Source organism: Sceloporus occidentalis, unplaced genomic scaffold, assembly GCF_023333645.1.
Source record: "Sceloporus occidentalis isolate IW3139 unplaced genomic scaffold, rSceOcc1.0.p SCAF_40, whole genome shotgun sequence".
Classification (NCBI taxonomy): Eukaryota; Metazoa; Chordata; class Lepidosauria; order Squamata; family Phrynosomatidae; genus Sceloporus; species Sceloporus occidentalis.
The window spans coordinates 6680593-6812681 of NW_028317020.1; the positions used below are offsets into that span (position 1 = coordinate 6680593).

Here is a 132089-nt window from a genome sequence, read left to right on the forward strand (position 1 = left end):
GCCTAGTCTTTATTCCTCTCATGACTTGCATCTCTTCTCCACTGTCATAACCTCTGGATGCCAGGAAGGCCATCATTGTATACTTAAAGACCTATAGGCGGTGGTTTATACTGGCCTAAGCCAACTAGGCCGAGGAGGCAGCAGCTCCTCTGTCGCATTATAGAGAGCCTGATCGCTGTATTCACTCCACGTAGCTCAACCACTCAATGGGTCATCTAAAATGGAGATCACTTATCTCTCCAGTAGCCCCATTAACACTATGGAGGGTTGACCGATATAGTATCCTTCAGTGCTTCCTTCAGAAGTGGCGTACCGGTATATGATGTCATATTCTGACACCCAGTAGAAAGGACAGTAGTGCAGAGGTGGTGGCATTTAAATAAAGGTAAATATGCTGCTGCCCATAGGGGATTATTTACTGTGTTGTCTCAAGTGTGCAATCTGGGGAAAATAACACAGAAAAAGGTGACTGTACCAAATAAGATCATAATTTCCATGAGGCACGATTGGCAGCTACCTCAGGCCACACAAGGGGCTTGAGCTGCCTACAGGCATTGGACACCAAGTAACCCCCTCCGATCCAAGAGGGAATGACCCTGTATGGTAAATTTGGACTGGGCCCGGCCATGCTCCAGTCCACCTTCAGAAGCAGATATAATGTAAATGTGGGGTTTTGGCTTTCAAGGCTGCCCCAGCCAACATTGCAGAATCCCTGGAGCTTTAGGGTCAGCAGCCACTTAATTAAGTAACTTTGGCTGACAGCTCCATACAAAGAGTGACACACATGCTAACATATCCAGACACACACATACAAATCCAGGCAGACACATTATAAAAAGAAAAGTGATGGTGCTACTAAATATAAAGTAATATATACATAACAAATATATAAAATGGGAAGTTCAACATGAACACGTAGTAACACTTTTGCCACTCCTGGAGTGAAGAAACCAATTGGTTTAGACACACATACCCAGATACACATGCTAGCATACCCACACACACACACACACACACACACACACAAATACAGACACATACAACTCACGTACCTCTATTTCTTATAATACCTTCCATGCAGCTCCCTGGGGTGCTACTCCAGCAGGGTCATGCAGTGCTACTGTCCCTTGATGTCGGCTTTCCTGGGAGGGAGGGGGCAATTGCTCCATTTCTCCCTGTGTCCGCCCATGCTTGCCACCCCTGTCAAAGTGCCGCCTGGGTCTCTTGGACACACCAGGGCCCATGTAAGAATGGGACCCATGTAAGAATGTACATGGAAATAATATATCCATTGCAGGTCATCTGTTACTTTGTATACCCCTATTGAATCAATTATTATGTATTATTTACTGTTTTATACAGCACCGTCGCATTCTGTATCGCTGTACAGTTTAATAAAAGGAGTTTTCTATAGCTTTGTTTTTTGCAGTTGTAGTCTGGAATCTGTGATGGCATATTTGAGTTTATACCTGGCCAGTCCAATGTACCAGGCTTCATTAACAAAGGATATATATTAAAGCACTTACCTTTATGAGAAGATCTGTGGTCTGATGTTTCGTGCCACCATCTGGCTGCTTAAGGCAATCTATCAGTGTGAGCACTTTACGTGCATGCGGGGGTCTCCCTTAGAACCTTTGCTGAACCAGTGCTAGAGCTGACTTCAGCCAACCAAATATCCTGCAAGTCAAATAGCTGGAGGGGCAAATGAACAATTCCACCCATTTGCAAAGGGCACCACACAAAAATGTAAAGGGAGCACTGAGCTACCATATGCATTAAGTGCAAATGATGGCTGGAGTATCCCTATAAGGTTTAGATGAGAGTTGCAGCCTAGATGTTTACATAATTCCATTTATTTTGCTCAGTTAATGCCTCCTCTGCATATGGTTGTGTTTAGCCATGGAATGCACATTTGCTCTAATACAGATGCTTATGTCAATACAAACATGCCGAAACATCTTCTCAACAGACTATTGCAGTTGTCTGCTATGTATTTATGAGTTTGGGTGGGTGTGTGGCATTTATTAGCATCTTTTCATTTGTTTTCCTTCTGAAGGTAGTATAAAGCAGATTATCAGGTGACACACTTTAATTTTTGAAGATTCTACTTCAAATCTCCGTTTATTCAGGAAAAGCATAATAAGAAAAACATCACATATCTTACATGCATGTAAATAGGCAGAGTCATCCCTGATAATACAATAATAAAGAAGGTAATCAGACACAACCTTATACAATAAGCATACCAGGGTCCGAGAGACTCCAACAGAAAGAAGAAACATTGTGTAATAACAGAGACGGATAGTATGCCCGTACATTGCCGTCGAGCAGAACGCACAGCACGGGAGGCGACACCCAAAAACAACAAATCAAGAACAGAAACAAGAGATACTCCAAGATGTCCACGCTAAAGTCATGCGAAAGACACGCTGACCGATGCCGTTAGCAAAAGCACATATGCAGATAAGGAAATAACCCTAGAAAACATCAGGGAGGACAAAGAGAGGCCCCATAACTACCAACGACCCCCCTCCGCCCTACGGACATACAGCAATAAAGCCTGGTGAGGCAACCCAGAAATACCACGGGAGCCATTTGAGGGTGTTATGGTATTCCTGACCTGTGGAGGAGGCCACCATATCCTCCAATCGCGCCACACAATTGACCCGAGACACCCACGCACTGATAGGAGGGGGGCCCGCCACCTTCCAAAACCGAGGGATCATTGCCTTTGCCGCCTGGACGAGATGGATCGTCAACGACTTCCTGTAAACACCAGGAGAGGATTGAACCTGATGCAATAATAGGGCACCCGGGGATGCCACGAAGCCAGGATCCGAGACCTCCCTTATCACCCGGACCACCATGTGCCAAAAACTGCGGATATCAGCACAGTCCCACCATAAATGAATGTAAGAGCCCTCCGCCAGCCCACACCTCCAACACAGTGGGGAAATCTGCGGTAAGAACATATGAAGTTCCGCAGGCACTTTATACCACCGAGAGAGCAGTTTATAAGAACATTCCTGTATTCTGGTTGAGACCGAACCTTTATGAACCAGGCCTATCATTGTGTCCCAATCAGACTCAGCAATAGAGGATCGGAGATCTCTCTCCCATAGGCTAAGAAAGAACGGCTTCGTAGACCCCTGGATGTTCAATAAGAGTGTATATAGTCTAGAGAGGAGGTGTGGAGGCTCAGTATCTGCTATACAGAATCGTTCAAACTCAGTCAGATCCCGACTGAGCTGAGGATTCGGCAACAACGTCTGCACATAATGTTTTAATCGGTGATAAAGGAAAGTCAAACGAAAGGGGTGCGAGTCCTGAGGGACTAGAGCACCCAGGGGTCGAAAGGAATCACCCTGTAGGATCTGACATACCCGAAGACATTTCAAGCGTTTGGGCACTAGCGAAAGTAAGAGATCCTGACTGACGTGAAGAGATAGGGCGGGATTATGCGTAAGAGGGAACAAAGGGCCCGGGATCGAGGTCAGCACCTGCTTGGCGGCTAATCGTCGAAGGACCTTAAGGGTCGGGGATATTGTGGGGTGGCAACGCGACAGAGGCGTACCATAACTGGCCGGGAGCCAAGGCGCCGCCGAAACATGACACCCCAGGAAGAAGCTCTCCAGCGAGATCCACTGCTTAGGAGCCCCTAAGGACCACTCAACTACCCTACGCAGGTGAGAAGCCATCCAGTAGCTCTCCAAACAGGGTAGTCCCAAACCGCCCCTGGACTTATGTCTGATGAGATGCTGGTAGGCGAGCCTCGGAGCCCGTGAACCCCAAACATAGTTCGAGAAAAGCCTACGACAGGAGGCGAAGTACGACCGCGGCAAAAAGACCGGCAGGGATTGAAATAGGTACAAGAATCTCGGGAGAACGTTCATCTTCAAAACCCCTACACGGCCAAACCAAGAGACATGGGGGACTGACCAACGGCGCAGATCGCCAGTCACTGACTGTAACAACGAGCCATAGTTAAGGGGAGTAAGTTTGGAGAGATCCGCGGGAAGCCACAGACCCAGATACTTGATCGCCGTAGCTTGCCAACGAAACGGAAAGGCCCTAGTTATCGCAGCCCTCATAGTGTCCGAAATATTAACCCCCAGGATCTCCGACTTCTGCAAATTAATTTTAAAATTGGACAACGCACCAAAGGCAGACAGTTCCGCCGTAATATACTTAAGAGAATGAAGAGGATTGCGGGTTATGCATAATAAATCATCCGCATAAATGGCCAATTTATGAGTGACTTTAGACACCTCACACCCAACAACGTCCTTATTGGAGCGGATCGCATGCGCCAGGGGCTCCATCGCCAGGATAAAAAGGAGGGGGGACAGCGGGCACCCCTGTCTAGTGCCGTTTTCAAGCCGGAATTGACGCGAGAGTACCCCATTAACCCTAATTTGGGCAGAAGGGGCGGCGTACAAGGCTTTCACCTGATTCAAGAAATGGCCCGAAATACCAACAGTCTCCAGGACCCTAAACAGAAAAGGCCAAGCCACTCTATCGAACGCCTTTTCGGCGTCCATGGAGACGAGAGCCAAAGGGAGCTTGCGCCCCTGTGCATATGCTAATAAATTAAGCAGCCGAATTGTGTTGTCCCTAGCCTCCCTCCCCGGGACAAAGCCCACCTGATCTTTGTGTATCAACAAGGGGATGTAAGTTTGCAGGCGCATGGCCATGACCTTAGCTAACAATTTGATGTCCGTGTTGATCAATGAAATAGGACGATAGCTCGGGCATTGCTCTGGATCCTTACCCGGCTTGGGGATGACAGAGATGTATGCCAAGTTAGTTTGCGGGTCCAAAGCAGCATTGGAGGCTAAGGAGTTAAACAGGGTCGCCAATTGAGGGCCCAATAGGGAGGCAAAGCGTTTATAATAGCACACGGTGAAACCATCAGGGCCTGGGGATTTGCCATTAGGAGTTAACTTTAAGGCTGCCGCTACCTCCCCCTCTGTTACCGGGGCATTAAGAGATTCCGTAGCCGCCGCCGGGAGACGGCACGGCAAATTCTTGGCTAGGTACGCATCAATGGAGTCAAGGTAAGTGGGATCCGAACTCGCCAATGAAGGTAAACTATAGAGGGACTTATAATAGGAATGGAAACACTCAGCTATCTTATTCGATTCAAAATGAGTAGCCCCCTTCTGGTCCTTAATTTTAGAAATAAAAGTGGAAGCTCTTTTAGCCCTGAGCGCCCGCGCCAGAAGTTTTCCGGGTTTGTCACCCAGTTCATAAAATAGCGACCTGGTCCGCAGAAAATTACGTTTAGTCGTGGTATCTAAAAGGGAGGCGAGTTGCTCCCGCAGGGCTTGCAATTGCAGGAGCACGTTGGGGTCCAGAGTAGACTTGTGGGATTGTTCCAAACTATAAATCTGAGTTGTCAAAGAGAGGGCGTGCGCCCTTTTCAAGCGTTTAAGGTGGGTACCGATTGTGATTAGGTGACCCCTAAGGACCGCCTTATGTGCTTCCCAAACCACCGGGAAGGACAAGGAGTCCGAGGAATTCTCCAAAAAGTAATTACGAATATGTGAAGAGAGGTCCGACAAGAAGGTAGGGTCATTAAGAATATTCTCGTTAAGCCTCCAAGACCACGGCCGCGAGGGGGAGGAGGTAAGTTTCAAGGCAAAATGTACAGGGGCATGGTCACTTAGCGACTGGATACCAATCGAGGACGTGTGGAGCTGAAGTAAATGTTGGTGGGAGAGGAACAGAGCGTCAATTCTAGTATACCTATCATGCGGGTGAGAGTAGAAGGTATAATCACGGGATGTGGGGTGTTGGGACCGCCAGACATCTACCAGCTGGTTGAGATGCAACCACTTCTTAACTTTCCGAATTTTGGAGAAAGGTATGTGAGAAGTACGTGCTGAGGAGTCCCTAACCGGATCAAGCATCATGTTGAGATCCCCCCCAAAGATAGTAATGCCGTCACGGAAATCACTCAATTTCGACAACATAGAACTGAGGAAGGAAGGCTGGTTTATATTAGGAGTATACACATTACCAAGGGTGACCTTATGGTTGCCTATCCAACCCTTTAAAAAAATTGCTCTGCCCTCTGAGTCCCTCCAGATGTCCAGAGGCCGAAAAGGTAAGGATTTATGAAGGAGAATGGCGACTCCCTTGGTCTTAGAAACCGCAGAACTAGAAAGGTACGCAAGCGTGAAGTGCTTGTCTGTGAGTTTGAATTCTTTGGACAACTTAAAATGTGTTTCTTGTAAAAATGCTATATGTGTTTTAGAAGACTTCAGTACGTGTAATACTTTGGACCGTTGTTGAGGCTTGTTTAAACCCCTGACATTCAGGGAAGTGACACGGATCAGGTCAGGCACCATTTAGTGGACATCTGGGGAAACCCACAGCTGAATGGACAGTCTCGGAGCGTCAGAATATAAAACAAAGTAACAAAACCAAAGAACCATGAATAGAGTCTTAAACATAGCAACAAAACAAAAGTAAAGACTCTGGATGCCATGGCATCAAATATTTGGCCAAAGACCTCAGGAGAGGTCGAAAACTGCTGCAGCACTCCATCAGGAGCGGAGCAGAAAGGCCCTGGGGGGAACAACAATCCAAACATGCTATGCAGGAATGTATATATAGCAGACCATCAACCTGGAGAGCGAGCGAGGAAGGTCTCCGCACCCTACCCAGGCACAATAAAGCAGGGACAGCGCCCCACACCGCACAACACAGACCCCATACGGCTAGCAGTGAGCAAAAAAAAAAAAAAATAAAAAACAGAACATACAGAGAGCTGCGCCATCTAAACGGTAAGCGGTCATAGGACCAAGAAGCAGCAGGTAAGTGGACGATACATGGACCACATGTAAAAATAATTCCAGGCGCGGGATAGAAATGACCGATGGCAGATACTCAGCGAAATGGCAAAAACCATCCACCCGCCCCAGCCCCATCGTGATGCGCCTCCGATGAAAGCAGCTCGAACTGTCCAGCCATGGTGAAAAGTCTGACAACAAAAATAAAATCGCCGGACGGAAACGAACAAAAGTAAATCAAAACGTCGCAGATAAGGATACGCACGGGTGCAAAACAAAAACGAACGCGTCGAAATCATAAGGCTGACGGACTGTTCCCGAGGACCGGGCAAGTTCAAGCGCGAGTGTCATCCACCGGACGATGTCTCTTCCTCCGTCCCGTCTTCGACGACCAGTCTTCCGAGGATTCCGCCACCGAAGGTGGCACCAGGAAAGATGGTTCCCAATCATCCACCTCGCAGGACGGGAGGCCCAAGGCATCAACAAAGGGCCGCACATCTCCAGGGTGCCGAATCACAAAAGAGTCCGGGCCCCGCCGCACTATGAGCGCGAACGGAAAGCCCCATTGATATGGGATGTTGGCGTCTCGGAGTGCCTGTGTGACCGGTCGTAAAAAGCGCCGAGCCCGCAAGGTCGCAGGGGAGAGATCCTGGTAGATAGCGAGGGTATGGGTATCCCAACGGAGCGTCGAAGCATCCCTGGCTCGCCTGATGATCTCCTCCTTCAAGGGGTAGCTCCTCAGACAGCACACAACATCCCGTGGCGGAGCAGTACCCGACGGCTTCTGACGTAAGGCCCTATGGGCCCTGTCAAATTCGACAGCAGAGTCCACCGGCCGCTGTAGGAGTTTGTTAAAAATCTCTCGCAGAACCGGCACAAGATCCGCATGGGAAACGGACTCTGGAAGGCCTCGGATCCGTAAGTTGTTTCGTCTGCCCCTATTATCGAGATCTTCCAGTTTTCGTGAGAGATGGGTGATAACAGTCGAGTGGTCACGCACTTGAGCCGTGAGAGCATCCACAGATTGGCAAATTTTCGGGTGCTCGTCCTCCAGGGCAGCCACGCGGTCGCCAATATGGCGGATGTCCACCTGAATAGCCGAGAGAGTCGCACGAATGCCGAGTGTAGCACGCTCGATAATGGCAGAGATGTCTTCCTTTGTAGGTAAGGACTCCAATTTCGACTGCCACACGCGACTCGAAGGCACCGGGTCAGAATCAGTCGAGACCAAAGGGAGTTCTCCCGTCACATCACTACCCGGGCTGGCCGGAGCAGAGGCAGGCCTGGGAAAGGAGTCTCGGGAGTCCTGGTCCGAAGATGGCTGAAAAAATGCTCGGACCGAGGTAAGGGTCTTTTCTTTCGAACCCGCAGCTTTAGGGGTAGCAGGAACCTTATTGTGTTTGCCCATGTCGGCGGTTTGCAGCAGTACCGAAGCTTATTTCGGGCAGGGTGCTCAGGAGCTCAACACTCACACGTCCATGCTGGTTGGAGTCCGGCCACGCCCCCCCCAATTTTTGAAGATTCTATGTAGTGACTCACCTAATGTTTTTAATACTGGTCGTCATGATCGCTTTGACTTGTCATCATTCAAAGATACACTTATTTGGGTGATATCAACATGCCTGGGAACTTCCAGACTTTAGCTCCCAGTAGCCTTCCCTCTTCGGGTAGGCTGATGGTGTTGGTGAGTTGGGCTGACATCATCAGTAGACAGGGCTAATGGTGTCAATGGGTGAAGTTGGCAACATTGCGGGTGGGGCTAGCCCCAACTACACTATTCTTTGTATGGACATAAGATGGCAAATGGCCATGGACCATTAAAGGGCCCTGACATAAAAAGCCAGGAGTTCCCAACCATGACGTTCTAGTAGTAAAAGCACTAATCGAGAGGCTCAGGTGTAATGAGATTTGTGTACAATATGAAGAAGGCTGCTCCAGACTGTGTGACCCAGAGATGCTGGTACTTTATCCTGAGACCCTGAGTTTGGAGCAAAAATTCGGAAACTTAGGGGCAGAACCTTGGAGTCACAGATATAATGATAGGGGTGGTAAGAGAGAGAGAGAGTAGGAACATATTTCAATCAATTTGGGGCTTTAATGTTTAAAGAGCATATCTTTGGAGGTCAGACCCAATGAGTGCATTCATTTTGTCACATATGTCGAACTTATAGTTTAATTTTTCTTTTTAGTGTTTTATGTAGCAGTACATCATTGGTGGAAGGGAATGCAGAATACATGGGTCATCTCTAAATCACTACCCTATGGGCAGAATGAGATAGATATATGGATAATTGTGGTTACCGATTGTGGCATACTGGAGAATTCTCAGGGTTTGTACCCGGAGGTTTTGCTCCAATCTCAGGGTAAAGGGGCAGATTCTTAGTACTCTTTCCTATTCTACTCTCCTTTGGTCACACATAAGACTCTCAACTGGTGCTTTTGCTAGCAGTATGTTATGGTTGACATCCCTGCTTGAATGAACAATTAAGTGTATCTTAAAATAATGACAAGTCAAGGTTTCATTGAGGACTGTTATAAGAGCCATTTTGTTAACACATTGAGGGAGTTACTGCATAGAATCACCACAACAGACTATTAAAGGGTGATTAATTCAAGAGTCTCAGGGTCAGTTAATTTAGAAAGTCCCCAGGTGTGCCGACAGGCAGAATCAGTAATGGGGTAGCTAAACTTATGTGTTGGGCCTATGAAGTGTGTAAAAACATTTGCATGAAAATAAAAACACAATTTCTGGGGCAGACATTAAGCCTTGGAGTATGAAAAACAAAGGCATAGTCCTCGGAAATAGTCGTCCAGCTAGAAGATTTACTGTTGTTATACAGAGATAAGGCAGATTTGTTGAATTTTTTTAAGAAGGAAGTTACACTTAGATTGATTCAACACCTGTCCTACCCTGAAGGGTCTCCCTTCAAGCATGTTTTTGATGATGAGATATGGAATATGCATACCTGGGAACCTATGGGCTCTGGTTTACCCGGAGCCTTCCCTTGAAAGACACGTCCAGGACTGCCCGCTGACGTTGCAGAAAACACCCCGATATAAAGGGGAAATGGGCCAGGAGTAGGGCGTGTCAGCATCCCGCTCCCGCAACCTGGCAGATTCAGGTGTTGACCCAGAGATCTCTTATCCCTGAGTTCTATGGGCCAAATGCGGAGAGTTCCCAGGTATGGCATCATGTACTATCACATCATTGTTAGGGTGTTGGTCCTGGGTTCCTTTTGAAAATAGAGTTAGCTTTCAAGTTGTTACCACTGTACCCAAACAGTTGAATATTGACAAGTTTACAGAGTGGGTGGTGCTGTTCCTTGTTCTTATTTTAAAGGCTTTTAGCACATTCATGCATTGCTGCCTCCAGCACAGAACAGATATTTAAAAGGTGGTGAACTGTTTAGGTGTACTTCTGTTAATAGGCCCGACAGGGGCAAAGGATCACTGCAAGCTCTTAAAAGGGCTAAAGGGTGTGTGACCAGGGTGTGGTTTGGGTGTGGCTAGTGTAGAAAGTAGAGGAGAGAAAAAGAAGTGACAAGGGACAAGAGAAAGATGAGAGAAAAGAGGTAATGGAAGTGAGACAAAGTAAGAATGGAAAGGACAGAAGTATTAAAAAGAAAATTGATAGACAAATGAGGCACACATTAACACACACCCCCAGGCACACACCTTGCTTACCCTGTGTAAAGCTTCAGCCTGTTTTCAAAGTGGAGACACACAATAACACACAATCACTCTCACACAAACAAACACTTAGACACTCAAACTAACACCCAGACGCTAACACACACACACCCAGACAATGACATTCTCACATACATTTGCAACGCCAGGCAACATTCCGTGACCCATCTGAACCCTGCCTCTGTTTGGAAACCACCAGTGGTTTCCAGGAAAAAAAGAGGCAATTGCGAGACTCACTACCTACCTCCTTATTCTTTGATTGTCCCTGTCAAACCGGAACAGGTGTCAACCATAAGCTAAAAATTGTCTGATGGCAAGTCCTGGCTAGAGCGTGGCTTTAAACAGGAGGTTACAGCAGGAAAAACAAGAAGTAATTTTAAAAGAATACTGACTAATTGAGAACGTTTTTGCTTCTGTGGAACAAGTTTTTGACAGATTTTAATAAGGTTTCAGTTTGTGAAAGGACCATGCAGAGCAGGGAGCCTCACTTATAGATAGACATGTGTGGTCTTTTGGTTTTGGTGTATTGTTGTGCCAGAAATGGCTAGTGGAATGCCACTCGCTAGGGCTCATCTAAAATGTCAGATTTATCCAAACTATTCCTATTAAATTCTGGTGATGAGTGCTAAGAAATTGAACAGGTATATTTTGGACAGATAATCTAGGGGTGGCATTTCCATATACAAATGATAATAATAATATTTTCTATGCTAGACTGCATGAGGCCTAACATCAGTTCCAAAGCAAGGCAGATGTTATAGTGGGCCTTCTCCTGTTAACTTAACTTAGGTATAATAATGTAAATTGTGTTATACATTTATTTATTCCAATTAAGAAAATACTTTTATTGTTGAAGTAATTTTACTTTAGGCTTTAAATAAATGTATTAAAAATCTGGTTGTTTTTTTCTAAAGAAAGAGAAAAATACTTTTAGTGACCATTAAGTCAAAATGTAATTCAACCTATGAATCATCATCCACAGATGTCCACAAGGGGGGAGTCAGGAGCACTAAATGTTTAAAAAGAAAGGGGAAGGGAATGTTGTGACCCATCTTTCTTCCTCTGGAATACTATCTTTACGTGTTACCAGTGAATGTAGTAAAGTCATCATAAAGAGGTAGGTCCTCTGGAATACTGTGCTCATGTGTTACCAGTGAATGTAGTAAAGTCATCATAAAGAGGTAGGTCCTCTGGAATACTGTGATCATGTGTTACCAGTGGATGTAGTAAAGTCATCATAAAGAGGTAGGTCCTCTGGAATACTATCTTTACGTGTTACCAGTGAATGTAGTAAAGTCATCATAAAGAGGTAGGTCCTCTGGAATACTGTGCTCATGTGTTACCAGTGAATGTAGTAAAGTCATCATAAAGAGGTAGGTCCTCTGGAATACTGTGCTCATGTGTTACCAGTGGATGTAGTAAAGTCATCATAAAGAGGTAGGGCTTCTAGAATACCGTGCTCATGTGTTTCCAATGGATGTAGTAAAGTCATCATAAAGAGGTAGGTCCTCTGGAATACTGTGCTCATGTGTTACCAGTGGATGTAGTAAAGTCATCATAAAGAGGTAGGTCCTCTGGAATACCGTGCTCATGTGTTTCCAATGGATGTAGTAAAGTCACTGTAAATGAGACGGTCCTCTGGAATTCTGAGTTTATGATGTTGCAAAGGGACAATCAAATTCCCTTTGATTTGTAGGAAGAAAAAAATATATAGCCATATTAACCAAAAAAAGAAAATGGAGTCTTTAATTGAAGTTGAAACCTTATATTGGGTCAACATAGAAATAAAAATATATAAGTGTTGGGGCCTAGTAGGTATCTTCTTCTTCAGTTAGCATTTAAAGAAGAGATCAAATGCTCAAGTAAGGAAGCATTAGGGGCATCATCATATCACACTTCACAAACTCATACTCAAATATTGCAAAAGGGCAAATAGAATGACTACAGTGACATCAATAATTATCAAGTTGGTAATTTAGTGAAGATCAGAAAGCAGACATTTTTACTTCTGTATAGCGATGTTCAACACTGACTAAAGGCTACAGTAAAAAAACAATTTGTACATATTAGCATACCTGGGAACTTCTTGGCTCAGACTACCTGGAGCCTACCCTTGCGGGACGCCGCCAGGACTGCCCACTGACATCAGTGGGCGGTCCTGCTGATGTTGGCGGGCGGTCCTGCTGATGTCAGTGTGCGTTCCTGCCGGCGTCAGTGGGCGTTCCTATTGGCATCATGGGAAACACCCCCATAAAAAGGGGAAATGGGCACCCGCGACCCAGAGGATTTACCCTATCTGCCTCAAACTTAACCCCTATAGTCAACAGTTGAGGTCATGAAGAATAGTCTCTGATGATGCTGTCTTTGACATTAGGGCCAATGAGTTGAAAGATGAGTTTAGAACTCCTGGAAATGATCGTTGCCTCAAAGGAAGTTCAATACACTTGACAAAGAGGACACATAGAATTTGTAACAAATTGCTGATAAATTGGTTCCTCTGCTAACAAAGCTCTTGTGGTTCTTAAAAAATCTGTGGGGGACCAAATGGTGCCTCATATCACAGGGTATATCGATGTGGTAACTGTATCAACTGCAATAGTCTGTATTTTTAGGTGTATTTTTTTCAGTGCATCACTGAATGTCAAAGAATGACTCTGATTGTAAAGCACACTAAATTTGCTGGCGCTATATAAATACATTAATAAAATAATCATTTATGATTGCCATATCACATCATATTTGAACTGCCTGTCTGTGGTATAGGTGTTGAAGTGTTCTTGCGGTATCGAATACATATTTTAAACACTAGACCAGTAACCATACGTATTAAGGAATACGAGCTGTATCAGAGCCACAATGTGACCTTACCTATACTGAGACAATTTAATGCACATTTTCTACCTTATTTTTTGAGCATAGACTATAACAGCTTGGATAGAATAAGGATGACTTTACTGGATTTATACCTTACCAACCCTTTAAAATATTTTTATTAAAGTTTTGTCAGAAAACATTTTTGTAACTCTGTTTACCATTTTGTACTGAAAAAAATTTTGTGTGCCCCAAACCCAACATACACTCTTGTCGGCAGTTGTTGTGTTTAAAATAATTAGTGTAACTAGTGTCCCCTAACAGGGAGCCTGATTATAGTAATTACAGTAGTGGTAGCGCACATGGGTTATTCACCAAAGGTTCTTCCCCTGGAGTGTGAGCCAGCAACTGTTTTCTATTGTACTTCCCAGTATAGAATCACCCGTCTATGATTCATGTCTAGCTGCGAGGAGCCTTTCACAGAAGTGTCTCTAGGGCTTTCTTTAAGAATTTGAGTCTTCTGACCAGACATTATCATCTGCTAGGTGTGTGTGTTTTTCAACATTAAGCAGATTTTTTTTTCTTGTTTAATCCACTTTGTGTTTTTTCACAACCACTTTTGGTAAGTGTGTGACCCCACGAGTAATTCTTACTATTTTATTTTTTTTGAGCTATTTAACACTACTCTGTGTGGGTCCAATCTGTTTGTTTGAAAAAAATCATTTATTAAAGCTACCTAAAGCTTGCAATTTTTTATATTCAGTTATGGTCAGTATACATGTTTTAGAGATTTGCTTTACAAGTAAGAGGCTTTCATATTATGTAAACTAAAGTCTATGTTAAAAGTTGACAGTACTATACTTATTCATTTGTTGTCCTGATGTTAGTATTTATATTTCTCCCCCCATGATGTCATATTTTTTAGCGCTTGGTAGTGAAGATGGCAGCTGCGAGAGGAGCGTGGGGGGGGGAATCTGACCTGGAAAGAAACGCAAACGCTGAGTATACCAGGCAAATACCCTATTGGACTTTTCAAGCATTTCTTGTAGTGGCCGACGGTCTTCCACTCGCTAACAGGACTGCCCACTGACATCGGTGGGTGGTCCCAATGATGGCAAGGCTGGTCCCCCTATGTTGGGGGCATTCCCTGCTGGCATCAGTGGGCATTACTGCTGACGTCAATTGGCATACCCACTGACATTGCGGGAAACGCCCCCATATAAAGGGGAAATGGGTGAGGAGTGGGTCGTGCCAGGACCCCGCGACCCAGGGGTTCGGGTGTTGACCTGGAGAAGCAGCACTTCTCCCAGAGTTTTCTGGGCCAAACCTGGAGGGGTTTCTAGGTATGCTGGCCAGACTCCTCAGGTAGACTGGGGACACAAACATCCTCAGGGGTCCATGTACAGCTGCAACTTTCCCCAGTGATTGTCCTTCAGTAACCTGCCAGTGCCAGTGCTCATCTGGCTCTGGTCAGGATCAACTGATTTGAAAATGTAACATTTTAAATTCAAGCTGCTCAAAAGTTGTGCTCTCAATTAGTCTCCTCCCAAGACTTCAGGTCCTTGAGACTTTCGCTGCTGCCACCTGATGTCAATATTTGTGTTTGATTCAGATGATGGATGTTGGATGTTATCATGTCTCAGCTGGCTGAATGTGACCCTCACATCTAAATATGTGGGTAAGTAGTTCTGTGATTTACATGTGATTTATACATTAAACATGTATAAAAATATAATCCAGCCATCACGCGCACTTTAATGCATATGATAGATGTGTCCCCTTTAAATTAACCTTTTATTACTCTTCTTAGTGCATGGAGAGATTTACTATAACTACCCTGTGCATCTGCACGATTTTCCTGCTCCCCAGCTCCTAGGCTTGCAAGGCATAGGTTAAGTAGTTTCTACTGCATAATTTATACCAACATTTAAATTAACTTAAACGTTATTATTGTTCACATGGTATCGCTGTGGGGCAAGTGTTCACTATGACCTTTTATTTAACATTGTGATGCCCACCATGCCCACAAAACTCTTTGTACTCCTAGAAAAAGAAGAGGAAAGAGGGAGTACCTCTCCTAAATGGGGGTACTTTGCGGGTATGTATAAATCTGTGTAAGGGTTTCTGTATATGTGTTCATAACTTTCATTGTCATCTTACCTTTCATCCATTTAGCCCCTTCTCTGACCAACCTCCACTTTACCATCCATTGCTTTATTAACCTTTAGAAAACAATTTCAGATCCTAGGGCCTGGTCACCCTGTGTGCCAACATGATTTTCCCCATAGTACACACTGCCACCGGCCACTGCTAATAGCATGGAAACCTGACATGTGCCTAGCAGTGTTCCCTCTAAGCTGTGCGCTTGTGCGCGCGCACATAGCATTTTTAGAGAGCGCACACATCCAACAACAGTTTTTCCCAATAAAAAAAAATATATATTATTTTTTTTGATACTTTATGCGGCGTGGATATTGTGCGCACATAATTTTGGCTCTGGGAAAATTTTTGCACAAGAGAAATTTTCTGCGAACGCCACCTAAGAAAAATTAGATGGAACATTGGTGCCTAGGCAGTAATGCTGGTAAGGGGAGCCACCATGCAGTTCTGGTCCAGGAGAGTGAGTAAGAAACCTAGTTTACTTTGGCATTTAAGAATGGTACAAATGTTAGGGCCAGGTCACTTGGTCTGGCTGTCAGGCACAATGAGCCACTATCCTGGAGGCTGCTTGCACAGTGGCTGTGGGGGTAGGGAGTGAGTATGTGTATGTTTTGTTAGCATGAATGTAAGTGTGCTAGCATAAGTGTAAGTGTGTGTAAGTATATATGTGTTAGCATGAGTGTTTGTCAGAGTGTGTATGTAAATATATGTGTCAGTAAGTAAGTTATGGGAGGGGGGAATTGGTTCACAAGGTCACTTGTCTTCATCTGGCCCCTGGGCCAGGAGGTGCCAACCCTTTACCAGAACATACTCATCTAAATCCAGAGAATGAATTGGTATATGCAAAATATATTTCCCCCCAGAGCTCTTCCCCTCATGCACCTTATGAGAGGGGTCAGGGGATGGAACTGAGTTGGGTCAGTCATTTATCTTCAAAGTTACTGGCTTTTGTGGAAACTAATATGGCCAAACTGTAACGGTCGGGGAAGTAACGCCAAAGCAGAAAAATGGTGTGCTTGTTCTGGCACCTTGTGCCACATATTTCAGTCTTATTTTTTAATCCAAATTTCTCCAAAACATTTAAACTGCATGGGAAAAAGACAAGATCTAAGTAGTTTTATGAAAAAACTATTATAATTATTACTATTATTAACTATATATATAAATTGTGTTTGCTACAGTGCCCTTTTAAGGTGCATATACAACATTTCAGTCACCCAAGCCTGTGTTGTGGTTGACTCAATGTTATGAGACTCAATCAGGCGAATTAACCCTAAAACCCAATATGTTGAACCACTGGTAAATTCCTTGCTTTTCTTTTTAGCGTGCATGAAAAATGTATTTGTTCCCCACAGGTGGTCTCACAATGTGGATTTCATACCATGTATTCTAAGTAATGCTTTCTGTGCCAAAGAGGTAAGAGGTGTGGGGCAGCTTTCCCTTTCACTTGGGAGTGTTGATCCTGCAGCACTGGTGCCTTTTAGAGATAAAGCCTGCTGTCACATAGGGCACGGCCTTTCAATCAAACATTGAGGCCACGGCTTCCTCCTGGACTGTTTAACCCCTACATTGCTAGACAACTCAGTCTTTTTTAGGTATTCATTGAGTTCTAGCTCTAGGTGATTCAGAAACACGATTTGTTGTGGCTCCAGAGGAAACAGAAAAAAAAACACAATCAGAACCATTAGTGATTTTGCATTTTTATTTAACATAAAATGTATATGTACGGCTGCATGGTTTTAGACAGATTCTAATCATGTGGAGGGAGGCTTATCTATTTCCTAATACCAAAACAATTTGTCCATTGCAAAATTATTAAGCCTTTTAACTGCTACATAGAATCATGGAGTGTGTTAGCAATTGTGGACCTCCTGGAGGTAATTCTGTAGCTCCTTGAAGGAAAGATCATTTAGATTTTTTTAAATCTCCCAGTAGAGACATCTCTTTCCTTTCCAAATTGAATCTCTTATTTATCAGCAAAATCAATAAGTTATTATTATTACTCTTACACAACACAATATGTTCACAAAAAGGTCACCTTTATCTTTATTAACCATATATATATATATATATATATATATATATATATATATATATATATATATATATATATATGATTGTTATGTATCTTGATAATTATATATATATCCCGTTATCAAGGCACGTAGGAATTAGGGTATTCAATAATTTCTGGCGAGGTCTCCCTTCTTACATTTATTTGGTGTCACGGTGTCACTTCACCTGTTTTAAGCTTTCATGACTTTACTCTTATCCTTTTCTTTCCCTCACTTCCCTTGCTCTCCCCTCCTCTCTCACTTGTGCACTTTGTGCAGAGTTGGGGTCCAAAGTTCAGTAACTTGCAAAGCGCAGGGATAAATATGAACCTTAGAGGATTTGCTTTGCTGTGATGTAAACAGACAGGCAAGGGTCCCTTATCTGCTATGTCTCAGAGAAGCTTGTTCAGGGGGTGACCAGTCTGGTTGCGGCCACATAGCAAGTGTATTTTTTGGGGGGGAGGAGGAGACAGAAGGTGGGTAGAGCATGGGCTCCCGCCTGCTTATCCCTGTTACTGCCGCAGGATGGTGAGATGGTAGAAAGGGAACAGGATGGCGTCTCGACTCAGCTACTTACAACAGGAGCTTTTAAAAGCTCTGCTGGAATCTGGGGTCACCAAGGAAGCTCTGACCAAAGCTTTGACTGATGGGGACAATTACTCATACCCCAGAGACCCGCTGAATGATATGAGTAGTTTGGAAGGTGGGGAGCACTGTGTGCAATTGCCTAATGGGTTGGGAGAGCCTCAGATATCAGAAGACGAAAGTTCTGAGGATGGGGGGGACTTTACACCACCAATTATAAAGGAGTTAGAAAGACTGAGCCCTGAAGAAGCTGCTCATCAGAAGGCGGTGGTGGAGCGACTCCTTCAGTAAGACCTTTTTCCGCTGCACTCTTTTATATAACCTTTGCCGTGCATGTTCTTTCTCTGTTTTCCCAACTTTTGGTCTATTTTTTAAATGATCCTTCTAATAATTCTTGCGAGTCTCCCTTTTCCATGTTTCCATGTAACGTTACCTGCATCCCCCAAGCAGCTCTTAATCTTTTCAGAAAAGTATGCCTCCAATTGTTTCCAGGTGAGATGTGATTTGTGTCTAGTGAAATAGCTCCTTTATATTTAGTGTATTCAAATCTTCAGCCATGGACAATGACGTTCTTACGGAATACTGGAAATTAGTGAATGGAATAGACCCCTTTGCTCGCAAACATTGTCTTGCTGCACCAGAGAGGATGTAAAACATATCCTCTAGTTCACAATTATTTCCTTTTTCTTCTGGGCTCTGTAGCTCCTGTTCTTTAAATGGAAATTTCTTTACTATTCCATGGTTACTTATAAACCTTCTTTATTGTTCTCCTGCGTGATATATTTTTTCCTTAAAGATGTTTTTTCCCGTTGTTTATCCCCCTGGACCAGGTCGATTGTCCTGATTTACATTCAATGTTTTGCCTTATTGGGATTCAGCTTGAATTATTTTCTTCTTGAGGTGCCTTTGCTGATGTCTCCCACTCTTCTTATGGTGATGTGGGTCTTCAGTTTCTGGCCTTGGTAATACTGTGGGTTATGATAATCACTGGACTCAGGGGGCCTGAGCTGGTTACTAATTATCCAAGTCCTCCATAATTTGTGCATTTATAAACCAAATGGCCCCTGTCTTATGTGATGATTAACTTCTGCTTAACCCCTCCATTGCTACTTTGAACTGAAGTTGTAATGCAATATACATGTTAAGGTGCTGTAACAAGGTACAGGGCAATATTCTGCTGTGTGCATGTTTAATAAATGCCACAAGGTCCAGGTCCACTCAGCTGTGGAAAAAGTATGTAAGCAGGAGGACATACCTGATTAAATATCAATCCTAATTAGGTGGATAGTGATTTTATTATATTTTGTGGAATTTGTAGAGGTTTTCTCCAGAGACAGGATCCCAGGTAAATGTCCCTCTGTGCAGACACACAAAGGCCCCATATTGTAGGAATGCCCATCCCAAAGCCCATTCTTACCTTTCTCCTTCATTGCCTTCAAGTGAAATAACATCCAAATCCAGCTCTTGTTCTTGTTAGCTGATCATCCCAGCAGCTAAATTTTATAGTCCAGGCCTTACTCTGCCAACCAGCACAGAGTGTTCATAGACAAGGTGCGTAGCCGATTTGGGTCTCTTCTGATGGAAATCTCATCATATGAACTTTCCATTTAAATTGGTTGTGCTGCTATAAATTATCAACCAGCCTCTTGTTTCCTCTGAGTTGATAACTAACTAACTGGGTTACTTATTGTTCACGGAACAAAGGGGAGGTGAAAACGCCCTTAGAAATGACCTCTAAGGATGGAGAAAGAGGTTGAGGGGCATCAGCTTCACCATGGTGTATTTGGTTGGGTCTGATACTGCTTCTGTGATGTTCTAAAGATTTGGACAGTGTAGACAAAAAGGGATCCATCTTCACAATGTATAACCCACATGTTACTCTTGTTGCTTATTAGAAGTAGCATGTTGGGTTTTCCCCCAAATTTGGGGGAGATGGTCATATTCCCATATCTCATGGAAAAAAAGATGTACCGTATACTTCATGTTGACAGAGCACAGAACCACAGAATTTTCACTGGGGAAACGGGGGTCTTTGTGCCCTGTTGCATTCTTATAACAACAGTTTCATGTAATTGCTTGAGGTTCAGCCCTGTTTAATTGTTATAAACTAATGACTTGGAGAGCTTATTACCTCTAAAACCTTTATGAATTATTAGTCTATGTTATGTTGGGAATTAATCTACAATCATTTTTTTTCCCGGGGCCACACTAGCCCTCTGGGCTTTTTTTTATAGATACTTTCCGCTCACACATTGCGTAACAACTATTGTTTGCTTGCTGCTTGCAACTTGGACTTTGTGCTTAGATAAGCAGGTATCAGTAGCTAAGTGAATCAACACATGGCATGGGGGATGGGGTGCTTGCTGTGTGAGTGCATACAGGTGTGCATATAATGTGATCCTGTAGTCAACTAAGAAATGTGTGTCACCTTGACCAAACTAAACTCAGAACCTATGAATTAAGTTTTTATATAGGCACAGCCTGATAAGTAGGAAAGGTGACGGAGAAGTCATGTATAGACTAGGTGACCAGAAGAATTTGGCTAATGTTTTTTTTTGTCTGTTTGCACACTTATTTGCACATAAACCACACATATTACAGGTGCAGAGGCACAGAAAGAGCAGCCATTTTTGGAATACATAATAATATGGAGAAGAGAAAAGTAGGACTTCAAAGGGCATGGTTGGAATCTTGGCGAGAATGGAGGGAATGCCTGGGAATATAAAAAAATGTCCTGTGGATCCTCCTGGATAAACCTGACCTTGTATTGTCGGAAAAGATCACTTATTTGATTTCCTTCTGTAACTGCAAAGATTGAGAGTAGCAAATCTTGGAGCAGCCTAATAATAGCTGAACCTTCAAATCTGGGCACTTCTCAATAAGTCTGGCCATTCACCTTTGGCAATGCAGAAAAAAGAGACCTGAAGTCTAGTCGTGATGTAGTATACATATAACTAGAGTTGGAAAAAAACTGCTATATGCTTCATTTAAGTACTGCTATAAAAGTATTTGTTTTTTCTAAGAAAAATTTCCTGACTTCCACATACCTGCCACAACGAAGTACATTTCCTTCTAAATCTTAACTTTGAAAAAAAGTGAAGCATTCAACGCTGCTACATTTAGCTACACCACTCAATAAAGGAACTTACACACACATGGGCTACAATACATGAAAAATATAAGAACATGCATTTGTTTCGCAAAGGTGCTGGAAAAAAAAAAAGGATATTGTTTAACGGATTGCAGAGCTTAGAAAGGGGACTATCCTTTTCAATGACACCATGTAATTATGGAGTCTACTTTAGCTTTTTTTTTGTTTTCCATTTATAAGCAAAATGTCTTAGACCCATTCCATACATATACTTCCTAGGTTAATGTATTTGGCTACTGTCCTGAAATGCCTTTTTGGCCTCCTGTCCTGCTCAGTGGCCGAAATGGGTTGGTGTTCTGACTCCCATGCAATTTCATGCTGAAACATGTGTTAGTATAGCGGGCAGAGCATGGCACGAGATCACCACTCATCCGCATATTACTCCACTCTAGCATTCTTTCCTGCTGAAGAAGCACAGATCATTGAAAAGTATGCATATGTCACTACCAGGTATGTTGATACAATGCTTAATGAGAAAGAAAGTGTGGTGAGAGTACAAGTGTCTGTGATTCAGAAACAATAATAATTTGTGGGCATAAAAGTGAATAAAAAATGTAATAAATACTCTCCTTCCAAGTTTACTCTCACAGCCGCAACCCTAGAACAGCACTCTCCAGATGCCGATATCGACAAATGAAAGTCACAAAGGGGCGCTCATGATGAATAAGCTTAAAAAATAAGCAAAAAAACAATTGTGTAGCCAGACCAAAGAACTGCAACAATGTATTCAGTTATAGAGGTGGTCACCTTTGCTGATGATCAATTAATCAAGGGTGTTTGATTAGCAGCACTTGTCTACTACTTAGCATCTTAATTCCTATGGGAGCAGTTTTTAACACATGGCTTCTCCACTTTGGCTTTATTTTGTTGAATAAATCATGACACCGTGTAATATGTCATATGTTGTTGTTCATCTAATTTTTAGAGCTGCTGAAGAACAGATGATTGTTTTTATGTCCTGATATGGTAAACCATAGAATTCAAAGAGGTGTACTTTCTTTTTCACATGACTGTAAATATTCTAAAGTAAAACACACAATTCTTAAATGAATCTGTCAAAAATGCCCACAGGAATAAACCCAATCAGTCTAAAACAAAATGTAAACTTTCTATTCATTTTTTTCAATAAAAACACCATATTCTGGGCTGATTTTCAAGTTCCTCACATGCTATTGTAAGGAAAGAAAACAATAGATGAAATTACCAGTATGACCCCAGGCTTGAATGCTATACTCTTAATACAATTGAATGCCAGAGGATTGTAGGAATACCAACATGCAGTATTTTAAATGGCCCAATGCCTATTTATCATTTAATTATAACTAGACATTTTGGATTGCATTAACCCAAAGCATAACCTGTTCTCATACCACCCAATTTTTCTAATAGAACAAGTAAGATTTTTTTCGGGGGGGTAGAGGTGTGATTAATGCTTTACTGTGATTCTTTTATGTGACTGTGACCTACTGCTCTGCTAACTATTTATGTAACTCTGTGTTGAGTTTAAAAGATGAATAATGTATTTTGGTATACCACTTGATATATTACATATAACATATTCTTCTATTTATATACACATTGCTGTGAATGTCCAGGCTGTGGATCACCATGATGCACTCCTATCCGCCAAACACTCTTAGGACCTTTATAAAAAGGCACATTAGGAGAGGAGGCAGATGGATTTTGGTCCCAAACAGGGACTTCCCATTCTTATTGTGGACACTTAGGACATACGCCTTATTTTGGTTCTGCTGATAATCATGAATAATTGATAATTGTTGCACATGGACAATATATATTGTATGTATATATTGTATGTAACATATTTTTTAGGAACTCTTGTTTTCTTACTCAGCACAAGGTCCTCTCATTGAACTTACATTATTTAAATGTATTTGTATGCATCAATCAAGTGTGAAACAGCATAACTCTGTACAGCTTTCCAAAAATATTGGACTACTCCACACTGCCAGAGAGTGTAGCTGATATGCCCGAGGGCACATGAATTTAGGGCAGCAGGAGGAGTGGGTCGTGCTAATTGAGTAACTGTGTGAGGGGGAGACAAAAGCCCTCTGTAAGATCTTATAAAACATCTCTTCATAAAGTGTGTTGAGAATAGACTGATTCAGCTTTCAGAAGATCATGAATAGTTAAAGAAGGGTGCAGAGTTAGCATTTTACATACACCTGCTTGAATGTTGTTATTGTCTGTGTGAGGGCGGGGGGATTTTTTTTTGTAGTAGAGTAATTTTGATGGTTAGCATTATCAAGCAGTTTGTTTAATGGCTTGCACCTGTCAGCTGGAGACAGGTGACAAATTGTTCAGGAGATCAAACTATGAGAAATTAGAATGGGAGATTGGTAACACTCGTGTTGCGGCCCAGAATCCATTCTATACTCTTCAACAAATACAAACAAATACAAAAAGGAAGCACTCACCTGAACTAGCATTATTTATAAGGGGGTGCTGCTGAAGACCAAAGTCATACACAATCTCTAAATCAGCGCACACACATCAAATAGGTTATAAACTCTCATTTAAAGCTACTTAAAAACACCTTTCTAAGATGACAAAATTGGAGCTTTAGTCACATTATATGGCCATATTATGCTAAGCCCACCACTACGCAAAAGTACTCCAATGTAGGTGGGTCCTAACGCTAAATACTGTTGCTTCAACAAATACAGCTACACAAATAGCAGACTTTCAATGGTGAGTGAGAGTGGGTCTGACATCAGTGGGCTCTTTGGTGGATAATGGGAAAATGAGCTCTTTCGAAAGCCTGCGAGCATCACACAACATACCAGAAGCAGAGATCTTTACAGAAACAGTAATACCAAATGAGGTATACCTGAATATTCTATTTATGAACGCTTGCTTATACAGAGAAGACGAGTACCTCGGCTCATATCCCAGTTGTATTCGCACCTAATTAAACAAAACATTCACTTCTTCTCCAACTGGGAAATAGCTCTTCGTAGAGAAAGATCTTTTGAAGCTTGGGAATCCCCTTTAGATTGATCCACACATTGACTGCAGTCAAAGAACAGTCCTATAAAACTGTAGTTTGATGGTACATGAATCCTTCTAGGCTACAGAGAATTTATCTTGATGCTTGAGGGGATGACTATCTTCATGCTTGCTGGACGTGTGGGGATGGGGCTTCCCTTTGGAGTTCCATCTGATATGTAGGATTCTCCATGTACGTATTGATCCTCAAGTGGCGCTTTTCCCTCGGATACTGAAGCTCCCAATTTGACCAAACTCCAGAATCAGCTAGTCCACTGATTATGCGCAGCGACTACACAAGCACTAGCTAAAAAACAGAAAGGAGCTGTTCCTACCCCAGAAGACTGGCTGGCTACCATTTGGAACTTCATGGAGAAATCCCTGCAAAAATACAAGGTCATATGCCTAGGTTCCAGGCCATTTGGGACCCCTGGCTGACAACATTCCCAACAACTCATGGGGCCCACACTCATCTGTACACAAAGTTTGGGTTCCGAACTTAACCGTATCACGTTCCAGTATCTTTTTGATATTCTTTTTTTGCTTTTACATATATTTTTGATGCACCTTGTTATCAGCAAAAAATGTAATGGCATGCTGGACTCAATATGTTAAACAATACCTAATTTAGTAATAATTTATGCTTGTGATTAAATCTGCAGAGATAAGGTAGCTGTATCACGTGGACTGTTTACATTGTTTCAAAATTATTCAAACTAAGATTGGAAGACTAGGGAATTTGGAGAGATTGTGTATTTTTTTCTGGAAAACTCTGTATAGATGTTATCCCCGTGTTTGCTCACTCTAGAAATGGATTTGGAATAGCATATTTTGAGGAATGGAAGAAATAGTGAGCGGATGCTGGAATCTTAGTACTATACAGCGCCTGTATGGATTTGGGATCTAGGAGATGTAGGGGTAGATCCAATAGAGATGAGAGGTTGGTGTCTGGGACCTCTAGGGAGGTGTAGGTGATTTATTAGAAAGCCAAACACTTTTCTGGATGGTTTTAGTCTCTAGAGAGCAGACTGGATCGTTTTGTAAATAAATCTTGTTGAACAATGAGCTGAAGGTGGTATTTCTGGTTTTAGTAATTTTGAAGTATTTACTAGCGTAGGCATTGGTGTCAGGTGCTTTATTGTTAAGTAGGATGAGATCTCTTCTTGTGATATAGGTGTTTTAAACATCTCTCTCTGGTTATTAGGTAATCTGGATAATTTAGATTGTTGGAGAAATGAGACACCAGTTGAGAAGTTATTGGGAATATCTGAAAATTCATCAAAAAGAAAAAAAGATTTAACATTATTATATGATACCCTCCTAACCCTTAAACACTCTGAGGTCTTAGTGGACATCTAGAGAGCCCTGTGTTATCAAATATCAAAAGTGCATGGGTTTTAATTTGCATATTACAATTTTTTCTTCTTTGTTTGGTTAAATATTGGGGCACACCATCCAGTAAATTTGGATTGTGCCAGGATTTAGCAAGTCTCTGTGTTTGTTTCATGTCTTTCAAGATGCTTGTAACCAGTTTCACTTCATTTAACCATTTCTCCAGAGCATCTTAAAATGATTTAAAAAGCATAGCTGTATATTTTTTCCTCTTCCAGTATAGCTATTCTGATTCCTTATCCAACTGCTTTTGTGATCAGGAACGCATATAATAATCTATAGGATAGTCACATCTTTGTTTGGTGAGTGCATTAACATGGAGACCACTTACTTTGCATTGAAGGGAAGACCCATGGCATGTGGCCAAGCTGGTGAAATCCTACCTTCAGCAACACAACATCCCACAACGAGAGGTGGTGGATACCACAGGGCTCAACCAGTCTCACCTCTCCCAGCATCTCAACAAAGGTACCCCCATGAAAACACAAAAGCGAGCAGCGCTGTACACCTGGTATGTTGGCAAGCAGCGAGAAATTGCTAAACGTAAGTATAGCAAAGTATATCTTACACTGAAGGAATATAAAATACATTTGATATACATATAAAAAATAAGCTTTTCTTCCATATATAATTTAAAAAAAAAATGATATATAGTATTAACCCTTTTGTATCGAAGGGTTTTTCTCTCCCTTAATATTGAAATTTTTTCTGTTTGTTCAGAGATAAATCTCCTTCTTTATTGTAAATACACCTCTACAAATTATATTTTTTTAAGGAAGGAGGGCTTTCTTTAGAAACCATTTTTGTATATTTGACCCATCACCTATAATAAGGGAAAACAAAGCAGAAAAAAATGTTGCAGCAAAGATCAGAAACTGCACTGAGGATGCTAATATTCAGTAATTACAACAGATCAGGCTATCCAAAGGGATACATTATTATGTATGGGGTTGTTTTTGGATTTTTGTAGCCTTAAAACAAACCTCTAGCCCGCTATGATATTCCTAAGCACCTCCTTAGCCTATACCAAAAAAATAACATACAAAAAGAAAAAAACTTTTACACAAAGAGAAAGATAAACACAGGGATTGCTGTAATAAGCAAATTGCTCGATGCGGTCTTGAATGGTTTTAATGCAAACCAAAAATCATGATGGCATGGAACAGCATTATGAACATAAGGGGTTCAAATAAACATTTTCCAATTCAAATATTCTCATAGAATACCAGAAGAAAAATGCAATTTGCATACCTAATAAGAAAACAACAAAACCTTGCATCAGTTTTCTGAGTCAAAATCATTCTCAGGGTTCATGTAGAAATATATACGGTATAGCTGGCCAGCAGTTTAAGAGATGAGCTAGAAATCTAATAGCATGCAGCTCATCCTTTAGAAACCATTATCATGGTGTTACCAAAGAAACAAGTAGTCCGATCTGCTATAGCGATGTTGAAAAGACCCAGGCATAAGAATTGGACCTTAGCATTGACTATATACATCAATGTTCTGCTTGTAACAAGAGCAAACTGGATTTACAAAATGGAGCTCGTTCATCTTGGAATACAGCCAAGGTTAAGACCAATGTCTGTGGCTAAAGCAGGGAACATTATTATTTTTTGTGTTATATAGCGCCATCAAATTCCGTAGCTCTGTACAATGGGTAGACAGGACATAACATGTAGTATATAACATAACAATTTGACTTACAGAAACAAAAGGTGAGGAGGGCCTTGCTTAAACAAACTTACATTCATTCATAATCAAGATTTTGTCCCAAATACACAATGAGAAATAAATACCGAATAGTAAGAGGGAGCACACAGGTTACAGCAACTATATTAAAAAAACTTTTCCCCAGTATAAGGATCATTAACCTTATTTCAGGTGCAGATTCCAGTGAGATAAAGCTCATTCAGCAAACTTGCAGTGAAAGGTATAATTTACCCGGCAGTAATGGCTAGCTTGTTTTTAAACTTATTTGGAAAATTATTTGATTATATAAAATTGGGAACAAGACAAGTTAAATGTTTATGTTTGGACCTATTAATGAGTCTGGAAGAGATTAGAATGCCCTGACAGGTGGTGACGGCAGCCATAGAGGTAGGTTTAGAAGTTTGCATGGAATTTTCAACATATGTACCCAGTTCAGTATATCAATATGTTTGTTCTAACATATTCTGATCCGTTTAGGAGACTTACTCGCATGCCAATCTCTGTTTGTGTTGGCAGAATTCACACATGCAGGGCAGGGGATGTTAACAGATGACATATCCTGTGATGAAGCTCCAAGCAAAAAATTAAGAAGAAACCGTTTCAAATGGGGCCCGGCGTCACAGCATATCTTATTCCAGGCGTATGAACGGCAGAAGAATCCCAGCAAGGAGGAACGTGAGGCACTGGTGGAGGAATGTAACAGGTAAATAGTGAAGATGGCCATAAAACTGAAACACAGACAACAAACGTACAGATGGAAAAATGACTGGACAAAATAACCATGCAGGGGCGTACCTAGAGTATTTGGCACCTGGGGCGGATCCTGTACGTGCCCCCCCCCACACACACACACACTTTAAAACTGCATAGCTTCTATCGTTAGGCAAACATTGATTGTGGTACAGCATAACTGTTATCATTATATACTGAGACAGACATTGACGGTGGTACAGCATAACTGCTATCATTATATACTGAAGCAAACATTGACAGTGGTACAGCGTAACTGTTATTATATACTGAGGCAAACTGACGGTGGTATAGGATAACTGTTATCATTATACACTGAGGCAAACATTGACGGTGGTACAGATTCCATATATATATATATATATATTAATATTGTTATTGTAAGTGTTACTTACTTTTAATAAAAGTGTGGTTAACACACCAAAATTGGACAAAAAAATCAACACCAATATTATATATAATTGCGAACAGCAATCACACTCCTATCATGCCCACGCAGCGAGTACATGCTGGAACATGGGCATGATAGGAATGTGATTTCAGCCTCTCTATGCCATGCTACCCCCCCTACACTTACACATCCATGCTATCACACACACAGACTCATTCACAAACATTAATTCATAAACATTCAGCATAAACTACAGCATAACATCTGTCTCACACACTTACTAATCCACTATCCTACCTTTCCTCTCTCACTGTCCCTTTTCCTCCTCCTCTTCGTTCTTCCTCTTGGCTCGTCTTCTTCTGTGTCCTTCCGGTGCAGTGAGTGCGGAAGGCAGTGGGCGCGGCTTCAGTGTTGTGCGCCGGGATATTATTATTATTATTATTATTATTATCTTTTATTTATATAGCGCCAACAGTTTACGCAGCGCTTAATACAATACATAAATTCAAGGGATATGACAAGACAAGAATTGACAGACTAAGACAAACCGATACATTTGGTGGAGAGAGCCCTGCTCGCAAGCTTACAATCAAATCCCGACCCACAGCATCAGTTGCCGCATGCATCGCAAGGGAGCAGGATCGGAGGTCTGCATTAACAGACCTCCCGCTCCCTTGATTGACTTTAAGACGGTTAGAGGGAGATCCTTGATCTCCCCAACCGAGCCTGCTCCTCCTGCTGCAGATGTTACTGTGGGGTGCCGGCTTGGTGGCACCCCCCTGATGAGTGGCACCCAGGTGGACCACCTCCCCACTACTGAAACCATGTGACCAACATGAGCTAAAAAAGAACTGTAAATTATTGGATGAAGAAGACAGGGTGAGCAGTTAAAGGATTAGAAGTGATTCACAGAGCTATAACAGATGTACCACACCTTACTTATCTCCAGTTTGTTGCTCCTAAATGCGAATACATGAATGCATAACTTCAAGTAGAGTTGGCAGATTGTATAGTTTTATCATGTTGATTTTATGTTTAAATCTAACTATACTAAATTAGATATTTACCCTGGGATTAACATTGTCCCTAGCTCATTTTTCTTCTGTGATCCAAGGGCCGAATGTCTGCAAAGAGGTGTCTCGCCTTCCCAAGCCCAGGGATTGGGCTCAAATCTGGTGACAGAAGTACGCGTATATAACTGGTTCGCCAATAGGCGTAAGGAGGAGGCTTTTCGGCACAAACTGGCAATGGACACTTACAATGGACAGAGTTCAACACCTTCCTTGTCAGCTCATGACATCTCTCATTCTAAGGGACATGGTAAGTAGTGCACTTTTCGCTCTTTTAGAGTTTCCACTCCATTTTAATTTATCACTGTGACCGTACTCAATTTTTTAATCAGGACTCCGGTACGCTCAAGAATCATCCAGTGAGCGAGGGACCGCTATGGTTAGCAGTCAGGGCGGAATGTCTCCCTCCACCCTGGATCACAGCCACAATCTGATGGGCAGCGACAGCAAGTTAATTTCTGCATCAGGAGGTTCTCTTCCACCTGTAAGCACATTGACTGCTCTGCATAACCTGGACCATGGACAACACACCCTCAGTCAAACACAAAACTTGATCATGGCTTCACTTCCCAGCGTCATGACGATTGGAACAGACGCATCGCTTGGACCGGCGTTCAGCAATCCCGGTTCCTCCACGCTGGTGATTGGTAATGACAATTTACATGGAGACATGAGTCAAACACTAATCTATGATTTGGTCTCACTATATTTTCTCCATTTCTTTTTATATTATGCTCTTATTATATCTGCTCCTACCTTTACATCGGTATCTTGGCCAGTTGCTACCTGCATATAATCATAGGGGAAATAACTGGAATATAAAATGTTGAATTACTGTCAGAGAGAAGCCTTATATAGCCTTTTTCGTGTAATTGTTCATTCATGTTTACTGTAACTGCTTGGTGCGATAATGCATGCGTAGGTAGGGTCCTATTAAAGTAAGGTATTGTTTGAATAGGGGACTCACTTATTAAAAAAGGTTGAAGGCATGCATTATTGCACCAAGCAGTTACAGTAAACATAAATGAACAATGACATGAAAAAGGCTAGTCTGCATAATACTCTGCATATGTGCAAGCTGCCTAAGTGTTCTTATATGCAAGTCTTTGTTTTGTGTTATCAGTTGACAGCCTTATCCTCCTTCCATACTTAGATGTTTTGCTACCATACCGTGGTTGACCCTCATTCCTTATTTTCTCCTCCACTAGCCGTTATCCCAAGTTAATCATTCTCCACCCTGCTGCATACCACTTTCTCTTATTTCCTGCTCTTGTCCCTGTAGGTACTCATCCTCTACTTATCTCTGGACATAAAACAGTCTTACATGCAGCCCTTTTGTTATCACTTCTGATTTCCCTTGCCCATCTTCACTCCATAACACATTTGCGCTTCATGCTTAAATGATGCGTAGTAGCACAATGGATCATTGATGAGCTACAGTTTCAAAAACCAATCGGGCTTTCATTCCAGTCTACTTTCTCTTTGTAGGTCTTACATCCCAAGCTCAGAGTGTCCCAGTCATTAACAGTGTGGGCACCAATTTGACCACATTGCAGCCAGTTCAATTCTCCCAGCAACTCCACCCATCACACCAGCAGCCAATTGTGCAACAAGTCCAGGGTCACATGACACAGAACCCCTTCATGGCAACAATGGCTCAGCTGCAGCCGCCCCATGGTAAGAAAACCAAGTAATGTGAGTCCCAATACTATTTAATCCATGTGGTCAGCAAACGTAACGCATAGGTTTATGAGCGTGGTGATATCATTAGGCACATGGTATGTCAGAATAAGTCCACAGCTTCGCAAGTGGAGCTCTTGCATCAGGTGCTGTTACACCTGGACTGCAGAATACTACACAATAACAATTAATTGGAAAAAAAATTCTTAATACTACTGAGTGCTTAAATATGCTTTAATCATGTAAAGTTTGCCTCATTGGCACAAAAAAAAAGATCTGTGAAGGTTTATTTGGTTTACATGCTAAAGAACACAATTAATCTTTTGTCAATTTGTTGGGTGAATCGCGTTCAGATCAGCGCTTTCTCGAGATTATGGACTCTCCTCTCTTCTCTCAAGCTATCTATAGCCACAAGGCCGATGTTGCCCAATATGCATCTGCTGGCTTCTTCCCACAGACTATGGTAATTACAGACACATCGAATTTAGGGGCTCTGACAAGCTTGACATCCACTAAACAGGTAAGAGCAGCAAGTACATGAACCCTCATTTTTGTTTAAAGCAGAAAAGAATGTTACATTAATTTTGTTATACCATATGTCTATAAGTAAAAGGTCAGTGTTAAAACATGGTAACAATGTAACACCTCATGTTTCTATCCTACGTTCTACTATACAGGGAGATTCTCAGGGATCCCAGCTCCAGAGTCAGGACTCTGCCATCTTGCACCTTTCTGCCAACCACAGACTCTCCTCCAGTCCAGCTGGTAAGAAGTGGGGACAATAAAAAAAAAAAGTGGTTGCTGCCTTTTAATATATACATATTTGCTATAATTCCATGTTTCATTTCCAAGCATTTAGTGTTTGCGTTTTTTGTTTTTTATATCCATTGTGGTATACATGTAGTGTAGTAGTGATGTACTTTACTACACGATCCAAAGTAGGCAACATGCACTGTTGACGTCAAGAACGGGTGCTATTGTACCCTGATTGCTTCATTTATATTTTATTAATATATCACTAAACACAAGACCTAATCACTAAAGATCAATAAAGAATATGGGAGTAGCTCTGACTATTCTCCTTTGTGGGTCAGTATAAATAACTAACCTTAGATACTCAATATTTAAAATATACATACTTATTTTATTGGGATTGGATCACTAGTTGTTATTTTGAATAATGCAATATTCTTTCCCATGCAGTGTCCTCTGCTAACATGGTACATTACCAGAATGCAAGTACCCCTGAGAGTCACGGTCACCTCCTGTCCCCCTCACATGGCTCCATCGACAGTTTTATTTCCACACAGATGGCATCTTCCTCGCAATGACACCGGTGACCTCCATGAACTACACTTGTGTTCTAATTGCCACTACTATCTGGACTCAATGGAAGGAACTCTGCTGGACATTTTTTTTTTATATATATATTAAGGGACATTACTCGCTACATTATTGTATTAGCTAATACTAAGATGGTATGAACATATAGGAGGTAACCTGGATGGGCAGAACTCCTGGAGCAACCCCTGTCGCAATATGGCAGGACACATGGAGCCAATGCTGACACGCAAAGGCGGGACACTTTCATATTGTGGATATTTTAACTAATGTGTTGCTTTCTATTGATTTGGATATAATATAAAAAAATCTGAATTTATGGTTCACTACATTTTCTCCCAGACCAGTTCTGAAATGGAGGGCGAGTCCTCAAAGATTTCCAGTTTCCGCCAACTTGCTTTGAAGCCCAGTGTAATGTTACATATCTACTTTCTGCTTTTTCTTCTTCTTTTTCGAACTTTGTCCATTGCTCTCTGTCTCAATTTGAAGTCTGTTCTCTTCTATGTTTTGTGCCTCTTCCTCCTCAAGTATTTCTTTTGTCTTTTTCTTTTTCTTCTTCATACTTTGTCCATTATTCTCTGGCTCTGCCTGAAGTGTGGTCCCTAACCTGTCCTCTTCTCCCTCCTCATGGTCATCTTTCTTTTGTTTCTTCTTCTTCTTGTGTTTTTTTGCGCATGGCTGGCTGCTGTCGGTGCTGTCTGAGGTTCTCAAATGCACCTGCTGCAATGCACTGTTTCTTAAGATGTCACTGCCTGACACCGCTGCTTCACGGCACCTCCGCTCCTCCTCTTCGCTATCCTCACTGTGAAAAGGACAGAAATAAAATAATAGTACAATTATATGAGTCAGGCTGAAATAACCCCAAGTGTCCAAACTCAAGCACAGCAATAACACACACAAACATGTCTTAAAAAGAAATATTTTATTTATGTTTCTCGAGTGTGCCTTTCCACTGCAATGCTTTGTACAAAAACTCCACGATCAAGATACATATACATACAGAATGTTTACCACATCTCGATTGAGGTATTACAATAAATGTGCTCAAACATAAATGAATATAGACAATACAGGGAAGACAAGAATGGTAAAGCTAGAGCCAAATGGCAATTTGTGTTGGAATTGTTCATATACAGTGAGGGTGAGATGTGTAATATTGGGCACCACTGCTGATAAACTATAGGATATATATATTTATTTATTTTTACTCAAAAGATGGGGTGTCTGCCACGAATATGATCGCTTAGGGTAGGTTCCATCCACCTTACCTGCTAGATGAAACCATTTTGCGCCTGGAATTTGTGGCCGGCGTCACAGTGCCCATGTCCCCGGGCACAGATGTACAGAACAGACGGAAGCCTGAAAAATATAGGAGAGAAACAAATGATATCTCCTCACCCCAACAAAGGGGAAACAGTACCTACACCGGAGAGGGCAAACATCCATACATATATATATATATGCACATTATATGGAAAAAGTATTGGGACAAACCTCTTAATTATTTAACTCAATCAGACCCTTTACCACAGGTGTATAAAATCAGACACCTAGCCACGCAGTCTGCATTTATAAACATTTATGATAAAAATGGGTTGTTCTGAAGAGGTCTGTAAATTGAAGCGTGGTACTGTGATAGGATACCACCTTTGCAATAAGTCAGTTTGTGAGATTTCATCCCTGCGAGATATTCCACGGTCAACTGTAAAAAAGGCAGTCAAAAAGTTTGCTAAAATACTAAGATGCTAAGAAATCACTGAGAACGTGCAATACATTTGGGTGATGAATGAGAGAGAAGGAAATCTCAATTTGAGAGAAAATGAGATGTCTACACTAAAGTGGTGGTGGTATTACGAAAAAGGAATGTTAGACTTTCAGGACAAATTGTGTTTATACGTTGGATTTGAACTACAGTTAAAAGTCGAGTGGTATCTTTTGTGAGATGCCCAAGTTTATTTTGGCTATAATTTTCCACTGGGTGACCAGAGATCATGATATTCAGCAGCTAAATATAACTGGTGACTGAGTTCTCCACTGAGGTGTTCATGTGTCCTCCGCTGACTATTTGGATTCTTGCAGGAGAGTAAGGCGAAGTGTGCAAATGGACACACACTACCATGCTTTTCTTTGTTATCCCTACTAAGGTTTACTAAGCATGAAAAGAGATTGAAGGATTCATTAAACTGTCATTTCTCAGGGGTGCCGATTTCAGTATAAATTGCATTGGCTCAGATGTCTTTTTATGCTATACTACAATTAAAAAGCATTGCAGTATTGTGAATACTGGAAAACAGGGATTTAGTCAGCAGTCTCCTTGTTACAGCACATTGTGAAAATGTGCTCATCATCCACAGGCTAAGCCGTACAATGAAGTGGTTGATGATGGCCACAAAGATTCAATCTGAAGAAGAGACCTTTGAGGTCCTGACAGCTTACGTGTCTCTACATCAAATATTTTCTTAATGTCTGCTTATTTCTCATGCATCACCAGAACACATTGACATTTTGATTCTGTTTAAAGTGACATATTAATGTCCCTAACACCCCACTATTGAATAATGTGTATTAACATTAATAAAGCACTTCATTGACATGGAAATTGCAGTTCCGCTGCACTTCTTCTCCATGGTCGGATAATACTTGCCACCGATTGGCTGCTTCAAGCAGCCAATCAGTGACAGGAAAATCTTCCTACTGAAATCAATGGGAGGACTCTATAGATGTGCACAGTCCCCTGCATGCAGCTGTAGAGCTGACTGGAAATTAGTATATCACACACCAAACACATCTCCTGGACAGCATTTAGCTGAGGGTGTGGAAAGGGGCAAATGCATTAAAGTGCATACGATGGATGGAAAGCCCCTTTAACACCTTCAGGAGTATTGCATAGAACTTCCAGTTGACATTTTATTTTTTTGTGTTACAATTTGTATAGAAAAGTAAAAGAAACAAAAAGCAACAGTGTTTATATTTCTTAAAGGAAAATAGCCCCACACAGAAATATATAAAAAGGTGGCAATGCATAATCCCCTTATTTTCATGTTAGACAAAGGGGTTTATTCACTAAAAGAGGGTAAATAGTTGACAGGACAAGTGGGAGTTTCCACTGCTTGACTTCACAATACATTATGAAGTCCTATGCCCTATATAATGTATGTTTAAATCAGTAAGAGATCTTCCAACTTTTCTCACCCGGAAACTTGCTAGCATTGGGCCTTTATAATGAATAGTGAGATGAGGACGTTGAAACCACAACTCTCCTGACACCTCCTTTAGTGAATAGACCCCAAAAGGCACAATGCTGTGGCAATTAAATTATCCTATTTAGACAGAATATTTGTGGATGTGGAAAATGTTACCTATTACCAAACAGGGTGGGATTATAAACAACTAGCATTGTTCTACTCACCATCACCCTCGTCAGTAACTGTTACAGACTTATTCTGAAGCATACTGGTCGCTGGGATTTCTTTGATGGAGCTAAAAGAAGATTAGTAATAATAATACGATGAACTGTCCACAAAAGTATACCTTGGCCCACACCCTGGCCTAGGAAAAACCAAATGCATTGGCTTACCTGTCCAGGATGGCAGTAAGTTTTTTGGCTACGTGTGATCGAAATTCAGGCGTGGTCTGCAGCTCATTCCCATCATGATCATGGCAGTCAGCATGAACACTGAAGAGAAATCAAGGTTTAAAGCATGCATACAACAATTGTCTCCATTCTAAAGTCTGAACTATACCACTTACCGAAGACTAGGTATAGCTGGAGCAACAGCATCCTGCTTATGTTGAAATGATTTCACACCTGTAACAAAAAGCAACATGTCCATTATGACTCAATTCCTTATACCTCATGGTTCATATTTAAAATGAATTGAACTTTAGAAATATGAAAGACATATCAAAGTTTAAAGAAAAGACATCCCAAAATCAATCTAATCTGTGATGATACATCAGTGGCTGTATTATAGATATAGCTCAATCCCTCACCAACTTCTATACGCCACACAGAAGATGTTACACCTTGGACCTAGTGTGACCACAACAGCTTGCACATGTTGCTGACTAGCTCATGTAAAGCACTTCCTGCATTATGTGACACGCAACCATACATGTCTATGTATATGTATATAAGGGTGTGAATGCGACCGTGGGTGTATAAGGGTGTGAATGCGAGCACGGGTGTATAAGGGTGTCAATGCGAGCAAGGGGGTATAAAGGTGTCAATGCAAGCGCGGGTGTATAAGGACGTGTTAGCATGTGTAAATTTGTCAGTTTACATACGTGTGCCATCGTGTATGTTGGAGGGAAAGGCAAAGATTGCACTGTATTAGGGCACTGTCAAGTTGGAGCAAATATGGCATAGGCTGTTTGGGGGCACTGATAAGCTGCTTGGGGCAAAGCTGGAACTTGCATGTTGTTTGGTTAAGTTGGGTGCCCCAGGGCAATATATTTACACCAGGGCCCTGCAGTTTTTGAGGTTCCTCCAGATCATACATTTGTGCCAATCACAGATGATTGGCACAAATCATGCCACGAGGGCAGTAAGGGGGGAAATAAAAGTGCAAGAGGGGACAGAAGTGCTTGGTGCAAGTGTATATAAATAAATAAAAACTGGGCCCCGGCTACACAGTGCTAATTCTCGTGCACACCCATGCCGTGGGGCTCCACTCACTATTGGGCTCAAGACCACATGGACTCACTTGACCTTAGCCAAAAGGCTGAGAAGTGAAGTGACTTCGTATAGGTAGTCTGACTACACCTGCTGCATGGCTCTAAGTGTCCACATAGGGGAAGTTCTCTTTTCTGCTCCTGTCCACTTTAGACCTATTTAACTGTTTAGCAGACAGTATACTCCGGCTACAAATGGATTTCATATAAACCATTTTCGAAGTATGTTACTAAAAGGAAACTAGCAAATAATTAGAACATTTTGACAAACAAATACACATTTTAGCCGTGTGGTACACAATCCCTTTAATATACAAGGCGTGTAGTCATATTGCAAGCCTTCATTATGGTTTCAGGGTTTAGTATTATTGTCAAATGCCCTAATGCTATAAACCCTCAGTCACCCCAATTAACGCTTTCTCATGCCCCTCACCCGGTGGCTCCCAGGCTGCCTCGCGGAAACGTTCTAAATCCTCGTCGCTGCTGTCGGAGTCAGAGTCTGGCGAGGTTTTCCTGGGCGCCGCCATGTTGCGGGGGAGTCACGTGATAGCGGCGTGCAGCATCATGGTGCTTGTAGTTGTTTCCACGGCCGGACGTGACGTTGACGGGTATTAGGCTTACCGAGATCCGTAGAGCTGGTTATGGTAAAGAACGGCAAGTGGAAGGTGAGCGGTAAGGGAGGTCTGCGGCCATGTTTACACACCCCTCCGGTCCAGTGAAACTTAGGGCGATAACACAAAGTGTCCGCTGACACCGAGCAGACATACCGGGTCCACCCTGTTCAAAGTTCACCCCGGGCAGGTTATGATAGCCGGGGAGGACGTACACTTTGCGTTTAATACCCGTTTCTCTACAGCTTCCCTCTAAAAGTTGTACTTTGTAAATCTCTTCCTTTCCGCGGCCTGGATGTGTGTGGCGCTGAGTACACGTCTGTAGTAATCAGCATTTATGTAACACCCTTGGCTGACATATGGTATATAATCCAATTCATGGAGTTAACTAATTAATTGCGCTTCATTAAGTGACGCCATGATACGGAATTGCGTAACACATTTCCAACGTCTACAATCTTGTCTAGTATGTAGCTATATGTATATTGTATCTTATAAGTGTTAAACGGTGTACTTGGTGCTTTACAGTCAGGTAATGTAAGTACAGTAGTCCAGACATTTTGATTGGGTACTATAGGTGTGTATCTACACCCAGCAGAGTTTACACTCTAGTAGTTTGTATATGCCCTGCTTACCTATTCTTATGTTATATACTACTTGTTATGTCCTGTGTGCCCGTTGTACGGCGCTATGGAATATGATGGTGCTATATAAAACAATAAACAATATATGTGCTTGTTTTATGGAATATTTGCTATTGAGCTATTCTTCTGTTGGTTAGAATAATTATATTAAGGATAGTTGGTAATATATTTGTTATTTGGTATTACTAGATTATGAAGTTGCGCACAGGGCTTCTCTATGGAATACGTCGCTTTATCCAAGTCTGTCGGTCCCGGTCTTGGCAGACCCTCTGAATAAGAGGCGCTGTATTAATAAAAGATAAGCGAGTTCGACGTGCTTTGCATTTCTGCAGTAAAAATATGCCGTTTAATCATTTGCTAAAAAAAATAGCGTAACATGATGGCGTTTTCATTGTTTATAGTGTACGTTTTGTCTGTTTCGTAAAAATATACATTTTGAGGCAGTAGAAATCGGGCAGACTTGGATTCCTGGGGCCGGGAGTGTGCCGGGTTTCTACAGTCTGTGTTGTGTGTAAACGTGCAGCGTTTCTATACCATCTAGTGTCTGCCTGTGTAGTGTAGTAAGCGTTATCCCGGGTCTAGATTGCTCTTACATGAACCGAGTTTATTGTGACGTGGACAGTATTAGACAAGCTGCCTGTTATTGCGTGACCTGGGTCTTCTATTCTGCATATTTGACTCGCCTAACCGGTATTCTCAGTTCTTGCCTATATGTGAATGTGTTACTGACCTTGGGCAGGCATTACCAGCTGTGAGGTATAGCTGTCCCTATGGGAAGGGGATTAGACAGGTAAAATGTGCACCCAGGAGGGGCAATTGCAGACAGGTAAATATGATTATTTGCACTGTAGGGACGTGTTGCCTCTCAGGTTTCTTTCGTTCTGGCGCTGCTCTGTGATCCTACCCATTTCTATATCCTTTCCTCTTCCGTTATCCCCCATTCTCTTCTCCATACATGCAAGGAGTCATGGTGTAACAGACCCCACTAAGGTTGGGCTATGTGCGTCATTGCAGGTTCCTTTCCCACCTGTCAGCGGTTTACTCTATGGGGACATGATGTAACAGAGTGAAAAAGCAACTTGCTCAAAAAGCTCAGCCTACTCTTCTAGAGACGCTAACATACGGTTACTGCAGCGGATGCAGCTTCACTAGAGCACTCGCAGGGCAGCAGTTGGTAAGTTTGGGCTGTGATTATATCATTTTAAATTTTTCTATCATTACCGTTATTTCTGCTGCTTACGTTACTTTTTCATCTATCTGGCAGGTCTTTAGTTTGGACTCGATTCTCTTTTCCTGCGGACCCACTGGCTAAAATGGCAAGTGCAGGACCGGCTCCCTCTGCATCTGCGGAGAACTCCAGCCCCGGCGGAGCAAGTGGCAGCAGCAACGGCGAGGGCGCCAGCCAGGACAGCACGTTTGAGTGCAACATATGTCTTGATACCGCTAAGGATGCCGTGATTAGCCTTTGTGGCCACCTGTTCTGGTAAGTATTCAGGGAGGGGAGATGTCAGGGAAATAAATTGGGGATTAAAAGTTTGTCAGGGAGGTTTTTTTTGCATATATGGGAACATCCTGAGAGGAGCTGCAATTAAAGTAGATATTAGTTGTGTCATAAAATATACATTATAATGATTTTCCTAATTTCTGCATTATTTTTATTTTTCCCGCAATTGCCTGTCTCCCTTGTAGCTGGCCATGTTTGCACCAGGTGAGTTGTATCATTAATATATACTTTATGCGTATTTATGCACTTATTTAAGCGAGTGGTAAATAAGTCATGTCTGGATATTATATTTTGAATAGCTGGGGGATATTGGTCCTTTTATCGGCTGCACTGTGTGCTTGGAGCGATCTGACTTGTGTTTTCTAGTTTCTTTCTCTGTGGATGCTGATGCACTTTACCTTTCTATACTTTACTTTCTCTGTAGAAGCTGTCTTTTATTATAGGCACTACCTGCACATGGTCAATTGTGATTTTTATTGATGTGCAGTATAGTTAGACAAATGGGCATTAATATATTTTTTTCACATTGTACAGAACTGCAGAAAATGGTGGCACTATATCAATCAATAAATAAAATGCTTCTTTCTCAGTGGCTGGAAACACGACCTAACCGCCAAGTTTGCCCAGTCTGCAAAGCGGGGATCAGTCGTGATAAAGTCATCCCCCTGTATGGGAGAGGAAGCACCGGACAGGAAGACCCCAGGTGAGAGATGTAGGGCTGTAATGATTTTTATTTGAATTCCAGGATCAGCTTTGTTGTAACATATGCTGTTGACACTGTATAATATTACACACCTCTTCTCATGTAACAGAGAGAAGACTCCACCAAGGCCTCAAGGGCAAAGACCAGAACCAGAAAACAGAGGGGTGAGTGCAGGTGGCACTGTTACAGCGTGTCTGAGTCACATGATGAAATGATTGCTCCGCACCTGAAATTCTGCAGATGCTCCCGGGACTTGCAAATTATCACGTAACAAGCTGCCCTTGGGATGTACTAATTACACCGCTAACAAGTTGGCTGGGACAATGCTTCCTGTCATTCATTTTATAACTAGAAACATTTGATCGCCAATTTCCTGTTTTATACGCTGGTTTCACCCCTCTCTATAAACCCTAAACTATAAATGTCAATATTGTTCCCCGTTTAGCAGTTTGATTATGAAATCTTCTTGTTTTGTGCAGGGTTTCCAGGGTTTTGGATTTGGAGATGGAGGGTTCCAGATGTCCTTTGGTATCGGGGCATTTCCATTCGGAATATTTGCCACGGCATTTAATATCAATGATGGCCGTCCACCGCCAGGTATGTTTTCAAAAAGATCTGTCTATAAGACAACTCACTATGGTCGTTTCTGTCTGTCTCTAGCTGCTGTTCGTCTGACCTTTTTTTTGGGGGGGGGGTTATTTTTGTGTGGAGCGCATGGTGTCTGGTCTTCTATAATGCCTTTCATGCACATTCACTATCGCTCATAACCTGTGCAGCATTATATTAACCCAGTAAAACCTTCATGACATAAAGACAGTAGCGGCAACCAATCAGCAGCCTCAGTAAAGTGAAAAAAGAAAATAAGTTATTTAGCGGCAGGCTGGATCACCATAAACTGCACCTGAAGCCGTCATTTAACCAAACCCATGCTGTTAGCCCTGTAAGATCACAGGAGACTTCCATGATGATTGGATGCCTCGCATTCTCAACGAACGCAAGGACCTATTCATGAGGAGTAGGACCTGCTGATTAATAATAATTAAATATAATATTAAAATTAATATCATTAAAATAATTAAAGTAATCTTCCAGGAAATTAGGAAATTCAAGACACTTTCTAAGAAAACCTTTTTCCCATCAAAAAGTTTAATAATTTAAACTTATTAATATTAGTTTAAGTATTAGTATTTAAGTTATTGATACTTAACATTGGACTATACATCTAAAAATGCTATTAATACTTTGTTTGCATTAACTGTGGCTTTATCTAGCTTCACTGTAATGCTTTCTTCCCCGTAGAAGTATTCTCTCTCCTTGTCCTCCTACACTTGTATGCCCGTGCATTTCCCTTTCCGCTTCTAATATTTGCTTTGTCCTTGATCTATCTGCTTATTTTTTTTCTGTTGCAGATGATGATTTATAACATATCTTTACTGCTCAGATAAGCCACCTTCTGTTTACCAACTGTATGTTATCTCTTAGCAGTCCCCGGAACCCCTCAATATGTGGACGAGCAGTTCCTTTCTCGCCTCTTTCTCTTCGTTGCCTTGGTCATTATGTTCTGGCTGCTGATTGCTTGAAGCCATCTCCCTGTGAACTGCATTACGGACTGAATCTCTTCACAAGTTGGACTCCTGCCCTTGCGCCATCGTATCCTGGATTCTGACCTCTCTTGTTGCATTACAGTCAAAATTCTGCTGTTCGGCACAGTTTATATAACAAAAGAAAGGGGTACACTGATGTTCAGAGAGCTGAGGGGGAAAAAAAGTATTATTGTGTCTGATCGAGATGTACGGGAGGGAGCTTGTAGTGTAACAGCATGGGATATGGTGGGAGAGATAGGACATGGGGGGGGGGGGACATTATGTTTTGGTAAGACGTGGCTGGGACAGAGAGAACATCAGATGCATGGACAATGTAATCATGAATTGTTTGGAGCAAAAGGCACAATGACTGGATGCCAAAGAGCAAAGGAGGATCCAGGTGGAAAGCAGTGTAAAAAGTGCTGCATTGAGGGCAACAGGAAAAGAAACTGCGGGATGCCGTTAAGTACAGAATGTTAAGGGCAGTTTACTGTAAAGCACGGGCTTGAAGAAAAGGACAATGCTGCAGATTTTTCCAGGGGAGAATATTGAGGAGCGCAGCCCATGAGTGCTAGTCACACTAGGGAGAGCAGTGTTAGAACACAGAATCCAGTGACAATTAAAATTAAAATCTTGGGTCGTGTGGAGGAAGGGGAGCTTATGGGGGTCTCTTGTACCCTCCGCTAAGTGTGATCTGGACCTGGGCGTGGAACAGTGATGATTCCTCAATTTTATGAGATTTACAATAATTAAATTGTACTTTTTAAATGGAAATACTTGCCTGTCTGAACTTGTATGTATACACGTCATTATAGAGAATGTTGTGTTTGGGCTATGTGTGTGTGGAACACAAAGGGGTTTATTCAATAAATGGAGAGGTTGCCGCGTCACTGTGAAAGGACCAGCACTGTCAGGGTTCTCCTGCAAGAAAGGCTGATCTATCCCAAATAATGCATAATTTAGTGGATGGTGGATACTTTGAAGAATTCTCGCTATTTAACTATGCATTATAAAGGGCCAGCCAAACTGTTCCAGGAACAGAAGCTCACTACCGTGTAATATAGAGTGAAGTCAGAGTTAAAATCCCAACTTTCCCTTCTATATCCTCATGTACCTGTGATCAGGCAGGTCTGGATAGACCCTCCGAGGTGTCCACCACCCTGTTTCTGGTGCTGTTGGCATTCACACCTCTGATCAGTTTTTTTGGTACCTAAGCAGCAGTTAGGTGTAAAAGGCACTTGTGCTGAGAGCCACCACATTTGATCATTTGGGAGCGCCATCTGACAATGGAGACCTTTTGGGGCTTTGGCATAATAACTGGCTTCTATTGAAGAAGCTAAAGTTGGTTATCAAGTTTAAATGGATGCTGGTTCTGGCAGGAATGGAGGGTACTTCACAAACTGGGACCTTGGTTTGTTAATCCAACATCTAGAAATAATTGTGCTGGCAGAGACTAAAGCAAATTTTCATTATTAAATGAATGAACTGTATTCTGCGTGCTTCACTGTAATAGTCCTCCCTGTCTTTCTGATCAGCAGTGTTTTGTGAAGTTCATCTAGTTATTGCGTGTGTAATTCGAGTGCACTAATGCGATCTGCAAACAGGCGATTGAAAACTTTTGTGTATAATATACAGGGATGCATTTTCAGGGGCAAATCCAGGGCCACTCTCAAAACATGCACACATCAACACGCCAACACACAGACACCTGGGCACTCAACAAATGCACACACGCTTAACATACAAACCCAGACACACACTAACATGCACCCAGACACTTACACAAGCTGACACACTAACCGACATGCACACAGACACACTAAACACACATCCAAGCGGTGTTAATGTGGCCGCTGGCAGAATATTCACACCTGCATTTTGTTTTTTTATGCCCTCGCAGGGGCCACCTGGGTACATGGAGTGTATTGTACTATTCAAGATTTTACTATTACTATCGGTGATGTCCAGCTTGCCAGTTGTACAGCAGCGCTGCTGTATATGGTGGTGCTTTATGGACGAGCACTTAATTATAACATGTATGTTAACAGATATATATATATACCAGACTGAGAACGCCGTTCCCTCATGTGTACATCCTGCAGCCATGTTTGTTTCTATACTTGCAGTTAAAGCTCACAGATGGAGCACAGGGTGTAAGATAACATTTGACCTACATATATAGGTATATACCGTGTGTGTGTGTATATATATATATATATATATATATATATATATATATGTAATGGGAACTGGCAGCACCGCAGCCTACACCACCCCGGCCCGGCCGCCAGGAGTCCCATCGGCCAAGCACAGCACACGGGACGGTGCAGGAGAACAACTCCCCCCACGTAGGCGGGAACTAGGTGTGAGGCGTCGACTAATAGGCGGGGAACAATGAGGGGAAATGGGTTGTGTCATGCAGCCAGGTAGCGTTTGAACCACACCGGTACCCGTATTGTGATGTCATCGGATGACATCACCCGCATCTCTAGTGAAGCGGGAGCGGCCCGGGGATCACCGAGCGCTCGGTAGGGATGGGCACGTGACCAAGTCCTAGTGCATCTTGGGAGCTGCGATGCTCTTTGGGGTTCGCAGGGCTCACTGTGCATAGGGGGTGGGAGGCGGTGTATATACTTAATGTAGTGTATATAATGATTATAGAGGCGGGGAGTGGCGTCCGTTAAATGCAGTGTATAATGTATAAATGTGTACTCTAACAATGGGGAGCTGGGTAAGGGATATATATATATATATATATATATATATTAGTGTGTGTGTCAGCCCCCAACCATGTTACAGCTGTGCACACTCGGTTGTGTACATGGTGCTGTTCATGAGTTTTCTGTTACTAGGTGTGCGCTGAATGCCTAGGGCTTAGTTGATAACATGTTTTACTCGAAAAGCCCTGGTGTTACACGTTATTCACAGAGCTCCTCTATCCGTATATCCGGCACATTATCGGAGGGGGCTGTGTCCGCTAAATGTTGGGAACAGTTAGAATGTGCGTTGGGTTGTGATGAGGGGGAAAGGGGGGTATTGAGCAATTGATTAACTCTATCCTCTCCGGGAACCTGCTCTCCCTTTCTGTGTCAGGCGTTGTGTCGGAGTTTGAGGCTTTGTGTCGGAGTTTGAGGCTTTGTCGGATAGGTGGGTGTTGAGGGAGTACACGAAGCTGTGAAGTCAGAGGAGGGTTTCTGGAGTACAGCAAGGAATGCCACAAACAGGAAGCAACACAAAAGAAGTGAAAACAAAAGCGGGGAGTAGATCAGAGATGAAGCCTTTTTTGAAGGGTCTTATCGTCGTGGTCAGAGGTGTTTAGTGAAATATCTGGGGAATCTGCTTTATTTTTAAGGCATATAAACGAAAGCCCAGACGATGGTCTTTAGTCTGTCTTGTGTTGGATGCCGGTGGAAAGGGTTATGTGTAATGGAGGGTGGAAGATAGATGGGTTACACAGTAGTGTTTAGGACAGTGCTGGATCCTAGAAATGGAGAAAGAGTCTATAAGCAGATATTGTATCCCTTTCACTTACTGTCACGGTTTATACAGGACTAACGGAAAATACAGCACGCTGTATTAATATATTCAATTAAAAATACACTTTGTAAGACTTTATAAGACTGTTGGCATTTCGTGCCCTGGGGCAGGGATGGGTTCTTAGGTGGCGCACATATACGGTAATACGTAATATTGATTAAGTGGCAGCAGTCTGCCCGAGGATACTCTGTATTTGCCCCAGGATGACCCAGCTACATAGCTGAAGTTGCCACATTGCCCCAGATTACAGCCCTTGGCGTTGCCTCGCCCGTCCTTCTTTGTATTTGACGCTCACAATCCTCGCTGCGTTTGTTAATTTTAATGGAAAATTAGTGGTATAGCTGGCAATATCTTTAATGCGTTCCTTGTCATTCGGTTTTCCTTTGTAATGGATGGGATTGGCATAAGTATTCTATTGTGAAAAAACTTCTCGCGTAACTGCTCTGTGATAGTCCTACATTCCAGCATAAAGAAGTATCATATGGCATAGATCAGCCAATCACAGAGCCCGCTTGGGTACCTGATCTCATCTTACTACATAGCAACTGCGGACATTGATTTGTTTGGCGTTGTAGCAATGGGATGGAATCTCAAGCATTACATGCATTGTATATTATGTTTGTGCCTCATAATAGGGTTTATTTACTAGAAGGAGCATTGCTAGGAGAGTTTAATGGTATATAGTGACTTCACTATACATTATGAAGGCCCGTTCCCAATATGCTTCTGCTGTATGAAGCGCTTGGTTGGCTCTGTATAATGGATAGTTAAATCAGCAAGTCTGCTAACCCATTAAATTATACATTATTCTAGCTGGAGGAACCTGCCAAGGTTGCACCTTCTTAATAGATAGCGAAGTAAGAGAGCTGGAACCAGTCTCGCTTGAGTTCATAGACCCCCAAGGTGGTATACAGTTATACGTAATCGGCCTTCAGCAATATCATTTATTCATGCGCAATTCCTGAATGTAGTAATTGCCGCTAATATAACATTTAAAGTTATGTTTGCCAGTCGTTCTTAGGGACTTTGTGCTGTAGTTGCTACCTATTGCCGCCTCTTCGTTAATTCATGTAAATATTTGCTTTCAGCTTGAGCCGAAAGATTTCTCAGCAGCGGGGTTATCTCAGAATGCCTAGATGAGGGCGAGTGATTCCTGGTAAGAATTCTTACACCTCAATGCTTTGTATTCACACAAGAGTCAAATTTGATATTTTAAATAATATAAAATGTTACGTTTAAACCGAATGTTTCTCCAGCCTCCGCCGAGCTACTTCGGTTTTTCCCTTATCCACAAGTGATATACTAGATTATTTTGTAGGCTAGTGTGTGCCGACAGGTGTAGATTTGTACCATGTTAGCCATAGAAAGCAAAAGAGCAAAGCTGGTAGATATACCTTCATTGGCTAACTGAAGTGTAATAGATTGCAAGCTTTTGGGGCTATGTAGGTCTCTTTAGGCTTATTATACATCTGAAGCCGAAATTGCTCATACATTTGTACGTTAACATACAGAGATTGTACCGTATTTGCTCGATTATAAGACGACCCTGATTATAAGACGACCCCCCAAATCTGAATATTTATGAAAAAAGAAAAAGCCTGAATATAAGACGACCCTATAGTTTTACCAGTAAATGTTAATTCATCTAAACTATGAGAACAATTGTTTGTTAATAAAAGATATGATTGAGAAAAATATTTGGTTTTTATTTCCTTTTTTTTTAACCTGCCCCCCCAGTTATGCGCATCTGCCCCCAGGCTTGCCACTCTGCCCCAGAAATCCCTTATACCCTCTAAATGCCACTGTACCCCATGATATGCCTTTTAACCCTCTATATGCCACTGTGCCCCATGATATGCCTTTTGACCCCCTATGTGCCACTCTGCCTCCAGAATGGCCTTATACCCCTATATGCCACTCTGGCATTTAGGGGGTTAAAAGGCATATTATGGGGCAGAGTGGCATATAGGGAGGTATAAGGCATTTCAGGAGGCAGAGTGATGTATAGATGGTTAAAAGGCGTTTCTGGAGGCAGAGTGGCATTAAGGGGGTTAAAAGGCATTTCACAGAGCACTCTGCCTCCAGAAATGCCTTATGCCCCCCATTTAACACTCCCCCGCCCCCCCCCCAACTTACGCTGCCCGGACCAAGCACCGGGGACTCAGAAGCACCGGTAAATTGGGGGGGGGGCATAACACAGGAGGATCCAGGTCCCCTGCATCGCTGCGGGGGATCTGGATCTTAGTCTCATAGTCAGACCTATTTGAGGTCTGATTATAAGACAACCCCGATTATATAAGACGAGGGGTATTTTTCAGAGCATTTGTACGAAGCCCATTTTACCGCTACGCAGCCGATTTAACCACGTGCTGTAATTGAGGAAGTGCTCTGATAACAGACATTATTTTATATGCAAAGTGTTAAGCTTTTGGGCTCAAGTAAAGGATAAGGGTGTTCCTGTATTGCAAAATACATGGGCACGTGCTTTGTACCTTCAGTAACTTGTTTCCTCGCATTAGGGCAAGTGAATGAGTAATTAAAGCTCACTAAGATATTGTTTCCTTCAGGATAAAATACAGTGGTGTATAAAGTAATGTTGAGAAAAACTGGTTTTGTTCCAATAAATCTCCATTATCTACAGACTTGGGGGCAGCCATTGTTTTGAGTCGTGTGATATTTTGGGTGCCTTTCCTGCTCAGACACCACACTGAGCTGAGTCTTTAGAACAACGTGAATACGCAGATGCCTGGAAACTGTGTTATGTAAAAATGGACACTGTTTTAAAATGAAGAGGGTGGTAGAAAAGGGGACAAGCCTCCCAGCCGAAGTGATAGAGGGTAAACACAGTGATGGGGTTTTTTAAACACATGGGACAGGCATAGCGCAAATCTAGAACAAGGGCTAATTAAGGTCTGAGACTTTAAATGAGGGGAAACGGGCAAACTAGATGGGCCAAATGGTTCTTATCTGCCAACAAACTCTGTATGCATGTTAACCCACCTTCAGGGTTCATTCACAGAGGTGGCAGGAGAGATGTGGTTTCAACCTCTTTACTTCACTGTACGTTTTGAAGGTCCAACCCCAGTGAGCTTCTGTTGAAGGAAAAGATTAGCTGGCCGTGTATATTTAGATTTCTTCGATTTCTACGCGCACATCAATTTTGCATTATAAGATCGGTTCGGCCCTGCTTACTGGAGTAGCGTTGACCCTTCATACTGAATAGTGAATAAACCCCTTTGTTCTTTGTGCAGCTCCTTCATAACTTTTGAACTCTCTCCAAAAGCCCAATATCACTAAATGCCATTAATAACTATGTCCAGTTTCACAGTGATAATCGGTGTGATTTTATGGTTGATTCCCAAGAAAATACTGTTTCTGTCTCCATTTTGTATTATTTACATTCGTTCTGTTTTCTTCTGTCTCAGTGATTCCGAGCTTCTCTCTCCAGTGGACCCCTGGGTTTCACAAGCAGAACAATGTCTCAGCTGCAAACTGCAACTCACAGGACCAGCGATGGTAACAACAAACCATTCCAACCCAACTTTGTATTTTATGCTTTCGCTCCGAAACATCTTAACACTTTGTGTTAAACCATTTGTCCTGTTCTGTATATTTACAGAGCTTAGCCTGCCCCATCCCAACAATCCTAAACCCAACGTAGTGTAGCAAAGTGATTGCATGTTTTATTAATCGTTAAATGTATAATTATTAATGTAATGGCTGTTGGCCGGCCAAAACAAGATGCTGAATCTGCTTCAAATCGTCGTAGAACTAAAAGGACGTTGTGTATAAAAAGTATTCTTGGTGCAAAGTTTTAAAAATGGTCTTATCACCTAAACTAGACATCACGAGGCTTCTCTCATTACTTTTCCCTCTCTCTGTCCTCGTTTGTGCATGTGCACGGAGCTTTGAATGGTCCCCCCTTGCATATATATGGGTCTGTGTTTCCCCCCACAGGTTGTCTGCCAATACAAGTTTCACCCAGAATGCTTCTGCTGCTCTGGCTGCAAGGCAATGATTGAGGATGGAGAGTCATTCTGTCTGGTGCAGGGCACCGCACTTTACTGGTGAGGGGTACACGTACGCTCCCTTAACTTGAGATGTTCTGTAACCACACACTCCTTCGGGCACAATTAATGTGTTTTGGTCACTGCCTGTGCTTCACCTTTACAGCGGTCCATGTCACAAGCTGCTTCTCTTACGACCGCAATTTGAGGGTCTTTGCAATGAACCTGCACAAGAAAAGCATGTTCACACGCTCACCCTCGTGCAAATCCATCCGCATGTTGTAGGGAAAAGGGGCTTCTCTGTGTCGGTGGATGACATGCAGGTCACACAGTGAGTATGGATTCCGTCTGTACCCTTGTAATGTGGAGTGGACCATCTTCACTTCCCCAACACAGTTTTAGAAATTGTGACTCCTATTTCTGATCCCCTCTCAATTATTCTCTTGCTTCACCTAAATGTTATTAATAGTTTAATAAGTCCTCGATCCAGTCCCAAGTGGAAAGCAAAAGGGTTGGCTTTATTCTGTCTGGTGAGAGGCCGGACGGTGTCATGAAACTTTTTGAACCTTTCTCTTACAGGGTGAGTCCCGAAGTTCGGAGCACACTGCACCTCGGTGACCGTATTCTGGAGATTAATGGAGCTCCTGTCAGCTCGTTGCCCCCCAGCGAGGTCAGTAATCTTCATCATGCTATGTAGGCTACAGTATTCGCTGTTGATGATGGGGTGCAGTTATAATTATATTTTGTGATGGCCCTTGTTTGGCGAACTGCCTGGCCCTCCTCATTCCTTCTCTCCCTTCGTTTTCCTCAGGCTGATGAGCTGCTTTGCTGCCCAGATAAGACCCTGCAGCTTCTGGTAGAGCGCAACCCAGCATCAACTTCCCCTGCTGATAACCCTCCCCCCAAACCTTCTTCCTTGTGCACAACAGATGGAAAGGCCTGTTCAGAGGGCACTATCAAACGCAGCTCTATCCGGTCATTTTTAGTACTTTCCTTACAACTACCAAGTTTCACTTTTACATTTATTCTGGTTCTATTCATTATACTCCTCGTACAGACTTCATGTCAGGGTTGCTATTGTTCATTTTGTCCTCTATTACTCATCCTCTTCTTTGAACTTTGTTGCTACCGTGTTTTTATAAAATATACTCTGTTCAGTGTTTTATTCAGTATCTCTTGCCAAAGAGCTGTTTCTAACTTCAGTGTCCCTGTTTTTTCTGCAGTCCTAGAAAAAGTAGTTTTACCCATCTGTTCTGAAATTTTTCTCATTGCTGCTGTAGCCGGCACCTACCGCACTAATATGACTTTCATCCCGATGTCTCACCTGTACTCTGTACTCATTCTGTACTCATTCCAGTTACTACATTCATACTTCATCCTACTTCCTTACAGTCCTACTCGCTTTTACTTTACAATGCTATTCACACCTTTTTCCCCCCATCAATGACTTTCCTTGTTTCGGTCCAGCTTATGCCTTATTTTCCTGCAGTCGGAGCAATAGTAACAGCCGTTCCCCGGGACCATGCTCTCCCAAAGACCCCCGCTCTGTGTATCGCTCAGAGTCTCTCCGCTGTGCTGTTGGACAAACTCAGCAGATTTTCCGCCCATCTGACCTGCTGCACGGAGAAGAACTGGGCAAAGGCTTCTTTGGACGAGCTATCAAGGTGATTGTGGGGGGGATGGTCGTGATGAATGGGGTGGATCACGTTAATGTTATGATTCACTTAGCCAACTGTTTGCATATGCAGGTCACACACAGGGCCACAGGCAGGGTGATGGTGATGAAAGAACTAATTCAATTCGATGAACAGACTCAGAAAACGTTCCTCACTGAGGTACGCACAAGCTCCTACTCTGAGATGCAGCTTACCTTTATCAGATTTCATACTATTTGTACCTTGTGGCGGGGAGAAAGTTTGCGTGACGCTAGGTGACGTTTTTTAAAACATTTTTCTCAGGTGAAAGTCATGCGCTCTCTGGATCACCCCAATGTGCTACGTTTTATTGGGGTTCTGTATAAGGACCGTAGGCTGAACCTACTGACCGAGTACATTGAGTGCGGAACATTGAAAGACTTCCTGAGAGGGGTAAGAGCACTAGAGTGGCTTTGGTGGTGAACGACGTGTATTTTTGGTGCTGAAAATGTTTTGCCAAGAGGTCAAAGTCTTGGGTTTAATATACAGCAGTATTACCTCTACCAGAAGGAAGTTGTAGCTAACCACCACCCTTGGTGTGAAGAGGTAGAGTTTTTAATACAGTGCGAAACTTACTTTATTGTATGGATTTTTCTGCCTTCATCTGGATTATTGCAATTAAGGACATTTATATTATTCTTTCAGTTTCGGTATTGCTTCGTGCAGCCATCGTAAGGGTGGATTGAGGACAAGGGAGAGGGAAGTTCAGGGCAGGAAATTGTGCACTTAATGCCATCCTTGGTACATATTACATATGCTAAAAGTTATAAAGGTGCCATGTCTATGCATTCTCTCAAACTCTCAAATGTTTTGAGGCCATGTAGTGGGTAGATGAGAGTAAAAAGGGTCAATTAGTTAAGCAGTTTTAGTGACAATAATACCTTTTTTATCCCCATCACATGTATCTTCAAGGATCATTGTCCTTGGCAGCAGAAAGTCTCTTTTGCTAAAGACATTTCATGTGGAATGGTAAGTTTAGTTAGTATGTACTGCCTTTTTATATAGATATGTATTTATTGTAGATACTTATGCCATAAATGTTTCTTCCCGTCAGGCGTATCTTCACTCCGTGAGCATCATCCACAGAGACCTCAATTCACACAACTGTCTAATAAAGATGGTAACGCCAAAAATGCTCTTTACAACTATCCCCCCCCTATTCTCTTGTTCTCAAAGCACTAATATACAATACATATTCGGTAAATCATAAACTGCCTACCAGATGTGTTTGTGCCATGTGATAGATGTCAATTTAATGGCTAGGTAAAAACTTTTAATACTAATCTTGAAAGCTGCCTTTAAAAACGGAACACATTGGCAATTTTTATGTTACTGATTGAGTTAAGGCTTGTTTATCTTTCTCTCCCCCTTACAGTAAGCCTAAACTGATGGACACAGGCTGCATATTTGTGCACGTACTGCAAATTAATATGCAAAACTTGGCTTTCTTAAAGGCCTTTGACACTATTTGAGGCACAAATACTTGTGTTACTCTCTGCTTCGTGTGTGACACATAGAAATAAATGGTAATTACTACTTTATGCGTCTTTTTGCAGTAATATCGCAAATATTCTCTAGACGGTAACTTTAAATCTCCTCCTCCAACTTATATATTACCAATAAGATAATAATTGAAAAAAATATTAATTTCTTGCAACGTTCTAAATATTTGCACTCTTAAGGACGGCACAGTGGTTGTTGCAGACTTTGGGCTATCACGGCTTATTGTCGAAGAGAAGCCAAGGCCTGCCCCAGAACGCCCACCCACCAAAAAACGAACATTGCGCAAGAGTGACCGCAAGAAGCGTTACACCGTGGTGGGAAATCCATACTGGATGGCACCTGAGATGTTAAATGGTATGGAAAGTAACCCTTTCTGTGGTGGGTAGGCAGATGTGGGGAGTTTAGTTTGGAAACAATGATTTTGAGGAAGTCTTTCCTTGGTCTTGGGGTAACCTGATCTTCTCCACCAGGAAAGCATTACGATGAGAAGGTGGACGTATTTTCATTTGGGATTGTGCTGTGTGAGGTATGAAGACTTTTACCTAGAAAATGACATCTGTGTCATTGCAGACCTCTGCATACTCCATTTATGCTAAAATCTGCATCCTCCACCTATTCCTACGCTTGTCTTTCTCTGCAGATTATTGGACAGGTATATGCTGATCCCGATTGTCTGCCACGCACATTGGATTTTGGTCTGAATGTCCAACTCTTCTGGCAGAAATTTGTGCCCAAGGACTGTCCTGCTGGCTTTTTCCCACTGGCAACATCCTGCTGCCAACTTGAACCCGATAGAAGGTGATTATCTTGATATTTGCCGCTGTAATCTCTACTAGGTTTCCAAAGCTGTGTTTCTTCTCACGGTTTCAACCCCCCACATCTCTGCTTTTTTTTCAGGCCTGACTTCCCCTATCTGCATGATGCATTTACAGCATTGTCTCTATTCCTGGGAGAGCTGGGGATCCCCCTCCCTTCAGAGATGGAGTATATGGAGCAGAACTTCAGACTGCAGTATGGCCTCGTGCATGATCAAGGTGTATCCCAGGAAAACAATCATTCTTAAGGAGCAAAGGGCAACATTGACATTCCAATTTTACAGAGAGAAACCATCTCTGCATGTTTTTCTTCCTGCACTTTGAATGAAAGCCCCTATTTTCTCACTTGCTCCCTCAGGGTGGAAGAATAAGCTCCCACTTGGGTTCAGCATCCATTGGCCACAACATTATTACAAAGGGTAATAGGCTGCAGTTTACATTCAGCTAGGGACCAAAAGTATGAGTGGTTACTCATCTGATTTTTACATTTGCCAGGATTAAGAGGGTCATTTCTTATAGCTCCTCTATACTTGAAAACCTTCCGAACATACTACAGCCCTCCCTCCACTGGTTATGAAAGCCCCATTTCATTTGAGTGCAACGTTACACATCAGTCTCCCGCAAACCATTGTTTGGTTGCAGGAGTCTCTGTACAACACTTCCATGGTTCAGACACGTTGCACTTTTTTCTTAAAGTTACAAAGAAATACGTACACTTGAATGACGTAGGGGTGTAATGTGGCAAAGTGTGCCTTTTGCATTCTATTTGTCACTGGGAAGCAATTTGCTATTCTGTGATGATCATTGTTTTTCCCATGGTCTCTATATGCTGCAGGGGGATATAGCTACATTTTTATAGTGTTCTTATCTGTGTATGTTTTTGTTGAAAACTGGAATTGACTATCTCAGATAACTATTTTTTTCATTTGACTGTAAATGTTATTTTCCTCACTATGTATGTTCTGGTGAGAACTTCCCTTCTACATTACCTTAAATTTTCTAGTGCCTTTCTATTAAGTTTAGACCATTTTCAAGATTTTGCTGTGAAACTAACTTTTTTTTTTTTTTTTTTTAACACCACTATGATATGTATGAATCTGGCCCCTAACCAGTGAACAAACAATATAGTTACTACTTCTTTCCCTCCTTTCTTTCTTAGCTTGATTTTGGACATTATGCTATGAGGTCAATGGTTGTTTTGTTAAAATTGCATACAAGGAAGCTGTTTCACGAGCACCACTTCAGTAACTGTAGAGGTATATGGCAGCTATCTGCCCTGCGGGTGAGATGAACCTTTTTTTCAGGTTTGTTCTAAGCAGATGTGTCACTAAGACAGTAGAACATTTCACCATCGCCTTTGTATAATCTAGACCCCCCCCATAAGCTTTTTGTGTCATATTCATATGTTTGTTTTTTTTACATTTCACTGGTTTAACAGGCACTGCCTGATATTGTTTTATTTATAGAAACAAAACACATGTAAAAAAAAAAGTAAATAAACAGATTTTTCTTACAAAAAGTACATTCAACTGTCCATTTCAACACAAATGACATAAACCTTTAGTTAACTATTGTTCTTATCTGAGGGTAGACACTGCAAGCTTTGAAACCATGCCCTGGCTAACACGCACATATGCAGTGACATACAACATTTAAACATATAGTCTTATCCAGTCCTAGAGGACTATGTACAGAATTATTGCCCTTAACATACATGGTGTACCAGCCTCTCCCATTAGTTGTGATTTTAGGCAAGCGATAGAGGCTGAAACAAACTACCACCAACAGCCAATATTCTTGAACCCCATGTTGGCGTTCCTGAACCAGGGCACAGGAAAGACCAGACAGACTGTAGTCTTACAATCACCGATGGTATTGTTCACCTGAGCAACATCGTATTTCATCCTCTGCTGTCTATAGAAACATCAAAGTCTCTTATCAGAAATTACAAACAAAAACAAAATCTGGTAACTTCATAAATCATTGCCTCCATTCTCTTGGCCTCCAAAGGCACACCATGACAAGTGTGACAATACCATCATATGTAGTGATGTACCACTACGTCAAAAGTAACATCTTTCGTCTGCGTGTGAGTGGTCCTTCACGCCCCGGGCGTCCCCGTGCAGCTCATCAGGGGTGCCGCTCCGTCCTGATTTGTGTGACTAGATGAAATCTCTATGTTATTCTCATCTACAAAGTCACACGAAGGGTTCAAGAACGCAGAAAGTGGTAGGTTTATCCTTTGGATACGACGTTCCTCCACCTCCTGTTCATGTTGTTGCTTAAGATCTCTTCCCCTAGGAGAGGAGGACACATGAGTTAGGTTTAATGAGCCTCACTGTATAAAGCCTAGGACTTGGTGACAATGTTTTGGAATGAGTTTGTGTATGTGCTGTTGGGCTAAGAAATAAAGAGAGGTAGGCTGGGTCAATTACTATAAAATCAGAGGGGAAGAAAATGAAAGGATAGTTTGTCTTGTTCTATGGCATTCTTTAACAATCCATCACTTATCTTTATAATGTGACCCTATCCAATTACTTACCTTTTATATATGTATCCGACCACAATGCCACTACCAATGGCTATGATTATGACTACCATGAGGATCCCCAAGACATACCCTATAATGGAAAAAAAGTGTCACATTGGTTTACAGAGATACCGCATGCAGTGCCATTTCTAAAAGCAACAACTGGAGAAGAACATTTACGTTGGTATTACGTGTTTGTATACACTGGAATTACTGAGGTGTCTAATTTTACTGCAAACTTGTCGATTGTATTGTGGGTCAGGGGATGACTTACCTAGTGTCCCTAGATCCTTCTTCTCCCTAGGTTTTACTTGGACCCTCTCACTAATGCTGATCACAGGCTGGGCTGCCTGAGGCTTTTCACGTGCGTCTACTGGCTCTTTATAGAACGAAACCGATTCCGATGACTCTTCCTGGTGATGCGGAAATTGTGTTGAGGTTTGCATAGGATTTTGTTCGGCTGGTGCTGAAAATAGAAGATGATGCACAGACTGTCAGACGGAGCTCGCGGTGAAGTTCCTCTAGGGTCAACTTTATCACTCTTAAGCAACATCAGGAACATGAAAGAAAATCTTGAGTAAGGATCCATAACAAAACAAGACATACCAATATATTAAAAGCAAGGGCTGCGCAAATTCACCATATGCCAAACCGCTAGCGTCTGGGCCATTAACCTTATCTGATTTCATTGGGCACTCAATTCACAACCCATGCTTTTAGGGCCTCTGGAATGGACACGCTTGTCTAATTATCTTCAATCCCTCCAATTCTGAAGCCAGCACTTGAAGTCTATTCACAAAATCCTCAATTTAGCATATTATTGCCGTTTGGTTGTGTACAGTTCAGACCTTGTATTTATTTCCACCACACTAGCTTGTACAAGGACATGGTTTTTCACCAACGATGCTGCTTCGTTGTCAGTTCCTAGCTGATCCTTAGAAAACTAGCTTGAGAACCACCAGACCAAAGACCACCAACGGTCTTTGTTTCAGGCATAGACTTGCCATCTTGGTGGCCCATACTGCCGCTCCAGCAGTGTGCAGCCACTGGCTGAATAAATGTGGCCATGCACTGTGGCCTGTCATTTAGCGGGCTACTGGCCTTAATGCACAAGGGCCGCTTAGTCAGCCTCAGACTGGCCCCGGTTTTATTTATATCCCAACTTGGACTGTCCTTGAGACAGCAACTGCCTTTTGCAAGGGACATTTCAATAAAAGCCTCATGTGACTTCCACACGCCTTGTCTCTTATACTTAATCTCGCTTTGAGACCCACTTACAGAATAGTTTGTGGAATAAGGTGATGGTGCGGAATGCTTACATTGCAGAAGTAGAATTGTTTCAACAAAATAAGGATAGATCCATATTTTCTTTACAGTACTAGAGCTTGTGTGGAGCTTGATAAGGTATATGTGGTCAGCAACAGCAGGAACATTTATGGGGATGGCGGGGTGAATGGGTTGGTTATAAATATTCTAATGGTAGATCATAGAAGCTGGATCACCCCAGGATGTTAAATATATATATATGTAAAAATGTATTATATCTCACACACAAATCTATATATTTTTACGAAGCTATATTGGATTGTATTTGTAGAAGAATAAAGAAATCACTTTGTGAACACAGCGTGACCTGTTCCAACCCCGAAATACAATAACAATGTTACATAATGCATGTGGGTTTTTCCAACACAGGGAGTGCCAAAAAACATAAAGGTCTGCTAGTTCGCTGGAGAGATCGCGTGCAGAGATAGCCAATGGGAAGTTGGAGAAGGTAACCTCAACGACAAGGAAACCCAATCACGACTCGAATACAAAAAAAAACGGGTGTGAAACCATACAGAGCCCACCCCTCAAAGGCATCCAGAAAAACAAGGTCATGTGATCCGAGCCTCGCACCGTAAAGAACGGGTTAATATGAAATCATATGGCGTCATCTATTATGTTCGCAAACATGTACAAATAACATCACACATGCCTTAACACGAGCCTTTACACCCGCACAGCAAAGCGGCTGCACGCAAAACATGCAACATGCTTAATGCCTGCAGCGGCAACATACGAAAGTCTGACTCTTCGGGCACGGAGCTGATGTGGGCTGCAACTCCCAGCATCCTCATGGAGCAAAAATACAGGCTGAGCATGCTAGGGGTCGTTACCCACTGCAGCGCCAAATGATCGCTGCCCTAACGAGAGTTTTTTTTTTTTTTTTTTTTAAGGAAACGTTTTAATGTCTCCTAAGTGATAATGAAGGGTCTCTGCCCCGCTCCTTTACCTGGGGTCCCTGACAGCAAATCACAGCCCACGATCACTAGGAGCAGATGGAGAAGCATGTTGACGGCTGTCGGTGCTGTGCACACGGTTACTCGGTCTCAGTTCGGTGGGGCTCGCTGTTTGCTCTGAATGCTAGAGCTCTCACTTTCCCCCTCTTGTTTTTCCCATCGGTTGCTCCTCCCCCCATTGGGCTGGATGCTGGAGCGGAAGCGTCTGCAGCAAAATGCTGCTCTGCAGTGCGGGGTACAGATGGAGGGGAGGGGGTGTAGATGGGGGTGGGGGGTATATTCATAATGACCGCCGTGTTTTGCGTTTTTGCACGCAATGCCCCATCCGTGTGTCCGGCCCGGTAGCTGTTTGGTGGCATTTCAGCAGGGCGGTGTGTGCGGTCCCTTTAACTGTTCGTGGCGCTCACCCTCAGGCTAAGGTCGGCCGAGTACATAATATTTACAAACATTCTATGTTCATGAATATAAATGGCCACTGAAAATGCCACAGTAGAGCCCGATCCCCAATGACGGCTTTTTTGTTGGGGGTGCAGTGGTGCCCTTTGGCCCCTGCCGCTCCTGGAAAACTTCAGTGGCCCCCCCATACTACTCTTAAGGTAGAGCAAGATCAGCCCCCCAGATAGGGAAGGAAGGATGAGGCCGTTCCCCGTGTGTTAATGTTTCATGCGGATACAATGTGTGTGAATACAGTACAGACAGCGGCTTATCAGCAATGGCCTTGATGAGGACAGCATGTTCTGGGTGCTGGGTGAGGGCGATGCTCGGGCACACAGCTTCTGGCAGCACAATTACAGTAGACGAAACCGGTTTGTTCAGGATCTGTGTGCTCAGCTACAGCCACCCCGCCCCCTGCCAGTGAAAAACACATTGCACTCCACCGTGTACAGCCAGCAGCTCTGCGTTTCCAGGAACAGCCCCGGTTTCCAGCCCCAGAATTTGGCCCATTTTAAAAATGGAAATTTTTATCCCTCTGCTCTGCGCCGACTCACTTTAGCAGAGCTCTTGTGTAACGGGTTAAAGGGTCCTGATTGCTATGATGCACATTGGACCGGTGTAATAATCCTTTCCCCGTGGCCGCCTGTGAACTTACACTGTACACATTGAAGAAACGGCATCTTTTAAACACCTTTATAATATATATATAATAATCATAAAAGAGTTTTCTAATGATCCATTAGTCTTTTAAACATAAACTTGGATCAGCGAACACAACACGCCACTGGAACACAGGAGTGATAAAGGGCCTCTGTACACCTATGAAAATATTCCATTAAAGCTACACATAGTCTACATTAACAATGTCTATGCTGTGTTTCTGATCCATTTGATGTTATTTTAATGGACAAAATTCACTATTTTTTAAAAAAACAAGGACGTTTCTAAGTGACCCCAAACTTGCTGTAGCGCGTCTTTCTGTTAATTATTATTGGAAAGTATAACTAGTGTTTTCTGGTCAAATAAATGGAATTGTCTTGCATTGAATTTGCTGGATCCAGTGAACTCTTGGTAGCAAAAGCGTAAACACATTTAAGGCTGAGGTTTTAAGCTTGGAGGGTGTCTAGGGGTTATTGATAATTTTTTCAGGAGACATTTCATTTTTACAAGTTGCTGACCACCACACCACCTACAGATGTCCTTTGATTACATTCTAAAGCTCAGAACACTAAATAAATCTATTTATTAAATAATTAAATAAATCCAAACACTGTGTGTACTTCAGGGTCAGATATTTTCACTTTCTGTTTACCGGATTGGATGATTTCTTAAGGGAATTCCCTCTTGGTGTGTTTGATGCCAGCTACTGATTCAGACAGCCTTTGTGAGGGTGGGATAGAGGGAAAGGATTTAACATTATGATAGTTTGGCTACAGATCTCATCTTCCACAAGTTAAAATAATATTTTCAAACCGAATAGCCCAACCAAACAGCAAAAAAAAAACAAAAAAAAAAACAAGAAGTACAAGCTATAGGTAGTTTTAATAAATGAATTTAGTTTGATGAAAGCTATGACAGTGACAGATCAATTTAATTCAACCTCTGTATGTGTAAAAGTGGCACATTGACTCATCAGGGGGTCACATCTTAGTCTGGTTATGAAAACTGTGGCCACTTTTGCTCTGGCAAGGATCAACTTTAAGGAGAATACAAAACATTCACATAGAAATTCTGTGTGTGCTCCCACACACTTTAAGCCATAAATTGAATGCATATCACCCAGTGCAATCACTGTAAAGGTGGCAATATATCACTGATTCATTCTGTATACTTTGTGTAGCTGGTGCTCCCCGTCACATCTCCCGGGTAGCAGCACTCATTTTCTGAAGCTATCCTTGTAGATCAAGCACTAGATTGTGAGTTTAGCGAGTAGTCTTTAATCATGACCTTGCTAGCCAACTGTGTAACATTGTATTTCCTTTCTTGCTTGCTGTATGGGTATCTCAGTTACATACTGCGAGGAGGAAACCACCGCTATCTCTATCCTGTTTCTGGGCACAGTAGATCATATAATACATTTAATTGTGTACTGTAGTCAGTCTTCCTGAGTTTGAGGTGACTTAACCTAGAGGGAGTTTCCAGCAAGCAGCATCCTTCAGAAAGGTGATGAATGTGTTAATGTTCCTTCTGGTCCCCTTTATCCACAGCCTTTGCGACAGATCTACTTCTTCTGCCCTCACTGCAATGAACTTTTTGCTTGTTGGCGTTTCCTTCTATACCAAAGAAATTATTGGTGTCTCCCTTGACAGATGTTCAGTTGTGGGTCTTGCCGTCTCACTCCCTCACGTTTCATGCCCTACAGCTTCACATTTACTTCCCCTCCCCTCCTACCCCTTGCTGATCTCCCTCAGTGTCCACAAGAGATGATGCAAACGCTGACTGCACAATTTGGAAACCAAATGACTCCAGTAGAGACATATTTTGTTGGGGTGAGAAAGGAGAAGCTAAAGCTGGTCCCAGGGTAGGACCAAGTGTGGGGCCAAGTGATGCCCCAAGAGCAGGACCCAGAGCAGGACCTAGTGCAGGGCCTAGCGTTGGTCCTAATTCACTAAGTGGGGCTCCCATCGGCCTGGTGTGCACCTTCTGGATATGCTTGTTGAGATAAGCTTTGGAGCGGAAGAAGCTGCCACACTCAGAACAAGGATACCTTTTCTCAGGCTCAGCCTCAGACTTCTTGGGTACGGCAAGGTCACAGGCTGTGTATGAGCCATTGGAACTTTGCTTTTCGGGGGATTTGAGGTCACTTCCATCAGAAAGGTCACCATAGGAATCAGAGCTCTCCTGTTCTCCATGCTGACATTTGTCTCCCTCTGCAAAATAAGATACACACATGATATGGACTATTGGTAGACTCCTCCAGCCATTTTCTAAATTTCCATGCATGAAATCACTGACACAAAAAAAGACTCTTCCCTTAACTATAAGTTCCTATGTGTTTTAACACCTGTTCCCAACACTCTAATACAGAATGTCGGGCAGCAAATGAGGAAACTAAGAAGAGAGATATTTCTCCAGTTAGCTACACCTGTTCTCCTGAACATCTCTTTTAGCTACTCCTGTAACCATCTCTTACAATGCGGCAAACGAACTAAAATAAAAACAAATCTCAGACAAATCCAGACAACTGCTGCACAGCGTGTGTGTGTGTTAAATGACCCAAGAATAGCAAGGACATGTTTGGTTTAGAGGTAGTTTACAGGCCCTGTGCTTCTATTTTTCCATCTGCCGCTAAATTAAATTCATTTTTAATTAAACCTTATAAATGTTAGCACAGGTGTGTGAAACAACAAATTGTCAAAAAAAGTAATTAGAACTGCCATGTTTACTTTGTGGCATTAAGTGGCCAGGTATTATAGCTGAGTAAGCTGGCATTGGTTTGTTAAGAGTGGAGATGTTGGCGCCCCCTTTTTTTTTTTTTATATATATATATATATATATATATATATATATATATATATATATTATTTGGGGCTTCTCTTTTTCTTCACAGAAAAATCAGCTGGGCGTGTGCCTGCCTCAGCAGCCCATGTCTTTGGTCTGGCTTTATGCAGGCTCAGCTCAAGTCTGGCCTGCTCACCCATCTTTGCCAGGTTTACAAAATTACTTGCCTCTGTGAATAAAGTTAATATGCACAGGATATCGACTCGTGTTGATGGACGAGATGTACAGATAACAAATGTTCTTCATGTCCTATGATTTTGTAATTCTACTTAAACAGTATATAGATCAGTGTGTATGTTATATTTCAAGGACAGTCCATACCAGTTGTTCACTCAAACCCCTGCAGACAGCCATAAGCACACTTCCAGAAACTAGCAGAACATCATGGGAGCTGTTCTACAACAGTGCACATCTAGGTGATTGATTGTCACAATGTACCACAGCCACTGACCACTTAGCTTGGATTTGTGGAGAACTCATCATTTCAATGAGAATCTTTGCAGTGCCAGAAAGTCATATAAAGATGTATACTATTCCAGAGCAGAAGATGACACCAGAGACCAGTAAAGCCATCCATTCACACAGCTGGAATAAAAAATTATTTCTGAAAAAGCAGAAATTTTTTTTTTAGGGAATGTGTCTCTGGTATCGGTTTCTGCCCCATAGTTAAAAGCACATAACACTGAATGTATGTTCTACGCTCTGATCTCTCTAAATTCACTATGCGTTTTACATGGCCACCCCTGGTTTATTTCTTTGAAGGAAATGTTGAGTTGGCCCTGCATTGTTCAATCAGTGAGATGATGTTTAAGAAAATCTTGCTAATTTGTCACGTGTGCCATGTTTTTGTTCTTTTTCTAGTGTTCCCTGCCCACCCATTGAAGTGCATGGCGCCTAACTTCCACTTTTCCCCTAGATGCGCCCCCCTCTGCACGGACAGCTGGCTGTGACTCGCTTGCCTTTCACGCCACAGGTCCGGACACTGTGGAAGAGCGCTGCCCCGTTGGGGACGGACTCCGGCCGGCGAGGGCCTGCACTGAGGAGGGCGCCATGATGTGTTTTTACATGGACCTTTAAGTAGGAGGCGGAGGAGAAACCTAAACAAAATAAAAGCAGGTGAGAGACCTCTAATATATAACACCAGTTATCCCAACCAGTGCTCTTTTTACCCCCATGCTGCTAACTTACCTTCCCCTTTTTACAAACTGTTTACTATACAAACACCAACAGTTCCTTTACTCAAAACATTTGCTACCTAACTGAGGATCCTGTTAGATGATAGGGGTTTCCTGATTCACACAATACTAAGGGACTTTGTACTCCTTGTTGCATATATCACTTATTCTCTAGACCCGTGTGCACTGATTATTTCCAGACATACAGACTGACCGTTTCTAAGCAACACGGCTGCTAAGCGCTTGGGTCTGGTGATGGCGATCTTCTAGCAGATTGATTCATGGTAGTCCTGCACTCATCAGGGGCTACACTGTATGTGATAAAAGACAGAGCGACTTCTTCCAGGCCATCTCCCAGACCCAACGGGACTATGCTGCCACCTCCTTCTTGTCAACATACCAAGAGATTCATTCACCCAAGGCAGAGTTGGCAGGAGAGTTTTGGTTACAATTCCCTCGCATTAATGTTCATTGTGAACTGCCAAGTCGACAAGTATTCTCCAGCATGAAGGGCTGAGCTTGCCCCATATAATGCATAATTCAATGGATGAGGACACTGGACAAATCTCACTAACACACAAGGCATTACGCAGGGCCAGCCAAGGTCTTCCTACAGCAGAAGCTTGTTGTGGTCCGATCAACTTAACGTAAAGTAAATTTAGGGAGTTAAAACCACAACTCTTGTGATAACGCTCCATTTGCCCCTCTTGGTATGCAAGTTATTGCCTATCAATATGTAACTACATTCCCTTCCATGCCCCTCACACAGTGACCAGAGATTTGGACAGGCAAACCTGATGCTTAGGTGGCAATTACAGTACATATCCCACTGCGCACTGAACACAGGAAGATCAGTAATATAACTAGCTATTTAATCATAGAAGATCCTCCAGAAGTGTCCAGTCCTCACAGATTTTAATGTTTCACACATTTACGTTCATTTTGCAAACTCCATGTAACAGCACTCATCGGTTCATATTACGTCTCTAGTGGACCTAGAGAAGTTACTGAAGAACCTGTGCATGCCTTTAGTCAAGGACTGATTTTAACTCAGCTGGGCATTCTACTTTTTTTTTTTTTTTTTTTACAGCTGGTCCGTGCTTAACACATCATCTAGTCATACTACATAAAAAGGTACTTAAGACAGAACTGGGTGACATCATCAGCAAAATGCATAGGGATGTGCTTGAAAATGCAGAGAGGTGCCGATACACCTTGCCCTTTACCTTTAGTGTTGCCTGTTCTAATTTGGTGCATAATCTGTGTTATAGGAAATCTGGCACTGGTTGTAAAAAACTGCTGGACCTACTTAACTCCAGTGTTGTAAACAAAAGAATAGTCCCCTGACACGGTTGGCCAAAGCAAGCTGAGGGTTATGGGAGATGTGGTTTAGTAAGTCAAATATCTTGCTTTTGGACAAACCTGCCCTTTGGAAACCATCCATTTGGGAATGGGCTGTGGCTTCCAATTATTACATGAGAAACATGTAATGTGATCTCCAACACAGGAAAAACCCACACATCTCCAGAAAACTAACGGTGTAGTAGCATTCTGAACAGGATAATAAAATATCACGAAATGTGCCGATGTATAACAGTAACCTATATTTTCATGCTGATAAATCTACACTGCCTACAGTTGGCAAGGGAATATGGCTGCTGTGTAGGGCACAGGTTAGGATGTCCTCACTGTTCATTCATCCCGCATACTGTAGCACAACATGTTCCATATGCTGCTCATCAACAATTCAAAGGTATTGCATGTCATGGTAAAAATGGCTGATGTGGTCAGAAGCACCATGAAATCTGTGAGAGAACAGAGAGCATTGGAAATGCCTGCAGCCTATCAAAAAAACCCAGCATATAAACTTGGGGTATATATATATAATTTTTTCTGTCCCCACATTTGCGCATGAAGCCTTGTAAGAACACGTCTACTGCAGCCTGCCTTCTTTCAATAGTCTTCTAGCAACAACTTTTCTGGTTACCTCGATTGCAGATGCTGCAGAAGTTGCTGGGTCCCTCGCTGTGTTTCTTTAGGTGGTCAGCCATGTACGCAGCCCGCAGGTACTTCCCACACACCTGACACGGCACTTTGTCTTCATGACACGCTAAATGTGATCGCAGCCGGTCACGTGTGGCGAAAGAAGCATTGCACGTCTGTATGGAGAGAGGGGAACAGGCCATCTCGTTCAGTTGTGACACAGATAAAGGGTTAAACTTGCATTACATGTACCTGTAATAGCAAATACAAGAATAGTTCATGTATGATTAAAGATTACCTCAAGTAGTAGACAGTAATTAATTCGGGCACCTATACAATCATAAAGGCAGACATATACAGGTATAAAGCCTCTATAGAACATACCTATACTTATATATAAGCAGGTACTTTGCGGCAATGCTAATAACATCCCTTTTTTTCCCCACAGTAAAGAAAAATTTACTCCTCGAGCATAAAATACAGTGTCATATAGAGAAATGCAGGTTAACCCCAAAAAACAAACTTAGTTTTTACTCATTTTGCTCCAATAAACCTTCTTTTTCCTGCAGACCTGGAGGCTGCCATTGTTGTCACTCATGTGATATTTAGATGACTTTATCCATTTAAAACACTTCACCGAGCTGATGCTTTGTGACAATGCTAATGAAGTCCTGCTTCATTAATTCCTCCACAGACTTTCAGTAGTCAGAGTGTCAGGTTTGGGTGATTAAGACTAAGCCATCGTATTGTTTACCACAGGGCAGCGTGATAGGGAGTCGGTGTGTGTGTGTCTTATAGATCGGGCCCAGAAAACAAACCTAAACACATACAAAATGCCACTATATACCGCCATTACAAACATTGAAAGAAAAAGAAAGAGAAAGTTCTTCTTTAAACCAAATGGAACTAAAGCATAAGGAGCCCAAACAAATAGAGACACAGACTGCAATTCAATTATAATAGCGCTGAGCGGCACAAGTGAGATCAGAATTGTGGTACACAACTTTACAATATCGTACCAACTTATTACCAAATACACACGCATAGACTCTCATATACTGGAACAAACACACTTAGATGAACTACTGGGACACATGGATCTTCATACATAGATGCGTACAAACCCAGAATGCAAGTACTCTGCTACACAACTATGCTGTCACACACATATACATGATGAACACTCACCCGCAATCCTGGAACAAAACTCACATGACAGTTCCTACGCACATACTCCCACATAGAGTGTGAGCTCACAAGAGCAGGGCCCTCTTCTCCTTTTGTACCAGTTTGTTAATCTATTTTACCGACTCTGTTGTAACAGCGCTACGGAATCTGCTGGCGCTATATAAATGTAATGTAACGTACACTTTTGCATACATACAGATGACCTCTTTTAAAGGGAGAGTATCAGTGTCCCTGTCTCAGAAATCCCAGTAGCAATGCATTAAGAAACAATACTCTGATACTAGGATGCTTGCTTCAGTGGAAGCTGGAGGCTTAGCGGTCCTTCGCAAATAATTTGGAGGGGGCCACTTTTTTTCTTGTCATATTTTGATTCCCCGCTCCTTTTACATACATTGCATAACACACAACATGGAGCACACACAACCTCGCACATAAGTCAGGTAACTAAAAGTCACCTTAAAGACCGTTACTCAAATTCTGGGTTGTAAAAACTGTCCAAGGGGACATATATCACAGAGAGGTGAGGCGAGGTGTCCTCATTTGCAGGGTACAAGCTCAATTAAATCACCAGTCCCACTTCCGGGGCTTAAGTAAAGTGTTAATTGTCTTTTGATAGGAAATTACCTGTCCACCACCTTTTTCCTGCTTGCTGTGCACTTCACTGGGAAATCCTTCTTTGGTTTTCTAGTTTGGAGAAAAATTGGTGTAGAATCATTTCGGTGGGCCCTTTAAGCACAGTAACGTGAACTGTCAACTCTGTGTGATTACTGCGCCACATCAACAGCATCCACAGAGCAGTCTAACCCCGTTCATACTATTGTCCCAGGGGTTTGGCAGTTTTCAAGTGTGTAGAAATACATTCAATTGTAATTTATTTTATTTAAATGCCATGTATTTTGACAAGGCAAGTAACTTCCACTGCAGTCCCAATGGGAGATGGGACTGCAAAGTGGGACTGGTGCTTTAAGTCACACAGATTAGTAACTGACACTCATTCTGACCAGACATCCTTTCCCATATCCATCCTCCCCACAATATGCCCCTTTCATACCTCACATTTGTGGGGTCTCTCTGATGTATGAACTTGTTTGATGTGTCCATTCAGGTGGTCTGGCCTGTGAAAGGGATGGCAGTAAGACAGTTACACATATCATCCAGATATACAGAGTAACTGAACAATAATAGCAGAAAAGGAGGGGTGTGCTTTACAACATTACTGAACAATATCTAGAGTACTGAATCACAGGAGGAATATTTGCCTATATCTAAACCAATTGTAATAGCCCACCTTTCTTAAAGGACATTATGGAGCCAGAAAAAAATAGCAATAGAGCCCTGCTTACTGATAGCAGCAGTAGGGATCAAAGTGAGAAAATTTAAAAGAAAATGAATAATTAAAATGACTCCTATGATGTCACCATGACATCATAAGGGGTACCACACAGTACCGAGAGAGATCTCTGAGGGCTTGAAAGGGATCTTCAGTAAGAAAAAGTAAAATATATATATATATATATATATATATATATATATATATTAAAAAAAAAAAAGGTATGGAAGGATTTGGGACTTTGAACTTTACTTTTTTTTTTACCTAACTCACTTGTTCCTATGTAATACACAGTACAGAGAGTACTGCACCCTGGTGGATATGACCAGGAAAAAAGATAGAAGAGCGGGGTTAAATAATGAATGGAGGAAAACAAGAGATAGACACATCAGATTAAACGCATGTGGCATCAGCACAAAGTTATGTATATACCGTATATATATATATATATATATATATATATATGCTGCTGAACATGTCCTGGACCGTGTGAAACTGTACATAGCAACTAAGTCACGTGTAGCGGAGAACATATCAGTGTGCAACATTGCAAACAAAGCATACGACAAGAATTTGTAGCTGAAATGCATAATAGAAATAATTCTCAATCTATAGTAACTTCTATAGTAACAATGAACCACCTTTGTGCAACACATATGCCAACTTCTGGCTTCTTATTCATGCAAATAGCTACCCACGTATAGCTGTGTCGGTTACACGCAGTTTGTTATTGGAATTATCAATGTATCTTTTTTACATGTTAAACAATAGAAAGCGTTGTATGTATGTGTGTGTATGTATGGGGGAGGCAGTCCCTACTCTACCCTCCCCCCTTGCCTCTTCCTCTCGGGGAGGGGGGCGCACCACAATTTCCTAATGGGGAGGAGAGTTTCTCTTTGTGCTTTTTTCAGATTCACCTCTCACCCCCTTCCTTGTGACCAATAAGAGAGCTCATGCAGAACGGGGGTTCCCGGTGGATACACTACTATATATCTTCCCTATACACAAAGAGTGATTCAATATCTTGTTATGCTAATTTCTAATGCAGCATGCTATGTGTATTTGTTAGTTGTTACACGGTTTGCTATTCCAGGCAAGTGCAGCCGTTGATTAATATCATTAGGCCTCAAGAGTAGCAATTATGTTTTCCCAGCATAAGTTCCTCATCGTAGAAGATGGTGAAGATGCATTGCGCACGGGCATATTCACTTTGTACATATCTGCTTTCTATAGCTGATCTAACGCTGCACCTTTCTCCAGGAGGGGCTAACACGACGCATGCCTATCTATCCCTACAAACACTTCCTATGGTCAATACATGACTTGATTTACTATGGAACTTTGTCTTCACTCACCTAGAGAATCCCTTCCCGCAACTCTGGCAAATGTAGGGCTTCCCCACAGAACCATCATGGGATCGGACATGGTATGACATTCTGTCTTTGCGCTTGAACCTCAGCCCACATACAGGGCAGGAGTAAGGCTTTTCTCCAGAGTGAGATAACTTGTGGCGGTTTAGATGATACACATCCCGGAAGATCTTCCCGCATAGATCACAGGCTACCTGTTTCCTTGCTCTGTTTCTCTTTCTAGGGATTCCAGAGTCTTCCTGCCCCAATCCATTTTCACCAAAGCGAGAGGGCTGCAGGTCCCCATAGCCAAGCTGTATGCTAGTAACCCCATGCTGTGCCTCGTGCTGCCGTAGGCGTAAGGGGTCCGTGAAAACTTTATCACAGAGTCCACAAGGAAGCACCCCACCTTCACGCAACCCACTAATTGCGCCAAACAAAACTGAATCTAAGACACTGGCCTTTCGGGGCCTACCACGACCTCTCTTCCCTCCAAGGCCTTGAGCTCCTACTTGGAATTGGGTTGACAGCATCTGCGGAGAGCCGCCGAGTGCCAAAAGGGAGGTCTGGCTTGGAACTGCAGGTCCTGGACGCACAGAGTCCTCCTCTTCTTCACCCAGTGATCCAGCAATACCTGAACAGCTCATTACTGTGCCATTAGTCATGTCCAACGGGAATCCAAGGTCAGCAGCCCCCGACCTGAAGAGCATTAGCTCTGGACGTGCAGGGGGGACCAATATCTGCACATTTGACTGTTTGATCACCTCCTGGCAGATGTCAATGATGGAGCGCATGAGCAAGAACTTGGCAGCTGTCATAAGTTCAGGAAAGCTCTCCAGTCGTATCACAATGCGAGCAGTGTATGCGAAGTCCAAAATGTCCCCGAAAACTTTTGGGCTGATGGTGTGCATCTCGAGCTCCCTGGGGGTCGGCCCCTCCGCCTCTCCTAAAACAGACTCGAAATACTGACTGCAGGCGGCCAGGACAGCGCGGTGGGCAGGAAAGCTGTCCTCTCCCACGCGAAGCACCACATCACAGAAACGTCCTCCGGTTTTGCGCTGTTGGTTCAGCTGCTGCAGGACATCAGAGCTGTGTTGGCTCACCTGATAGGTGTAGTGTGAGGGACCACAGCCCTCTGCAAGGCGCTCCATGCTGTGAGAAAAGGGACCCAGAGAAGCGTTAGGTTAAAGGGCTGCTGTGGGTAAAAGCTAGTAGGACGTGTGCTCAAAATAATGGGGATCGACACACTGAACAGGCACCGTGGGTGGAAGGTAAAGGCGGGAAGGGGTTTTACTGGTACTGGGGGAACTGGTGAGATATAATTAAATGCTGAATAAAATATCCCTGCAATCGATATATAATATACTGCAAGTATATGCTAACACCAGTTAATATCATGTAAAAACAAGGGGTTGACAAATACAGTGGTCAAAATGTTGTGACCGTCTGCAACTCGAGCATTTGCCCGAACGGGTATAAAAGGCTGCGTGCGTGATGGCAGTAACGCACTGCCTTACAGACAACACAAGGGTGCAGCCATGGTCACACTGTACTCGTGTTCCCCGGGAGCATATATTACATATACATTACGCATGCCAAATTTACTACAAGGTGTCCTTAAACTGTAAAGGAGGGGTCCATGTATTTTGGAGCAGCAAACGGGCAGGGAGGGGTCGTGAGGAGGCCAGGGAATTAGGAGGCTAGGAAATGTGAGGGGGCAGTTATTGTAACGTGAGCACCATGTGCTCTGAGAACTATTTTCGGGGTGCACGCATGTACTAAATCCTATAAAGGGCGGTATGTCATTAAATAGTATATATAGGGGCGGGGTATTTAAGGGTAGTGATGGCGCGGGGCCTGGGTATATAGGTGATTAAGTTGGGGGTACCCTGTTATATATTGGGGGGTCGGATTGATGTCACCTGGGTGCGCATACCCGCGTAGCTCCTCCCCTCGTCGGCCGCGGGTACGCGCTGCGCGAGCCGGTGATTTCCGAGGTCCCGGTGTAAGCTTTCGGTGCGCGGTCGCAATGCCGCCTTCAAGTAGACCACATAGAACGGGGGTCTCCCCCCTCGAAAACCGGACACCGGGACCCCACCCCCGGCACCGGTGCACGGACAGCTCCGACCGAATCCTCTGCAGCCTCTTTGTGTCTGATACCCCCCCGGGCAAGGAATCTGTGTCCGCCCCCCCCTCCCTATGTGCACTCCCCCCGCCCCTGTGAGCAGGCTGGGAGACCCCGCACATGCCGCCGCCCCCCCCCCCGTATTCACCCCTCCCGGGATAATATGCGAGAAGGCATGGTGTGGATTGAGGGTAGTCTGTGCCCCCCCTCCCCAGGCTGTTGATATATACTAAATCCCCAGAGATTACCACAATAAACTCTCCTGTACTAATCTGTGTTATTCCCACATGTGCATTAAACCTTTAAATAACATGCTTATTAATCTGAAGCACCCATTTCGGTGCGATCGTACATATATTACATGTATGTTGGGCACCCTTCGCTCACCCCATGTGCACGCTTACCCTGTAGGCAGATTTCTCAACTTCCTGTAAATATACTTACACAGATGAAATTGAAAATCATCATTAAGATGAAAAGTAGTTGCCATCAAAATAAAAATGTGTTTCCTGTTTATTACTGGAAATGGATACATTTACCATTTTTAATATTATTTATTGATTTATATAGCGCCATCATATTCCGATTTCATAAAATCCCTTTCAGTCGCATTTGATACTGAAAAAGGTCTTTATGTCGGTGTATTTTTTTACGTACTGTTGCTAACAAAAAGTTTCTTTACTTGGCAACCACGGCTACTGGTGATAATGCATTGTTTTATACGGGCACATTTTTAGCTGGAATATCTAAAAGGCTGCATTATACTCACTAGTTGAAAACCCCTATTCTACTGGCACGATACTCAGGAGGATTACCTTCCCAAACCTAAAAGCTTAAATTCTTACACTGAAAGGTCAAAGAAAACCAGGAGGACAAATATGTTCCTGCTAGATAACCCCACTGTGATATTCAAATATCTCTAACTGGAGCTGGTATCCAAATAATAACAGTTCATTCGGTGCGGAGGATACCTTTGGACAGCTTCTAAATGCTGCTATTGTCTAGATTGGGGCTCTCAAGAGACGGCGGCCATTTTGGTCACCTTACTTCATGTCAATGTCACGGTCATAGGAGGCATCTGTTCCAAAGGAACTAACTCCCCTAAAAAGAGGAAAATCATTCAAAATCTAAAATAAACCAAAAATGCAATTTAATATTTCAATAAGGAGTTCTTATTAAAGTTGGAGAGGCCTAGTCTCTACGCTGTGGGCCACAGGCTTAAATTAGGCGACACGTTTCTGTCCTTTTAACTGTAGTATTCAAGGCCTAGTCAGTCAAGGCCAAGTATTTCATACCAGATCACGCGTTAATTTGGCCGAGGACCATATTGCTATTAAATATACGATTAGCACCCATTATTAATAACTATTGTTTTATCTAACAATAACCTTCCTCATGGTGACAGGTAACTTTCTGGCTCCCCCTTGCAGGAAGCGGGAAAGAGGTCCCTCTGACCATTGTGGGCAGTCCTGATGCCTTGGGCAGTCCCGCTTATGTTGCCATTGTTGAAGGGGAAATGGGACGGGAGTGGGGTGTGCTGCAACACCGCGACCCGACCTGGGGAAACTGTCTCCAGGTGTGTCAATGTGGCCAACAGACCTGGGAAGGTGAGACACAGGGACCAACCAGAATTGTGCCTATGATTTGGAAAATGGTCAGAAGACAGTAACAGCACATTGGGATTGGGCGTGTATAGCTTTGTATTTGTTTTTGCGATGGCCAGTTACTTGGCTGCTACATCGGCACTGCTAAATTCCTGAAGCGTCTTTCTCGATGGATAATAACATTGTGTGCGGCGGCGGTGGTCGGGCTGCGCACAGGTTCTTGATGCATATGTGGCTGAGGCCGTCACGGACCACTTGTGTAATCATAACTGGGCACTTTCTAAAAGAGCTGGCCCTGAGACTCTGGAAATATTAACCCTTTAATAGATCATCGTGAAGACTCTAGTGACACACCAAATGCGTTAACAAGAGTCTCATACTGGTCATCACTTACCACTATTTAAAGATATTCTTGATTGAGTCATCAGCACATATATCAGCCATAACATATTGGTACAAAAATCACCAATTGGGAGTCATATATAATCACAACAGTGCAGAAAAAGGAGTCAGCTCCAGACTGTGTGACCCTAAGAATTAATTCCTTCATCCTTAGACCTAAAATTTGGGCAAAAACCCTGAGACTAAGAGTCCCAGGCTGAGAGTTCGCAGGATCATTTATCACAACAAACTGACGCATATACATCGTGCAGATGTATCTAGATGTATCAAGCTTTTCAGAGTACTGTAGTTTGGGGTAGCCGTATTAGTCCAGTGTATAAGGATGCAAAAAAACTGAATTTTGCAGAATCTTGTAATACCTTTTTTATTGGACTAACAGTATTTAAAATAAGAGACGAGCTTTCGGGAGTCCTCCCTTTATCAAGTCAAAAGCATTTCTCTTTGTCTGAAATGCATTTCAAAATGCTTTTGACTTGATAAAGGGAGGACTCCCGAAAGCTCGTCTCTTATTTTAAATACTGTTAGTCCAATAAAAAAGGTATTACAAGATTCTGCAAAATTCAGTTTTGGCACCTCCACGATTGGTTTTGAACTACAACTCCCAGGATTCCCAGACAGATTGATTTTATGACGATTACGGGGGTTGGATTTCAACAACTGGAAAACTGGAGTGCGCGTGCGTACTGCAAGCACCATAGAGTGCGAAAGGAAAGATAATCACCTTTTTAGTTACTGACCGGAAGCGTGAAGTCATTGCCGGCAAGTCGTGAGCCTGCCTGGGTCGCGCCTGCGCAGTGGTGTACTCGGCCAGGTTTATTTCTTGCACCCGTTTCTCGTTGTGCGGAGAGTTAAATCTACGCAACCATGAGTGGGACACTGGCAAAGATCGCCGAGATAGAGGCCGAGGTGAATAGATACTGTCATTAGACGTTTAGCCAGTTGCTTGACAGCTGTAGGCCAACACGTGTTCACGGGGATAACTGGGACCGGAGTTCGGGGCTCCAGCGGGTGACGGTCGAGAATGTAGTTATGAGACCTAAGACGGCAGACTGTGACGCTGACATGTCTGATCAGGGGCAGATATGGTGGTTGGGTGATCCCGGGTGACAGTAATTTCATGCACTTTGCAGATGGCCAGGACCCAGAAAAATAAAGCCACAGCACATCACCTGGGGCTGCTGAAGGCCCGTCTGGCTAAACTGCGACGAGAGCTGATCACACCAAAGGGAGGCGGAGGAGGTGGCCCCGGAGAAGGTGCGTTTGCCTCTTACCGCACTCTGAGACCGTAACCCCATCCGTGCAGCAGCGCGTCATTCAGATGGCCATATGTTTATTAATAACAATTCAAATTCTGGGGCTTTGGTGAAATATTACCGATTTGACTATACATTATACAGGGCCAGCCAAGCTCTTCCTACAGCATAGGCTGAATCGAAACCTCGACTCTCCCTTTAGTTGATTAACTCACATTAATTATAAATGGCTCCCTTCTTGTGGAAGAAACTTGCCGGGGACGGCCCTTGTATAGTTAATGCAACAATGACATGTTTGATCTCACTTATGTTTATTTCTATAGTGCCAGCGGATTCCGTAGTGCTTTACAATCGCAGTTGGGCAATTGTGATGTGTTCTTGTAAACATTTAAGTCCCTTTGTGGTGTGGTAGCCAGGTTATTGCCTAATGTAATGCCTGACATAGGCTAAGAAACCTTTATGCCGTTCAGATTTGTTCAGATTTTATATTCAGTGATGGGTGGTTTTTGTCTTTTAATTTATTTTTTTCAGGGTTTGATGTTGCAAAGACGGGAGATGCTCGAATTGGCTTTGTGGGATTTCCATCCGTGGGAAAATCTACCCTTCTAAGTAACTTGGCTGGTGTTTACTCTGAAGTCGCAGCCTATGAATTCACAACGTTGACCACCGTCCCTGGAGTCGTGCGATATAAAGGAGCCAAAATTCAGGTGCCTGTTTTTCTTTTGGCAGATAAATGATGGTCATTTTTTGTGAAACCCATTTTTTGTAAAGTTTCACAAACTCATTATATAAATGATGTAAATATAAGCCTCACCTTTTCACCAGTCTTTACAAATCAGTTTGTTAAATGATTTCTATTTTGTCAGATTTTATTTCCAGATGTTTTGACGTTTAATCATATAATAAGGGTCATCCAGGTTTGGGTCAGCGCAGTATTAAAAGGAACTACCATTTTGGTATTACCTTAAAATGTTGTAAAAATATTCTCTTTTCTTTTTCAAAACAATTCTGATTTGCGCATTTTTCAGCAGCTGCATGTCAGCCATTTGTATGTGTTCTACCTTTATCGTAGCCCAGTGTTCTAGACAAATACCCCGACTCCTTATAGAACTTGCCAGCAGATAAGAACCAATCGGCCCATCTAGTCAGTATGAGGGAATGAGTAAATGAATGCATATGGATGTGTAAGTGGGGGAGAAAGCATGGCACAGGCAGGCTGTTTGGGGGCAAAGGTCCTATGCTTCCAATGTGGGTGTTGGGCAGATCCTGTAGATGCAATCAGGGTGCCAGGGCTGACATGATACTAAAGGGGAGGGGCATTAATTCACAAAGGGATGCTAGCTGGGGGCATCACATAAATCAATACTAAAGGGGGGCTGGGTGGTGGGATAAATATACAATGTGGGGCTAGCTGGGGGCAATACACAAGGGTGTTGGGGGCATTAGGGTGACCATATCGGCCATGTTTTCCAGGAAACATAACTTTTACATGTTGCTTACCAGCCCAGATACAATGCTGCCCTGCAGTATGGGGGATGTATAGACTCATAGAAGGAACCAACTATATACATATACACCATATGTATATATGTGTTGTTCACCATGGATTACATTACTCTCTCTTAGTATCTCGTCTCTTTGACAGCTTCTGGACTTGCCAGGAATCATTGAGGGAGCAAAGGATGGAAAGGGCAGAGGTCGACAGGTTATCGCAGGTAATCATTTTTGTGCGTCTCAGGTATTTTGGTGAATATTTTTGATTAGGTATTTAAAAAAACAAAATTCTTGCAGTGGCACGAACATGCAACCTGATTCTAATTGTTTTGGATGTGTTGAAACCATTGGGTCACAAGAAGATCATTGAGAATGAACTGGAGGGATTTGGAATTAGATTGAACAAAAGACCACCTAACATTGGATTCAAGAAGAAGGACAAAGGAGGAATAAACCTTACAGCTACTGTAAGTCACACGTTTGGAACAATGCGACAAGGGCTAAAGCAAATGTTGGAAATAGGCCATTTTATTGAACAGATGACAGTATTGGTTAGAACTGAGCTAACCTTAAATATATGCAGTTGAAAACTCCCCTTGAGGCTCATTGTAAAGGGTGGGTTGGTCATGCCTGTATGTGGTCATCAGAAAGGTGACATCGTAAAACTGGACCGTAGTTTGTTTAATCCAGTGTTTTTGGAATGTTGTTTTTGCATATATCCCTAACATTTGTATGGCTTATAAAGAATGGATTCATCATTCCTCAAGAAAATTATTCAGCACTTCCATCATTGCAGTGTCCACCTTCTCCCTTATATGCATTTAAGCATTCTTTTTATTAAAATGTACTGAAACAATACGATCTGGTTTTATTCATGCAGTGTATTCAGTCAGAACTAGATTTTGAGACGGTGAAGAGTATCTTATCAGAATACAAGATTCACAATGCAGATATTACTCTGCGCAGTGACGCAACTGCTGATGACCTTATTGATGTGGTGGAAGGGAACAGGTCAGTGCATGATCATGTAGCAGTATGTGGCTTACCTGCTATAGCGCTGTTTAGATTTTGTTTCTGAACATTTTCTTTCTTGCAGAGTTTATATTCCCTGCATCTATGTGTTAAACAAGATTGACCAAATCTCACTGGAAGAGCTGGATATCATTTACAAGGTGCCACACTGCGTGCCAATCTCTGCTCATCACCGTTGGAACTTTGATGACCTTCTAGAAAGAATATGGGACTATCTTCAGCTAGTCCGGATGTAAGTGATCTAAGCTTTTGGCAGAGAAGGTTCAACACAGATAAATGTAAGGTTATGCACATGGGGAAGAAAAATCCAGGCTGGGAATATGTATTAAATGGGAAAACACTGGGGACGACTGACATGGAAAAGGACTTAGGAGTTTTAGTTAACAGTAAATTTACCTGTAGCGACCAGTGTCAGGCAGCTGCTGCTACGGCAAATAAAATCATGGGGTGCATCAAAAGGGGCATAGATGCCCACGACAAGGAAATAATTCTACCCCTGTACAAGTCACTAGTCAGACCACACATGGAATACTGTGTACAGCACTGGGCACCAGTGTACAAGAAAGATATAGTGGAGCTGGAGAGGGTTCAAAGACGGGCAACCAGAGTAATAAGGGGAATGGGAGGACTACAGTACCCAGAAAGATTATCAGAATTGGGGTTATTTAGTTTGGAAAAAAGACGGCTTAGGGGGGATTTAATAACTATGTATAAATATATAAGGGGACAGTACAGAGATCACTCCCAGGACCTATTTATACCCAGGACTGTATCTATAACAAGGGGACATCCTCTACGGTTGGAGGAAAGAAGGTTTCTACACCAGCACAGACGGGGGTTCTTTACAGTAAGAGCGGTGAGATTATGGAACTCTGCCAGAGGAAGTGGTTATGGTAAACTCAATAAAAGAGTTCAAAAGGAGCCTGGACGTGTTTCTTGAAAGCAATAATATTACAAGTTATGGATATTAGATTAATAGGGACAGAACGTTGATCCAGGGATTTATTCTGATTGCCATATTTGGAGTCGGGAAGGAATTTTCCCCCTGGTATGGGGCAATTGGCATCTGCTTCATAAGGGTTTTTTTTGCCTTCCTCTGGATCAACACAGTAGGGACACAATATGTATATAGGTTGAACTTGATGGACTTTGGTCTTTTTTCAACCTTATGAACTATGTTACTATGTTACTAAGAGCTGACAATCAAATGTTCTGCAGTGTATAAAACTTCAAGCATCCCATCTTACTGAGAATTTTCCCATTCCCCCCCCCCCCTTCTCTGTTCAATGTTTTGCAGTTACACTAAACCCAAGGGACAGCTGCCAGATTATTCTTCTCCTGTGGTGCTGCCTGACTCACGCACTGCCGTGGAAGATTTCTGTACCAAGATCCACAAGAACTTGATAAAAGAGTTCAAATAGTAAGTGTTCACTTTTGTGTGCAGCCCTAATGATGCCATGAGCTCCAACACAGCTCTGCAATGGAGTTGTAGAGCATGATCACTTAAAATATGATTATAGCGAGTGTTGTGTATTTTGCTGTGGGTCTAGCACTATATTTAAGTGTACTGAAGCTGTCGCCACATAGCGTAACGATAGCTGGGTCGAGCCATACATTTTTACTAATGGTCATTTCTTTTTTTTCTTTTTTTTTTTGCAGTGCTCTTGTTTGGGGAACATCAGTGAAACACAACCCCCAAAAAGTTGGCAAAGATCATGTTATGGAAGATGAAGATGTTATACAGATTGTGAAGAAATAAATAGCTTGTTTTCCGTATATGTGTTCAACCAATGAGTAACTCCTAATGTAGGCCTTTGCAAGTCATCTTATTACCTGTAAATATTTCAAACACACAATGTCAATAAATGCTTACTTCTCATTCCCGTTATTGTCCTGATATCTTAGTCCACCATCATACTGTAAATCTGTTAACGCTACAGGTACCACAAACCCTTGATGACAATTGACATGCCTGGGACATCACAAGTTTAAACGTGTAGAAAGTGGTCTGATTTCTTCTTAGAAGGTGTTACTGTGTAATGCTTCGATGTTGAGATATGAAATAACACTGAAAAAAATTTGCCGATTTACCTCAATATCTAGGCATTGAACAGCAGCGGAAACTCACCGCAGGGTGAAAAGATGGTGGTGCCTATTAAAAACTAAACAAGATGCTAAGAGGGTCTCTGCAGACCTTCATGAGAACTCAGTTCCTCTTGCAGGTTGAATACAGGGGCTGCATCCAACCATGCAAGTCAATGGGGCCTAGTTTAAACTAATCAATGTGATTAGTATAATTTAAAGAAAGTTAATGTGTTAACATAAAAAAAAATCCCCAGTGATGTCACCATCAGGGGAATCATCCAGTTCCAACAAAAATACATATATTTACATATAAAAAATGGTTATCTGTAATCCTAAAATTAGCCCTATATTTTCGAAAAAAAATCATGGCAGGAAAAGTTAAAATACCAACATTTGAAATACCCTGGGGCATAGTTTTCAAACATATATGGTAAATTGAACTGACCGGCTTCAAAGATGTCCCAAATAGGACATCTAGGCAGAATGGCTGGTTTAAAAAAAAAAAGAAAAAAGGTGAAATATCAATATGCTACTTATTGCCCTGTAACTTGGGTACAAAATACAATTGTCCATATGCGCTTAGTGTAAAAAAAACCTACAGGTGGTCTGTCTGTATATGTCCATTTTGCCAGATGAAAGGATCAGTTTTCGTTTAGTTGTCACCAGATATAAAAAGGTAGAATCTGCTAACTTGTTTTGTCCGATGCGGCTTCCTCATAGTGGGGATGGTGGCTCAGGTGCTGTCCTAATCTCGATATCGCAATAATTTATTAATTCTGGGTTTCCGATTACAATATTCTTCAATGTTGATCTACAGAGAGTTTCTCGAGGAGTTATTTGAATCGTAATGGTTACAGAGATAAGAAAAAATCATATTGTGCTCTGTAAACCATATTATGTAATAAACATTCATCTGAGTTTGATTGTGTTTAGCCCCTTCAATCCCAGGGGTTTTTGGTACCTCAAAGCCCAGAGCAATTTTGCCATTTTTGGGGTATGTCGGTTTAGCGATGATTCTCTTTTCCTGTGAATGGTGTACCCATGTAAACTATATATTGTTTTTTCAAGGAGAGATAGAGCTTTCTTTTGATACCATAGTTGGATGAATAGGTGAAAATTTAGAATGAGAAATTTAGTAAAAACTAGAGAAAATTAGAAAAAGAAACTGATTTTTTTTTACATTTTCCCTCTGAATCCTCACAAAATTAGGTAAAGTGATGGAAAATCCCCTCAAAGTTTATCAATTCAGGCGTCCTGATTTCAGAAATACCTAATTTATATAGATTTTCCATACTTTCCCAGAACCAGGGAGCATACTATTAGGTGTACAATTTTAACGGGTTTGGGGGTTGTGAACGGGGGCAGGAGGGTTATACTGGCTGGATGTTATGCTAGGGCGATGGGATGTAAGGTTTTATAATTATTTTTTTATAATATATATTATATATATTATATTTTTTTTTATTTTTATTTTTTATATATTTTTTTTTACACAATGGTTAGAGGTCCTCTTAGGGACCTCCTGAACATGCCAGTGATGTCACAATGACATCACAGCTCACATTATTATTTTTTATTATTATTTCTACTATTATTTTCATGATTTCTTTATTATTTTTAAAATGAATTAACAGCTTTTTTTTTTCAGGACGGGAGGGGGAGTGAGAGAGATGGTTTCTCACTCCCCTCCCCGCGATCCCCCAGCACCGATCACACGCAGCGTCTCTGTGACGCAACCCGGAAGGGAATACCCGATCGCGCGATCGGGCAGTTTGAAACGTAACAGCTTTCCGGCTTTCATGCCGGAAGCTGTTACAGGAGATCGGACAGCAGAAAGCCGGTGATGCCGGCTTTTGCTGTCAAACTACAGCCTGATCCTCCCGTGCAGCGGCAGGGATGTGTCCCTGACGCTGCAAGAAGGGCTGGACGTACCGGGACGTCCATAGGGGTTTCTTAATAGGCGTTTTTTGGACGTCCCGGTACGTCTATAGGGGATTGAAGGGATTAGAAAGGTATTTGAACAAATGTTTGTTTTTTTATTATTGTGCAGCTATTAAATCACTTTTTTTTGTTTTAACTAATATTCTGGAAGTGGATGAAGTTACCGCATCGTAATTATTGTATTTAGGTGGCACCTAATAAGATTATCAAATATCAGATGTGTTATGACAGTTAAATATCTGTAATATAATTGCAAATCCTATTTGTTTGGGACAATCCGTGGATCCAATTTAGATTATGTTGCTATGATTGATAAAAACATTTGTATGAATTGATGCTCAATTTTTTATTTTGAGTTTTACCTTTAAGAATTTTAAATGTTCTTTAACTATTAGTAAAATTAGTGTATATAAAATCATATATAAGAATGTGTAAAATGTATATGTATAAAAGCTTTATTAAATCATAAAAGCGGTAACGTTAAAATAAAAAGTCAAAATCTGCGTTCAGACCCCTAGGGTGTAGTTGTTCAAAAACATTGGGTATTTCTAAACACAGGACAAATATCAGAATCTATTTAGCATGTTTTTTCATTAGCTTTTGTAGAGTTTTCAAATAGATATATTAGATATATCTATTTGAATATAGATATATCTAATATATTAGATATATTATCAAAATAATGGTATGTAAAGAAAGCTCTTATGTCCTGAAAAAAAACAAACAGTTTAACTTGTGTAGGTACACTAAACAAGAGAAAACAATTACAGCTAAACATGAGCACCCCAGGAATAAGACCATAGTGACCAAGGGTACAGAAAATAAATAGCTCAAGGGGTTAATATCAAGACAAAACCATAACCAAGGTGGTTTACGGGTGATCAATCCAGGTCAGGAGATGAATCTCTGGGGCATTCTCATGACACCTGAAAAATACCTATTTTGGAGGCTATTCTGTTGTAAACAATAAGCAATGAACCTGATGGATTTTAAAACCTTTTTCAGGTCTCTATTCTATTCTCCTGTTAAGAATATGGAAACAGACATTGTTTGGGCATCCAGAGGGGGATTCTTTGGGTACAGGACTACAGCTCTTAATATTTAGCCAAACAACCCGATTAGCCACGTTCATTTGGGACACGGTCAGTCCATAGACGCAGTTTACTTCTCCTAGACCAAGAGTGAGAACCCATCCACAAGTTGAGCAACCTAAGTTCTAGCTACTGTTTCCACTATACCCGTTTTGTGACGGCTACATTCTATATCCTGAAAGGTTGTAGCCCTATTTAATTTATCGGCACAGGAACTCATGTCGAACAGGACACAAATTAAACCGCAAACATTGAGTCATAAAGTTCTCGTTCACGCATTTTTGTTCTTTCACAGTGGGCAGGGGGGGTGTTTGTGTACGGGAGAGTTTTTGTCTTAATGCCTAGACATCACTATACGTTATAAAGGTCCAACCACAGGGAGCTTCTGCCGCAGGTAGGAGCTTGGCGGACCCTTGTTTAATTAGCAAGATCTCCCAAACGTCTTAACCTGGTAAAATAAGACTTATTTGGGGCAGCGCTTCATGGTGGTGGAAGGGTCTAGAGCAGCGGTTCTCAACCTGTTGGTCGCGACCCCTTTCCGATGGTCTTAGGAACTGAGACACCGCTCCTCTATCCGTCTCCAGGCATGTCCACCCACATACGAGTACCCGGCGTGATGACATCGTGCCAACCCCATCACATACACCCCGTACAAATACTGGTGTGACAGGGTTGGCGCCATAGTGTACTTATGCAGTTATGAATTAGCAACGAAAATAATTATGGTTGGGGGTCACCACAACATGAGGAACTGTATTAAAGGGTCGCGGCATTAGGAAGGTTGAGAACCACTGGTCTAGAGCATCTTCTTCACAATGAGTATAGAAGTAAGGCAGTTATAACCACAGCTCTCTTCAAACCCTAGTGTGTCTGCAGGAATAAACCTTGTGCCATTTATTTTTTTTATTTTAGTTTGATTGTATGATAGGCACATCTTACTTTTCATAAACCTACCCTAGAGCCATCAATACACTAGTGAGAAAACACTTGTAGATGCGCTATAGCTAAGCTAAGCTGCCTGAACCCACCAATCAATCAATATTCCAAAAGTGTGCAATTTCTAAAACAGTTTTTAATATTAACCATTCAGGGATTGGCGAAAATCACACAGCCTAGCCCAACACTCTCCAGCCAAGCGTGCAAACTATAGCTTTTCACGAGAATGCCACATCTTTAAAACCTACACAACTTTAAGCCCTGACAAGTTAGTTTCTTTTCGGACCAATTGCATGATTTTAGTCAGTCAAAATCCCAATTGTATTTGCTTAGCATTTTATATGTCAGTCCAAAAAGTCATTTTAAACCTGGCTGGAGTGACCAGAACACCCACAGTGGGAGGACAGGGTGTACTCCTCAGCCCTGTCTAGTAAAAGTTATGTGCATATAAGCACAAGGACAATCCGATCGTTCACTTTGATAAACGTCTAGTAAATAGTGTTATTGAAGCAGAAGTACACAGGATTCATACCACTTGAACACGCTATGTTGGCATATGCAGTTTTAATTGAAAGAAAAGAGACGTACAAATTAAAGGGAGAGCTCAGACTTGGTAAGTGGCAAAAACAGCACAAGAGTAAGCTTCCTCTTCACAGAGTCTCAAAACAAAAAAACCTAAACCTAACTGTGATTTATATACACAAGGGCAGAAAGAAAGAAAAAAAAAATTAGCTTTATACAAGTCTGTACACAAGTTCATCTGCAAGGATCATTGCAGCCCCTCAGCATGATCAGAAAAAAACTAAACAGAAATTAGACATGCCCCTTTTCCAAAAGGCTTCCAGGGCAAAATATGCTGTTCCAAACAGTCTGCAGTAATATTCAGCAGATGGGGAGAGAGTAGACGCTCCATGTTCCTGCAATTTATTTATTTTTTTTTTTATTTTTTTTTAGTAGACCCTGCATAGCACAGCCCAAATTCTAAACAAAACAAAACGCAGCAGAAGTGTTATCAGGTTTGTGATCATTATACTCCGCTTTAGAGGGGGCTGGACTAGGCAGAGGGAAGCAGATGGTGGCACAGTTCAGCCTCATTGTCTGTATTCCAGTTCATCCACACTGATCACTTTAGCAGGCATTGAAGGGAGAGGCTGCTGCAGGACATCAGACCCAAACCACTTTGCCAGTCCAACAGGTGAAGTACTCCTCAGAGGACGCTGCTCCATCATGTGAAGCCCAGGGCGGTTTGTCAAGCCTTGTGAGGGAGCATGGGTTCCTGAGAAGCCAGATCCTGCCGATCAAAAAAAAGAATGATTAAGGATATTATTGACATGGCAATTTTTCTGTCAGAGAAGACTGTTTGTCTCATGACATTTGTATATGAAACTACTTTTGCTTTAATATTTCTCCAGAAATTGTCAGCCCAACCTAGTATGACTCTTACCGGCGCGCGGCACTGGTTGTTGCATCATTGCGAGCTGCAGAGGGTTTGAAGGACGTTGGTTCAGAATAGGGTGCCCTGCAGCTGGTAATGGGTAGAAAGGCTGACCAAGAACTGATGGGGAAAGAGCATGTAGAGAGGGCAGGTCAACACCAGATGGAAGTAGTCCTGTAGCATGGGAAACCAAATACAATTAAGTTATATTATGCAACATGTTCAAAATGCTTCAATTAACCCCCTAATTACTACATACCAGCTTGCAGGAGAGGAAGATGTTGTGGAGGAACACCCTGCGCTAGCATCCTCTGTACCAACCCTGGGTGCAACTGGTGGGATGGCCGGACAACTGGCACAATGGGCATCTGGTGAAGGGGGCGCAGAAAAGATCCTGGTACTGGGGATGCTAGAGTGGGAGTTCTCCTCCCTGCAGATTTGGGACGGTAGTCCTGGTCTTTGGTGTAACGGCCCTGCTGGGGAAGAGGTGGGGTACCAGCTGAGTGTGGCGAAGATGGGAACCTTGTACCCACTACTGGGGAGGTCTCCTGGGCAGCAGTAGTTTCTGGACTAGATAAAGCTCCATCTGTTAACGGGAGGAAGAAACCACCAAGTTAAACTACAACTTAAGATACATAACCAACCACAATTACACACTTTTTTTTTATTTATTTATTTAAATTATTACCTTCCTGCACACTTCTTCCCTCCTCTCTTCCCTGGTAGCTTTGCTTTCCTGCAGAAGCCTCATCTTTACTCTTTTCTTTGCTTTCATACATCTTTCGGATTACTGAGGTAGGCGTGAAAGATGGGGACAACTATGGGGTAGATAGCAGGCAGAGGGGAAACAAAAAATGAGTCACAATGAGCCAGCCATAAACAAGAGGTAATTATGCAGGCATGGTGGTTTTATTCTTGTTATACCTGTGTAGAAAAAAACTATACAGCCAACCATGTAAGTTATACTCTGCAGAGCAAAACAAAGAGTAAGCTGATATGATGCTCTGCGAACTCAAACATATAAACCGGGTCTTTTCATCCTTGTGCAGACCAGCAGTTATACCACCTGGTTATAAGAACAGAACCAAACGTGTGTGTTTATTTTTTAAAGAAAGGCTTCCTTTATTTATTTATTCATTCAACATGTCAATCATGCAAAGCCTTAAACTCTGAATTTTTACAAATATTGATTTCCTTAATTCGTACAAATGTCTGAGAACAAGGAGGGACCCCCAACAAAACAAGCTAAAAAGCAAGCCCTAAATTTTAATTTTGTTGTTTTTTCACAGACGCTTTTCCTTGGTACTGTAAACAAGGCCTCCCAGAGAGCTTCTGCAAAAAGGCAGAGAGACTGCCCCCATGGGGCGCACTGTGGCTCTGCCCTTATGCAGAAGTACCTCAAGATGTCATAATATTGCTGACCGATTCATGGTGAAAGTTTCAGCGAGAGAAACACATTTTGTTTCCAATAGGAAAAACCCCCTCTGAATTTGGTCCCAACCGAATGTTTGAATAGTTTTTTGTCCATTTGCATGGCAACACAATGGAACGTTGTTTACTGGACCGTTCCATTGACCACCAGGAGAGGACCGCTTTTCAAACTTTGTTCCAAACCACTCTCACACACTAATTCAAATGAAGTAACATAGCAAGTTAAAAGCAATAAAGCGGACCTATGTTAATGAAGACTACACATTTGGAAGCAGTACTTACCATGCTAGTGACTGGGGCACCGGGTCCCGGAGATATTGACTTCCCCCGTAAATTGGGCACTGGAGATTTGGGTATCCTCTGCTGCTGTCTGATTAAGAGTAGGCAGAAATCCAGGTTGATTTGATGCTATTGTGTATACCATGACAGAGCCAGCAGCTAGTTAAGCCCTACTCACCTGCTCCGGTAACCATCTCTACCTCTGTCCATGGGCATTTTTCCATAAACGGAAGGATAGTAGCTTGCAGCTTGGAGGGCAAGCTCATGCGATAGTAATCCTTCCATTGCGGCTTGATGCAGGTCCAGCGGAATAACCTACAGAAAAATAAATCACATAATGCTGGGTATAGCTGGAGGCATTAAAAAGCCTAAGAGGAGGGTTCTTCCACCCTACAGATCTCACTAACAGTATTGTGTACAGTTCTGGAGACAAACTCCAGAAGTGTATTCACATATTGGAGAGAATTCAGAGAAACACTACTAAAATAGTGAATGTTTTGCAGGGTAAAAGTTATCTGGAAAGATTAAAAGCGATCTCAATAAGCATAGCTTGGAAGGGCTTTTAGGTAGATTACAGCCTTCTAGCAGACGTGGTAGAGGATAATGCCGTGAGGAAGTTGTTTGTTTTTTTTTAGAAAGTGTGTCAATCTAAGATGAGACCAAGGAATGATTAGGATTTCTTTAAAGCAGAAAACAAGTTTGGTAGACTACATGGGCTAAATGTTTTGGACAAAACAAAAGCACTTATTTCTGGATGGGAGTACAAATATTTAGTACCATACCTATGGAAGATTTTAAAGAACTACAAGTTCACCTTAGTCAGCCTCTTAAATTCCTAAACCTGGCTACTTGCTGGTTAATTTTAATACAGATCTATTCAGTTTGGTCACATGTAAAGGTTCAGTTTTGGTGGGGGATTAGCAAGTTGTCAGCCAAGTTGTCAGCCAATGATTGCAGAACACTGAAGTTTTACCTGTGCCATCACAGGGCTGTCTGCTTTGGGTACACCTGTGAGGAACTGCTCTCCAAGGAGATGCTGGGGACCTGTAGAGAAGATTACAAAAAAAAAAAAAAAAAAAAAAACATTTATAAAAAACAAAACAAAAAAAAACAAAACACCAAAAACCAAAAGCCACAGACCTGATGCACAGCTATGTACACCTAGACTGTATACTTGCCAAGAGGAGAAGGTATTCGATTTCGAAGATAGTCTGCAGAAGAGGCTCGTGGGGGGAATGCTTGCGGTATTTTAGGAGATGGGGACCTTTGCCTTAATAGGGAAGATGTGGAGTCCAGTGCTCCCATGAGATTGTTCATGACATTGGAGGACGGGTCAGGGATTGGAGGGCCAAGCAGCTCCTAATGGGAGACAAGGCAGGTTTTTGGAGATTAGCAAAGATTAGTACAACTCTGGTAACAGACAGAGAACCATTCAAATAATTTATACCTGTAAAATATTACGCTGAAGGGCATTTCCCATAACATCAGAGGATGCAGACATCAAGTGAGCATCTAGATTTCTCTATACACAGAAAATAAAATGGCTTTATACAGCTGTAGCAAGGTTACAAGATAAACTTGAAATGAAACCCAAGAGTGACACCCACAGCCAAGTGAACAACATCAAGTGAACACAAGCATTAGACCAGGCATGATATATCACAACTGCGGCCACAACACAATGACAACAAGACCACTTTGGGAACTTTGAAGGGTAAAGGTACATTTTCTATGTTCAGCGAGAAGCAACAATTTAAAGACGATGCACATCCCAAATCGCAGTTAAGTTAAGCAGAGCAAGTAAAAGCCATGCAATACCATTATTGCCTAGGAACCAGACAGTTTCATCCATTTTACAGGAGGGTTGGAGGAAACTGCACCAACTACAACAGACTTATTAAACTAGATTAAAGAAGGATACATAAAAATACCATATCGCAGGCACCAGGGAGAGGCTATATTGAGCAGCCAGCAGCCATTTCCTTGCACACACACATTATTACTTACATTATCTTTGGGCTGAGAAGGCAGTGTCCCACTTGCCTTCATACTGCTTACGAGTTTATTGAAGGCAGACATATCTGCATCCCGTCGAGGTTTTGCTGGGCCAGCCATAGCCGTCAGAGCCTCTTCCAACTGCTCAGCCATGAACGGTGTTGCAATCTTTCTTTCCTGTTCCACTTTCAACCCCTTGAGCCCAGCTTCAACCTCCTCCACTGATAAGACCACGCCAGAATGTGCTGATCCAAAAAAGGTACACAGCCGGTGAGCAAGGTTTTGCATCACTGGTAATTTATTTATACTGGAAAAGGCAGCTTTCTATTGTCATGTGTTAAGCATAGCCTTTCATAACAGGAATCCCTAAACTCTGTATGCTCAATATAGAAAGTACTTTATAGGCCACCTTCTAACTAAATCAGAGAAACCATCTGCCTTTCGAAGACAAGATTCATGGAGGGTATAGAGAGAAAGGTGGAGGGAACACACAAAGTGTAGCATTGTAATTATTACCCACAGCCCTTAAAACTCACTGCTCTCTCGAAGCTTCTCTTTGTTAGCAGTCAGGCTGGATAGCAGAGGCTTCAAGTCCACTTTGGCTTTGTGCAACATCTCCAAGATGTCAACTTTCTCAGCATGGTCTTCTAATTGGATAGGAGCAAAGTAATTTCCAGTGCTTTGCCCAATGGAGGGAAGCACCTGTTCCAACCCTGCAAAACAAGTGCTGGTTTAAGTGTGTGCATCTATGGAAATACTCTCAATGTACCGGATTTTAGTATATTTTGTTACATAGCTGCGTCCCCCACCCCCCCATTTTCTTATTTGCTGTCAATCTACCACCATATTAGCTGAGAAATTATGGAAGCAGCACAGCATGTACAACACAGGGAGAAAAACACGCATAGCATTAAACCAATGATATGTAAAGAATACCAATCTTAGCAACATTTTACTTCCCAATGTCTGCTCCCAATCAAATTCTACAACCCCTTCTCTATGCCCAATTTTACCAGCTAGCCTCTCCAGTTCTTCATGGGGCGTTGAACGCAGACTGCTGGAACGGCTCCCTGAGTGACTGTGATTGGAAAACCACCTGCTGAATCTGCTTGCAGACACTGATCCCTCACCCAGAACATCCTCTATCATCTACGAGAAAGACAGAATCAGATATCCAACCTTGTTAGCACCAGGGATCTCTTGAGCTGGGATGGAGAGACACTTACTTGCCAGAGATGTGTCTGCTCTGTTGACTCGGTATGTCTGGTTTGAACCTGAGCTCCAGATTAAATAGGTCTTAAGGCGTCCATGCCAAGCAACCCCCCACCCCAAAGAAACCAGTATGACAAAAAACCAGTTTAAAAAATAAAAAAAAAAAGCTACCAAAACTCTTAAGCATGTTTGCAAATAAAATAAAAAAATCAAAAAAAAGTTTTCCACTTTAAACTGTCAGAATCACAGCACAAAAACTTTTAGGAAACTTTCACTGGAATCTAGACTCATGTACACACTGCACAAAGCAAAGACAAGGGCCAAATAAGGATGGGGATACACATAAGATACCAGTTTTCTGACTAGGTCTTGTCTGAAGTATGGCAACAGTTTCCCAGAGATGGACATCATCACGATGTCCAGTTACAATGGAAATTGGAGATATCAAGCCAGGTTAAACAAAGCCCCTACAAACACACACACACACAAAAGTGTATCACCATAAACCAGTGAATCCACCGTAAGTGCAAAACCCCATGTACCAAGTGATGTGACCAGGAAGCATCATTCAGTTTAATAATGAAAAGTTACAACCACCTTCTCAAACCAATCAACCCACTTTGACTAGACATGATACTTCCATGGGCTAGAGTGTGCTGCCCGCAACTCACCGATGCCAAGCCTGGCACACTTTTATCCAGGTTAAAAAACTCATTAAAGTCAAAATCCCCCGGGCCTTGTAGAGCTGGCTCTCGAGGCACTTCCTGGTCTGCTGCACTCTCAGAAGGTAGGGCAGCTTCTTCTAACATTGCCCCATTGCATTCAAATCCTAAAACAGAAAGGTAGTTTTGTCATAACTTATTGCTTAATTTAACAGGTCTCCTCCTTGGTACACATGCCCTATACTAAACAGTCATTGGAATACACCTAACTGATTGGTCACACTTTCAATTCAAAATATTGTCAGCTTGATGCATCCTACAGAAGACCACAGCTACTAGAGGCATGCCAGCTACACATTAAAGCGTTATATTTTAAAGTTAGATGAACATGGGGGAAATGTCAGTCTATTTTTTACGTTTCAGACATGTTTTATACTCAGAGATGGTCCGTTAGCAACACTGGGCCCTCTCAAGCTGCCTTTGATACACTTGCCTTCTTTGATTGAGACTGTGCGTTTACGAGTTCTTTTCCGCCCCTTCTGATCTTCCTCTAAGATTTTGTCATCAAAGCCAGTAAGTTCAATAGTTTCAGATTGGCTAGTTGGACCCCCAGAGAACCACTCTGGTTCCTCTTCTGTATAAGAGTCATTTCTCCGCCTCTCACCAAACACACGCTTGCTGTCCCCATATTCTCTCTGAATTAAGAAAAAAAAAAATGAACACCAATACTTAAAACACACAAATCTTAACTGTAGATCTAAAATCAAGCATTGAAAAATGTAGCAAACTATGCTTTCATGGATATAATATTGTATTACTAAAAATGCTCTCACCCTGAATCTCTTATCTTTATATTCCTTCTCTCGCTCTCGACTGTCCCGAGGCTCTCTGATATCCTTTTCTACTCCACGCAAGTCACGATCAAAGCCCCTTGCAGCCATAATCCTTCCACTACCAATCCGTCGGCCACCAATGAGACGCAAGCTCTCATTTTCCTTGTTATCGAGGGGGCTTCCAGCTCTACGAGAGTTGACAGCTGCCGTGACATGACACCCACCCCCAAAGCTCCTTCTCTGTGGGCTGAGTACCACGTCAAGATCATCCTCTTTCACACGCTCTCTTGGGTCTGCAAGGAACAAATGAAGCCCATAAATTCAATCATTTTTAAAGTATGCGATATAGGGTGGAGCTCTGTCAACAATAACTAAAGCAGGGCTGACTGCCTTCAAACTCACCAACTATCCTGCGTTTCAGAGATGTTCTTTCCGACTCAGGCTCCTTTCTCAAGGCATCGACAGGAGAGCTACGGCCCGAAGTCGGGTAGAGGGATGCATGCCACTTCTCAGGATCCCATACACCATCACTTTTGCCAGAAAAACAGAATTGGTGTTAAAAATCCAATTGTGTAACAAAACGGGAGAATACGGACCAGACACTAGAACAATACCTGTCGTATTTATCTAGCAAACAGGAAGGCCGCTGTCTAGAATGAGGGAGCTCCTTGATATCCAGCAGTTCTTCCTGAAATGAAAGCACATATAGCTTTTTACCTTCCGGTAGGAGTGCGACTTCTCACACACACACTAAGTTCTCCATTAAGAAATTAAACGAGTTTTCATCTCGCTGCCAGTAGTACATGCCTTAGTATAGCAGTGACATGATTTGCTCCGGGGGGCTTTCTTGATGTCAGCAAAAGGGTCTTTGCTGTCAGTTTCTTCTTTATGATCCATGCTGAGAGGCCGGGGTAAACACTATACACCTACCAAATGAGACAAGTCATATATATATATATAATAAAAAAAAATAAAAAGCATAGCCATGACCAGCCTGCCATTCGAACACACCAATGTTTAGGTTAGGTTAGCCACCTGTCACACAAAGTACCGCCGGTAATGTATGGCGTACAGAGCGTGGTTCCTCTACATCAACCCAGGGAACAAAGCACAAGCTATAAAACTTCCCTCTCCCGACACGGAGTAACCACGCACAGTGCCGAGCGAGCCCGGAACCTTTTACCTGCTTACGATATGGGAGCGGGTAGCAACAATGGAAATGCTACTCCACAGAAACAAGGCCTAAAGCTGCCGGTTCCGCATTCAGGGAGTCGTGAAATTGCAGAAACGCGAAAAATGCCCGCACACCATACAATACCCGGGAACCTGCCCACCGAGCCCAAGCTCACCGCTTTTACTTGAGCACACCCCCACGTCCTCCCGGTCCCCCCTCCCTCTAATACCCCCCACCGCGTACACACACGCCGCTTGACGCACAGCACGCACGGAACGCAAAGTACGTACCGGCCCCGTGGCTCCCTGAGCCCGGCCTGCCTGCAGTCCACCGGGAGCTTCGGGGCCCTCAATCCTTCGGACTACGACTCGTACCGATTCCTCCAACACAACTGCCGGTCACAACAGGCACCAAAAGACGGCTACGTCAGTAGGACCCCAGACGTTTAACGTCATGTAGTGACGCCGCCAGGCGTGGTTTCTTACCTTAACCCTCTGTCTTCCGGCGAGGGACGTGTGTCACGTGATAGGGACGTTTGCTTGGGTAGTGCCAATTTATTGTATTGAAATAAGATAGAGATGAGCTTGAAGGTAAAGACTGTATACACTAATGCAGTTCAGCACCCATTGGGTTCATTCATCTGCAGGTGCCATTGGAGGGAGATTATGTGATATTTTAGGTTACTTTTCCCGCTCAGACCCCAATAATTTTTGGCAATCATTTTCTTTCCTCTATAGGTACCTCCCAAGTGTCTTTCTTTAGGAGCGACAGTCTGTAATTTCTATTAAATCAAAATGGTGGGTAGTAGTTTGTCCCAGTGTTATAGCGCCCAAAACATAGTAATAACGTCTATACAATCAGCAGAAAGTGTTCTTATAAATGGAATTACGTAAAAAGATGCATTATTCTTCTTATAAGTAAATAATTAAACTGAGAGGTCATAAAGTCGCATAAAAAGTCTTGGTAAAGCCCCACCCAATCACACCTCTAACCACACCCCCTTTAGCCATTTGAATTTGGGAGGCATGTGATGGTAATGAAGTTCTTTCCTGCCTACGCTTTTATGAACCGGAGGGTCCTGGCTGATAAAGACAAGGACGCTCTATTCTTTAACCGCAATGTATTTGACTGGGTCAAGTTTGGAGCCCTGCGGTTGCTATGGCGCCCCCAGTACATGGTCTGAGTCGGGCGCAGAACACCATGTTTTTTGTGTAGGTTACACACAGCACCTTTTATTTTTGCGCTTGCTGATAAGAGCCCCCGACCCCTCCAAGCACTTTTTTTTCGGGTCACTAGCCCCAGCCTTTTAGGCTGGTGTGCAATGCACGAAACTTTTATCACATCAGGGTAAAAGGCTAAGGCTTCATTATGGAGCACTTTTGTGTATAGTTTTTTTTTCACGATTGCACCATTTTACAGACAGTGCACGTTTGATTTTTATCTGGTTTGGGTTTTTAACACACTGAAGCTGGGTCCCCTAAACGTCTCGGTTTTTCTGATAAGAAGGCCTAGGTAGGCCTTATGGGTGGCTCCCCTTGTCGTGGGTCTTTTGGCCAGGCTCCCCTGAAAAACAAGACCGGGTGTTCACTGTGGCGTTCTGGCACATTTGGCGCTGAGCACCTGCACTGTTTGGCTTCAAGAAAAAATAATCGACTGGGCTAAGCTGCGTTTATGTGCAGACCTGGAGGCTGCCTGTGCTGTCAGACATAGTATGCAGTTTTTACATATTGCCGACCAGCCCAGATAAAATGCTGCCCTGCAGTATGTGGGATGTATAGACTTATGGACGGGAACCAATTAGTTATACACATACTGCATGGCAGCGCTTTATCTGGGCTGGTCAACAATACGTAAAATATGTGTTGTGGTAAACATGGCCCACGTGGGCACCCTACCAAAGTCCTCCGCCTATCTCTGTTTCATTCCTGGTGCTCCCCACCGTGGGTGTCCGTGAGCAAGGGGCACATACACTGTTCACCCCCAGATGTTCCCAATTGAACCTATAGGGTAATTTGAAGAAGTGATGACGGCACATAAACGGATGGGTAGTATGAAAGAAAGTGATCTGGAATGACGTGAATGATATCAAAACTAGTTGAAACAGAGGAAGGCGTGAATGTCGGGGACGTAGCGTAACATCACGGCCTGCCACTATCATAGCTTAGCCTCCGTTTGGAAAACGTTCTGCGGCTGCTTGTGCTTGTAAAGTTTTAATAGTAAAAAACATTTTTTTAAAACTTAAGCGCCGTCTTGCTGTTATTTAAATCCGGTTTCGGTAAGCTGGAACAGACGGCTGGTGAGTAAGTTCAATCACCAAAGGGTCTCTCAGCCCACCAGGAGCACATTATATTCGCACGCAGAATTATAACATACTGTTGTCAGTTTGGTGGCCATATTGTTACACATCTCATCAGGACACAACATTTTCATGTTGATGACAAGGAAAGCACTGCCTGCCCGTGGGATGTATAACTGAGTAATCAGCCTATACTCCCCACACACTGCACAGCAGAGCTTTATATGCGCAGTGGATGTGAATGCCTCCTACCTGTTGTGTGTTGAAGACGCTGTCTGTCATTAAACTAAAAATTACAGAATATTACGGAAGAATCATCATCACCAAAGTCAATCAATTTAAAGTTTCTCCCCAAAAGCACGTTAATAAGGCCAGATTAGAGAAGCACCGATTCACCTGCACCCTCGCGAGGACAACTCCTACAACTTTTCACATGCTGAGAAACCCTGCTACAGACATAGAAACCAAGACAATGCCCACTAATACACAAGCGACGCTTCATTGCTAGTATACGTGTTAGTGCGCATGCGTACAGTAAATCCGACTCCTCTCTGAGGCGCTCCAAGCAGGCCTCAGCGTAGCCAATAGAGCAATTGCTGGGAAGTTGATGAAGTCACGGGTGTCTGAGTATAAAAACTAATCCTATGTATTTATCCGGGGGGGGGGGTCTCTCTCAATCTCTCAATTTAGCAGAGTAGAAAGCAGTTTTTCCCACAGTATTAGTTTATTTAACCGTACACGTTCATTACCCACCCTCTATAAACATGGTCACGTTTTATGGCTGACGCTAAAGCAGCAAAACTCCGGCGTCCTGTCTCCATGCCAACAGGCGGGAAGAAGCGCGCGGAGGTATAAGTGGGCGGGGCGGCTGGAGGTAGAGGTAAAGTCGTGACAGCATGGAGAGAGTAGTGAGAAGAAGGTATGTTTCCTGCAGAGTTATATTAAGGGATATATAGATGGTGCCTCAGTGTCAGCATGTAACATATACAGTATTTACATAATATGCAGCTGACAGCTCAGTATGCGCGACAGTATATGTCAGTATACATGACACTGGTTAATGTATAGTATATGCTCATGCTTAGGACCCCTCAGGGGGTGATGGGGCAAAATCTCAGGGTGACTCAGTTTGGAGCTCACGCATTCATACTCTATATTGCTCTGTTGGTACTTAATTCTCCTAATTGGTGCTTTTTTTTATTAGTATGTCACAGTTAATATCCCTGTTGGAATGAATGTTACTCAACGAGTCATTTAGTTAACACGCTAGATGAGTTGTTGCATATAAAATGCATAACGGGCCGTTAAAGGGTTAATATTTAAGATTATTGGGGGCAGCTCAAGTTCCCAGGTATGTATAATTTTGCTTGCTTTCTGACTGCATCTGATCATGCCTGCTTGATGATGTGTCAAAAAAGAGCACATGCCCTCGCTTAGGTGCTTTGATGTTTTGTTAAAATAATGCTGCAATGAGTGTTTGATGGCTGCTTTATTCCCATATGTTTGATCCCTACTAATCTAGCCCATCATACCTTTACAGGGTACCCGGGAGTAAGCCTCCAAAGAATGTCCGTCCTGTAACATACCGCGTGGGGTATACATGGAATCGGGGAGGCAGGCTGAAAGAACTGCGTATAAGGTTTGTTGGGACTGGAGGTTTATGAACAGGCAGAAAGGACAGTTACTCCAGAGAAGCCTCAGTGCCAGGGGGACGGAGTATTCAGAGTTCATGGCTGGCATTTCTTTTCCTGGAAGTGATGCCAACAATCAGCGTGTAACTGTATGTAAGAGTTGGTATAGTTAATTGAGGATCCTGTGTGTTGCGTTGAAGCTGGCTGACCGCGGTCCCAAGGTTGTTAAAGTTTTTCATTTTCCTATCCACCGGTTGATGGTAATCTGTATCACAATCTAAGATTAGCTGAACCACAAACATTGCAGTGAGTAATACATTGATGGTTTTCGTCCATAGATTTTTGGGGACTATTATGCTCTATAATTATTGGATGGTGTACTGTAAGTGTTTTGGTAATTGAGAAAAATGAGCTTGCAGAAGTATCAGTACTTACTACAATGTGAACACTGTTGTTAACACACATTGTTTAGGAATTAAGGTATCCACTTTTTTTTGTATTCAGTCTTGATTGCGTAACAAATACTCTCCTCCATGTAGAAATCTGGCCAGAAAGTTCCTGCTTCTGTGGATTAGAAAAACATTTGGAAGAGTCCTTCCTTCCACTGCAAGGTAACAAAGTTTAATCTGTATGTTCCATCTCTAGTGAATTAATTTAATGATTGTCTTGGATGTTTGGAATTAAACATTCCTGTATTAGATGACACACTGTCAACCATGTGATTGTCTTACCTCTTTACACTTTTATATGCTTTTTTTTTTTTTAAGGTTTTTTTTTTTTCTTGTTCTCTGATTCCCCCCCTACGGTTTAAACTATTTAAATTTATGCATGAGCTTTGTGTCAAGGAAAAAAGTCAGAGTTAATAACTTTTATTTGGTCAACACAGGAAAAAAGGTAAAGGACATAGACGGTTGTGTTTTCATTTAGATCAAATAGATTGAGTCGGAAGAACAGACGTCCGAGGGCCCAAAAGCTTTGGCGACTCTACCTCTTTTCCTGTGTTGACTAAATAAAAGATACCAGGTTTGACTAAAGACTCCATCTTCAATTGAACCAATACCTCTAAATCCTTTTTCCTTGTAGTGGGAACATAATAATCTGGATTATTGTTTTAAGTCTTATTTAAACATAAAAAATAATTAGTGTTTTTTTTCTGCAGGCTGCACCACTCCAGTTGGTTGTTGCGTTCATGTTTTGACAAGTGGAAAGAGGAGTGGTGGGTTTTACACAAGGAGTGGAGACTTGGTATCCGAGCTGAATGCCATCACAGGTCTGTGTTACGTATTTTAAGCTCCTCCACGCAATATAGTTTTGCTGTTCCAAAGTCCAAAACTGTCTGTGCTGTTGGTCCACTAAACAGACTAGGCAACAGATGTGAGAAAAGGTGAGCAGGTCCCGAAATTTGCATTATAATTGCAAGCACCTTGCAATTATGGCACCAATCTTACATGCATGTGATAGAAGGACCTGCTCCTTTTGTAAGCCTAATGTATTGATGTGAGAATGATCCATGAGGTCAGATCAGTCTTCCATCAATATATTGGATGTGAACCCTCAATGGGTTCTTGTAACACAATATCAGGTGATCCCTCATTATTAGCGCAACAACTCATTGCATTATTGTCCTTAGTAGCTCTTAAGGGCTTTGACGGTTTATTGCATAATACTCTAGATGGTGCCTTAGAACGGTAAGCTGATGATGTGTGAGTAAACATGGAGCATAAAATGTAAAGAACGGTGAATTTCATGCACTGGCTAGTTTCATAGATACTCTGACTAGCGAGTGTAATTGGAATGCTGCATAGAGGTACTTGGCAGGTTGGTAGGTAATAAGGCATTATCTCCTGCTTTGTTGTTTGAGGGTCCGGTTGCCAGCACAAGACAGTATCATAGTTTTTGTGCCCTGTTATCTCTATCACTTGTACTCAAACTCTAGGAATGACAGGGTTCTAGTAAAGCTGCTATGTGAGGTTTCCCGCTTACGCTGCACTTTTCCCAACCTTGCAGGTATGTACTATACAGGTTGTGTTTCCAGGCATGGCAAAGATTTGTGCTTACGCAACGCAAAAAAAAGCAGAAGGACCAGGTTGCGGAGAGTCATGGTGAGCGTTACAAAAACAAATTATTTTTTTATTTCTATTTTTTATATATATATATATATATATATATATATATATATATATATATATATATATATATAAATACTGAAGGAATTGTGAGATGGAAGAGCCATCCTTTGTATTTTTTTTTTAATGTAGTTATTGTGTCATTTGTTGTTCTCAGCCCAGAAATGTGTGCTTTTTCAAGCATTACGGCGATGGATAATCTATGTAAGAATCCAAAGGACTAAAAAGCAAATGCTGTCTGAGGCGTTGGAGTTCAGGGACGAAAGAGTTCTACAGTGAGTAGTCAGAACATCGTTGAAACTTGTTGGGATTATGCCCCTGTCGCTGTACCTGCTTGTTCATATTTGTCTTTGTTACAGAAACTCTTGGAAGACATGGACATTCCATTTTCAACAGAAAGAAATGGCGCATAAAATGGAAACCCTTGCTTTAAAACATTGGTCATTCAGTCTGCAATCCAGGGTATGTAGCAGACCATAGCTGCTTGATGATTAAGAAGAGCATTTCAATGTTATTTGTTAACCCTTAAGGATAAATGATTGCACATTGCATCGTGCCGGTGTGGAAAATGCAGCATATTTATCATTACCAGCTCTGAACAGCCTTGAAGAAAACGTTACACCAACCTCCTCCTTCAAAGATCTTGTCATACCTAAATTGATTTATCAGATTATCAGAACTGCCTATAGCTTATATGTTTTTGGTTTTTTTTGTAGTTCGTGTAATTGTTTTAGATATGTGTGGTTTAAAAGTAAGGGGTATTTTACCCTAAATAATCTGAACAAAACCTGTTGCATTGCTAGCAGTATCTTCTCAGTTACCAGTATTGAGGTTCTTAACCTTCTCTTTCCCTCACCCTCTCCAAGGTTGTCTGAACCAATCACGGAGAGATAACTTAATGGTATAATCATTCAGATCCTGTGACATAAATGTATATGAGTGTCTAAACACCATTTGATTATTATTTAGCGTGCAAAACTTAAACTAAAAGACAGGTTGAAAGGCACTGCTGATTGTCTAAGGACTTTGCTTGGTTCTTACAGAGTAATGAATTATCTCTTTTATGCTTCATCAACATCCCCCTGCCCCTTTTTTGACCTCCTGTAGGCCTGGCTGCAATGGAAAGAGTTGTACTTTCACATCCAAATGGAGAATGAAAGGGAAGAGCGAGCAATGATGCACCACCGGAGATGGAAGCTCCAGGAGGTTCTCAGAGCGTGGCTGCTTTATTTGTATAATCGTAGAGAGAAAAAAAGGGAGCATAGTGAGTATTGAACCAGTAAACAGTAAAGAAATCACAAGCCTGAGTAATTTGCATTCATAGGTTAACTGGTTTTTCCAATGAGCTGCATTATTTGAAGCCTACAAATGAAGTTTAACTTTTTTTTTGGCAGGGTTGGCCATGGGTCTTTATCATAAACACCTGACCGGCATATATTTTTCCACGTGGCGATGTGCCTTGGAGAGAGCTAGGAGTGTACACGCTGTGGAAGAGCATTGCGAGACCTTGGCTGGGCGCTGTGTTCTCAGAAGAGCTTTTAATCACTGGAAGCGTTGTATCCTTTCTCTATATTCCATTGCGAATTGCACCTTAGTAAACATTGTCATTGATTTTATGTGAGTGTGAATAAGAGTCTTTGCGCTATATTGTCATTTTCTTTAACGTAGATGTAGATATGCTAATATGTTCTGAGAAATACCATCTTTCAGAAATTGCCCAGGCACATGACAGGCGTCGCCTCCTGGTAATATTTCTCACCACTGAGCTGATGCTCGTCATTCTCCAAAATGTTCTTTAACCCCTTAATGACAATTGCCGGTCCTGGCACGGCACGGAAAAGCATGTGCTTTACGACAATTGACGTGCCAGGACCGGCACGTCTTTAAACGGGTGCAGAAAGCGATCTACTATCGCTTTCTGCACCCAAAAAGCGTTGCTGAATGCCTCGACCTCGAGGCATTCAGCAACGCCGCGATCGGCACGAAGGGGCCATCTCTGGCCCCTCCACGGGGCGTCAACATCCGCCATACTTTGTATGGCGGCGGACGCCCGTTTTAAAAGCGTTTAGGAGGCGATCGACGATCGCCTCCTAAACTTAAATGGTGTCGCTGGAATGCCTCGATCAGGAGGCATCCAGCGACACCAAACACTAACCTTTTGATGGGCTGTGACCGCTCCGGAGAGTGGTCACAGCCGCAGCTGCCGGCAATCTTCGCCATCAAGGAAGATGGCCGCCGTCCTGTAACAGGAACCACAAATTTTAAAAGTTCGCTAGATGGTCCAGACCATCTAGAGAACTTTGGCTCCACTTGCAGGTTGAATACAGGTACTGCATTCACCATGCAAGTCAATGGAGCCCAGCTTTCTAATCACAGTGTGATTAGTAAAAATAAATTAAAAAATAAAATAAAATTAATAATAATTAGAAAAAAATTGTAAAAAACAGTAAAATGTAAAAATCATTTCCCACTGATGTCACTATCGGGGGAACCTCCAAGTTGAAAAAAAATGTTAAATTTTTTTAAAAAAAAAAAAATAAAAAAAAAAAAAAATATATATATATATATATATATATATATATATATAAAAAATATATTTTTGTGAGCAAGTCCTAAAATTAGCATATTAGCTTAAAACAATTCTCGCATGGAAAGAGTTAAAATACTGGCATATTAAATGCCCGTGGGGTGTCTACTTTTAAAAAATGTATGATTTGATGGGGTAAATTGAATGGGCCGGGTTCAACAACGTCCCAATTAACACGGGGGGAAGGATGGCCACACATCTAATTTCCAATTAGAAAAATGCACACGTACCAAATGTGGCCTTTTAGTTCCCCCAAAAAATGACACACCCATGCATGTGGGGTATCGCTGCACTCAGGAGATGTTGCTGAACACATTATGGGGTGTCGTGTGACAGCGGCATATACCAGGAGCTGTAAATTCATACATAAAGTAGGTGTGTGTGGGAAAAATACACACACAAAAATATTACTGCAAACTTTGAAAAAATGCTGGTGGTAAAATATGTGCATGCAAAGAGTTAAAATACCAGCATTTAAAATACCCTGTGGTGTCTAGTTTTGAAAAATATATGGTTTTGTTGGGCACACTGAAATAGCCTGGCTCAAAGATGTACCAAATAGGGCATGGGCAGTGGATCCCAAATGCCAAAGTTCAACATTGAAAAAAGCGCATGCCCCAAATGTGGCCCTTTTGCCCCAAAACAGCCAGGCAAAATCATTCATGTGAGGTATCGCTGTACTCAGGAGATGTTGCTGAACACATATTGGGGTGTTTTGTGATAGTGACATATACGAGAACATTTTAATTCATACCTGAATTAAAATGTGTGTGGAAAACCAAATGCAAAAAAATGACTACCACAAAGTTTGACAAAGACTGGTGGTAGATATGGTGCATGGAAAGAGTTAAAATACTAGCATTTGAAATACCCTGGGGTGTCTAGTTTTCAAAAATATATGGGTTTATTGGGCACACTGAAATGGCTCGGCTCAAAGATGTACCAAATAGGGCATGGGCAGTGGATCCCCAAATGCCAAAGTTCAACATTGAAAAATGCGCATGCCCCAAATGTGGCCCTTTTGCCCCCAAACAGCCAGGCAAAATCATTCATGTGGGGTATCGCTGCGCTCAGGAGATGTTGCTGAACACATATTGGGGTGTTTTGTGATAGTGACATAAACTAGAACATTTTAATTCATACCTGAAGTAAAATGTGTATGACAAAACAAATGCAAAAAAATGACTACCATAAAGTTTGACAAAGACTGGTGGTAGATATGGTGCATGGAAAGAGTTAAAATACTAGCATTTGGAATACCCTGGGCTGTCTAGTTTTCAAAAATATATGACTTGATGGGGTAAATTGCATTGGCCGGGTTCAAAGATACCCGAAATGGCACATGGGGGGAAGAATTACCAGATTTGGAAAAAATGGCTTTGAAATAGCAAAACGCTACCTGTACTTATTGCCCCATAATGGGTAGAAAAAAGCAAAAAAACATAAAAACATTGGGTATTTCTAAACTCAGGACAAATAGTAGAATCTATTTAGCAGGTTTTTTCATTACCTTTTATAGATGAGTAAAAGATTTTTCAACTAAAAGTTAGGAACAGTCATTTTTTTCTAAATTTTTCACCATATTTTATAATTTTTTTAATAGTAAATAATATGATACAATCAAAACAATGTCATCTAAAGAAAGCCCTTCTTGTCCTGAAAAAAACAATATCTAATGTGTGTGGGTTCAGTAAACGGGAAAGAAGAAAATTACAGCTAAACACAAGCAGCGCAGAAATGTTAAAAAGGCCATTGTCACAAAGGGTACAAAAAGTAAAATCAGCCTTTGTCTCGAAGGGGTTAAGCAGATTTATTACATTTACATCATCTTTATCTTTTCAGAGGTTTGGCTGTCACATGCTGAAAGTCAATGTCTGCCAGGTCCACACATCTCAACTGAGAAACCAACAAGCTGCCCAACAGTATGATGTGATGGTGGGCATACAGTAACTGAAATTGCTAACAGCTTCATAGTGTCTACATAGTTGTCTATGTAGTTTGATATTCAAAAGCATCTTTTTTTTTGGGGGGGGGGGGGAATCTTCCAGAACACATCGGTCCATGCTATCATGCTTCCACAGCCGTGACAGCAGTAAAAGCCAGGTTACCGGCAAACCAAATGTTCACTAGGAATAAACGTATAAGGAAAGGATCAGCTCTATTTTTTTATTCTCCGACGGAGCAGCTTAATATTAACATTGACTTCAGACTCTATTTGTATGCCCAGTGCAAATATGTTCTACATAGCTGCTAGTACAAGGGCAGTGACCTCGGTGAATTATAGAATATTAATGTTCCATTTTGTATCAGAATTGCTTTTCATAATCCCATTTTTACCCTCCCAGCTCATCTGCAGGTCTTGGGAAATCTGGAAGTCCCGTTTGCAGCAGAAAGAAGAGGAGCAAATCCGTCCCCTAACAATGGCGGCACATGCTCACTACAGGTAGTATTTGTCTATTCCAACCAACTTCCAACAACAAGCCTTCGCGTTCTGCAGGAGAGATGTTACTGATGCCATATTTCTGTTGCTTTAGGCAAACGTTGATGCTGAAGTCTTTCAATGCGTGGTTACAGTACAAGGAAATACGACAAACGAAACAGGTACATAATGTGTACTAGAAAGTAGGAGTCTTCTCAACTTCCCACTCAGTATTTTGCAACTGAATATATCTCCTTTTTGTATAAGACTGTACTTGATAGGTGTTTATATAGTTAGTTTATAAAGTTATGACACTAAGAATATGATTCGGCGATATGCACCACTTTGTCTGTCTGGGATTCAGGTTCTACGTAGAGCTGCAGATGATCAATTTGCAAGGGGTACGTTGCCTCGCAGTTTCCAGCGGTGGAAAGAACATCAGATCATTCAGAAGCAGAACAGGGAAATGGAGGAACAGGCCACACAGTTTCACAGGTAAGCGATATACAATGCATATGTTCTAAAAATCCACAAAATGATCTTTGTAGTAAAATCAAATATTAAAAAGCAGGAGTTGTTTCAAAGCAAAGTGTGGAAACTCCTTGTATCCCTGGAAATCAACAATTCTTGTATATTAAATTCATAAATAACAATATAGTCTGTGAACAACCCTAATGATATAAGTTTAAACTAATATTTGTGTTATAACTAGTGTTTTTTTGTTTTTGTTTTTAATTTGATCTTAGGAAATATACAGCTGTTAGTAACATTACTAAAAGATTTCAAATGAAAAGTGTTTGTTGATTCATTTGGGTAGGTGTAATCTTCTGGAGCCTTTACTGCTCCACCAACATTTTAGTCCATTAAATAAATAAAATGGCAGTGGGCACATTGCTTGCTTTGGGGGTTGTAGTTTCCTGACCGAAGCGTTTTCTAGTTACCTCCTTCTGTAGCATAGGAAGTGAAGAGTGGACAGAAGATGATAGTACATAGGGCCAAGTGCAGGTGGAAAGGTAAACCTGTGCTGAAGTCTTCATTAATATCCTATTTTGTGTAAAATATAAAGTACCCTTTTAGGTTTAAAGCCCTAAATCCAAAACAATATTTTTTTTTCAGTCGAAGAACCAAATTCTTTGATGTTTTTACACGCATGGTAGATTCTGCTTATACATTCCAACAAGTCCATCTATTCTAGGAGCGTCTCCTGTTTGGGTTTCAGTGACAGATGTCTCCTGGCTGAGTACCTCTTGAGTTATACTGTATATGTTCTTTACATACAGATTAGGAATGATCACTGTATTGTGCTGATCCTTAGGTACTCTGTGCAAAGATGGATACTCTCCACCTGGTGTAAAAAACTGAACCAGCAGAGGGAAAATCGCTTGTCTGAGAGAATGGTAGGTCCTGTTGCTGACCACCCCAACATTGCTGTTGATTGCATCTCGCCATTTCCAAGACCATTATACCAAAAGGAGAAGAAGACTAGAATCGTATCTCCAAGATGGAGACAGTAGTTGTAGCTGTAGGCCTAGCAATTTATGTATTACCTTTTTGGTAATTGTTCCCTCTATTCATCACTTTTATTGCAGGCTATCCTACATTGTAATTGGAGACTCCTGGAGCAGCACTGGATCAGGTGGAAGGATTGCTTAGTGTCTGTCCTGGAGGAAAGAGAAGCTGACACTCTAGCTGTAGAGCATTGTCGAAGAGCCCGACTCTCAAAGGCTTTACAAATATGGAAAGCAAACGTGTATGAACTAAAATCTGAGTAAGTTCTGTACCTTTACGAAAGTACCTGTGAATTTACAATAGTTGAAATCACAGTCACTGACCCGAGGGTAAAATAATAGCTGCCCCGTCTCTCAAAGGACCGCTTACATTTAAGTATGTAAACGTAACCTTCGATATAAGATGGTGCATTACTCTCTCTAATGTGCAATACCCTATACAGCCCTACCAGCAGAGAATGCACATTATGGTACTTTAACCTCTTAAGGACCCAGGCTATTTTACACTACAGGAAAAGGGCAGATTTGTGTTTGCTTTCTTCATCTATAATTTCCCTCAACATTTATTCAGTTTTCCAGGTATATAAATGATACACTGCTAATGTAAAGGGGAGAGAATAACAAAGTATATATTTGTTAACTTGCTCTGAGTTGGTAACCACCCTATATGCCTAAATGATTTTCAATTATTTGGTTTTTTTAATATTTTTTTTATTAACTTAAATTTTATTATTATTATTATTATTAATTATCACTTTAAAAAAAAAAAAAAAAAAAAAGGAACAGCCTCCCTTCTGCACATGATCAATGTGGGGGGATTGGCAAAGAACAAAAACAAAGGCAATGGTTACGATGCTTACCCATGCTTGTGGTTTGCTGTAGAAGCGACCATGTGGACGGCAATGCGGGGATTGGATGTGCTCAGGCCAAGTTATCAATTACTCGGGAGCAATCTTATCTGATTCGTAACAGGCCCTATAGGACCATTTCTTTCCCTGTTTTCTGATATGTCATTAATCACAAAGGGGTTACTACGCATAAGGAATAAAACACTCGGTGAATGAGTTGCACTGTACCACCAGCTCCACTGTGGGTCTTACATGCTAGTTGCGGTTTCTCAGATCGATAGGAGCTTTGAAAGAACCCCAGGAAAAGGATGGCTGGACTGTCAGTTTAAATGCGTGATATTAACTCGTGGCCAGGCACTATTTCTTTCATTGATTAGGGAACTAAACTGTTGTCTCTTCACTTTCCTTTAGGCTCGGTTACTCGGCTGGCAGGTTCTCTCAGTGGATATGACCAGTCTGTAGCTGTTATTAGCCCGGTGGCCTTGGTGTACCATCAGCATGGTATCCTACTAAATAGGCTAAGATGCCATCAAAGAAGCATTGGTTGCTATAGCAATTGCACCATCTTCAGTTTGCTAAATATTTGCTTTTTATATGTAACCCAAAACATTAGATCTCTTATAAGGAGCGTATCTTGCCCCCCCCCCCCAATCATGGGTCAGTTAAACAGGACAGGTGACATTACAATTGTAAGCACCGTCTCAATTAAAAGTTGTTTACTGTAGTGTAGTTATCAGAAATTTACATGCGGATTCACATCTTGACAAAGGAGAAAGCAAAGCTGCACAGCCGAGCCTGTGCTTACGTTTAAATCTGTGCCATTTGTTGATGACTAATGAAGATGCGTGCCCACAGCAGATCACTGCTAAACCCCACACTGATTTCCTTCACAATGCGTACACTTGTTTCTGTATCAGAAGGGGCCGAGAGGAGGACGCCGTGCGTCATCACTGCCAAGGCCGTGTACAGAAGGCCTGGCGCTGCTGGAGAATGGTGAGGGGTGTTCGTTTGGCTCGGCCTACTTAACAGTGAACTTTTCACAGCGTGCTGCGTGGGGGAGGCAATGCCAGCTGTCCAGCGGGGCTGACAATATTGCAATTAAAGGCTTCTATGTGCGTGAATCGGTATATATGGGCGGAGCGAGTTTTAATAGACGTTAATTCATATAAGTGACGTTTATACTACAAAATGGGTAATCTTTCTTTTGGTGGCAGTTTGTGGCATACAGGCGTCAGAAAAGACAAAGTCAACTGAGTGCAGATCTATACCACCAGCAGCGCCTTCTAGCCCGGACTCTGGTGGCATGGAAGGTAAAGGCCTATTTAAAGTCCGCTCTTTTTTACTTTAAGGTGCAAGGAAATATTGTACACTATATATTACCCCCTGCCCGTTCTCACTCTGTTACAGCTTTGTTGCTGGAACTCACGGAAGATATTGCTTCAGGTGGAGGAGAAAAACAAGCAGCATGAGGATTCTCTCCTGAGGTTGGTTCTGTAACGACGAATGAGTTAATCTGCTTTGTGGATTTTTATACGTTCCTGTTTACGTTACCATGGTGTCCAGTGCGGTCATTCGTACAGCTTTTAATATATCTAATTGCTGCTTCTCGAAATATTATTATGCGTGTTATGTGGCTGGAAAAAATGTTTTCTTGATGCTATAGGCTGAAATCTTGATTAAGAGTAAACCCGAATTTACTTTGTGATTGTACATGATTTGTATCCTTGACTTGGTTAAGATTTTGTCACTTAGAGCTTCACTTTACACATGGAGAAGGCACGCGGTAGCACAATCTGTGGAGAGAAGGCTGGAAGCCCAGGCTCTGCATCACTACAGGACCACGATCCTTAAACAGGTTAGCCATCAGACTTCTGTGTGTACTGCGGGCTTTTAACGGATGCATAGTGACCCACATCTGCCGTAGGTTTTGCACGCATGGAGGGACACTGCGTGTATGCAGGCACATCGCAGAGCCCAGAAGGATGAGACCCTGAGGGAGGCTGTTAAGAGTTTGCAGAGAGGTACGAATCTGAACAAAGGAAGCTGATCGTGTGGGAAACCACCGTACCTTAACCTAGTATCTCTTACAGGAAGACTTTCCTACTTATTTCATCGCTGGATGGAATGCAGCTGTACAGCTAAGGAACTAAGGCTTAAGCTGGAGATAGCTGCAGAGTATCACGCCAAAAAACTTCTGATGATATGCATCAAGAACTGGAAATGTTACCATGCTCTTTGCTTGAGGAAAACGGTGAACCATTATTGTGTCTACATACAAGCTGTCATTGTCTTTATCATCCTAAAGCTTTCTGTATGTACAGAATGAGCTAAACTCACTGGATGCTGCTGTTTCTTGGCACAGCTGCTGCAGCGTCAGGAAGGCTGGTTCACTGCACGCAGACTTGGAAAATTCATCCTCGGACTGTGGCACCAAAGGGTAAATGACCAAACCCATCAAGTCTTGGTGAAAATTGTTAAGCAGTCCCTGATGTGGTTAAAATGTGTATTTCAGCTGGTGGAAAAGCAAGAACAGGATAAGAAGACAATCCAGGCCTTGTGGCACTGGTCCCTCACGCTCCAAGGAAAGGTATTACAGTCCTTTTTTTTCTTTTCTCCTAATGCCCTTTTTTGCTGTAGGATTTTAAAATGCAGTTTTTAATGTTAGTGTAGTGTACTTTTATACGAGTATAATAAGCATTAGCTCGCTGTATTACTCTTGACTTTTATGCCTAGGTGTTTGATGGCTGGCTGGCTTATGTCTGGGAGCGTCGGAGAAAGAAGAGTCGTATCAATGAAGCAGTGGATGTGTATCATGCAGACCTTCTACGGGAAGGGGTCTCCAGAATTTTGCACTACATGTCTGACATGAAACACTTAAGAGCTCAGAAGACCACTCAGTATCAAGTAAAGGTACAAGGCGTTTCACAATAATAGGCCAATAAGGGCTTGGTTAATTTATTCTGCTACGCTATACCTTTTCTCCATCTCTTGACTTCAGGAAGTGTACACCCTAAACCTCGCGGCACGGCACTGTGCCATGGTTTGGAAGGAGAAAGTTTTCAAGAAGCGCACACAAGTCCCTCAAAAAAAAGTGACTTTTGACATCCCTCCTTCCCATGTACCACGTAAAAGTGACGTAAGCCACACGGTGCCACCATCTGCACTCCAGTCTTCTTCTAGGGACAGGGAGCTTACTGCTGCACAGGGCAGCGGGGAACCCGTGCTGAGGTATGTGTAAGTAGGGCATCTATACGTTAATGTGTATATGCTAATGCACAGGTCAGGACACCAGTGGAGATATACTTACCAGAGTAGTCTGTCTAAAAGAGTACAATATTAAAACACTACTGCATCCTCGTCTTCCAACAAAGCTGCCTGGAAAGAAGTTCAACTTCCTTCAAGTCATAATTTAAATTGTGGCATGTTGAGGGAGCCCCCACCATTTACAGACTGTCCTATGATTAGCACTGTCGGTTTAATCGTAAACCCCCCCTATATATGATTGTACTACTACTGTGACGGGGTGATTGCCTGTCGAATCTTAAATCGTGTTTTTGCAGTATGGTATTGGATAGCAATTTGAGTTTTAAACCTTTATGTATACTTTATAGGGAAGTGTCATGTGCTCATCCCTTTATGCGATTTAATTCCTTAAGGAGTTGGCATTTGCCGTCTTTTGTTCTGTACAGAAGCACATTGCGGTCAGACAGGTTAAAACCCCGCACTCCGGAATTTCTGCTACACTCGTTGGAGAAAGAGGGGCTGCTGGGATCTGTGCTGAGGTGAGAGTTCAGGGGTGTAATCTAAAAGTAGTGATTCTTACAATACCAGAGAAGCACTAACAGGTACACTAATACTTTTGCAGTGACTGCGCGATGTCAGATCATGCAGAAACGGACTCCGTATTGAAGACAGACTTGCGACCAGAACCTGCAAAACCAGAGCAGGGCATCCGTATTGTGCCCCCGTACCCTGTGTGTGGTGTAAGTATCTGTCCTGCACAGCCGCCTGCAGTCGTTAAGACCACCTCAGCTGAAGCATCTATACCTACGGTTGATCTGAGCAGCCCACCTGCGGCACCTGTATCTGAAGTAGCTCCTTACTCGAAACCACAGCCTTCTGCACCAATTCCAGCATTAAGGCCTCCTTCATCTTTCACACCTCTGCCACAGAACCAGATATACCTGGTAAGTCATCGCTTGTTAGCCATTGACTATAATCACATCGCACAAGAAAAGTCGGTGAACCTGCGTTGTGTATACCAAAAGGAAAAGTATATTACGATTACTCTCCATTACTGCTACAATTAGCTGTTTAGGGTAGCCTCAAGAAGGGCAGACGAGGAGAAGGATGAGAACCTGGATTAGAAGATCCCCCAACCAATAGGTTGTTCATTAATAATAATTAAAAAAATAAATCCACAACAAAACGGTGATTGACTCATGGAACAGTCAATAGCAGCATTTTGGCTTCTTGCTATTATGGTAGCCAATGATCTTACAAAAGTTGTTAAAGTGTGTGTGTGTGTGTATATATATTATATGCAACCTCACTCGAACACTCATGTACACATTCTTTCTCCTGCTCCTCCTCTCCATCTCCCAGGTGCCACTAACCTTAGGCTGAGCTCTAACACGCCACATCGCTGCCGCAGTCATAAAATGCACCCGTCTCAGTGGGTCTCTATTGGAAGAACCAAGTTAAAAAAAAAAAACAAAGAAAACCTTCCTGACATGCAGGGATCAATGGTAATGGGGTCAGGTGCCCGCCCCTCACTAAAAATCCCCCATAAAAAACAAAAACCCATAAGTACAAGAATGAATGAATGAATTCATTTATTTTAAGGGGGAAAAAAAAAGAATGTTTTGGTGGCCTACAGCTCCCAACGGAATTGTAGCCTTCAAGTGAGGTCAAACTGTGCTCCACTTATGTAAATGTGTATTTTCTGTCTACATTGTGTTTATGCCTAACCTTCCAATATTTTGTAACCTTTGTGTATGCACAACTATTTACTGAATAAATTTAGCAAGGTGATTAAAGTATAACCTTTGGCAGCAGAACAATTTCCAGAGGGTTAACGGTTTTATGCTCCTTTATTACCATGCTGCTTCTTCACTGCCAAGCTGCATGGTCCCCCTTCCATTTAAGCCTGTCCCTGATGTCACAGTAAAGGGCTTTTAACCCCCAGCACTTGGCAGGGCCTGGTTAGGTGATGTATCTAGTATTAAGATATTGGAACTTTACCCTTACAGCCTAAATATCTCAACAATTGTTCAGCTGCTGGATGTCTTCAAGTAGGCACTCATGCACTACATAATAAAGTACAAATTGAGGATGTCACCACAATCTTGTTTGATACTTGTAGCAAACACAGCAGCCTCGCTCAAGGTTCGATCTGAAATGGCACTATATTTATAGATATGCATGAAATAGCTACACTTGATCTCACACATTTTGCTTGTGTTAATGGTGATTTCCTCTTTCTTCAGACTACTGCTCTTCCTCGCGGTGTGGAGCAGCCACATCATTACTCCAAGAGGCTACTGTCACCAAGTGACTTCTTGCATGGATTAGACACGCAGGCATTGACATGCAGCAGTAAAGGTAGGAATCTGCATGACCCCTATATTAAATAAGGCTGTGGACAATGCTTATTTCTCCTGTAACACGTAGCAGAACTATAATGCTTGGTTCTGTTACGAAGCTTCTGTCGAGCAGCTAAAGACCCCATATATGTTCATGTCATTTCTGACCTATTCTGTTGCAGTGCTGGGGGATCCAATTTCTAAGCATGCAGAAGTAGAAAGGAAGACTACAGCCCTGGAACAAGAACTCGCACACATTCAACGGGCGATGCAGCAATACCACGATGAGAAGCAGGAATTAAAGTATGTAACATTTAAAAAAAAAGAAAAACTGCCTAAAACTGGGAAATTGTAATTCTGTGTAAGATCAGGCAATCGATTAACCTGTTCGTTGTCTTCTTCCAGATCTTTACGCAGACATGCAGGAGTTCTGTGCAAGTGGCTAGATACCAGCGATCCTCTGCTAAACCCTGATGAACTACTGGTCACAGAAGAGGTGCAGAACGAGCTGCAGCAGGTAAAGCATTGCATATACCTATGTAACCCCACATTACCTGACACTACTTGTCTGGCTCGAATATCGCTGCTTACACTATGATTTTCAAGGGCTAATGATAATGGCATGAGCTGCCCTGTAGATATGCTTTCTATCTCCTACTGAGAATGCCTTATTCCCCTGTAGCTGGATTTGCAAATCGAGAAGATGGAACGCCAGAGAACTGCAGCGAAAAAGACAATTCAGGACTATATCATTCGCACACAAGAAATCAGGGAGGCTCTGGGTTCTTTACAATGACCGAGTAATTTTTTCTCCATTTATAATACTGTCCTAAATAAAATAAAATTTAAAAAAAAGTTAATGTTTATTTCAAAATGTCTGCTAATAAATGAATTAATGTGTTTGCGAACTCATACCTTTCCCAGAAGTACAAAGTAAAATGTGCTACATCTCCTGCAGGCAGTGTTACACCTGGTGGGCTGACAGGAGGAAGGGTCCTGTTGGAATCCAGATCTTTTGGTCACAAACACTAATTCCATAGGAAGCCATCTACTTAATCAGTGACCCATCCTCCTGGCCCAGCCAACCTTTGCAATTGTCATCTCACCACTGAGCTGCCATAGGGGGTAGCACTTCCCTGAGGTGGACAGTTTCTTTATCTCTTCAGCGTTTAGCGATTCACCACCAGCTGATATACTAGAAAGTGAACGCATATTTAAAATATAATTTTTGGTAAGTGCTACCATCACGGTCCTTGAATCACCCCCCCCCCCCATCATGGGGCAAGGTATAAAACCCAAACAAGTGCTGAATGGAGGAGGGCGGCTGGTGTGAGAGGCAGTGATCATAGCTGATGACCTGAATCTGCACGACTTCCCTGCAGAGTGGTGGCCATGGCTTTAACCTGTGCAACGCTGCTCACGTGAGCCTCTGGGAAAATTCACATTGGCTGGGTTGGCGTTGGTCCGAGTAGATGTAAAATTGATACTTCTTATAGGGAACCAACTGCCTCTCCAAAATGTATTTTTTGTCCAGGCTTTAGGTTGAAGGTAAAATCTTTTGGTGCCTCAAATATTAGAACAATTGTGGAACCCAGGTTGAATTCTCCTAGTTGCTCTCCTTTCCGCATAACAATGCCTTCCTGGTTATTGTTCGTTACGTAGCTGAAATCGTTGTGGGAACCTTTGCTATAGCGTGGAGAGTTGGTCTGCAAATCCTAATAGAGGGAAGGGGGGGAAAAAAAGTGAACAAGTTCTGTTTTTAACGATTGTCTCTATACAAGCAAGCAGCCTTTTCCCCACATACTTGTTACATACACAACTACAATCCTACTTACCCTATCAAAATATATGCGGATGGAGCCTACATTAGTAGCGCCCACTGCCGTTAGAGAGAAAAATCCGTACTTCCAGCTCCCCGTCAAAACTACTCTCTCGTTATAACAGAAAAGTTCTTTAATCCATCGTGCAACTCCTGGGTTCACAGACATGAGGGAACCTGCAAAACAGATTTACACATTATTTATACTATTATCTGGTTAATGAAAATATTTAGATATTGAGCCCAAATAACTACCTGGTCCCAATAAAAACAGGATAAACCCCCTTCTGTAGACTATAGGATTTTCTTGTGCCCAAGACCAGTTTCCATAGTTATATTACACAGTCAAGTACTTTTGCAGTGCATGCAATCACGAATTACTCAAAAACATTACACACACACACACACACTTCTAAAGTAGGCTTTGACACAAACAAGCTCAAAGCACGACGTGTATTTATTATGAAGTATAGTGCTGCTTGCAATTACACGTTTACTTTAAGGACCTTATTCCTGCTATTTCAGCTATTAAGAGGTGTCAACATACACATATTCCCCTGGCAGAGGAGTATATGCATGGAAACCTTAGCGCATCAGTTTTTGGGCAAGCAAGGCTTTAACCTCTTCTTTAAGCCTTCCATAGGTGTGCAGGTCAGGTAAATACTCCTTACAGGGTTTACCTGGGAAATGTCTGCGGTGATGCACATTCCAGTCCGTAGGGGAGTGAAAACAGTGATAATCGCCCGGAGCCAAATAAATGACACAGTGATACAGTTCGTTCCCTTCCTGCGTGACCAGTTTATCCTGGAATGAAGCTGAAAAGAACATTTTCTCACTATAGAATTTAGTATTTTTTTGATATGCCATATTTCGCTATTTGCCAGATTTTAGCTTTTCATAATACTTACTCTTGCTCACGGGCATGTTTACAGTCCAGTTCTGTGGCCCCAGGAAGGACTCGAGAGAGTAGGTGACGCCTTTCACTTGCTCCACCTCACAGTTTTTTACTTTACCGAAGTGCAGTATCTTCCCATCAGACGGGCTGATCTGGGGACCAAACAGAAAGCAAAATGAAGATGCCGAAGGAATGAGCAGAAGTCATATCTTTAAAGGTCTTAGAATCCTTTTCTGCTCAAAGAAAGGATGTCCTGTTACCAAAGATGTATCTCCCCCTTGGATCACTTCCACAAAATACTCTCCCTTCTGGTTTTCAACCTAATTAGCCACCACTGGTTTAACTTTTCTGTATAAATCCAATGGCTCAGGATAAAGTAACATTACAGATCTTACAGCAGGTACAGAAATGAAAAGATGAGGCTGAGCAGGGTTTTTTTTTTTTTTTTTTAATCTGATGTTAGCATCAAGAAATTCTTCAACTACGGTGTCCGCACAAAATTTACTGCATTCTGCAGCGTGATTAAAAGTTTTATATTGATAAATGTGAAGAAGCACTATCTGCCCATAGTGTTCATAATGTCACATGAGCCCAATAGGTCCTATATTGCGTTTACTGAATATGCTAATTGTGTAATTCACCCAGAAGGCCGTGCTGCCTGCTAGGCCCCCAGTTAACCCTATTAACGCACCACACTATGGGAATCGCACACAGGCCGTGTGTGAGGCTTCAGTTTGCGTCGGAAGAACTCGCTGAGGTTACGGTAATGGTGCAGGTCTTCCACCGCTGCCTCCTTCATATTCACCCCAAAGGTCCAGATGTAGAGACTGTACACGGGCTTTCTCAGCCATGTTGGAAGTTCCACCTGATTGAGACGGCCCCATGCCCGTGACAGCAGCCGTGTTGGCACAGACTTGTACAGAGCAACCTATTAAACATAAAACACAATTTATATTAAAAAAGTTATACATTTGTCCAGGCCTGTGTATTGTTGGAACAGATGGTCTAATATACACTGACAAGAACGAAAAGTAAACCGGTAGGATGGATCACCAAACAACATCGCATACAAAGTACAATCTCTCAGATTCGTATATGTAATGCACACGGTATGATAAATGTAATACAGTTCTTAAGAAATTGATAAAGTAACAATGTACCGCGTTTGTAAAACCTAACCTGGGGAATAGAACATGAGAAAACACACCGGATTGTTGCATGTATTTAGGTTATAGTCCCTTTTCCTGCATCTCTACACGGACGTTCCAGATTAGACCCATAAGTAATGTGTAAATATACAAGTAAAACATTCAGGATCCAGGTTTATCTAATCTGCCACCCATATTGATCTGACAACTACACTACAGCATAGGAAATCTTACCTGTATTCATCAGCACTATTTCAGAAACCGCAAAATATTAGTTTAATGGGGGGGAATATTCACGCTCGAGCCAGACGCACACTAAATAGCCATACGCTTGTTAGACACACACTCAATGTTCAACTCTCAACATGTCTTGAAGGATAAATTAGGTGTGATGGACACTGATCTAGTAAAGATCCTGTCAGTGCCTCTAGTTATCCAAATTGGATTGATCGAATATTTTAAAAGAAACACATGCACCAGTAGCCTATTTAGATGTAGCCAGGAGCAACATAGAAATCATAGGTATATAATAAGACCCGAAACATGAAGCCCCACCCCCGTTATGGACCATCCAAAACATAACTGTATCTCTCAAATTTACCAAGCTCCTGTGATCTAGAATGCAGTACAGGTTGGTTTACAGCAACTGTACGATATTCAGCCTGGCTGACAAACAGAAGGATATTCTAACCGTATCCGAGATCCTTATGACCCGACATGTTGAGGACTGGAATATGTTCTACATATTAGGGCTGAAACAACGAATCGATAAAATCGATAATAATCGATAACGGAAATCGTTGTCGACGATTTCCGTTATCGATTAATCGAGTGATCGATTCGTTGTTTACTTACCTCCGCGAGCGTTCCCCGCTTCTGCAGTCTCCGCCTTCTTTTAGTTACGTGACGCGTTCCGGAGGTAAGTATTCTTCATGTCTGTGCGAATCGCTCTGTGCGAGTGGCTCCATTCGCACAGAGCGATTCGCGGGGGTGGGGGTGGGGTTTCAGGGGATGCAGGGTGTGAGTGTGGGTGCAGGGCAGAGTGGGGGTGGGGATGCAGGGCAGGGTGTGAGTGTGGGGGCAGGGCAGGAGACTGGGTGCAGGGCGTGAGTGTGGGTGCAGGGCAGGGTGGGTGCAGGGCAGGGTGTGAGTGCGGGGGCAGGGTGTGAGTGCGGGGGCAGGGTGTGAGTGCGGGGGCAGGGCAGAGTTGGAGACTGGGTGCAGGGGCACAGTGCAAAGTGCCAGGGCTGAGGCAAAGTACTGAGTGCTGGGTGCAAAGTGCTGGGCGCAAAGTGCCAGGGCTGGGCGCAAAGTGCCAGGGTGCAAAGTGCTGGGGCAAAGTGCTGGGTGCAAAGTGCCAGGGCTGGGTGCAAAGTGCTGGGTGCAAAGTGCCAGGGCTGGGGCAAAGTTTCTTGAACAGTAATAGTCCACCTCTTTTCAGAATGTTTGGGGTTATTTTGTTTCATAAATATTGTGTTTGGGTTCTTGTACTTTGAAAATATTGTTTTTTATTACATCATAAAAAAATAAGAATGTTAATGTAAATTTTAAGTTGTTTTTTAACATCCAGTTCATTAAATTATTTTAAATAAAAGAAAAATTTGCATATTGTTTTTTTTTATCCGATTAATCGATTAATCGAAAAAATAAATCGGCCAACTAATCGATTATTAAAATAATCGTTAGTTGCAGCCCTACTACATATAAGCAACGCAGATGTCACTTGGATCTTTCTGCCATCTACCAGCTTTTGTGTTCACAATGTCAGCTTTGATAATACGTTACATCGATGGCATCCTCCAGATGGTGCACAAAAAGCTCACATTCCATCCCACCCACAGAACGATGGCTCTGGCTAAGAAAGCAATGACTTCCAATAACTTGTGATGCTGTTCCAGGCGCTGCCCCACTCACAGGGTTCAGTTATCCAAAGTAAAGTTTGATTCATGGTGTTAGAGACAATGAGTTTCTCATTGAGCGCTAAAACATTCCAGACATCTTCATAACAAAGCAATCCTTACACAGTCAACCTCAGATCCCATTAATGTCATCAAGAGATCAATAACAGACAGGATCATCAAGTGAGCTACACATTCCACTTTCAGAGGCTATTCCACCTGGCAGGACACTTACCCTGCTGGTAGGGCGCCATCCCACTCTGACCAATGGCTTAAGGGCAGCAAAAGGCAGGAGGTAATATAGGATTGTCAGAGGCCAGGACCGCAGTTTCAGGGCGGACCTAGACATGCAGGTCAACTGCCCCAACTTCCGTCTGAGTGCCAGCTGTGGAAACTGCAACCTGTGGGATCAGACACAAGTGTCAAGGGATCCTGCAAAGGCACAGCATAAAGTGTGGCACACAACCATTAATCACAACGCCACAGGGAAACAAAGCACCAGACAGCACACAAAGGGTAGTAAATATGGGATGGCATGAGATCTCAAAATACACCCAATACAATAAAGTGCACTACACGAAAGCACAAATGGGAACCAAAAGGTATGATATGATAACCCATGACCAAAATAATAACCCATCGTGCTCTTCATATACACTATAACCGCAAATGAACACAAGAAAAGAGCTTGGATGGCTCTTCCACCCCCATCTACAAAAAGGGACATCGTTTCCAAGGTTACATGTCTCATCCAGCTAGTCATGCTTTCTTTGTGTCTTGAGCCTATACACAATGTCCTTCTGTGAGGCGTGCCTACGTTCACAGCACTAGGGTCAAAAAAGCCTATGGGATAAAACTAAAAGCAATTTAAAGAGACTAAAAACAGGCAAAACATTCCACATTAGTACAGGGTTAACCTAATATTGTATGAAGAGATCCCAATACATCTACTTACAGGCAGAGCTGGGTATAGAAAAAGTGTGTTAAGAAAGGAGATGGGAAACCGTCACACCCATAATTTCACAATTAATAGGGTTGTTAAGCACCATGCACCCCCCGACCTCTCTAAGCATCATCGCTAGCCACTTAGCGGTAGGAAGCTATTCACTAAGGGGGCGGGGAGACGCAGGACCTACTTGTGTAACTGCCCAAAGACAGACATCTTCAGAGCATCAACTCACAGACTGAAGACAACAGCATCCGCAAGCACCAACAGAAAGTACTCACCGGAGTGCAGCCACCCTTAGCCTGAGCTGCTATCCATTACCGGCTGGTCAGAAAATAAGGTACCCAATAACCAGGGCCGCCTACTGCTCCCCCCCTTCACTGCAGACAGCCACCGACCAATCCCTGCCTAGCTGCCTCTTTCCCCATCCATTGCTTTGAGAGATACATTGTTGTGAGCCCCAGTGCCTCATTCATACAGCACTTGCTGAGCCAGCTGCTTTTCTGCCTGACTGCCTGCACAGTAACAGCATTCTCTTCCCCCTCCCCCGCACACTAACCTGAATACATAAGAAGCTTTTGCCTAATTAGGCCAAACAAAAGCTTAGCCATTGCTCTCCGTACCCTTCCCCTGGCTCAGCTGAGTTGATGTCTGAGGGTACCTGAAGCGCGCTCGTCTCTGGGGAGTGCTAGTGTCGAGTTTTGCTGGTTCTGATGGATCTGTCTGTTCCTCTCTGCCCCAGCTGCTGGTGCTGGCTGCCCGCGTTCTGCGAACATGAAGTTTCACTTTGCGTAGGTTGTAACGGGAAGGAGGAGGGTCGGTTACAGGTTTCCGGCATCTCACCATCTCTTCAGGTGTACGTCCGGAGCGAGCAGAGCCCCCTTTGAATGGCACATCGTCAGGTCGGAGGCCGCCGGTCTCTGCTGCCTCCTATACTGCTGAAGGATGTGACGACAGACTAATTCTCTGTGGGGCGATAAGCAGGTTTCTGGTCCTCGCTCCTCCCTCTTCTCAGGAGCCGGCACATGCGTCGCTTACCTTCACTGACTGCCGGTTCATGTAAGTGCTTTAGAACTGCAAATACTGAGCACTGTAAGAGATGTATCAGGCAGGCAGTACCGCAAGGGCAGGAATGGATTGGAAGACATCAAGAAGAGTCTGTGTTGCTTCTGATAGATCTCCTGGACATGTAACACTTCCCAAATGGGGCATAAATGTTGCAGACCTTTATTTTCCCACACTGGCATCATATATGTAGACCAAGTACACACTCATAATTTTGTCCATAACAAAATCATGGGGAAAAAAACCCCCCACAAAAGAGGTAGCAAATACACTGGGGTAAACCTAATGAAGTACATTCATCAATGGATTTCCCCCAGAGAAACATCACCTCCATAAGAACATCTTTTCCTGCTAAACACCAATACCAAGAGTTGATGGAAATGTCCAACATTAAAAGACAAACCAGAGTATCATCATATTGTCCTCGAGACACGAAAATGGCTTCCGATGAACAAAAGCTAATGATGGGCTAAGTAGACATAATGAGATCACATACAGTTATGTCCTCAGCAGCACTGTCTCCAGCGGACAGAAAGACACGATATCCAGTTACTCCAAAGCACTGATGTGCAAAATATAAAACACACTACACATCATAAAAAGGCGATAAAATAAATCAAGAGGACAAGATAAATAACAATGTTTTTGTGGAATCACTGGCCTGTGAACCACCACTCCATATATACCAAATTCCAAACAACCATGTGCCGAGGATCCACCGTATATTAGACTCAGAAAGTGCAGGGAAGCTAAAGTACCGGTCCATACAGTTTTACCATAACACTGCGTAATTGCCATGTATAAAAACCATTAGCCATACCAAATCAAATCTCACAATGAGAAAAGATGACAATGTTAAGACCTGCATTTAACCTATTGATTGATTTACATAGCACAACCATATTCCACAACGTTGTACAAAGGGTGAACAGGACACAACAAGTATCGCATCACAGGGCAATCTGAACAAAAGGTGAGAAGGGCTCTGCCTAAGCGGACAATCTAGGACTGATTATCCAAACACAAGGCAGAAATAAAACTGTTGACCCCATATTGCGATAGGTAGCAAAATACCTCATCCTTTAAGGCACATATGAAAAAAAAAACAAGTACTCTAAAGACATTTTTCCCTATGCAACACCATTGCACAAAGGAAGCTGGGATGTAACAACCATGTAACCGCGATCCAATCTCTGGATCAGCCATTGTCAGAGTGAGGTCATCTAAACCAATCTACAACCTGCGGGCCAAATTCGGCCACAAGTTTTTATCCTACCCCCAGCAACTAGCCCAGGTGGTAGGGCTGGACTGGGTTACTGGGATACAGGGAAATATCCCGGCAGGCCACCTCACCCTGGACCTGTCTTGAGTCTGGTCATCGTTTTCAATGTGTGGCTGCACCGGCAGCCACAGCTCTGCACATCTGCCAGTCAGCACGGCGCTGATGGGCAGAGCAAAAGCAGACTTGGTCGGGGACAGGGAGTTAAGGTGATCAATGCACACAAAAAAATGAATTAGGGCATGCTGGGTATAGAGATGGGGTGGTTTTGGTGAAATACCGGGTGATGATAGGGGATGGAAGAATACGATTATGAAAATTATGGGAAGTATAAATATAGTGGTTGGAGGACATAAGGAATATGAATTATGATGTGGGTGGGTGTGATGATGGACAGGAGCAGCTCTAAACTTACATATACACACACACAGCCACTTCAATACCATACACTTACATCCACTCCAGTACTATACACTTACACATATATACACAGTTTTGTTATTAAAATTGAAGATTGCTAGAATATTTTTTTTTTTAAATTAGTCATTTCTGTAAATCTGTTTCTCATCTGTACCTGCAATGCAGGTGTAAGCACGGCATCCAATTTTTAATTATTTTTAATAATTTCTCTTTTGTTCTGAAACATATAATGCTGATTACCCCGTAAAATATCCAAATAAAAAAACACTCATTAATAAAACAGATTTTTTCCTTTGATCCGCAAAAGTGTTTAAAATATACGATGTTGCCCTCGCACTGAAACGGTTCACCACTAAATCGCTTTTTATTCATATATGACTTCTTAAGTATTTGGAAGCCCTCAAACATACAAACTTTTCTCTCCACATGCCACAAAATTACAGTATTAGCACTGTGACTCTAGACTGCAAGATCTAGTTCACGTGGTGAAGTTCCTTAATGCGTCAGGGTTTTTGGCTGCCTTAATTCCCTGCTTCCTGAATGAGGTAATAACACATGCACCGATGCCATAAAAATTCCAATATTGCAGATGATGATTTGGAAATCTAACCCATTGGCCAAAATACCCAATATATGTAAATACCCCTATTTTTTGTCTTCACCATTTATTTCTATTTCCTTTTTTTTTTTTTTTATTAAATTCTGATGACTAAAAGGCCAAAATGAGACTGGACTTACCTCCCAAGTGTGAGCTACTTTGGGTGGTACATCTATGCCTAGTTTTTCTAGACGGTGATCTTTATAATTATCATACTGTTTGTAAGCAGCATATCCCCCACCAGTCCCAAGCAAGACGTAGACCGGTCGAAATCGAACAGCCAAGTTGGCAGAAGCTGCATGAAGTTTTCTTCCATCTGCATAAGAACAAGAGACAGAAATCAAGGTAAATAATATCACAGCAAAAAATGTTATGGACAGAAAAAAACAAAAAACAAAACACAAAACATCTCACTTTATACAAAGTGGCTCAAAACCACACACAATAAAGATTGTCAAAAGTATTACACATCTGGTATTTTGTGTTGGTATACAGAATAACTTTATAGTTCAAAACAAAGTCTAGTTTAATTTTAGTCATGATATATACCGTATTTGCTCGATTATAAGACGACCCTGATTATAAGACGACCCCCCAAATCTTAATATTAATTTAGGAAAAAAAGAAAAAGCCTGAATATAAGACGACCCTATAGGAAAAAAGTTTTACCAGTAAATTTTAATTCATTTAACCCCTTCGAGACAAAGGCTGATTTTACTTTTTGTACCCTTTGTGACAATGGCCTTTTTAACATTTCTGCGCTGCTTGTGTTTAGCTGTAATTTTCTTCTTTCCCGTTTACTGAACCCACACACATTAGATATTGTTTTTTTCAGGACAAGAAGGGCTTTCTTTAGATGACATTGTTTTGATTGTATCATATTATTTACTATTAAAAAAATTATAAAATATGGTGAAAAATTTAGAAAAAAATGACTGTTTCTAACTTTTAGTTGAAAAATCTTTTACTCATCTATAAAAGGTAATGAAAAAACCTGCTAAATAGATTCTACTATTTGTCCTGAGTTTAGAAATACCCAATGTTTTTATGTTTTTTTGCTTTTTTCTACCCATTATGGGGCAATAAGTACAGGTAGCATTTTGCTATTTCAAAGCCATTTTTTCCAAATCTGGTAATTCTTCCCCCCATGTGCCATTTCGGGTATCTTTGAACCCGGCCAATGCAATTTACCCCATCAAGTCATATATTTTTGAAAACTAGACAGCCCAGGGTATTCCAAATGCTAGTATTTTAACTCTTTCCATGCACCATATCTACCACCAGTCTTTGTCAAACTTTATGGTAGTCATTTTTTTGCATTTGTTTTGTCATACACATTTTACTTCAGGTATGAATTAAAATGTTCTAGTTTATGTCACTATCACAAAACACCCCAATATGTGTTCAGCAACATCTCCTGAGCGCAGCGATACCCCACATGAATGATTTTGCCTGGCTGTTTGGGGGCAAAAGGGCCACATTTGGGGCATGCGCATTTTTCAATGTTGAACTTTGGCATTTGGGGATCCACTGCCCATGCCCTATTTGGTACATCTTTGAGCCGGGCCATTTCAGTGTGCCCAATAAACCCATATATTTTTGAAAACTAGACACCCCAGGGTATTTCAAATGCTAGTATTTTAACTCTTTCCATGCACCATATCTACCACCAGTCTTTGTCAAACTTTGTGGTAGTCATTTTTTTGCATTTGGTTTTCCACACACATTTTAATTCAGGTATGAATTAAAATGTTCTCGTATATGTCACTATCACAAAACACCCCAATATGTGTTCAGCAACATCTCCTGAGTACAGCGATACCTCACATGAATGATTTTGCCTGGCTGTTTTGGGGCAAAAGGGCCACATTTGGGGCATGCGCTTTTTTCAATGTTGAACTTTGGCATTTGGGATCCACTGCCCATGCCCTATTTGGTACATCTTTGAGCCAGGCCATTTCAGTGTGCCCAACAAAACCATATATTTTTCAAAACTAGACACCACAGGGTATTTTAAATGCAGGTATTTTAACTCTTTGCATGCACATATTTTACCACCAGCATTTTTTCAAAGTTTGCAGTAATATTTTTGTGTGTGTATTTTTCCCACACACACCTACTTTATGTATGAATTTACAGCTCCTGGTATATGCCGCTGTCACACGACACCCCATAATGTGTTCAGCAACATCTCCTGAGTGCAGTGATACCCCACATGCATGGGTGTGTCATTTTTTGGGGGAACTAAAAGGCCACATTTGGTACGTGTGCATTTTTCTAATTGGAAATTAGATGTGTGGCCATCCTTCCCCCCGTGTTAATTGGGACGTTGTTGAACCCGGCCCATTCAATTTACCCCATCAAATCATACATTTTTTAAAAGTAGACACCCCACGGGCATTTAATATGCCAGTATTTTAACTCTTTCCATGCGAGAATTGTTTTAAGCTAATATGCTAATTTTAGGACTTGCTCACAAAAATATATTTTTTATATTTTTTTTTTATTTTTTTTAAAAAAAAATTTAACATTTTTTTTCAACTTGGAGGTTCCCCTGATAGTGACATCAGTGGGAAATGATTTTTACATTTTACTGTTTTTTTACAATTTTTTTCTAATTATTATTAATTTTATTTTATTTTTTAATTTATTTTTACTAATCACACTGTGATTAGAAAGCTGGGCTCCATTGACTTGCATGGTGAATGCAGTACCTGTATTCAACCTGCAAGTGGAGCCAAAGTTCTCTAGATGGTCTGGACTATCTAGCGAACTTTTAAAATTTGTGGTTCCTGTTACAGGACGGCGGCCATCTTCCTTGATGGCGAAGATTGCCGGCAGCTGCGGCTGTGACCGCTCTCCGGAGCGGTCACAGCCCATCAAAAGGTTAGTGTTTGGTGTCGCTGGATGCCTCCTGATCGAGGCATTCCAGCGACACCATTTAAGTTTAGGAGGCGATCGTCGATCGCCTCCTAAACGCTTTTAAAACGGGCGTCCGCCGCCATACAAAGTATGGCGGATGTTGACGCCCCGTGGAGGGGCCAGAGATGGCCCCTTCGTGCCGATCGCGGCGTTGCTGAATGCCTCGAGGTCGAGGCATTCAGCAACGCTTTTTGGGTGCAGAAAGCGATAGTAGATCGCTTTCTGCACCCGTTTAAAGACGTGCCGGTCCTGGCACGTCAATTGTCGTAAAGCACATGCTTTTCCGTGCCGTGCCAGGACCGGCAATTGTCATTAAGGGGTTAAACACTTTTTTTAATAAAAGCTATGCTTGAGAAAAATATTTTGGTTTTATTTCCTTCTATTTTCCAACCTGCCTCCTAGTTATGCACATCTGCCCCAGAAGTGCCTTATACCCCCTATATGCCACTGTGCCCCATGATATGCCTTTTAACCCTCTAAATGCCACAGTGCCCCATAATATGCCTTTTAACCCTATATGCCACTGTGCCCCATGATATGCCTTTTAACCCTATATGCCACTCTGGCACTTAGAGGATTAAAAGGCATATTATGGCATATAGGGAGGTTTAAGGCATTTCAGGAGGCAGAGTGGCATTAAAGGGGTTAAAAAGCATTTCACAGAGCACTCTGCCTCCAGAAATGCCTTACACCCCCCATTTAACACTCCCCCTCCCTCTTCCAAACTTACCGGTGCTTCTGAGTTGGGGGGGCGCATAACACAGGAGGATCCAGGTCCCCTGCATCTGAGCCCCCGGTGCTTAGTCCGGGCAGCATGTAGAGCTCCACGCGATATAATCGCGTAGAGCTCTACACGATACAATCGCGTAGAGCTCTACACGCTGCCCGGACTAAGCACCGGGGACTCAGAAGCACCGGTAAGTTGGAGGGGGCATAACACAGGAGGATGCAGGTCCCCTGCATCCTCCTGTGTTATGCCCCCCCCCTCCAACTTACCGGTGTTTCTGAGTCCCCGGTGCTTAGTCCGGGCAGTGTGTAGAGCTCTACGCGATTGTATCGTGTAGAGCTCTACGCGATTATATCGCGTGGAGCTCTACATGCAGCCCGGACTAAGCACCGGGGACTCAGATGCACCGGTAAGTTGGGTCGGGGGTTAACACAGGAGGATCCAGGTCCCCTGCATCTGGGTCCCCAGTGCTTAGTCCGGGAAGCGTGTAGAGCTCTACGCGATTGTATCGTGTAGAGCTCTACACGCAGCCCGGACTAAGCACCGGGGACTCAGAAGCACCGGTAAGTTGGGGGGGGGGGGGGTAACACAGGAGGATCCAGGTCCTCTGCATCGCTGCGGGGGATCTGGATCTTAGTCTCATAATCAGACCTATTTGAGGTCTGATTATAAGACGACCCTGATTATAAGACGAGGGGTATTTTTCAGAGCATTTGCTCTGGAAAAAACCTCGTCTTATAATCGAGCAAATACGGTATATCAGAGAGAGAGAGAGAGCGAGAGAAAGAGGAAAGAAAGAGCGAGAGAGAGGAAAGAAAGAACGAGAGAAAGAGGAAAGAAAGCGCGAAAGAAAGAAAGAGTGCGAGAGAAGAAAGAAAGAGTGCGAGAGAAGTGAGAGAGAAGAAAGAAGGAAAGGATGTGTCAACTATGTGTCATCTTTTAAGACATTTGAATCCTCAGGGAAATAACCTGGCTCTAACCATCAAACGCTAAAGACAACTCACTTGAATGAAAGCTCCTTGCTGGGACACAGTTCTGGAGGGACCGGCCACATCCAAGGAGTCTAAAAACAACAAAAAAAGACATAACTGAGACCAATCTGGGAAACTGACCGTCCAAGAATCAAACAAGAGCACTCAGTTTAAATGTATGTAGGCAGCTGCTGTGAAGCATAAATCAAATGACATCAATGACTACTCGTCAGAAATACACTTAAACGTCAAAATTGAACTAACATACGTATGAAGACAGAGGTGATCAGAACCACACGTTTATCTGCCCTCTTCAGCTAGATCCACCCCGTGCCTATTAGGTGGCACTCAACTGCCCGCAGCCACACTGCAGATTTTCTAACAGCAAGAAGCCAGTTCTGACAGATATTACTATTAACCCCTGTTACTACCGGTGCTAGCCTGCACACAAACAGCCCAGTCACGAGCTCTCTTACCGGATCATAGCCCGATGGCCACAGCTCGCCCTCCACATGAGCATTGCCATCTTACTACCGTTTCACCTCAGTCCACACCTATGACGCATCAAAGTGCGCCGAGCAACCAAGGCCCTTTACACACTAGAGCTAAAACGCGACTTATCGGAGTCTAAGAGCCAATTTGGTGGATACATTAACATAAGCCTCAGTTAATCGTTATCTCAGCCCACATGTTGGTTTTCTTATTCCATTTTATATACCTCACCACTGACACTTTTTATGTGAGGTGTTGTTTTCTCGAGTGTTTACAGCTTCACGCGAACTGTCAGCCAAGATACACGCCTGCGCATGCGTAATACAAACAGTAGTTAAAGACGCAGTAACGCTTTCTCTTAGCATAACTTATAAATTACATTTGAAGTTCAGCACGACTTTCATTGAGTTTTAAGTCTAAAGTGTCACCTTCTGTTGGGCCAACATAGAAAAAGTAGGGACAAATATGCTTTTGGGCAGGGGTAGTGATATGCCTCTGGCACTTTAAGGCCGGTGGCCGCCTGATTGACTTTAGTGTGGTCGCGGGATGTGACAGGTCATGTTATGTATTTTGTCCTCACATAGCCTGTGGGCAGGTGTATCCAGCCGGTGGTCGCATACTGTAGATCTCGATCTGGGTATGTGGCGCTGTCAGCTAGGCATACCTCCCAACATTTCAAAATGTGAAAGAGGGACACCCGCGGAACTCACCAATACAAGCAATTGCACTTTCCAACAAGAAACGGGCAACTAGATGGCATCCATGGAGGCCTCTGTGTGAAAGCTCAAGAGATTTTAGTTACAAAAATGTTGGTTTCCACTCATGTTTTATACAGTAGATGGGAATTTTAAGGCAGATCTGTCACGGTCTTATTATCCTGTTCTGGGAATCTGCATGATTATCCCTTCCCGTTGCATTATCGCTCCCCTTTTTGTAAATTTTTTTTTTAGGCAACATAACGTTTACAGTCAACGGAAAACAAATACCTTTTCTAATTAGATGTGTCCAATTTGACTTATTTAAACTTCCCTGTTCCTTTAAATGAATTAATACTTTAGTTTAAATGCATATATCCCAAGTGTCCCTGGATGCAGATACAGTCCCTCTTTCCTTTGTACCTTTTGCCTCTTTACCCACCCCAAGCTCCCTAGCTTGCAGTAGATATGTAAACTCGCCGTCAGTCAGCTCCAGCGCTGGCTTAGAGATGGCTCCAGGGGGTCTTTAACAAGACCCTGCATGCACATGCACAAAAAATGCTTGATTGGCAGTTTTAAGCATGAAAATTAGACCACAAAGAGGGCATGGCACTGCAGCTCTGGAGCTGCATCCTCTCATAAAGGTGAATTATTCATTTATTGTTGTTTTTTCCCCCAGGTTACATAATATATAGTAGTAACACAGCAGCCTATTGCACGACACTAAGTAATATGATGGCGCTATATAAACCAATAAATAATAATATGCGGTCTTTGTTGCTGAGGCTGCATGGGGCAATGGGGGGTCCTTTAATACTATAAAATAATACAAATATTCTAGTCTTGCAGGCGGGTGGTATGACATCATCAAGGAGAGGAAAGGGCCATTCATACCCACCTAAACAACACAAGAACAGGGGGATAAGCCCTCGAGAAATGAGCAAGGGATCTACTCCAACAAGTTGTGATCACCATCCACATACAAGAGGCCCCTCCAACCCAGGATTTTTAACTTTAGATTAAATTCTTTTTTAATATTTATTTTTGTTTAGAAGGCATTGGGCTGAGAATCTTCATCTTGAAATGACTGTAAAATGTTATTTGTTGGGGAAAATTTTTGTTTGGACTGTTACATTTTTTCTTTGTTAAATAATTCAGCTATGAGACCATTGGTTCCTCACACTCCCAATCTGCTGCTTCAGTGGGAGACTGTGATGAGGGCAGAGAGGCAGAGCTAGGAGGCTTCTGCGGAACTGGCCAATCTGCAGAGGTAATCATGTGAAGAACAGTTGGAGTAACACGTGACTCTTTGCCACATGGATTAAATGTACCAGGTGCGCATATAAGCTGTCAGCTGGCAGAGAGCAACCGAGCAGCATTTTGCACTCCTTGGGTTCCAGCACTTATAGGATCAGTCCCCAGATTCATGCCTCCCAACAGCCATGACACCCACAGGACATTCACACCTTCCAGTTTGGCCACTTAATGGTCCTGTCCTGCCCCTCCTCGCCCCCAACAAAGGGGTCCTGATTTGGACACCTGAAAATTTGGGAGCTATGCATATTCCCATCCCTTGCACTGTATACAATAATACCCCCCCCAGCACTGTATACAGTAATAACCACAGTGCTGTATGCAGTAATAACCCAAGCGCTATATTCAGTTAACACCCCAGTGCTGTATACAGTAATAACCCCCAGCTCTGTATACAGTAATATAACCCTTGGTGCTGTATACAGTGATATAGCCGTCAGGGCTGTATTCCAATAAACAATAAATCTTTATCTTGTCATGATATTCTGGGTAACTTTCCCTGCACAAACACCACACTGAGCTGTCGCTGTGTCCTGCTTTGTGATTAATTTAATACTGAGTCATTCTACTTCAATTAGTTCCACTTCAACTGCTTTAAAAAAGAAATAAGCAAGAAATCATAAAAAAATAGCAAGGGAGCGGAGCAACATTTTGAAAATGTAATTTTAAGCTGATATGACCAATGAAAAAGTGGGTGCCTCCTATAACAGTTGGGTCACCGTTATTTCCGTTTATTGATAAACATGAAGGATGCAGCTTTGGACGTCTATCCTTGGAGTCAGAGTTTGTTTGAGAGCAGCTGCTCGCAACGCATTCTGCCTTATCAGTTCTGTTCACAGGTCACATATAATAATGTAAAATGTTTTATTAATTGCTGGAATTAATCCTAGTCTTATCTCAGATATAGCGGTTCCCCATCAAACAGTAAAGTGTGACTTAGTTAATGTATGTATGCGTAAAATATTTGTTGACATGATTTTATACAAAACAAGATATGAATAAAAAATATTTTATTTCTAAGTCTTCATTTTCTTCATAAGAAAGACAAGATGTTTGTGGTTTGTCTTTGCAAAGGAGGAGAAATGTAGTAGCAATAGGTCATCAAAAACTAGAGAGTCAGAGGTTTAGATGGAGTGTAAGAAGGTTTTACTTTACTGAGAGACTGGTAGGTATGTGGAACTGCCTCCAAGCAGTTAGGAAATTTAAACTTGCATTGGCTCCTAAACTTGCACTGGCTCCTGAATCTGAGACTGAAAGTCCCGAAAGACTAAAAGCCTGAGTAATTGTTGGCATGTATGTATCTTCTCTTTTAATTGCTGCTCTATCAGATGTTAATAACCTTGTGAAGATGGTACAGTGTGGACAATGTGATCCTCACAAAATGCTGCTTACAGAAGACCCTTTAAATGCTAAATTAATTAGTTTCTCCCCTGTTAACTGGAAAATGACAAAAGCAAATTACTATTTGAAAGAAAAATTCACAGACAAAGATTATGAGAATAATACATTTATTATATATATTTTTTCCATTTAGTTGACCTTAAAGCAGGTCAAGGAAGGGGCTACCTCGGGACTCACAGAGAGCCAGTTTCCAGCACTCAGGAGAGAAAAAAACCTCCTTTTTGGAGGAAATCTCTGAGGGACCATGGCTGGAAGAATTGCCCTTCACTCTGGGCATTAAGAGGTTAATTGTAGCTTGTGGATGGGCATTTTTTTTGTGGCAATGAGGGGCCGCAAAATACAATGCAATCTAAAGGCTGCTGTTCGGTACAAATTAAAAATGAAATGTAAATAAATCATAATAAATGTCGATCTGCAAGTTACAATCTTCAGATGTCTGCCGGGAGCCTGACACTCTGCGAATCTCTTTGCCGGAGAGCCGACACTCCACAGATCTCTTTGTCAGACGGCCAACAGATTTTACATGGTTCTTCAGACTTCGTTGCTGCTGTTGATGGAGATGCTCCAGACTGACAGATGTGCTTGTCTGTGCAGCTTCTGACATCACAATGGAAAAAAAAAAGAAAAACTTTATTTACACCTACATTTAAACAACACTAAGTATTTTATAAATATGACTGGGCATGGCTGCAAAAAGGTTAATGTGGGGAAATGCTATAAATAACCTACAAGATGCTGAGTAGAACTGCCTCCCAACTGAAGTAGTAGAAGCTAATATAGCGAGGGGATTAAAACATGCATGGGATAGGCATATGGCTCCTACATCTAAGATGTGACCAAGGACTGATTAAGGTTTGAGTCATTAGAGCAGGAGAAATAGAGCAGACTAGACGGGATCCATGAAGGCCTCTGTGGGAAAGCCAGACCAATGGTAGGTAGAAAAACTAACAATATGAATGAAATAATTTAAAGGGACATAAAGCAATAAAATTAATGGTCGTTTAGGTTGGTGGGTAATCAATGCTGGACATTGTCACAAAGACCCTTATTCAATAACGGCCCCTTAGCAGTGACAGGGGTGGAAAACGCTGATCCTTCTAGTGTGAAAAAGAGAAACCACTTACCATTCATAAAGTCGTTAATCTAGATTATTAGATTGTTCTGAAGGAAATATTGATTTTGATTGATGTGTCCAATATGAATTCTTCTAACTTCCCCTGTCCAGTTAATATTGGGGGCCCAAAGAAGCTGCCCCATGAGTTTCCAACTACCAGAGATTTTGTTTCTGTTACAGGAGGATCCGGCAGCAAATTTTCTCAAAAGGGCTTACACTTCAGCAGCTAGCACCAATCGAAACACAGGGGAGGGACTATCTAGCCATCTACCACCTCTCTCATTCTCCCAGCCGCTCCCCCGAGTGTCTCTGTTTTGACACGCCTCTTCCATCTTGCGTCTTCCGGAGATCCTAGTTCTGCTCAAGGCAAGAAGAAGAAGAAGGAGTGAGTGTCATGGCTGGGTGTGATGGCAGTGAGGTGTAATGTGTAATGGCTGGGTGTGATGGCAGTGAGGTGTAATGTGTAATAGCTGGGTGTGATAGGCCTTATGTGCCCACCGGGCATTTGATGTGCCAGATGGTCAGTCTGGGCTTTTGGGGCTCCAAGAGATGGGGAGGCATAGAGACAAAAGCCTAGTGTTTCTATTATTGCTCTTTAGTATTATAATTGGCAAATAAAACAATAGGCATTGCTTTTTCTAAAAGCTCAACTTGTATGAAAGATCGCATTTCTAGATATACAGCTCTGCAGAATACAAATAAATCAATAAATACTATTATATGTGTGCTCTGGGCATTATTAGCGTACATTTATTGTTC

General features: G+C 42.3%; 10 protein-coding genes across 13 annotated transcripts; 5 read left to right on the plus strand and 5 right to left on the minus strand.

The window, feature by feature from the left end:
- The first annotated feature begins 18064 nt into the window (after positions 1 to 18064).
- Positions 18065 to 32584, plus strand: HNF1A (HNF1 homeobox A). Its single transcript, XM_089489593.1, has 9 exons — positions 18065 to 18384; positions 25993 to 26192; positions 27879 to 28065; positions 29618 to 29823; positions 29906 to 30220; positions 31062 to 31250; positions 31652 to 31777; positions 31908 to 32018; positions 32457 to 32584. The coding sequence occupies exons 1-9, from the start codon at positions 18065 to 18067 to the stop codon at positions 32582 to 32584; spliced, it is 1782 nt and encodes a 593-aa protein (XP_089345719.1).
- A 133-nt stretch (positions 32585 to 32717) lies between these two features.
- On the minus strand, positions 32718 to 37795 carry CUNH12orf43 (chromosome unknown C12orf43 homolog). Its single transcript, XM_089489472.1, has 7 exons — positions 37702 to 37795; positions 36345 to 36402; positions 36172 to 36270; positions 36004 to 36074; positions 33863 to 33953; positions 33312 to 33396; positions 32718 to 32723 (listed from the first exon to the last, which is right to left on the minus strand). The coding sequence occupies exons 1-7, from the start codon at positions 37793 to 37795 to the stop codon at positions 32718 to 32720; spliced, it is 504 nt and encodes a 167-aa protein (XP_089345598.1).
- A 2041-nt stretch (positions 37796 to 39836) lies between these two features.
- On the plus strand, positions 39837 to 42310 carry LOC149290284 (E3 ubiquitin-protein ligase RNF185). 2 transcript variants are annotated; one of them, XM_089489619.1, is made up of 6 exons: positions 39837 to 40006; positions 40213 to 40231; positions 40618 to 40730; positions 40840 to 40894; positions 41210 to 41327; positions 42213 to 42310. In XM_089489619.1, the coding sequence occupies exons 1-6, from the start codon at positions 39837 to 39839 to the stop codon at positions 42308 to 42310; spliced, it is 573 nt and encodes a 190-aa protein (XP_089345745.1). The 2 variants fall into 2 exon arrangements, with proteins under 2 accessions (XP_089345745.1, XP_089345746.1); XM_089489620.1 differs by lacking the exons at positions 40618 to 40730; positions 40840 to 40894.
- A 2245-nt stretch (positions 42311 to 44555) lies between these two features.
- On the plus strand, positions 44556 to 54117 carry LOC149290285 (LIM domain kinase 2-like). Its single transcript, XM_089489473.1, has 16 exons — positions 44556 to 44661; positions 45407 to 45460; positions 49299 to 49366; positions 49808 to 49917; positions 50024 to 50188; positions 50437 to 50527; positions 50669 to 50832; positions 51347 to 51521; positions 51606 to 51692; positions 51816 to 51944; positions 52464 to 52520; positions 52606 to 52671; positions 53234 to 53408; positions 53525 to 53580; positions 53695 to 53852; positions 53952 to 54117. The coding sequence occupies exons 1-16, from the start codon at positions 44556 to 44558 to the stop codon at positions 54115 to 54117; spliced, it is 1827 nt and encodes a 608-aa protein (XP_089345599.1).
- A 1853-nt stretch (positions 54118 to 55970) lies between these two features.
- On the minus strand, positions 55971 to 58732 carry LOC149290286 (phosphoinositide-3-kinase-interacting protein 1-like). The gene is made up of 4 exons (XM_089489474.1): positions 58675 to 58732; positions 56674 to 56865; positions 56412 to 56490; positions 55971 to 56166 (listed from the first exon to the last, which is right to left on the minus strand). Exons 1-4 carry the CDS (start codon positions 58730 to 58732, stop codon positions 55971 to 55973), a joined length of 525 nt encoding a protein of 174 aa, XP_089345600.1.
- A 2754-nt stretch (positions 58733 to 61486) lies between these two features.
- On the minus strand, positions 61487 to 70793 carry LOC149290287 (POZ-, AT hook-, and zinc finger-containing protein 1-like). Of its 3 annotated transcripts, XM_089489608.1 has the most exons (7): positions 69649 to 70793; positions 68015 to 68078; positions 67253 to 67318; positions 65780 to 65951; positions 63577 to 63714; positions 61722 to 61986; positions 61487 to 61637 (listed from the first exon to the last, which is right to left on the minus strand). In XM_089489608.1, exons 1-7 carry the CDS (start codon positions 70791 to 70793, stop codon positions 61487 to 61489), a joined length of 2001 nt encoding a protein of 666 aa, XP_089345734.1. The 3 variants fall into 3 exon arrangements, with proteins under 3 accessions (XP_089345734.1, XP_089345735.1, XP_089345736.1); XM_089489609.1 differs by lacking the exon at positions 67253 to 67318; XM_089489610.1 differs by lacking the exons at positions 63577 to 63714; positions 67253 to 67318.
- A 3844-nt stretch (positions 70794 to 74637) lies between these two features.
- On the plus strand, positions 74638 to 79311 carry LOC149290288 (developmentally-regulated GTP-binding protein 1). The gene is made up of 9 exons (XM_089489545.1): positions 74638 to 74679; positions 74904 to 75027; positions 75558 to 75733; positions 76672 to 76741; positions 76818 to 76987; positions 77401 to 77531; positions 77617 to 77784; positions 78850 to 78972; positions 79212 to 79311. Exons 1-9 carry the CDS (start codon positions 74638 to 74640, stop codon positions 79309 to 79311), a joined length of 1104 nt encoding a protein of 367 aa, XP_089345671.1.
- Positions 79312 to 84696: 5385 nt separating this feature from the next.
- Positions 84697 to 92349, minus strand: LOC149290289 (eukaryotic translation initiation factor 4E transporter-like). Its single transcript, XM_089489536.1, is given in 18 exon segments — positions 84697 to 84896; positions 85044 to 85214; positions 85300 to 85626; positions 85729 to 85858; positions 86754 to 86834; positions 86925 to 87065; positions 87724 to 87805; positions 87928 to 88109; positions 88198 to 88272; positions 88758 to 88990; positions 89282 to 89458; positions 89759 to 89894; positions 90629 to 90786; positions 91107 to 91314; positions 91453 to 91745; positions 91855 to 91982; positions 92067 to 92140; positions 92260 to 92349. Coding segments are annotated over 18 exon segments (2886 nt in total).
- Positions 92350 to 95818: 3469 nt separating this feature from the next.
- Positions 95819 to 109827, plus strand: LOC149290290 (protein SFI1 homolog). Its single transcript, XM_089489475.1, has 19 exons — positions 95819 to 95841; positions 96463 to 96561; positions 97713 to 97823; positions 98490 to 98560; positions 98837 to 98954; positions 99039 to 99141; positions 99787 to 99943; positions 100074 to 100235; positions 100354 to 100424; positions 103109 to 103201; positions 103612 to 103709; positions 104103 to 104180; positions 105001 to 105082; positions 106959 to 107034; positions 108132 to 108292; positions 108554 to 108628; positions 108775 to 108945; positions 109040 to 109269; positions 109731 to 109827. Exons 1-19 carry the CDS (start codon positions 95819 to 95821, stop codon positions 109825 to 109827), a joined length of 2076 nt encoding a protein of 691 aa, XP_089345601.1.
- A 3289-nt stretch (positions 109828 to 113116) lies between these two features.
- Positions 113117 to 119178, minus strand: LOC149290291 (phosphatidylserine decarboxylase proenzyme, mitochondrial-like). Its single transcript, XM_089489622.1, has 7 exons — positions 118994 to 119178; positions 117622 to 117787; positions 115032 to 115268; positions 114354 to 114492; positions 114126 to 114260; positions 113462 to 113622; positions 113117 to 113341 (listed from the first exon to the last, which is right to left on the minus strand). The coding sequence occupies exons 1-7, from the start codon at positions 119176 to 119178 to the stop codon at positions 113117 to 113119; spliced, it is 1248 nt and encodes a 415-aa protein (XP_089345748.1).
- Between the last annotated feature and the right edge of the window lie 12911 nt (positions 119179 to 132089).

Bases quoted from the DNA above. Each gene is read 5' to 3' on its own strand.
- HNF1A (XM_089489593.1), top strand. From the start codon at position 18,065: ATGGCGTCTCGACTCAGCTACTTACAACAGGAGCTTTTAAAAGCTCTG. The intron at 26,193-27,878 runs GTAAGTATAGCA...TTGTGTTGGCAG, and splicing joins GCAGCGAGAAATTGCTAAAC to AATTCACACATGCAGGGCAG. The intron at 28,066-29,617 runs GTAAATAGTGAA...CTGTGATCCAAG, and splicing joins CTGGTGGAGGAATGTAACAG to GGCCGAATGTCTGCAAAGAG.
- CUNH12orf43 (XM_089489472.1), bottom strand. From the start codon at position 37,795: ATGGCGGCGCCCAGGAAAACCTCGCCAGACTCTGACTCCGACAGCAGC. The intron at 36,075-36,171 runs GTAAGCCAATGC...ATCTTCTTTTAG, and splicing joins CTTACTGCCATCCTGGACAG to CTCCATCAAAGAAATCCCAG. The intron at 33,954-36,003 runs GTGAGTAGAACA...TATATTTTTCAG, and splicing joins AGTTACTGACGAGGGTGATG to GCTTCCGTCTGTTCTGTACA.
- LOC149290284 (XM_089489619.1), top strand. From the start codon at position 39,837: ATGGCAAGTGCAGGACCGGCTCCCTCTGCATCTGCGGAGAACTCCAGC. The intron at 40,731-40,839 runs GTGAGAGATGTA...CTCATGTAACAG, and splicing joins ACCGGACAGGAAGACCCCAG to AGAGAAGACTCCACCAAGGC. The intron at 40,895-41,209 runs GTGAGTGCAGGT...TGTTTTGTGCAG, and splicing joins CAGAACCAGAAAACAGAGGG to GGTTTCCAGGGTTTTGGATT.
- LOC149290285 (XM_089489473.1), top strand. From the start codon at position 44,556: ATGGGAACTGGCAGCACCGCAGCCTACACCACCCCGGCCCGGCCGCCA. The intron at 45,461-49,298 runs GTGGGTGTTGAG...TTCTCTCTCCAG, and splicing joins TTTGAGGCTTTGTCGGATAG to TGGACCCCTGGGTTTCACAA. The intron at 50,189-50,436 runs GTGAGTATGGAT...TTTCTCTTACAG, and splicing joins GATGACATGCAGGTCACACA to GGTGAGTCCCGAAGTTCGGA.
- LOC149290286 (XM_089489474.1), bottom strand. From the start codon at position 58,732: ATGCTTCTCCATCTGCTCCTAGTGATCGTGGGCTGTGATTTGCTGTCA. The intron at 56,866-58,674 runs GTAAAGGAGCGG...TTCTATTTTCAG, and splicing joins TTTGCTGTCAGGGACCCCAG to CACCAGCCGAACAAAATCCT. The intron at 56,167-56,411 runs GTAAGTAATTGG...CTCCTCTCCTAG, and splicing joins GTCGGATACATATATAAAAG to GGGAAGAGATCTTAAGCAAC.
- LOC149290287 (XM_089489608.1), bottom strand. From the start codon at position 70,793: ATGGAGCGCCTTGCAGAGGGCTGTGGTCCCTCACACTACACCTATCAG. The intron at 65,952-67,252 runs GCATCCTAGTAT...CTCTCCATACAG, and splicing joins TCCAGCTTCCACTGAAGCAA to ACGTGCAATGCTTCTTTCGC. The intron at 61,987-63,576 runs GCAAGCGAGTCA...CTTATTTTGCAG, and splicing joins CCGGACCTGTGGCGTGAAAG to AGGGAGACAAATGTCAGCAT.
- LOC149290288 (XM_089489545.1), top strand. From the start codon at position 74,638: ATGAGTGGGACACTGGCAAAGATCGCCGAGATAGAGGCCGAG. The intron at 75,734-76,671 runs GTGCCTGTTTTT...TCTCTTTGACAG, and splicing joins ATAAAGGAGCCAAAATTCAG to CTTCTGGACTTGCCAGGAAT. The intron at 77,532-77,616 runs GTCAGTGCATGA...TCTTTCTTGCAG, and splicing joins GATGTGGTGGAAGGGAACAG to AGTTTATATTCCCTGCATCT.
- LOC149290290 (XM_089489475.1), top strand. From the start codon at position 95,819: ATGGAGAGAGTAGTGAGAAGAAG. The intron at 99,142-99,786 runs GTATGTAGCAGA...GACCTCCTGTAG, and splicing joins CATTCAGTCTGCAATCCAGG to GCCTGGCTGCAATGGAAAGA. The intron at 99,944-100,073 runs GTGAGTATTGAA...TTTTTTTGGCAG, and splicing joins AGAGAAAAAAAGGGAGCATA to GGTTGGCCATGGGTCTTTAT.
- LOC149290291 (XM_089489622.1), bottom strand. From the start codon at position 119,178: ATGGTGAGATGCCGGAAACCTGTAACCGACCCTCCTCCTTCCCGTTAC. The intron at 117,788-118,993 runs GTACCCTCAGAC...CTGATCCCACAG, and splicing joins CAGAGACGAGCGCGCTTCAG to GTTGCAGTTTCCACAGCTGG. The intron at 113,623-114,125 runs GTAAACCCTGTA...TCTGTTTTGCAG, and splicing joins TCACCGCAGACATTTCCCAG to GTTCCCTCATGTCTGTGAAC.